This window comes from Apteryx mantelli, chromosome 12, assembly GCF_036417845.1.
Source record: "Apteryx mantelli isolate bAptMan1 chromosome 12, bAptMan1.hap1, whole genome shotgun sequence".
Classification (NCBI taxonomy): Eukaryota; Metazoa; Chordata; class Aves; order Apterygiformes; family Apterygidae; genus Apteryx; species Apteryx mantelli.
The window spans coordinates 22141575-22283138 of NC_089989.1; the positions used below are offsets into that span (position 1 = coordinate 22141575).

Sequence of the window (141564 nt, forward strand, 5' to 3'; positions counted from 1 at the left end):
AGAGGGTCACCTTAGCTGAAGAGAGGGGGAAAAACAGCAAGATTTAGTGTACGAAGGGCATTAAAACGAAAAGCTGAGGAGAAGGCAAGGGGGGACTTGGGCCGGGCAGGCAGCGCTGGGCACCTAAGTGCTGCACGGAGATCTCACGGGGAAGGGCTGGGACAGGAGTGACAGCTGCTCTGAAGAAAGAGCACTTTGAGATCCAAAACCCTGTCAGAAAACCCAACGGCACGGCCGGTAACGAAATTTGATAGAAACAGGCCGGCAGAAAAAGGACACGCGATACATAAATCCATGCTTATTCAATAAAGCGGGGAATGGGATGGCAAAATTGAGCAAACGCGGCTGCCTGGTGGCGGGAGACAGCCTGATTTATTCGCCTGGCTGAAACGCGGCAGCATGGAAAACTCAGCAGGGAAACTGTGTTGTCTCGGTAGGAATCGTCCAGCGAAGGAGGGTTAGGTCATGGTTAAGGCATTAGAAAGAGCCTCGGGAAGCCAAGTGTCCAAAGGAAGAGCCATGCAGACCGTACATAATTGACAACGTAGATATAGCAGTGACGTTACAGTATTGGTTCCTGAGACAGGGAAAAAAGTATTTAAAAAAAGAAAAAAAAGACAGTTAATAATAAAGCAGTAGTGAGTTGTGGTTGCCCGTGTCCAGACTACGAGGACCAGATGGCTTCATCCAAAGCCCTGAAAGGACAGAGCAGCTGAGCCACGAAGGTGGAGATCCCTTCTCAAAAAGATCAGGCAGGAAATGTGGTCCCCTTCTTTAGAGAAATGCCCAAGGCAAATCTATTTTGGAATTATAAGCCAGCTGTGATTTTTTTTTTCCCCTTGCACAAAGAAACTCATTATTTTAAGAGACTGTTAAAAGCTATAGACGCCAAGGTGAACAACATGTTTCTGTACAGGCAAACTGCACCTCTTCTTGCAAGTTAATCTGAAAAATAATAGGGAAACTCAGCTATAAAACATGATCTTTGAAAAGGTCTTGGGCAAAGTCACCAGCAAGGATCTACTGACGACCTTAAGTATCCCGGAGAGATGGAGTACTGCCAAGGCTCAAACACCAGTTAAGAGACATAGCTGGTTAACTTTCAAGAAGATCAGAGACCTGCATCACCATTCATATTTAATTAATTGGTGAGCTAGAAAAGCACATGAACAATAAATGCCAAATACGAGAGAGAAGCTAGAAAAACTCCAGAGCGGTACAGGAAATCTGCATGACCAGACATACAGAATTAAAAATAGAGAAACACATCCAGGGAATGATACAGCCCTACTCATATGGAGATATGAGTTCATTAATTCATTGAAAACTACTTCCAATAATAATTAATAGTGAGAAAAAACAAAAAGAAACAGAGCTGCCTACAACGACCCTGGCCAAAACCCTTCTCTGCAAAGTACTGGCCAGAGAAATAGCAGGCAAGAAAAGTGTCATTACAGAAGATGATGTCAGAGCCCACGTCTGATGCAATCTCAGCGTCGCTGAGGTCCCAGGAGCAGCGACTGCGGGCGGCAGCGGAGGCAGGACTTCCCTCGGCGCGGTCAGTGCCCGTCCGCAGCCTCCTCGCCGACAGGCAGCAAGAACCCAAGGCAGGACAACACCGAAAAGAAAAGGTCCAGCTCTGGTCGGCTCCAAGAGGAGACGAGTAACGGCGGGGAGACATCGGCACCTCCCCAAGGCAGAGAAACTTGGGCAGCTCTTCTTGGTGAGGGAAAACATGAAAGACAACTCAAAAAAGTAAACGTCAGTAAGTAAAAACGCAACGGGAAGGTATAGCGGGGGGACAAGGAAGCCTGCAGCGAACGCGCTCGCTTACTCCACGAGGTGCCGATGCCCAAGAGGCTTTCGCCCTCGGCGGCGTTTGCGCAAGGACTTGCAGGAGCTCCGCGGTTACGGGCTTTTTGTCCCTCTTCGTTCAAGAGCGGTGCCCGATGACACGGGTCGATAAGCAGAGCACACACTGCTGCATCCAGAAGAAACCTTTCCTACACGGCGACGCTCTGACACAGCGGCTCAGCACCTACGTCCCCGCGAAAGAGGCTTTAACAAACAGATCTATTAAAAAAAATATAAAAAAAATCAACTAACCGGAAGAATATCGACTGTGTAAATACGATGTTGGAGAGCTGTTAAAAAATAAATATGAGAACAAATAAACATTGTCTTATCAGGAGGGGACTAACCACAGAAAGCCTTAGAAATAAGCAAAATGGTTTACTGTTTGCAAAACGTAAGGCAAGGGCTTATTTTTTGTCGAGAACCGAGCCAGGGAGCCTGGGATGGGGTCAGGCAGGTCCCCTCCGCCGAGGGTGCGCGCCTCCGTCCCGCAGCGGCGTTCGGGGCTTTCCGCCGTTGTCGCCGCAGTGACAGCAGCGGCCTCAACCGATGGCATTGCACGAAGCTAATAGCAGATGCTTTGGAGCCTGATCGATAAAAAACAAACAATTTACGTTAAATGACCAGAAAGCTGTCAATTTGTTTTCAAATCCTAGTCGTTCTCATGAGTTCCTGACTTGCGGGGAAGCGTTATGGTTTTTAAGTAAGCAGTGGCTGATCTATTCCAAAACGTTCAGAAATGTTTTCTTTGAAACACACATTAGAAGGGCTAATATCCCCAATTTTTTCCTTAGGGTCGAATGTTAAAAACACTGCATAGATAATATCCAAGACAGTTTGGTAAGCAAGGGCATTAGGAGGAGGTTTGCAGCATCTGAATTCCTCTTGATTTACTTAGCAGGTTTTTTAATGAAGTGTTTTAACGTTCTGCATTGAATTAATTACGGAGAACTCTCCTGTTAGGGCAAAGCAGCACCACGAACAGTTTCGACCCCTTCTGGGATCACCGTTACCCGATGCGGACACGTCCCAGGCGCCGCACACGAAGCACCGGCGGGGCCCGTCCGGTGTCGAGTCAACACCGGCCCAGGAGCGGGGGGGATTTCCGCGGGGATCAAACCCCGGCACCGCTCTCAGCCTCCGAAGCGCACGGACGCATTTTCCAGCTGCAGTTGCTGCCGCTGACGGCTGTCCAGCTTTGCAATTAACGGCAACGCAGCGCCCGCTTCGCGCGGCTCGGGCCAGGAAAGGGGCCCAGGGTTCGGGCCGGGAAAGCCGGGCGCAGAGAGCCGGGGCAGCCCGGTTCCGTCGCCACCGCTCCTGCGGCAGGGAGCGAGCCAAAGGCGGCCAGGGCAGGGGGACGGGACACCCGCCCCGGCCCTCGCCCACCGAGAGCTGCTGGCACCGCTGCCCGACCGCGTTAAGCCGGGAGGAGGCGGTTTGAGGAGGTCGAGGCTGCTTAAATAATGGATTGGGAGGCATCGAAGAGCGCGGACGCGAAGGACGGAGGGGGAAGGTCTGCTATTTTAGGCTGCGCCAGACCACAATAAATAAAGCATGAGAAAGGCTGAATGCTTTACCGAGTATAAAGATGGCTAGCAAAAGCAAACTTCCTGCGCTTCCCGCTCCCCACCGGCTCCCAGATGGGAACAGCTAAGGGCTCCAGCCATCCACATGGCTTTTTTCCGCTTTTTTCTTTGTTTAACAGCACGCACCCTGCCTTGGAGAGCCGGGTCCTTTTGCAGCGGCAACACGCTCCCTTGTTTTCCTGCCGCCGCCGAAGCTCTTCCAGTCACAACGCCCCGCGAACACGCAGCCGGGCTGGCAGAGATGACACCATAGGTAGGAGGCCCGTTTCAGCCCGCTCCCCAGGCTTTGGCGGGGTAACTGGTGGGGGGACGACTCGGAGCGGTCACGGCCGACGCGCCGAGCTCCCGAGGGGACAGCCAGCGGCGTCCGGCGGCGAGCGCTGCAAAGGCGCAGGCAAAAGCCTGCCTGGCCGCGCGGCCTGCCCCGCTCCCGCGCCCCCGAAGGGCGACCGGTAACCTCCAGGGCAGCCCCACGTCCACCCCGGCTTTGGGGATTTTTTGGATGACCACGTCCCTTCCCGGCATGAAGGAGCGCGAGCGCCCCGGCGCTGACGGCAGAGGGACCCAATTCGAGCACCCACGTTAGCTCCTGCACCGCGGAAAAGGACCGCAGCTGCCTTGTTTCAACGCTTCCGTCGTATTGCAAAGCTCACCCCTTCTCCATCCGTCTTGCACAGCAATTCAAACGATCCCTGTATCAACTTTCCAAACTTACTTTTATTTTCCTCGGTTGTTGAAGCCGGCGGGTCAGGCAGCGGCAGAGAAATCAGCTCCACGAGCTTTACCCAGCAAGGGGCACCACGAACACCGCATCCCTCCCGGGGCAGCCGATGCCCCAGGTCGGCTCAAAGGTTTTCAAAGCTGCCAAGAAAAGTCAACCGACTTCATTTTTAATTCAGCTTCTCCACTGCCTTTGGGATAAGTTTGGTATAGGGGTAATCCACAAAGCTAATCCACTCCGTTGTTTTTCTCCAAAAACAGAGGCACTCACGATAATTTTTTTAAAACAAAAAAAAAATACCATTTTCCAGTATTTTCTTACTATTTTCTAAACGTCAGTGGTCTGCATTTTCAATGACACCAGATGTGTATGCACACGCACAGAGTCCCCCCAGCGAACTAAATGGGAGAAGTAATTAGGTAGTGGAAGACGCATGACTGGGGAAGGCTGTTGCATTAATGAAAATCAGGCCTTCGCAGCAGAGCATGAATTATATTAGCTGCGAAAAAGGGATGGCTTGGCACAAAGTGTTCTTTTACAAGAAAATGAGAAACAGCATTTTGCTACAAAAGATTAACTGAAAGTTATTTTCCCACACCAACTAAGTTGCTTAAATAAAAACTACTCAAGAAAATATTCTGATGTTACAGCATCTGAGTAATCTTCCACTAAAACCTAAAGTCTTCCTGGATTAATTTTTCCAGTCATTTCCTTCCACAAACAGGAAGAGGAAAAAGAACAAAATTACCATCTCCAGGAGCTTTGCTTTATCGCACTCCTCTGTGAGCTGATTCTTTGCATTTGAAGTCAGATTTGCCTTGAATGGCCAAGACGCAACATTTGACAGGGCTCTAGTGCCACCTACTGCACTCTGCTAAAATAGGAGTAAATGCTTCCCTGGCCTTACCTGGAAAGCCAATGTCCATTCCAAGGGAAGCAACATTTGCAAGCAGCACAGATCATCAGAAAAAAGGCAGACCTCTTCGCTAATGTTACAGATTTACAGCACTGTACTTAAAGTGAGTGCACACACTGGAAAAACTTAAGAGATTAATATAGTCTGAAGACCACCAAGACTTGAATTAAACATAATGTGCAGCTAGATGACTGAATATAAAGATGCTCAGGAAAGATTTCAACTTCTAAACTGAATCAGATATTCAGCAATTAACAAAATAAACCCAAATTGTAAGTGACGGCAGTGTACCTGAGCTTTAAACAACTGATTTCTCACCCTCCACTCGAAAGCATTTTAAGTTTTGCATACTACATACCCTTTCAAAGACTTTTCTAACTATTATTATGGGCCAAAAGCAGATTTGATTTTATGAAAAGCCAAAAATCAACACTGTGTTAAAGAGGTTATAAATACAAGTATTTATGGTTCCTCCTCTCCACAAATAGCTAATCAAAACAATTTTAAATATTTTTTTTTTCAATTGTAGTGTCTTTTTTGTTTGTTTTTGCTATTTTTTCCTCCTCCTTTTTGATTTGCCATGGAGAGACAGGAAAGGGGAGGAAAAACAGAATATAAAAGAATGGAAGAGATACAGTTCCATTTTTATTTTGGTGTTTCATTCCTCCATCCAAAAAATAATGATGATAATGGGAAAACTGGAAGTATATTTATAAAATACTTATTTCAGTGTTTTAAGAGATGACAGCTGCCTATAAAAAATTAATTTGAGAACCTGCTGTCAACACTATCAAACTGTGGCAAAATACATCATGGGCAACCTCCACCTGCCCTTTTCTGTTCTTCCCTTGAACACAACTTTCAATTCATCACCCACTTCTTCAGGCACAAAATCAGAGCTGCTGGCGTTGGAAGGGACCCCGGAGATCATCAGCTGAAGCCCCTCTGCCCCAAATCCCCAGCTGGCTGCTGATCTTGTTCCCATCTTCTCCTCCGCTCCCAGCTCAGACTCGGAGGAATTGGGAAGGTCCTTTCTGTTTCCCCACCTCTGCCTTGTCGACACTTCCTTGCCGTTGATGACAGTATCACTTTCTCCACCCTCATTTTTGGCTTTATTCCCATAGATTTTCACCTACTTCACTGGATTTCCAATTGTATTCACTGAGGTCTCAGAAAGTGCTCTTTAGAGCTCAGGTTTGGGAACAACTACTGCAGTCTTTACACTTACTCACTTACTCACTCCCCCTTCCTCCTCACCCCAGTCATTCCCTCCGTGCCCGTCTGTCAGCAGCTCCCTCCCCACCTCCACAAGCTACTTTTATCAGTTGCATTGCAATGTGAAATAACCCTGCCAAAAAAAAATATATATATGTATGTATGTATGTATGTATGTATGTGTCACCAGTTTTTCTAAGACAAAGAAGCCCATTCCGTGAGAAAGGTGTGTTCAAAGGAGTGGGAATAAGAGCTCAACTTCAAGGCTAAAACTGCAAATTGAAACAATTCTTCAGGGCTGAAATCAAATAAAATGATCCCCTCGCATTTTACCCCTTTCATTAGATATAAAGCTCTCAAGGAGAATGTTTCCTTTAGTTTCTCTCCTGCTTAAAAATAAAGAAAAGATTAAGAGACATTCTAAACCCTCGGTTATCTCGTTAATGGTACAACCAGTAAGATTAACAGCAAGAATTAAACAACTTCATTATTATTTAATTGGTTTTAAAAATGTATTACCTTAATATTTATAATTGTGCTCTTAAGATGAATAACCCTGATTTGCCACCTCCCCCATTACAAACCATTTCTCACACCCAACTTCCACAGAACTGCATGAACAAAAATTTAAAATACATCTTCAACACTTTTGAAGTAAAAAGGAAAGAGACAGTGTACATCTACATGTTATTTTTTATTTCAAAAACAGGTCTCAGTTTAAATGGTACATGAATCACAAGCAATCCTGGAAGTACTCAGGATTGGCAACATTCATTAAGTGCCAAAGCTAAATTTATCGTGCTGATGCCAATGCGCCAGTTAAACACAGACTCTAAACTTAAGGTAGCAAAAAGGAATCACCACGACACTGGAGAGACAAAAATCAAAAGTAGCAAGGAACAAAATTCCCACAGTCTGTTAGGAAAATATAATCCAAGGCTATACCCTACCTAAAGAAGTGGTGGCCTGGAAAGCCTCATGGATTCCATCAAATTCTGATTTCCAGGAAGACTGAGATGACCCAGACCCTCTTGAAGAAGGTCATGTGAACTAAATCTTTGCTGCTGCCCAAGTTCTCTCTGGGGATTTTTGGGCAAAATTCCATTAGTCCAACCAAACCTCTTTCTACTGCCAAGATAATTGTATGACTATTTGTAAAGCTAATTAACCAAAATACTATTTTCATCCCAGTAATTCTTCAGCCTTTATGGGTTAGTATATGTGAGTTATCAAATGTTGACATTGCACTCAAGTTTGCTGAAACTGGAGAGTGTTGGCAGGATATTTTGCCCCCGGGTTAAGTCCCCACAGCCTCTCATCCACGCATGCAGACATCTGTTCAAGTACTTGTTTTAGTGAGTCCGAACCCAGCTTGAAAGAGAAACTCCTCATCAGCAAGTGGGTTGCTGCTTCTACAAAGATTCAAGCGTGTGCTTGCATTCACACTGGCTTCCACAGCATCATCGGCAGTGCAGATAGTTAAATACACACAAAAATTTTCCTCAAACCTCTACGAATCTTAAAATGCCAGGCAACAGAGCCTTCAGTGCAAGATGACAGCATTATCCATGAATGATTCCCAAATAAATAAATCTGAACGTCAGTTTGGACTGCTGAACATCAGGTTGTCATGGCAGAAAAAGACAGACGTGACACTATGCAATTAAGAGTATTTAAAACATTTGCCTCTAAAACCTGGCAAACGATGATCAAAACTTCTACAATATACTTTTTATTAGAAAGTTCTTTATCAAATATATCTGTGTACAATTCATAGTTAAATGTCTTCGTTATTTGGAGTTGTTTCTTTCAAACTCAGACACTTTACTGACTTAAGGTTTATACATTTTTTTCCTTTAAAAAAATCCCACAAGGTAAAAAAAACAAAAACAAAACCCACACAAACAAGTACAGGAAACTGCATTTCTCAAAGAAAGCATTTTTTTCAGATCAAGTGCAATTTTGCTTCCACGATTCTTTAAAGCAAAACAGTTTTACCATCAGTTACGCAATGCACTAAACTAAAAATTGCACCAAATACCTTAATAGATCCTGTGTATCAGCTATATTTGGCTTTTCCTATGCACTGCTTAAGGTCATGAGAGATCTATATGAAAGTTACACTTACAGTAACGCATCTTTGCCAGCGTAGGCAGGTCAGTAAATATACCTACAATCTGTGAAATTGCCTACGACTGTCAGAGAATGGAAGTCAATAATATCTACAATTATACCACTGAAGTGTTTACATTTACTGTAACACTGTCTTGCTTTTGCATACAAACGTACGCTTTGCTTCAAACCACTGAAGCTGTGTATGATTATACTGCAAGTGTGTCATGGGAATACACTGTCAAAAAAATCTATAGTATAACATGGAACTCTTGCTTTTTATCTCACTGAACTTAATTTTTCCACACATCCTTCTGGCCCCATTTAAGACAACAGAACTACTCCCATTTGTTTCACTAGCACCAAAATGTCAGCTCCGGGGGGGAATTTTATAGAGAACTCAGTTTTGGTTTAATATTGTCTTTACTGAAAACAGTGAGCTATGCTACTGGTTTCAGAAAGATTTTCAGAAGTTTTCTAGATAAACTCTTCTACCTTGTGAAAAAAGAATATTACCGAGATTAGGTGTTTAATGATCCCAAGAATAAAGTTCCTCATGATTTCATTTCCCTTCAGATGCAGCTGAAAAACACCCTATACGCCTTATCATTTGTCATAAAACACTAGTAGTCCATTCCCTTTAGCATCTTCAAAAAAACTTAAATTTTATTCCAATTTTCTCAGGTTTTCCATTGCAGAAGTGTTCTTTTATGTGAAAAAGTAGGAAATACCTGGATTACCAGAAGTTTGTAAATATTCGCTTAGGAAAAGCCTTACATGCTTTGAGAGAACACTCACTAAACTCACTGAGCAGACCTGTTACATTTAAAACTATTTTTAAAATGAGAAGAGGGGAAAGAGTCATAAAGTTTAGTTTTTTAAATGTGAAAACATAAGACATACTGCTCTCTACCTTCAGAATGCTTCTAAGTTTGAAATAGGAGTCTGCAGCATCTGCTGTATCAAACAACAAAAGTTAAAGTTTGCTTAACCACTTCATTCTTAAAACCATTATTTTACAAAGCAAGATCTTCAAATCCAGAAGTGATACAGGGCCAAGCACTGCAGTAACACGGATGGTGATGGAAAGGAACTAACTGGCCCTACTGGAACTACTGTGTCATGTAACCTGACCGCAAATGATATACTGGCCAGGGCCTTGTAACAGGAAGACAAGTCCTTTTCAGATTTTTACTCGCAGGTATAGCACTATAGTATAAAAGCAACCGGCTCTTAAAAAGAGGGATTGAAGAACTCTGTGGCAGGCCTATTTCACTCTCACAGAGACTATACTGAGAAATCAGTCTGTAATACTCTCCATCCTCTAGCATTTCCCCACCTCGCCTAACAGGCATAAATTACTACAAGACCAATACCTACCCCAAGATAAACATTACATGAAATGTATGGACTATTTTTGTATGAAGTAGTAGTTCAGAATTTGGGATGCAAAAATACAGAGCAGAAAAAATCCTGATAGCTTTTACATACAAAAAACTCCTAAAATTAAAGAGAGGGAATACGAAGATACAGTATGGTGTTATGAACTGGTTTGACAAGTTAAAAATGGATTGTTTCCCTCCTAGAGGTTTACAAGTTTCACACCAGCATTTTGCTTTATGTTGTTTCAATATTTTTATGAAGCATTATTTAAAATAATATTTCAGTCTGAAGTTTAATTTAGAATTCATCATGTTTTACCCTAAATGGCCACTTGGAATGCTGTGAAACATGATTTGCAGCCAGAAGCACCAAGTACATAAATTCTTCCACATCAAAGGAGTAGTTTGTAAATTTTGGATGCTCCCCCAGTGTTGGGTGGTGTCCCTAAAAAAAACAAAAAAACAAAAAAAAAAGCATTTAGACAACAAAAATTCAGTACATCTTCCATTCAAAAAACCAAGAAGAGTTGAGCTTCTACCATTTTAAGTTATTATATCTGATCCATTGATGTGCTCTGAGGCAAAAAAAAAAGTCAGTAAAGAAACTGCACAGCAATGTTATGGATAGCTTGGATTAATGGCCTATTAATTTCTTTTCTCTTCTTCCCTCAGCCTCTAATATCAAATGATTTCTTAATCTAACACAGAAGTTAATTTCAACTAAAGAAAGAAAATCGTATTTCAAAGATCAGAACACAGGTAAAACAAGCTAACCTTTAAACAAATGAAGCTGTAGAAGGAAAATCATCCCCACCCTTCCACCAGTGGCTATCATTACCTGGTCTTGAGGGAATACTTTATTCCTTTTTTGCCAAGTGATGTAGTGAATGCCTCGCAGCCTTGCTAAATCCAGATAACAACGTTCATCTTCACAATTATACCTAGCGACAGGCAGAAGATCATATTTAACCACAGAAATTATGCTGAAATCTATCAGGCGAAGGAGGGGAGGGGGAAGGTAGGAAAAACAAAACTTTTAAATTTAATTAGACATTTGTTGTCTAGTTCTAAGGCAGCGAAACCATGGGTCAGATTCTGCTCCACTGAAAACCAAGAACAAGGGCTATCCACCTGTTCTTAAAATGTGGTCTAAGAGGCAATTTGAGACGTGTGCAAGTCTGTCATGCCACCATTCAGCTGCAGCAGGTTATGGACGTGTAGAAAATCCCTAGGTTTCTGAACTCATTTGGAGACTGGACAAAATGCTCTCGGACAAGCCTACCCTGTAAAGTGCCAGCTCCACAGCCGTGCCCCACTGCAGGAGTTTTAAGCAGAATTGTCCAAGATGGGCAATTCAGCGCTCTTCTGACAAGCGTATGGCATTTTTGTTTAGTTCTATAGAACTGGAGTATCTATTAGTAATACTTCATGACAAAATACGTTTAATGAACCTACTGGAGAAGTTTAGGTAAGACAGAAGATGCCCAGCTGAGCTTGGCCAGGAAGCTGGTGCTCACGTCCTGACTATAGAAAGGAGGATATAAATAACCTTTTGGGGGGAATCTTTAACAGCCTAGACAAACATTTTTTGTAATCAGTTCCTCTAGATCACCAGAATGCCATTATTAGAGGCCAGGCCCCCCAGGCAGAATATGAATCTCTCTCTTTTTCCCCAAGCAATTCCTCGCCAGGCTGCCTCTCGTTTATACCACGACATCCTAAGAAACCGCAGGCCAAGGCTGTATGATAACCACACATGTACATTAAAATGACAGCTTCCTCACTTTCTATTCCCAAAAGAAGAGACTGCCCAAAAATGAAGCCTAGAGGAGGATACAACAGAAACATTCATAGTCAAATACGAGCAAAGTGCTTCGTTAGCACACATGAACAGACATTAGCAGTTATGTTTATAATAAAGAGGGGAAGAGAGAAAAACAGACTTACAATTCAAAAACAACAGCCCAGTCCGGTAGAAAAAGCAAATGGGTAAGTCCTGCTCCATGCATCCCAATGAATATATCAGAGTTATGCGTAATTCTCAATTGCTCTGAAAATTCAAGTTCCCTGCAGACAACATAACGCAGAGTGGTGATCTGGCATGCCTATCCATCTCAGCCCGAATTAGTTACATGTAGAAAGCGCAAAATTAACTTAAGGGAATTCTGAAAGAGGGAATTGATTTTTAAAGGAACGATACTAAAAATCAAAAATGCTGCAGCCAGCAATAACTCAGCATGGAATTAAAATAAATGAAGACAGATTTCAGAACTTCACATTAACAAGAGCCTGCTCCAAAAATCTGATTTTCTTTGGTAAGTCATTTTAAGTTTTTGTAAATTTTCTTTTTTACTTGCTAATTTAAAAATTATACATCCTTTTTTTTAAAAAAAAAATAACAATACAAAGACACCTGCAGTATTTTTAATTAATTGCAGAAATATACAGTTCCCTCCTAAAGGTGCAGATACCCAACCTGAACTTAAACATAGGCAATCAAGCAGAAATAAGGAGACCAGACTTTGTTTGTGCTCCTGCAACTGTTACTTCTCCCTGTCTGTCACTTCTCTCCCATCCTTTGACTGTAAGTTCCACATACAGTGTTTTTAAAACAGCCAGGTGTTCCCTGAGCACACAGGGAAAGAATGGACTGAAAGTATTTAGTCATAAGAGGAAAAAAGTGAAAGGGGAAATCGCAGCAGGCTTCAATCTTGTAAACACAGTTCATAACACCACAAAGATATAACAACTGCCTCTCTGACCACTCTAAAGAGAATAAAAACCAACCGGCTTAAATTGCAACAAGAAAGTTTAGACTGCTTAAGCTGCAGTCAGGGCGGACACCAGGGAAACCCTTCCAGCTATGAGGACAGTGATGCAGCAGGATAGCTGAGGCAATCTCCAGGGCTGAATGTACTACAAATGGTTTGGACAAGCGTCAGTAACTGCAGAAGTACCACCGCGTCCTGCTTTCAAACAGTGCGATGGTCCTCTCACGAGTATCCACACTCTTTTCTACCATTAGCCTGCTCAAGCGCTATCTTAAGTGGTGGAAGCAGAAACAGCTCTTGACTTCCTCCCCGTCTCAGCTTTGATCAATACTGATCTCTCAGCACTGCTTCAGTTCCCTACTCTTCCTGTGACATGATCCATGACAGAGCCAGGGAGTAGGTGGGAGCTGCTGCCATCTGACACAGGCATACACCACCTGGGGACTTTTTTCTTCAAGCTATTTCTTATTGGCACAGTGCCTACCTCAACTGGGCACCACAAATTGACCTCAACTGGTGTCTTCAGGGACAACCAGAGGAGCAAATAAGCTATGAATTATTATTCATTACTAAGCTAATAGTCATAAAATAAGACATTAGCATCACACAACAGAAATCCCTGTTGACCCACTGGAGAGTATTAGCAAACCCACAAAAATGATGGGAACATAGCTATTTCTGGGAGAGGGGAGGAAACACAGAAAGGAAAGTGATTTCAAAACTTGCTCATCATAAAGCAGTTTTAACACGAGCCAAACTCTAGAGATTCATTCCTAAGTAATTAATCATTGGATGGGAATGCTTAACTAGCTCACCCACCACTTCTTCACTAACATTCTTCCTTGCAGAACTTCCTTAGCAGTTCTTGGATTTCACAAGGGTTGAACACTGCAGCACATGTAGCTTTGTTTGCAAGCGGCTCATCACCAGCCACAGGCAGTGTGAAACCACACCAACTTTCTCTACCAAAATACTTACTTGTACTTGTAGTCTACCACTTTGACCTCCAACGTTGATACTGTTTTCAAAGCATTCACAAGCTAAGGAGGAAAATAAAAAGGACTATGATTTAATGTTCTGCTTCAGTTAATTCCTCCCCACACTCCTGACCGTTTTACACACTCCCCTTCCTCACCAGGGAATTACACTGAGGAGAAAAGAACAGACTGTCACTGCCACATAAAGGAGCTATTCCCCAGTCTCTCTACCCAAATCCCAGCATGCAAGATGACCTCTAGGTCAAACCTGTTTTCTAACACTGAGGTCCTTTCGTACCTTCCCATACCTTACTCCTGGCAGAGCAGCCACCAGACAGGGGACTTGGTTCTTCTGCACCATCACAGACAGTACTGTTACCTTTTACGTGTCCCAAGGCCTAATGCTAAACCACTCAAACTAGTAAGAATTTTGCCAGAAATAATGGGAGGATGTGACACTTCAGGCTGGATTTCCAAAAAATATTCCAATACCTAAGGAAGGAAATTGGCAGCTAGAAGAATTTTCAAGAACACCTTACCAGGCCAGATTCCTACTCACATGAGAAGTAAAACCAACAGAACCTGGGCTTCTAACCTGAAAGGGCTTTTTGAAAGACTCCTATCCACAGCCAGCAGGAGAGGGAGAGAAATCAAAGTATTTTCCTTTACAAAAGCATTGTCAAGAGAAGATTAACTTCTCACTTTCTCTCATGTGCTTATTATCAGAAAATACACTATATGTAGCAGTGTAGGCAGACACTGTGGACTGTCTAGTAGATAAGGCACAGCACTGGGGATCTGCGCGCTATCTATTCTGCCACTGAGCTACTGCATCAAACAAGCCTCAGTTTCCCCCGTATAAGATGGGGATAATGATGCCTATCCATTTTTTGTCAGACACTAACAACTAAGAATGAAGAAAGGTACAAAAACATTAGATGTTATCATTTTATCACAAGAGTAGCTTCATCGTAAGCCCACCAAGTTGCATGATTTGAAAATGCTAATCAGCAGGAAAATTCATTAAGTTTTGAATGCCCCTACTCAGGCACAACTGGCTGTGCATTTTGTTCTGCAAGCATAACAAAGCTTTTCATTAGAGCCTTCAACATTGGGGCTTCTAGAAATCAAAGAAAATAATGTGAAAGCAAAATAATTTAATTTTATCAGAAGGTTCTACAATATCTGTTTGTTAAGAGGAAATACTTTTAGTATTACATCTGTAGTCTGCCACTGGGTATTTACAAAGGGCAGCAAGGTTCAGTGCCTGGTGTACAGAAACAGAGACTGGCCACAGGGCATATTAGAATAAATCAGTATTAGCACTGCACATATTTATCCAAGATTTGTCAATGGGCAGATGTCTTGGCTGTGCCTGAAAATCAATTCAATGAGCAAAATTCAACTTCTGGTTAATTTATTTGTTTTAAAAATATGAAGGACCACACCTCATTCTGATTTAATATTTTCCGGTAATCTGTACTGCGTGCAAGTATTGTGACTCGAATTTTCCCATCCTAAAAAAGGAAAGAAGCAGCAATGAGTTAGCTGTAAGCCAGACCTTACTAAAAGAAAAAACTTCCATGTTTATTTTAGCAATTATCTGAGCAACTAAATATGTTCCCTCCCTATATAACAGATGATGTAATCACCTTAAAATTCACAGTGTATTTTCCAACAGATTAAAAGTGTCAAAAACTTTGTGAAAGTCTTGCTATTAACAAAGAATAGAATGTTTTCTGAATGATTTATTTTTATTCAGTACAAACGAGTCTTTGTATTACACATTATAGGGCAGTTCTCGAAAGCAGGGAAGCCGCTTTCAGGATAGTTTGTGCACAAGATCCTTGGGAAAAAAAAAAAAAATTACCTCTACAGCAGTTCCTCCTTTTACCTCTTCAAATTAATTGGACTCACAGGGGTAAATGTTCCAAGTGAAATAAAAAGATTTAACTGCATGACTCCCATTAGTGTCAGCAGGAGAAGCATAACTAAATGCCTGTGCAGTGTGTGCCCCTCAGCGATAATACGCAGACTACTCTCTAGCAAACACTTCGAGAAGCCCCAAACTGCTGTATCCGTCAATGCAGACATTGCAACAGTTTGCAAAAACCACCAGGGTGTACAACAGAGAAGCCCAGGGTCAGACAGATGGTACCAGGCAGGGACTGGAAGGACCAGATCCAATCATTCCCTTCTCTGACCTGAGCTCAGCAGTAGTCATGAGGATTGATAAAGAGCATGTCTGCAGAGAGGAAGCCCACTGCTCCGGGCAATCCTCTCTGCTGGACCTAAGGGCAGCACGTTGGCAGCACGCTCCAGAAGAGACAACATACCATGTATCTAGCTTAACTGGGAAGAACATAAAGGCCTTGGGAACACAGGAGGGGATGGGGAAGAGCAGCTCCCTAGGGTTCAAAGGAGCATGTTCTAAAGTCTGTCCTACAGAGATGAGACATGGGGTCAGCTTTTACAAACACACATAAATATTTGCTTAAGGCCTTTATGGAATCGACTGGCTTATTGGAAGAAAATCTTGAGCACCCCAGTAAAGGACAAAAAGTGCAGTATTTGCTCTTATTTCCCACTGGGTCCAGCTAGTTGCTATTTTTCATTCGAGTAAGAACTGCAAGCTCCACACCACAGTTCTATCTTTCTTTTATCATACCTTGGGTCCTTCTTGTGTGATATTTAATCTGTGTAACACATGCTGAGAAAATGCTCTAAAAAGCCCTGTACCATGACAGCCAGAGATCTGAAATTAGAAAAGCAATTAATATTACAAAAAGTTATTTTGCTCAGCAAACCTCACTTTGTGATCAGTCTTTTACCATTTCTGCAGAACAAAACCCTACTATCACGCACTGCATTAAGCATGTCACTATTTACTGCAGCACAAGTGGCACTTTCATTTGGAAGGAAATACAACTTGCTCTACAGTGTTACAGCCTGAATGCACAAGCTAACACCCCAGGAAAAAAAACTGTTGCAGGAAGGCAGTGTACAGCAGCAAACACTCTCACAAAGCTTCTTAGTGACACCAGAATGGGCAATTCTGCCTCTCAAGTGGGCGCCCTCCATCCCCGTAAGCCAGAATCTCAATCTCAGGCTTTCCACCTTCTCTTCTAGAGTCTGACTTCCCCAAGCCTGTGCTCCCTCCCTTCCCAGCCTCCCATCCCACATCCTCAGCCAGTCAGAAGACCCTGCTACATCAGTCCCAGAGAGATGCCTCAAAGGAAGCAAATTAAGGAAGCATGGTCCCAGTTATCACATGAATGCATGGCAGTAATCACCCACATTCAGAACTATTCTCCATGGAATATGCAAAGTGACAGTCCCAAGACAAAAGCCCGCATAGGAGCAGCTTCCACAGAAGCAGCTTCTGTCAACACTGCCAATTTACAAGCTTTTGTGCTCTGCAAGAATACCAGTAAATTCACAGTACCCTCCCATTAAAGAGGAATAATCTGTGTCTCATGAACTGTAAAGTAGGAGCCTGCACACAAGCAGTTACCACCAACCAGCTTAAGTACAATAATCAAGGGCTCTTTGAAACCCTAATCCCTAAGGCGGATCATTTCATTTGGAGTTGCACAGACCTTCAGTACAGTACATTTCAGGATAACTCAGCTAAGTGCTTGAGAGACACATTAGCTAAGATTTTATACTGTCAAACACACACACCTAGTGAGCACACCGGATTGATAAAAAGGACTCACCAACGGTGTGTTATAAAACAAGCCATATCGCATTCGAGGCAGTAACGAGAAGACTGCTTCTTTAAAGCATACCTGCAAAGGAAGATCACAAGAAGTTACACTGCACTGCTACCTTCTGCTGGCACAGCCCCTGCTCGTTCAGTGCAATCACGCTTATAATGAGTTAGCAATTAGGTGCTCCTGTCAAGAACATCCTCACTTCCCTAACAACTGCGCAAATGAATAGAACAAAGACAATTCCGGTCCCGAAAGAGCTCTCAAGATGCTACATATAAAAAAAGGGAAGTGGGCACAGCAAAAAAACAGCAGAACAAACATTAACCAAGTAGAAGAAAATCAGGTAAACAGTAGAGAGGGTTTAAGAGAGGGTTTAAGGGATTTAAGAGACTAAAATGAGCTCTGAATGAATGCATACATTTTTGGTGGGAGTAAAAATATCACAGTTTATGATAAACAGCAGGTATATTAACAGTTACAGGGGAAGAGATATACCTCAATAAAAACCAGACAATTTAGAATGACAATACCATTTGAAAACCCTTAGCTTCAGCAGAGGGTGCTGCCAAAGTGAAACCAATACATAAACATCACTTCTCGGAAGACACACAAGTTTCGTCTATCTACGTGAAGCGTAGACATGCCACAGAAATAGGCTACTGTGGCTACTGCTGTGTGTCTCTGGTTTGTAAAACAGTGTACAGATATCACATAAATTAAACATACACTTAAAATATGAATGCCTTCCTCTAAAACACCCATATCCAAAAGTGGCTTGAGAAGCAGTCACATTTACTATGTAGTCTCTATGAATTAAAGGAAAACATACAATTCCATACCCTTTTAGCGTCAAAAGTTTTCAAGTGTATTATTTCATGGTCAGTAAATGCCTTCCATGTCTCACTGAACAAGTCGCCATAGCCATATGAGCTCTAGGAGGAAAGAAAGAAAAAAAACACATGTGCATAATGATTACAGAAATGTGAATATAAAAATTCTCCTAATTATTTACAAGCCCTGTATGACTTTTAACACACACCTTGTAGGCAGATCACCACACCAGACCTAAGACAGCCTTGCACAGAAGGCAGACATTACAGAATGTCTAATCTAGTGTTTACAAGAGGGGTTAACTCAAATTACCAGGCAGGTAATTAGTTTTCAAGAAAACAGTTCTCTAAACCAGCAATCTAGACAAATTCTTCAGGAACAGATTAGAGTCTGCGAGTTGGGAGCAAGGAGTACCACTACTTATACCAGAGACAACAGAACATAGGTTAAATTTGAAGTAACCGAAAGGTAAGGAGGGTGGATGGCATGAACCTGGACTCCTGAGACTAACAACCACCTGGGCATTCAAGTGCAGCAGTAACGTTAAAAATAAAAAGTCACAACAAGCCTGTTTCACATTTGCCCCTATTTTGGGATGCTTACTTGCATACAGCATATGTATCACAGATTGAAGACAATGATCTGATCTGGTGCAAGAAGTAACAGGCAAATTATGTTTGGCATTACTTGAAGTTTCTCTAAAGGACAGAATATAAAAATCCCCTATAGCAGCAAGGATCTGGGGAACCTTCTGGCCTTTCAATCATAGCAGTAGGGGCTCTTGCCTTCAGATCCGTAACAGTTCCCGCACATCTGAGGGCTGTTTCATCCTCCTCCGAAAGTTATGTGGAAACATTCTCAAAAATAAATTTGAAAATAAGACTGTAAATGACCACAGAAGAGAGCAGACAGCTAGTGAATCTAAAAGAATCTAAAGGTTGCCAGATTTCCTTCAGCTGAAGTGGTGCTTCCTCCCCCCTCTTCTGCCATGAAGTTTTAATGAATTCCACAATCCACGCTACTCTCTGGCAGTCTGCATTACAAGAACCGCTCTTCCAAATTAGAAGTAGAGAGAACTGATCTTCAAAGCTGGAAGTACCGCTCTCTAACCCTGTCTCCTCTCCTTAAAAGTGCTTTATAAACATTGCTCTCTTGCATTTGCAGACAGTCTGGATTTCCTACTCATTTTCTGCTTTGTTTAACCTACATCTGAAAGCATTACTGTTTAATAAGAACAGGGCACCAATTTTACAGTAGCTAGAGAATATGCCCAAATCCAATTACATCAGAAAAAAAGAGAATGAATAATAAGTTCAAGTCTATTTTTTGACAGCCACGGAGACAGCTTATCAGCAGTTACTTGGTGCCATCATCTGGCTGTACGTGGTAACGAACTTAAGCAGAAGGAGCAGTTAGATTCATTTAAAGCTGCACAATGATAGTACTAACTCTGAATGCTAGATTTGAAAGAGCTATTTGATTCAACGATGTCATATAAGAAAAGGAGTTACTTTTCAAAGTAATTTACAACGATATTGAACACGTGATCGTTTCAGAAAGCCATCAGAGCTGGATTAACAGGTCCTTACGTAACATCTGGGAGCTTGCTTATCCGGCAAGCGGATTTATTTTAGCTTTCAAAATATAAGGGAACTAGAAAAACTGTTTTCTTCTAGCCAAAGAGGTTTCTCATTAAATAGCAAGGAGTGGATATTGGCAGTTCTCTGCTAAATATTAGCTGTCAGAGTAGTGAATACACAAAGAAACCCTGGTATTATACGAGAGCAAATAATAGACGGACTTGGGACAATAGCATAGTCAAGAGGTGTGTTATTTTTGGACCTGGTTATACATTTTATGTGACATATTACAAACTTAAATTAAACAATGAAAAACCAAACACTCTCCTACACAACTTACACGCTAGTCAGTAAAACTAATATTACTCTTAAACATAGTCACTGTTTCAACTCAGTACAGCAGAAATAGCCTCACTTGTGGTGTTCTAAGAGGTGATGGAGAGAAGTAACTGCAAGAAGGCTATTTAAAGGAACTACTACTAGACCCTGATTTGCTATATTCAAGGATTTTATTTAGTTTTTTTCTTTATTACAGGAGGCACATTACTGATTTAGAAATAACACTGATGCATTTCTTTTTCAAGACAGAAGAAATACTTTTAAGTAGAGTCACTCTACTTCAAAGTTTTCAAAGAAAAATTCTTAAAAAAACCCCTATCAGCACAAAATACTCAAATGGCACATACAAAAAGCAGATCACGTCACACCAAAAAAGGTATAACTACCTACTACCAAAAGATGAGTTATGTAGTAGTGTTAAAACAGCACGTGATCTATGTCAGGAAATCAGTTCCTTAAGCATTGTTCATGCACCCTTATTAATAAAATCTAAAAACTTATCAGCTCCACATGATGAAGACAGCAGCCCACAAGAAAATTTAAGGATTGCCTGTTAGAAGCTTCGGAGCCTTGATAAAGTAGAAATATAACCCATTACAAAGTATGACAAAAGCACTACAGACTTACTGTATCCCACATGACTATGTTGACATCAGTACTGAAGGAATTATTGATATGCTGTGTAATATAAAGATTGACGAAGTCACAGAAGTGATGGTACATATTAACACCTGAGAAAGAGAAAGACTTGTTAGCAAGATACTACATTATTCACTCCAGTTTTTATCACTTTATAGATTTTTCCTTAGCAGTGTCCCTGTGAATAAATTCTGTCTCTCTCTCTCTCTATATATATATACACAAACACATACATAAAAATAAAGCATGTATTTATATGTACATATATACACACACACGTATGTATAAATAAAGCCTGCATTTCTCATTAATTTTCCTTTGCTTCTGACTGAAAGCTTCTCATATACTCCAGAAAACCAAATCTTAAAAAAGGAGGACATCATGGTAAGAAATCTGAAGTAAAGCACATTTTAAGAAAAGTTCAGAGAAATCAGTGGTCAAAAAGGCAGTGGAAAAAAAATATATTTTACTTGCCATTTCTCATTACAGTGTGCAACTGCTTTCTGGGGTGTATGACAGTAACTGCTGCGTTAACAGTAACTACTTAGACATACAGGAAACATTAAAAACAGGCCTTTGGCAGTGCTCTTAATTTTGTTTTGTTTTTGTAAGTGTTCAGGGAAGCTCTGTCTGGGGGACTTCAAGACAGAACTTGTACTTGCAGCCGAGCCAAAGCCCAAGTAATTCATCAGGTTCGTTCTCAGAGCATTTTTGCTCATTCTTTGTTTCTTAAGTTAATATCTAAGACCAGGGCACATAAAAAGCTACCATGAAATAAAGGAGGTAAACAAATAAAGTAAATAAATAAATAAAAAGTCCAGCTTCTTTGCTAGTGAAGACTAGATACTAGTTTTGCAACCATGTAGACCAGTCCCTGTTTCTAAGCTCCTGGCCATGAAGAGCTGCCATGATAGGAACTAGCTGCTGGGCTTCCCATACTGCCCAAACAGCAAATTCCTCCCCTCCTTTAAAATAAAGCAGATGGAGGTGGACAGAATTGTCTCCTGGGACACAGCTAGACCACCCAGCTCAAAGGTACAAGTTGACAGCATGCCAAAACACTCAGGTGCCTGCACCAGCCATGCTTAAAACACAAGATACTGGCCCACAGGGGAAGAAGCGTGATCCAGTTTACAGTTGCAATGTGTCATGGGGTCAAAATACAACAAATATCTATTTGAAATCACAGCTCACCCCACAGCAGCTTGTTTGAATGTCTATATCCTGAAAATTCTCTTTTGCTAACATTCATCTTCAAAATATGCCACATGAGCAAAAAGGCTGATGAATTCCCAAAATGTCAAATACCACTGGATGATTTGCCTACCTAAAGATCTTTCGGTGCTATCCCTCCCTCTCATGAATTTTGGCATACCGTAGCCCACCAATCACCACAGGGCTCTGTAATGAAATAGCCAATTTCTCCCTGCAGTGGCTTTTCACCTAAATGTGAAGCTTTAAGATTAAAACAGCGTTATCAGCTTTTTAATCTACTAACAAAAGTTACTCCCTTGAATTTTGTCTTTGAACACTATTTCTTCTTCCATATCATTCAATATGCGTAGAATCCTCATTTACCTAACACAGGTTGCAAGACATGTATATACACATACCTCGTGTTCATGCAGCAGATGTGAAAACTGAAAACTGTCATCCAGAAACACAGCCAAAAATCAAAGACTCTGTACAAAACAGTCTTTGACTTTGGGCCAAAGACTCTGTCAAAACACAGTCAAGAGTCAAAGACTTTGTGCAGACATGCAGCAGGAAATTTCTCTGATACATTTTTTAAGTGTCTGTGACAAAATGTAAGGTTTTTAAATTTAAATTTCTGACATTATTAATAGAACTACATAAAAAAAGAATGAAACTGTCGCACCTTTTTTCAAAAAAAAAAATTACAAGTAAATTTGACAGTCACAAAGGCATAACATAAGTGAGTACAACGGATACAGCTCTTTTCACTGCTGTATTACAGGATAAAAGTCTACACTAAAAACACCAGTTACCTGCATCTAATTTCATGAAGTATGTTGGCTTCTCAATAACAATGTCGCATTGGCCATCCTCTAGGGGCCTGAAGTTTAATGTGGTAAATGTCTGGAGTTCTGCAAACCTAGAAAGATTCAACCACATGGAACATGCTTTGTCATTAACACACTTAAAAACGTGTACCTCATATATCTAAGATGTAACAACTGTTCATCCAGTGCATTTGATTTAACAGGGTTGCTGAAGCCTGATAAAGTCTGACAACTAAAATTGTTTGTAATTGTAATGGAAAGTTCTCAGGTTATGAGCTCCAAGAGGTTAAACACTGCCTTTGATCTCAGGAGTGAAGAGCATCTTTGATCTACAAATCAAAGTAGCAGAGATGTAACAAAGAGCCTTAGAGCCTAGATCTGTGGGTCTATCCAACCTGATCTGCATTGGCAGAGACACTTCAGCAAGATCTTCATACTTTGGTCAGAATAATGAATGCAGATGCAATATTCATTATACCCAGAACTAAGCAGGAATGAGCACCTGAGAGGACAATAATAGGTAGGGAAGAAATAAGTCTTGTTTTCCTCTGCAGCTATTCTTAACTTAAATTGATCATCGATGCAAAATGAGAAGAATAATTGGAAACATCAGAAAAGGATAAAAGGAAAAAAAAAAAAAGACTTCTTATAGGAAACTTGATGGCTCCAGTTCCTTCATGCTTCACCAATTAACTGGCAATGCTACTGTGAAGGGCTAACATGCAACCCTGAGAGTCAACCAGCTACCACAAAGCATCCTCTGCAGTTCCTGCTCAGCCTGTAGATTGCTGCCTGTTTCCTACTCCAAACACAGGCCCCCCCGGGAGGGTGTACGAATATGCAGATCAGGCATTGCATTGGCCCCAGCACCACAAGGATTGTGTCAGCTAGGGCACAAATGCAAGCTTCAAGGCATTTCATAACAAAAGAATTGTCTCAGTCCATAGGCAGGGTAGGCACAGAGTCAACATTGTCCCCAGAAAACGGCTGAATGTTAGACCTTCGGGTTACAAGACACGTTCAAATCTTTTGCTGCTGTAAATTAGTCAGGAATGATACAATTACACTCAGCATAGTTCAGAACAGCACTCTGAATAGATGTAATTACTAGGGAAATCTATTATGAACTCTTAAATTGACCTTAGAAAGGAGCTACTATTTCCTCATTATGAAATACCCGACACAGAGCTGATAGTGCCAATGGAGGGGGGGAAAAAAAAAAAAGAACTAAGTGAACTTGGAAGCAGACACGACAAGTGATTCTTACCAAGACTGCAGAGGGCTCTTGCGTTGACCTTCAGCCAAAAATGCTTGAACATCAAGGGTGCAATGACCTCCAATTTCTCCTTTCTGGAAAAAGTCTTCTTTGAATCTAATGCAAATTAATAAAAACCTTATCAATTTTTGTGCAACAGTACTAGAAGTGCTGTGCAATCTAGATTACAGACTCAAACCAGTGCTAGCTTGTCTCGATTCAGCAAGATACTTCATGCATACTTAAAACCTGAGTATTTTCTTCAGCATAATTGCAGCATTTCCCACTACTTCCCAAATAAAGATAATGGTGCCCTCAGAGTTTGAAATATTAATCAAGAAGATAACATTACTCTGCCCAGAATGTTTTAGGTATCATTTTCACATATCCAAATGAATAATTTAATGAGGTTTTGCTACATGATTACTTGCAGGAGCACCTTTTTTTTTTTAAAATAACAATTTCTCACTGAAATTCACCTCAGATTTCATAATCCAGTTAGCCACCCAAGAATTTTATACAATATATGAAGAGTAAGGGGTAAGAACAGGTTTCACAAAGTTAGCTTAACAACCAAAGGTGCTGTCTAAATTAGCTCTTAGGCTATGTTGAGAAGACAACGACCCATTCTGAAGGGTATTGCTGTCACAGTCATGAAATAGCTTTTTCAAGTCAGATGCCCTAGACATTGACTTCAAAGATAAGGCAGAAGAAAAAAGGGATGATGCCACTGTCAGTGACATCCTTTTTTCACCCAGTAGTCCAATGCATAGCATTTTAATCTGAGATAAAAGATATCCAGATTCAGTCTTCTTCAGTCTTACTGTATCTGAAAATGCAATTCCTGGTTCCTGTATAAAGGCACACTAACCAGCCTGCTAAAACCTACCAGAGCAAAGGTCTTCTCAGTAACTCCTACAAACAAAATTTTCTACTTTGCATGTCATCTGACTGAGGAGGGACATCTCTGAAGATACAGAAAAGTCTACCTCTCTGGTCTCCACTCAGGAGAAGGAAGGATTTCAATCACCCATCATTACTGCAAGAAACCGAGAGCTTAGCATGTCAGAAACCCAAATACACTGTAGTGCTGATAGCAGCAGCAGCAGTCAGCAATCACCAGAAACGAAGATCTCCACAGGACTTGGGTGACAAGCCTTTGATCAGTTGCAAATCCCACGGCAAAAAGCACACCAGGTACATGCACAGATTTGTTAAACAAATTCAGAAGTGTTTCTCCCTGTCATCTCTTGGTTTTACTACAACATAAGCAAATCAGAGACCTGTCATGATTTCTCTTTGCAGTTCTTAAATCAATGTACAAGTTTGTTGCTCTGCAGTGCTGAAGGTACCGAGAACAGGTCAGAGATGAATCTCCCTGTTAACAGAAGAGCAAGGAGGATTTGATCAATAACAAGAATTATGTTTAAAAGCAAGTGAAAGCTGTATTACCTATCAAAAACACCTACCATTGCTGCAGGCTTACAATGGGTTTTCATTTCATTCAGCCTCTCTCGAATGTAACCAAAGTCAGCTTGTTTCCAGAATATCTGTTGGGCTGTCTCAATGTCACTTGCCCTGATGTATGAAGGAGAGAGGAAAATCAAGGGCTGTTGCTCAGTTCTAGTAATAACTTTAACAGATAATGTTTTTGTTCCACTAGAATTGGAACAAAAAAGCCAGCCAGTTACTTTACTGGCATTTAAGATGCAAAACAGGAAGCAACTTATCAGCTGCACATAAGTGAAGACTTCAATGACAGTTTAAAGCTATTCTCCCCTAAAAGGGTACAAAAATCTTTTTTTAACATTTTCTCCTCTGTTTTTAAAGCTAAGAAAGGAACTCCAGAGTTATTTGAGGAGTCTGAATTCAAGACTACATCAGAATAAAGAAAACATTGTGGTATGATGCATTTCAAACAGTATTTTCTTCCTTAAAAAGCTTAATTTTTAAAAATACGTTGAAAGATGTATGCATGCGCACACACACACACACACACGTACATATCTCCACAAAGAATCATAACTATCCTTCAGACTCAGAATATCACAATAATGGTAACTGCACAACTAATATAAAAGTGAGCACTATACATTTTATGACATACTATACTTTATACATTTTAGATGGAACTTACCATCCAGTTTCAACATAATCACACACTGGGTAACTGAACCTGTAATCTGATTTGCAGGATTTCTCATAACCCCAGCAGGATTTTAGTTTCTTCAAGTATTTCTGTAACACAGAATTCACTGAGTATGGCTTCTGATCAGGTTATGCTACAGCAAAATTTTAAATTACTTCAGCTAATTATTAGCTTATACACTACATCTTGGTAATATATGTTGCATAAAAGGCTTTCAGCTTGGTCTGTTTCAAATCGTTTCAGAAAGAACGCTCAGATTTGTTAGGCACAGACATATATCCAAATAGGACATATACGCACAGAAATATTAACCTTGTCTTTAATACATCTTTTTCAGGGTAATCAATATTCCTGACCCCATGTGTAGCATCCCAAAATTTTCAAACTGCTGAGAGCTGCAGATAACGAAGCTTAGAGGCTCACAAGTAGCATGGTGCTCAGAGCGCTGCTGTTCCTCCGGGCGAATCTAGAAGGAGTTAGCGCTGCGGAAAGCCAGGGAACGGCGAGTGCAGTCCCCACTCCCAGCTGTGCGAACCTGCTCCAGCCTGAGAGACACCAGAGCCGCTCCTGAGCCACATGCAGCCCAGATCCTCTGGCTCACCATTCCTGAAGTACATGGGAGCACAGGGTAAGACTAAATCATCATTTCATTGATCTGCCTCTACTCTTGCCACTTGAGCAGAGGTACTCCAGCACGCTGAAAACCACAGGCCTAGAAATTACTAACTGTGCTTAGATCAAACATCTTTGGACATGTGCAAGAGTGCCATTCAGATTAAGATGATCATTTCAGCTCTGTAACAATTAAAAAAGAAAGCTTGCAAAAACATTGTTTTATAAATCTAGCCTTTTGAAAGGAAGAAAGGAAGAAAGGAAGAAAGGAAGAAAGGAAGAAAGGAAGAAAGGAAGAAAGGAAGAAAGGAAGAAAGGAAGAAAGGAAGAAAGGAAGAAAGGAAGAAAGGAAATCTTTGTGGCAACATCAGATGCAAGAAAGAGTCCCATATAGCCCTTTCAAGAGCAACAATTCCAGCTCCCAATAAAATCAACACACTGGCAAGGAGACCAATTCATTACCATCTTTAACTACTACAATTCCAAGAATAAACCACCCCAAAATTACATTTGAACAAAAACATAAACAAAAAAGCAAAAACAAAAAGCAAACCTACTTGATACGGGCAACGAGAGTCCTGTTTACAGATGCTGGCAATATGCTGATTGTTGTGCAGAAAGTAAGGAATATGCTCATCTGGCAAGTTTATAGTTTTGTAGCTATATAATGGCTCTTCCAAGTTTTTGAATTCGGTAAGATTTTCATCTTGGGAATTAGCCAGGATTTCTTGCAGTAGCAATCCAAAAGCAAGCAACTTTAACATGGCAACCTACAAGTTCTGTAGTTATTAAAAAAAAAAAAAAAAAAGAAGTTTAGTATATACGTGATGTAGCACATTTCAAGCATACTAGGCAACATTCGGCCAAATTAAGTCACGTACTCAAAGAATTCATACTTGGATTTCTGTGGGTTTTTTTTTTCTCCCCCCTATGAAGAATAAACTTTCGCTAGGAGACGGGACCGTACAACCTCAGGAATATCTTTGAATCGTTAGTCACCGCGGGTTATTACGCACTACCAGCTCGCAGGCAGACTCACAAGGGTGTGTTTACTTTAGCAGGATCCCACGGGATCCCTGAGAGCTCAAATCTGGAAACGAAGTAGAGAGCGTATAATAGGCAGAGGGCAGGAAGAAAATTTACAAGTATTCAGCTGGGAGAGAATAAAAAGTTTAGCTTTTCCATATATATACATACTCTCTCTCTCTATATATATATATACACACACACATATGTGTATATATAATATACACACACACACATATACACAGATATGTACATGTATAAAAAGAAAACTTTCTCCACCTTGGAAAAAATTAATCGTTAGTTAAAGGGAAAACCGTGTAATTGCAAATAAATGGCCAAACCAAGACGTCTTTAGCAGCTTGCTTGCCTTTAGTAGCTAGCCCCGCGTTAAAAAGAGTTTGGACTACTGAGTTACCCACAGTTAAGTTAACCATAGGCCCGCACATATCTGTCTGCACCACATATATATATATATACGCACACACCATACATACACCAACTCCATACCATATATACACACACAGCCGACGTATAGACCCCCCCGGGACAGCAGAGGGCCGCCCAGGCAGGCGGCCGCGGCGCACGCAGACGGTCTCCGCAGCAGCCCGCTCACGCCTCCGACACCCGCGCGGGTCGAGCATCGCGGCCGCGGACCGCAGCGCGCCGCGTTACCTGGGCGGCGCGGGGGAAGCGCCAGCGCGGCAGCCGCCGGGCCGAGGCTCTGCCCGGGGGGCAGCGGCGGCCCAGCGACCTCCCGGAGCCGCGGGGCACCTGCGCCGCGGGGCGGCGCCGCTCGGCTCGCCCCCGCCGCCTCAGAGCCGCAGGCCGCGGCGGCTCCGGCCGTTAGGCGGGGCGGCGCGCGCCGGCGCCGCGGCTCCTCATGCCTGAGGCGGGCGGGGGGGCGCGGCGGGAGCCCGGCGCGGCACCACCAGGCTCCGCGGGAGGAGGAGGAGGAGGAGAAGGAGGAGGAGAAGGAGGAGGAGAAGGAGGAGGAGAAGGAGGAGGGCGGCCGCCGCCGCCTCCCCGCCCCGCCTTCACACCCGCGGGGCGCCGCGCCGGGGCCGCTGCAGCCGCCAGGGGAGGGCGAAGGGGCGGCGCCGCCGCCACCTGGAGGAGGAGGAGGAGGAGGCGGCGGCGGCCGGAAGCCCCCTCACCGCCCGGCCGGGCCGCGTCGGTGCCCGAGCAGCGGCGGCGCCTCCGAGGGAGGGAGGAGACCGGCTCGGGGGTCGAGGCTCTCGGCGCGTCTTCCTTTTACCGCCGAAAACAGGATGGCGTTATTGTGTTGCGCGCGGTAAACAGCCCGCGGCGGTGCTTCCAGGATGCGCGGGGGGGGGGGGGAGGGGGGGAGGGAAAGGCCTTTTCCTCTCATAGCAGGGCAGGAAACGGCGCTGCTTAACCCACATTGTTCCGTTTCCTTCGCCCCCGAGTGCGTTTCCCGCCGCCCTCCCCGTGTGCCCCGCGGCGGGGACGCGGCGCTCGGAGGCCTCCGCGCACGGCGGGGACGCGGGCGCCCCTGGAAAGAGCTCTTCGAATAACCGCACTTCACATCCTTCTGACACAGAAACTCTCAGTTACAGGTGGGGAAGCGAGGCGGAGACTGGGGTGACAGATGTCCGGCATCCCACAGGAAAGCTGGGAGAACAAGGAATTGGCGCCGGTGGCCTGAACTCTCCCACGGATCCATGAATTGCTGAACAATCTTTCATCCCATTACAGTGATATTAGATATCGCTACTTTACGCAAATAAAGGAAATTAGTCTAAATTTCACATGAGCTTTAATCCCATTACTGCAGTGAACTTGTGAATAAACCAAGCCCTTGTACTTAAATACCCACAACACCACCAGTCTAACGCAACTCTAGTTAAATTCAAAGTATACTGATATACCCAAAAGCCCTTCCCAACCTTAACAATGTTTTTCTTTCATACTGCTAAGTTCATACATCTCCACAAAAAAACCCCTCAAATTATCTCTAAGTCTGTGTTAAAGAAAGCCAGAGCACACTCTTAGCATAAAATTTTATTTTACCCTGACCCATGCTTTATACAGTTTATATACATTTTACAACTAGAAACGCTGGGTTCCATTTTCACCGTGCAATAATCCATTTTGTTTCATATTCAAGATCATTAAAGCCCTTAGCAAAACATACGTACACAAATCGTAACAAACCTGTCTAACAGGACAAAAAGGTTAATAAAAACGACTCCTTTCATGTGCAGATATACAGGATTTTGAACATTTGCTCCTTTGTTCATAAAGGAGGCAACCCAATGCCCAAAGAAGTGAGCATGCAAGTAGTCCAACTCAAACCTCATCCAAAACCCATCAACATTAATGGCAGCCTTTCCACTATCTTCCCTAGACTAGGGAATAAGCCCCATTTGAGCAGCATACTCTGAGTAAGCCTTTAAATGAAATTTCTTCCTATTTGCATATGCAGTGAAAATGAGGTATAAATCAGTTGTTTGAACATGGAGTATTTTAAAATAATAAATCTAAATGGAAGCAGGCATCACTTTTCTGACTTAAATCGTTTCCTTTTGCACGTTACTCCTTCTAGGCAATTTCAGTAACAGCAAAGAACTTAAAGTGTCCTGGCAGACGTTAATGTTTCTTCAAAACAAGCATACCAGAATTATAATCAAAGATAATCAAAATGGAGAATACTTAAAAGTCTAGGTTACTTTCCAACAGCTACTTTGTTTTCTAAGGCTTTGATGATTAAGATGCAGTAAGCCACTTGATCCTGATGTGCTAGTAAAAAGGCTGCACTGAAAGGGAATAAAGAATCCAAAAATAGTCAAGTCAATTTATATATTTACATCTACTTCTTTAGAATTTAAAAATCTAATATATCTGACAAGTACTTTTATATCTAAAAGTTAATGCTGACTGCAAGTTAAAGTTTCTAATTTACCTCAGCTCTTCCTGAAAACCAAAGATAGTCTAAGTATTTGCAGAAATCCGAAACTGCACCTGTATCAGTCCTTAAAAAAGTATCTACTCACACATTACACATGAAACATTACCTTCAGAAACCACTGGCAGTAATACATTTAAAGAAAAGTTAAATCCTTAATTTTTTGGAAAAGTCTTCCATTTTTCTCTCAATATTGTGATAAAAAGACAAACCAACAAACCAAAAAAACAAACCCACACACAAAACAAAAAAAAACCACGGTGAAGAACAGCGATTTATTGATTCACTGATTCACTACAACAGAAAACTGCTGGATTAAATTACTACTTGGCACCCTAAAATTTAACCTTCCTAAAAAGTTGGTTTATTAAAAATGACTGAATTTCTAACAGCTGCATGTCGTAATTTTGACTGATTTAATACAGCACACATCAGTAAGCTTCAACAAGTGGAATTTACTTTAGTGTGCGTGCGTGGGTGTTTCAGACTTACAGCAACCAAGCAAACTTCAATATGAAAGTAAAGTGTTAATTTTTAGTCTTTGAGAAGAAAAAAAAATGGTTTCACCTTAGTTTCCAAAATGAAACTAAGATAATAAGATTCTTTCCCACCTCCCCAGAAAAAAGCCTGTATTTTATTAAAGCAGTTTAAATTTCTATTACAGAATGAAAGTTGAGACTATTTTTAGTGTTCTTACTCTATTGCTTTACTGAAATACTCAGAATATCTGTCTGAATCTCAAACTGAACTAGACTTTTCCACAGACGTACCTTTGCCTATGAAACTCCAGACACTAACCATTCTCACAAGCAGAAATAAATCCCTCGCGTATGCAGAAACATCGTATTCCTTAGGCTTTTCTCCAGCAGCAATTTATCAGCATTCACATTCTTCGTCTCCTTCAGTCCACTGAACACAGAGGCAGGAACAGAATCTCTAACCCAAACTGCAATGCACACGGATGCGAAAGAAACCTCTCTCAATGGAGACAACGGTATGATAAGCAAAGAATTTCAGCTGCAGAGTATTTCACACGAATGTCTATCACTGCTAAAATTCTGAGATGTAGTGAGATATTTGCTGTCTGGAATGCAGAGAGGAAGGAGCAAGCTGCTTCCTCCGATTCTCAGCATTCCCTAGGGTCCGATTCAAAAGTTTCCTCTGACATGACCCAACATGTAACTGAATGTCAAGCTATGTTGATGCTATGTGACCAATACCTTACTTTAGGAATGGCATGAGAAATACTTAGCAGCCACTGGAGACCAGCTTGAGAACTATATTAAGTCACAGTACAGTTTTTCAGAAGTCTAAATCTTGTTCTTTATATACAAGGAATGATTACATGAGAGCAGCAGGAATTATTTAATTTCAAAAAATTTCTATTTTTCCTGCATTCTTTTCAACTACTGTTTTATCTACTGTTAAAAATCAGCCTCCAACCCTAGAACAAACACCGAATAGTTCAGATTTCTGGTGTTAAAAGTTAAACACATTTAGAGTTACAAGCAGACCTGCTCTTTCTAGGCAAACCATGAGACACAGCATGAGCGGTATACAAGATGAAGCAGTAACTATGAAGTTTCAGCTCTGAGTCTCACGCTCTGCTTTGGAGGACTTGGTATAAAACAGTCATTATACTAATCTAAGTTTGTGTAAGAATAGAGAATTATCATCCTAACACTTGAAAGTACAAATCTGAGATTTTGCCTTCATAAAAATATCTACTAATTAGGCTTCAGACAGAAAGCGACTGCTATTTTCTGTTATTGAAATCTATTTGATGAGATTTTAGAAAAAAACATATTCAGAACATTTTAAAAAGACTTCTAATTCCATTTTCATGAATAAAGAGTTTATGAATCAAGGGCTGCTTTAGTAAAACTCATGCCTTCCAGTGCTGTCTCATGAGGTAACATTCAATCATCCGTTCTGCTACTGTTTACAAATAAAATGGTCCACTGTTTAGTAAAAACTTAAATAAAGGGATGATTAAAAAAAAATTTTAAATATTGCACAAATAATTTAACTGCAGACAGTACATGACACTTAAAGCACTGATTTTTGTCAACATATGAACTCTATAATATAGTGACATTTTCTATAATACAATTATCTTTACAAAGTATTTAAATTCAGCATTTACATAAACAACTATCTTTACAATTTATCATATAATAATGTTAGAGTTTCAGCAGGAGTTAATTTTGTCTTTGTTTTAAAAGTTCATCTATCTGAGTCTTGTACATGTTTTTCACATCTTCAAGATCTAGCCGGAGTTCTTCAGCCTCCTCTGCTTTCTCTCCATACATTTGAAGAATTGTATTGTATCTTTGATCCAAATCCTACAACAACATGCAGTTTGTTATTTGACTGTTGTTTTCAATTTAAAAAAAACATGTGGCTAGGACAGTGTATTATACCACGAAGGAAAATAAGCACGGTACTATTTTACCAAGGTATAACTATTCCATAAGAAAACACACAGAAATTCTAAAAAAAGACTTTATGCTTTGACTCTCCGAATATGGCTAGATTTATGCTCTAGCTATAAGAGGAAGAGACTCCAAAGGCAAAGATCCTTGACTAAACTAGTGCTGGCTTCAGAGGACCTACTGAAGTGCCTCGAAGTTCAAACTGCTACAGCCATTAAGAAATGTGTTAACAAACTGCACTAAGTTTTATTACAGAAAGAAATGCAGTTTGTGAAACGTTTCACCTGGAAGTTTAACATTCTGTATTTATAGAACAATAATAATTTCCAAAAGTATTTCCAGTATTTCATTTGTAACTTAAGCAGAGGATTAAAATATATTTGTCCTATTACCTATATTGCAATTGCACACTCAGTTTCTGCAAACTCTCATAAATTCATGATGTTTATCAAGACATCTGCTTTACTAAAGAGACAAGCCTTCCAAGACCACTATTTTAAATGAAACAAACACAAAAATGTGTTCTCCCCGATTTAGTGTGCAATCCTATGTATAGCACAAATTTCTGTATTTTGAAGTGACTACCTAGTCATGGAATAGGCATCATCATATTCTGTGTGTGTGTGTGTGTGTGTGTGTGTGTGTGTATATATATATATATATATATAAATAAAAAAACCAGGATGTTTGGTCATTTATGATTAGGGACACATTTCAATATAATCCTAAATTGATAGGGGTGATATTAATTAAACATGTCCATTTTACATCAGATTTACAATACAAATACACTTACCTTTAACTGTGCACGTAATTTTGGTATTTCCTTCACTTTCTCTTCAAGCTCATCATTTTGATTTGTTAATTTAACAAGTTCTTCTGCCATTATTGATCGTGTTTTTTCAAGGTTTCCAATTTCCAGCTAAGATAAACAGATTTAATAATTAGGAGTAGGAAAGAATTTACCATATCTGTAACCTAAGGATCAACATATTTTGATACAGTACTTAAAGGCTTTTCATAGACCAGACTGAGACAGCATCCACTTTCTTCTCAATTCCGATCAGTTTTTCAGATAGGCAAGTTAAATTTGCTCTTCCCTACACACAGCTCCAGCAGCTATCTTGATTAATAGAACTGTCATTGAAGGGGAAGAGTGAATGCACAGTGCTGTAAGGAACAGGGACCAAGCTTTTAGAATAAAAAAAACAATAAAGAAAAACTGATTGCATTAACTATTCCACTTACAAGTGCTGCATTCGGTTATATCTGAGTGACTACAGTACCTGTAGATGTGAAATCTCTCCTTCTCTTAGTTTTAACTGTGACTGAAGGTTTTCAATTATACTTGAACCTGCTCCCATCCTTATAGCATCATAAAGATTGCTCCCACTAGTAGATATTGGTCCAAACGAGTGATCATGAGGATCATCCTATGAACAAAAGGTTAGAGAACCTTAAGATTAGACAAAAAAAAAAAAAAAAAAAAAAGACTGTACACTTTGGAATCTTCCCTCTCCTAAAGTATTATTTTATTTAAAGTTAGACTGTTACTAGGCAAGTATTTCAATGCTTAAAATTTGTTTTTAAAACAAAAGCTTAAGATGAATAGGTACAATCTAAGGTAACTCCTTACTAGCAAGTTCTCATGACATATACCCAACTAATACTTAGCTTGGACACCAATAAGCCTATCTACAGGAAAGCAGCAGAAGCGAAAGACTTTGCACAGATCACAGCAGTCAATGGCATTGCCTAGTGAGTGGAGGTGTGCCCTAAACAAGGGATGCTGGTAAAAATAAATCAAGCTGATTTGACTCCCTCTGACCTATCAGCGTTATTTCATTCTGTTAGCTGAAATTAGTCATGTGATTCATGCTGTCTTTCACAGATGCTCTATAATCATAGACATCTTGTAAGTTTTGGAAGTCTCTGCACAGGAATTAACTAGTCTAAGATCAATATGCTCTTGAAAGGGTTTCATTTTCTAACTGAAGAAGGCTTCTTGAAAAGAAAAAAAAAAAAAGTAGCCTATCAGAAAAGCTGAAAATACCTGTGAGAGGAAAGATGTCTGAAGACCTGCCATGTCAACTCCGCTTATGGAACTGGAACGTGACATACTTGGAGTACTTGAAACCGTTTCAACTGTAAATGACTTCCGATCCTTCAAGAAAAAAAATCACCAGTTAGAGAGGTAAAGAAAAAAGTTTACTGCAGTGGTGAAGAAAATGTCCTTCACTACCACCAAGTACAGAACATAATTTTACAAATACCATTTTTTCCCTTAAATCATATGTGAGTTCAAACAAGTTCAAACAATAAAGAATTACTTATGCTACTAATACCCTAGCTAGCCTACATTCAACTCGGTAGATTTTTCAAGAAACAAAAATACAGAAGTTGCAAACTACATCAAAAGAAATCCTCTTTCAATAGCCAAAAGGAGATGCAAACAGTTTTGTACACCTGCATACTAGGAAGGATATCCTAATGGAAGGATGCCTCTCTTCTGAAGGCCTGTTCTGAAAACCTTTAAAAAGAGTTATGAATCCAACTTCGAAATTTCTCACATTTTACTGGCACATCTTTCAAACAGACTGACCACCTCTTTTACACTTGAATATCGACTGCTAATTAGCAGTTACAGTTATTGACTATTGAGGGCTGTTTTGTGACTTCAGCTGAAAAGCATGTCATATGTTACACACACAGTCATGAAACTCAAAACAGGAATTCAGGGGAGGCAGTGCCAGTACTCTGAGCAAAGATGACAAGTAGCTTCAGAGAAAAAAACAGAGTCCCAGAGCATTCACAAATCAGAAGAGTAAAACAATCATTATCCATATTTTAACTCTTCACAGGTTAAACAGAGACTATTACTCAAGACTCATTTCAGAGGTTTTCACACAAGCACTGATTTCACTGGAAATAAAAAGCAGTCACAGTAAAGAAAAAGCCAAATCCCTAACACCTAGGTTATACAGGTATTTACGGTATTATTCTAAGTCCATTTTGTTGCTTGCAAGCATCAGGTTCTAGGCACCTACTAGAATCACAATAGCCTCGATAAGATTAAACAGAAATGTCAGGTTTTGGTACCTTCTCCTTTGCTGCTTCTTGCACAAAAATTGCCTTCTTTCTTTCCTGTTCGACTTTCATTTTCTCCATTTCTAACTGAGTAGCTAACAGCATCTACAGAAACAAATACAGTTTGTTAACTTCCTGCCAGCTCAGACTGCAATGATAACATAGCTTAAAGCTGAAATAAGATGATACCTTTTCTTTCTTTGCATCTTCAAGGGTTTTTGCGTACTCATCTTTGAGACCTTCTAGTTCAACCTCGTATCTGTATCAAGGAAAGAAAGAGGTAGACAAAGTCAGCAAGTATCTTGCATTTATTTTAGGTTCACGTACTTTTAAAATAAACAGAGCTGCAATATGTGAAAATGGTATGAAAATAACATTTCAGACAATCTTGAGTATGAAACAAAGTTTTAAGAAGTTGGGCAGCTGTATCAATAGTTGTCAACATTTCGTACAGTAGTATCAACACTCAAAAAGTCAAGTCTTCCAACCCGAAGCCAAAGAGATCTGCTGAAGTTGGTTATGTGAGATGGCATACTCCGTTTCACTACAATTCTAAAGAAACACTGTTAACCAAGAACCCAACTCACCTACTGTTTTCATTTTCCATTTTCTTCAGTCTGGTTCTCTCTGCTTCTAGTTGAGCCTGAAGACGAGCGTTTTCTTGCCTTAAAAGACTATTCTGAGATTCAGTAGAAGACATCTGAACTTTATTAGAAAGAAGTTCTTCTGTAGCAGCCCGTTCTCTCTCAGCAGCTGCTGCCAGAAGGGCTTGAGATTCACCTAAAATCAAGGAGAGAAAAACACAAAATTTAACTTTTTGACCAGACATCTCTAACTTGGATGAATTATTCATGCATCAAAATGAAGTTTGGGCCATTTTTGTCAGGTGTGTTAGATGCAATTGATTTTTTCTTTTTGGAAAAAAAGGTTCCATTTTCTGTTGCAAAGGAAATTAAATATTTTCCACCATACAGTTAGAGGTACAAAGCAATGCAGAATGAGGAGACTTCATACTCTTAGAATGCGATATATAACAACAGAGAACCTCCATAGGAAAAACTACCTTCTTTGGCTCCATGTTTTTATTATCTTTTTGTTCATTTAAAATAATAGATTACTACTGTATCAACCAATATGTCTCACTGCCTATACAATTACAAGTAAACAATTACATCTCAACCTTTACAACATGAAATCTAAGCACCAAGACTGACAACTGAAAATACTGGTTTATTATCAGCATCTCAATGTCCATCCTTCTTTTAGACGCTGTAAGGACACATAAGCCTTAACATCTCTACCATACGATCTTAAGTTCTGCTGTGTGTCTTAAAGAGAATCAGTGAATTACCTGTTCAAGAACCTTGGCAGAATACCCAAAGTGCTATGGTTTCCCTTACACGAAAGCATTCTGGGCCCATCTCTCTTGACCCCCAGCTCTACACTTTGGGCAAATAACAAGCTCCTAATTTACCTATCACTATCTCACATCTTAAATCAAGAGTCTCACAGTTCAGTAAAAGATTAAAAAAAAAAAAAAAAAAAAGAAAAAACCCTTACCAAGTCTGTCAGAAAGGTTCTTTTCCAGTTTTTCCCATGAGGAGGTCTGTGCTCCCAGCGTGGCTTGCAAATTTTCTATCTGACGGAGAAGTGGCCGTGTAGCAGATGTAACACTTTGACTCAGTTCTTGGTTCCGACTCTCTGCTTCTTGAAGTCTCTGAAATCACAAATAATTAAACTTTAAAACCATATGACGGATTAAAATGCTATTATAGAATTCAGCCAAATACATACCATTCACTTTATATTTTAAAAATCTGTGTGTTCAAACTAGCAGTAAAGTACAAAATCCCAAAATGTAACATTTTTATATATATGATAGAACAACAGATCAAAAAGTTACATTTCAAGAGAAGAGGAGCAATTTATCTGATATCATGGTTGAGTGCTGATACCTGAAGCATCCCAGATTAATCAAAAACAAACCTGACTTTGCAAGTTATCAGTTCATACCTGACAGTCCACTAAAGACTAAAATAAAACATGAATAATGTCCCTAAAACTAGGTGATTTCCCTCATTTTTTTCCTTCCTACACAACATTTAAGTATTATCTTCTTCATTTCCAACCCCAGACAAACCCCTCTGTGCTCTAACACATTCTGTTATTCAGCTCACTTTTCTCTCTGGACACCAGGTGAAGCATTCTGCCAACAATCTATTCTCTGGACTCTAAGATCAAGAAAGACTAAAAGCTAATGAGACATTCAAAACAAAGAAATTTTAAAGGATTATCACAATCTTAACAGCTATGCTATACTTTGTCTCATACTAGAAGGAGAGCATTAAGTTAAAAAGCATCATGAAAATTCTGATTTTGTTTTCAATCTGTGATTTTAAAAAAAATGTTTATTGTTCTTCCACACCAGACACACACCGAAAGTAACCAGTAGAAAAAAAAACTTATTCTTTAAAGTCAGGCTAGCATTTTAAAACCAGTTTTTAGACACTCTCCTTGCAGATATGAGTTGGTATTGTTTATTTGCTACAGTACCTGTTGTAGTTCACTGATTTCCTGACGTAAATAGTCTTCTTTTCTTGCTGCCTGCTGTTCTGTGCGTTGCAGCGCTAGCCTCAGGTCTGCCACCTAAATAAACAAGACAGATTGACACTTATCTCTCGCCAAAAATTATAGTGCCATCTATTCATTGCTACAGTCCTATACCATTTTTAAACTCTGTTAGACAGGACAGACACATTCACAAGTTAAAGGCTTGAGTTTTGCACACACACAGTTGCACTAATTTATCCATCACTGGACAATATTGTCCAAGTTTATTTTTTCAACTTCTGCACCATAAGATTAACATACAGCCTGGCAGAGTCATTTTATTTAGACAAGTAGAATTAAAAAGATATTTTTAAATTAAAAATAATTTTTAATGTTTAGCACAACTATGACTAGAGAATGAACTGATTCACAGGGAAAAAAAATCCACTGGGTATTGCTAACTACGCAAAAACAAGCTCCATCTTATACTGAATTTGATTCATTAAGGCAGATGGACACATCATCAAAGCACATTCATCTGTTCAAGCAGAAAGCTTTATTCACCACATTCAAGACCCACCTGAATTGCCAAAGCTTCTTGTTGCTGCCGTGCCTCATCCTGGGCCTTCTCCAAAGCTAAACCAAGTTCTTCCTTTGCCTTCATTTCCCGACTTAGGGCTGCTTCTTGTGCCTCACTGTCCTTTGTAGCATTAGCTTTATGAAGATCTGCAAGTTCCCTGGGGAGAAAAAATGCAATGCTTCTTACAGTTTATACAATACCAATAATGACTTTGTGAATAACTTCTTGATCATATATCATTTAACATCTCGCAAGCACTGCACAAGGAATAGAGAAGAAGCAAAAGCTGAACGTATGCTTGAAGACAGGCACACAGGTATCTGCTTACTTGTATGCACTGTCAAGTGCTGCCTGGACACTTCTGTTCCGTTCTTCAAGATCTTCCACCTCTGCCTGAAGTTTACTAAGATCCTTTTCTTGTCGCTCTACGACACTGTTCAGTTGTTTAATGCTGTCTCGATGCTGCTTCTCAAGATCTTCCTTGCCATCAAGTACCTATTAGAGCACAAAAAAGAAGTGTCAAACTAACGACAGTACATGGGGTAGACCACGCCATCTGAGCAATGACAATGCTTAACGGTGGTAGCTGATTCAGGATGAAGTTACACAAAAATGACTAAACCGATCTAACGCTTTCCCAAAAGAGAAATGTTTTGCTCCCCTACCTCCAGGTGGGGCTTCACCACCTGATTTCATACACTTCCTCATGCTCGTATTGCTCCTTGCAAGATCCTGATTCAATTTACTAACCCAGCAAAAAATCTGCCCAAAATTTGCTGGGACAGATTTTGCTGATTTGAGCTAGTGAATTGAATATGGTCAGCCCATTACCTGACGCAAGTGCAAGGGCACACCAGTGAAAGTGCAAACAAGCAGCGGGAATGAGATGGGACTGCAGTTCTGATAGGAGGAAACTGTTAGTTTGGCTCAGACAATGCTGGGTCTAAGGTTACCTAAAAATCAGCCTAAACTGCTTTGAAATTACTCTCTGGGAGAATGCATCTGGAAATCACATCCCAAGATTCCAAGAATCTGAATTTGAAAAGTCTCCAAGCAACAACAACAAAAAGAAGTCGTACTATCTAAAACCTCCCTAAAAACCTACCCCGCAGCTAATCTAAAAAGGTTTTTTGAAAACAGTTTCTCACCTGTTTTAAATGCTGCAATTCCTCTTCCATTTCCTTAATCTTTTTGTTCTGTTTTGTGTTAGTATTTTCTCTCTCTTTCTCCTTTGCTCTTAGTTTCTTAATAATGTTGGAATTGTGCAACTGCTGTTTGGAAAGCTTTTCTCCTACGAAGAAAATGCACATAAAGTTAGCGCATGCTGCCTGTCACTGTATGAACTGTCTCCATTCACACCTGCCCTGCTTCCCAGTCCCATAAGAATAATAATGAAATGTATATCAAAGTACTCACTCTTACATTTTTTTCATGCAAGTTTTACATTTTGAATCTAGCTAACCTTGAAATGACCTCACTACGTTAACTTATACTATGACAGGGTAGGCATGAAAGGTTTTGAAAGTGAAGAAACTTAGCTCACCATAACAGGAGAAAAAACGTTACGCCAATTCATTTAGTAACTATATATTACTTCCAAAATTAAGAAGTAAGGGAGATACTGTAGAAATGCCCTGAATGCTGTTGTAAAAATTCATCTAAATGGTGAATGGATAGCTGTATCGCATCCTGGTTTTAACTTATAGCTTAATAAAGGCTGCAGAAACCACCCCTCCAGCCATCTATATTTGACTGATCCTTCCTGATGCTCTTTGCTATTAACTAAATGGTTTAGAAGTTTAGACATATCTAACATGCCTCAAATAATGTATTTTTTCCCCACATAAACAAGGCTCATATGTGAAGGCAGTACTTTTCAAGTTATTTTACAAACTTTCTCTACTAAAAATCTTTAATTCCCACCTTCTTCCATTAATCCTTTGATTTGCTCATCTTTTTCTTTCAGTAATTCAGCAGTTTCATTACAATTAAGTCTAGTAGCCAATTCTTCTTTAACATTCTTTACTTCCTGAATAATAGAACAAAATATTTAGGACTATTTATTCATACAAACACACACAAAAGTTATGTATATATATTTCAATGCATAGTAAATTACATTGATCACCTTTTCCTTTGCCCTCCTCCCCCAAAAGGCTGTTAGTATCAGAGAAAAAATTAAACTCCACAAACGTTGCTGTTGCAGAGTTCTTTGCTCATTCCAAACAAATCCTGCATCGGCCCTTAACTTTCCTACCAGTGAATCATCCAAAGAAGCCATTCCAGTCTTTGCCACCTCACTACATCCCCCAGCCATTCCTGTCCCTCAAGCCAAAACAAATACATATGTGGACACACAGTAAATGAGATCAGAGCATATATTTTTATTTATATATATATATATATAATTTATTTATTTATTTATTTATTTTAAGAGACTGACTACCTTTAACTTGAATAATTTCCTAACTCAGTTCATGATGTGGCTACAAGAATACACGTGTGAACACAAGGAAATAACCAGCAGCCTGGGAAGTCAGGATCAGCTTATGCCAGTTTACAATTCCATGAAATAGCACCTGTCAGTCTCATGCCTTTTCCTAGCTTAATTTTTATGGATTTCCCTCAAGAAATTTCATTTTCATCTGAAAAAAACAACTCCACTGAAAATCTGATTACCTTTTTAGCTGCATCTCTTTCTTTGCATGCAAGCTGGAGCTTCTTTTCAGCATCTGCTATTCGCTGAGCAAACTCCTCTTTAAGAGACGAAATGCTGCTGCTCTCTTCTTTCATTCTAAACATTTCACTAATTTAAAAATAACATTTCAGAACAGTTTCATGGTTATCTGGCATTTCAAACAGCTTGTAAAAGGTTGTCTTAAATACTTTTAAAATAAGTGTATATTTTTATATGCTTTAACCACAAGTCAAAAAACGTGTCCATATTAAAAGAAAGAATCAAAGCTCTTCATTAATTCAGTAATTTACCTGTGAAAACAATGAAATGCTAAATCTACCAAAAATGTTTTGCTCATTAATCAAGTTCTTTCAAATTAACCTATCTGTATCATATCAAGGGCAAATGAGTACATGTATTTTTAAATTAAGATCAATTTAGTCATTAAAAAAATATCTTTACATATTATTTGGAAATTTTTAAACCTAATATTTGATAGATAAGCTGGTAAATCCATCTTTTCATTTTTCCTTTTAATTTCAACTTAATTAAATCACAAATTCAGTTTTTTCCTACAAACGGCCCTTCTACCATGCTTTCAGAGCCTACTACAATTAAAATACAAAGACCTGCTCTTGTCAGAAAATTACTTAGTAAATCGAGTTCATCCATCTGTATCAGAGAACAGTTTCCCTTGAGAGACCATTTCCAGTCTTATAACAAAGATCATATACAAATCTAACTCTGCATCTCTTTCTCATTCCTGCTGCTTACTCAGCGAAATCTCTCATCAGCCTTCCCAAAAGAGATTTAGGCCCCAAGAAATAATGTCATTCAAAAAATCATCATGGCACATACAATCTTTATTTCTATCTTTCCCAAACAGCACACACCCTTTGTTCTAGTTATAAAATGTACTTGTTTTTCCATACTTTCTACTGTTTCTGCTACACTAAAGTTATAGTCACACCCAATAACTTTTTGTATGTTCATACTTACTCTTTTAGGTTATCATAAGCTTCTTCCAGGCGTGCCTTTTCTTTACTAGTACTCAATAACTGTATTTCTCTCTTCTCCAGTTTCTCAGTCAATGAATCAATCACCTGGATAATTTTTTTTTACAGAAAAAGATTAGATGAATGGGACGATTAAATCACAAGAGGGAGAGGCTTCCTCTCTCCCCTCCCCGTTCCCTCCCAACGCTTTTTAAGAGCTTTAGTTCTCCATTTTTTTTAGGGATTTGAAGTAAAATCAGTGAAGCATGCCATGTTTCTGCTATAATAATTTAGAACTAAGCAATATCTGAAAATAAGGTATCTGTTTTCTAGAGCGTTAACAAAAATTCCTACTAAGTAAGCACATGTGGCTCAGCTAAATTCCTCAACAAAAATCAATGGCTATATTCAATTATAAATGAAGTTTTTAAACACAGCCTACAAAACAATAATTAACATTAACCATTAAAACTCCCACTGGGTTCTTCATACTGCTCTTTACAGAGTCAAAGAATAGTTTATGTTGCAAGAGATCTCTTCTGTGACATGTTAGCACAAAGCAGCAGATCAGCAGCAGCGGAGGAAAGCAAGCTTTCAGGCATGGTCAAGAACACTTAACTCACATCAGTCAACATCATCTCTTAACACCAAATTTTGAGAAGTTAAGTATACAGAAATAAAGCAAACATACAAATACACACACATTAAACGTTCTGTAAACATGTAGCTCAATAATGGCCAATGAAAGACAAAATCTGTGGTCTATCATCAGTATTTCCAAAGTTAGAAAAGTCTATTTATAATAGTCCGTGACCATGTAGTTTCCTAAGGAATTTACATTGACATTCTGTACAATTTACACAAAAATAAATGATTTCCTTAAAACACAAATTAAATTAGGGGTTTTATGAACTCTCATAAGCAATTGCTTTCCCCTGCTACTATCAGTAACAGCATCACTACTGCAAATATGCCTACAGGGCAAGGCCAAGCTTAGGGCCCAGCTACGTCACATACTGTACAAACACATCATGAGCAAAACAAAAACCAAGAAAACAGAGCAGAACATATCACAGGAGCTCAGAATTTAAAAACAAAAAAAGAAGGATAGGAAAGTGATGGAAAAAAGTAATTCACACAACACACTGGCAGAATCAGGGGAAAAAAAACACACTTTCTCAAAGCTCCAGTTTAGCTCTCCATACACTTGAGTATCCTACCCCTCACCACATTTCTAGTCATGCCATCTATAAACTAACCATCAACATTTCATTTCATCTATTCACTATCCATCACTTTACTTCCCCTCTTCATTAAAAAGCATAGCATACCTCCTCTTTCAAAGGAAGATTTCTGCTAATAACAAAGATTAAATCACCTAGGAAAGAGGACTTATTTGCATTAAGCTAATACTGTTTTTCAGGTATCCTCTGTAGTGAGCACAACAGCCATTTTAGCATGATTTCTAAAAAAAAAACAAAAAAAAAAAAAAAAAAAAAAAAAAAACAAAACACAACAACCCCCAAAACACAAAAACCTTTTATTTCAAAATATGACTCGGAAAATTCTAGCTATTACAAAGCCCATAGTGTATGCAAGCACGCAAAAGTAGAGAAAATATTTGCAAGATTATATAAAACACAATCATACTTTGATAGTTTGTAAGCCTGTGGAAAAAAATGCTTGCAAACTATCTATCTTGATTACTGCTGAAATACTAAAGGCTTGTAGGTCCCTAATTTAGAACCAAATATTTCAAGGAATCTCTTCCATCTTTCACAGAAGAAAGAATTTACATCAGAAAAATTAAAATGATATATCTGGCTCTTTCCCAGACTGGGTTCTTCATACCATGTTTGCCAGCAGTACTCATAATTCACAAGTACTGATAATGGTACCTACATGAAACCCAAAATGATTTCACCAGGACTCAAGTGTTCTTCCACTGCAGAATACCAAAGACTTTTTTTTTCTTTTAAACAAAGTAAGTTAATTCAGCATCAATTAAATCAAACAAGGTGAAGCTAATACCTAATGAGATGAGAGGAGTTTCATTCACAACTAGAGGGTGCTTTTGCACAACATTTTACAGTTACCTTTTTAAGCTCTTGCTTTTCGGAGTCTTCTTCAAGCAGATTTTCAACAGCATCCTGCTGCAGCACAGTCTCCTCTTTCACAATCTGTTCTTCATCAGCTTGCACAGTAGCAACCAAAACATCTGGCTGCTCAGAATTAACAGGGGTCGCACTTCTCCCACTCTCTTCCATCTCAGCTTCCTCAGCATGTAAAACAGGAGTGTCATTCAATTCTTCACATTTACTTTTCACGGGATCAACCATTTCTATCTTTGGCGCAGGAGGAATGACAGTGACAGATGCTGAAGCACAAGCCCTGCCTGATAATTCATCGTCTGAATTTATTTCACTTACACTTCTGCTATCTAAAGATTGTACACTAAATGAATCAATTCTTTCAAAAGCATCAGAGGAGCCGCAGCTTTCAGTCAGTTTTTGGAAGTCATCTAAACGATTATAATCTGCACAGGCAGATGTAGATAAAAGCTGAAATGATGTCTGCATTAGATGAAGACTGGATTTCGAGTCTGCAGCTTCTTGTCTTGAACTTGCTGAGCTCTCACTTATTACACTTTCATGGTCCAAAACCTCAATATCACTAGTTGTGGATGTCCCTGAGGAAAAAGTGCTAATTGGAGGTGAAGGTGTATTGCTTTGCCTGTCCTCAGTTTTTTGCTCCTTAGTTTCCAAACCCATGTCTTTTGTACCTGTATTAAGAGATTGTGAAGTGCTATCCAGTGCACCTCCTGCTCCATCCCTTCCAACACTGGACTTTTCATTAACAGCCTCTTCAGGTACTTTCAAATTTAGAGCAGACACTTTTTTATCAGTAACTTCATTTGTGCTTGCTTCATGCTTGGCATTAGATTTAAGCACAGAATTCTCTTCTGATTTCTCCTTGGGAATATCAAGGTTTTTCAAGTCCACTAGGTCAGCTACAGAGGAATCTTTCACTTCTGCCTCTGTTGTCACTGGTACTTCCAGCTGACCAGTGTGTAGAGATTCCTTTAAAGTGCTTTTCACCTCCTCTTTGGGTCGCTGGGATTTGGCTGGAGGTTTGGACACCACTGGATTTTTCTGTATACTCTGAACATCAGTTGGAGAGAGAAAGGCACTGAAGAAGTTTTCGGATTCATCTACTACTGTTCTCCTTACTGGCTTGGTGATTGCTGTTGGAGATATCGGCTGAGTCTGTGGTTCTGTATTTGAATTTAAACCCCAGGAAGATGTATCCCATCCTCCACTTATAAGAGAATTCGTTCCTAAAACAAGAAAGAGAGAGACTTGCCAAGAATGCTTGTGTGTTCAATACCATATAACTTAAGTAAATACCAGCATAATCACAAACAGCATCAATTTTGTAATTATTTCCTTACAAAGCTTGGAACTGATTTTTAGACAAGGCAAAAGAAGTTTGAGAGAGACATGAAATAGTTCAGACATAAGGTAGACAGAGACACCTCTAGAAAGTAAGACTATGTGAATGAAATCAGCTTCCTTCCTCCCTGTTACACACTAACTTGTACAGAGGCAGGAAAAAAACATACACAAATTACACCAGAAATTCCAAGATTGATGATTTCAGAAAGAAGATGGACAGAAATTTCCAGGAAGGTGAAATGAGACAATGCAGCATTTTGAAAGCCAATTCTGACAAGAAGCCTATGCAGACACAAAAAGGAAACACATTTCCTTTGGGAAGGGAACAGCAAGAGGGAATGTGGAGTCCTGTTTCCTGCAGAGATAGGAGGCTAGTCAAAACAGTCTGAAAAAATGAAGTTTAGAAGCAGAAAATTATAAATATTAGAAAGGGAGGAAAAGCTTAAAAGTTATCTGCCAGTACTGTACAGAAAAACACTTTACACACAATAACTGAATACAGGGGAAAAAAAATCTTTCAGTATTTGCAAAATATGGACTATACCAAGGGTTCTGGCCCTTACAATTTCTGACAATCTTCCAAATGCCAACTGCAGCATCATTTTACCTAAGCCATAAAAGAAATAGCTCTAGTGCTGTTCATGTTTTCCTCAAACAGCAACAGCATGAAAACTGACAAGCCATGTTTTTATTGCTGCCATGCCTGGTTTGCAGCAGCAAAATTAAGACGATAGCGTCATTCCTCCTCTGTGGAAAACCACTGAACTGAGAAGTTCTGAAGCTGCCCTAAACCTACATTAACAGTTAGTTACTGTTACCATATTTCTTGCAAATTTTCCAAGATTCCTCAACAGCAAGGATAAGAAAAATTACAGCATCAAATTTCAGTCGCATCCCAAATATTGTAACTGCAGAGTAAGAAAGATAAACCAATCTGGTATTCAAAAATAATTGCCAAATTGATTTTGCACCTACAAATATAATCTGGGTAACATAACTATTTCAGGCTACTTAAAAAACAGCCTTATTTTACACAGTAAGTATCTGTTTGTTCATATGAATACATCAGTACAAAAACTCTGAGTTATAATATTTAAAGTAAACCACCACTCTAAGAACCTGTGAATACCTATCAGCCTCAAAATGTGAAAAACAGATAAGTATTATAAACATCAGATTTATTAAGACCTTCTCCACGATTCAACAGCTTAGAAAAAACTCACTGAGTAAAGTGTAAAACTCAGAAAATATTTTGTCTCCTTTTAAAACAAATACATTTTCCCTGAAAAACAGAAATAGTCTGGTCTTTGCCACTTTCCTTACGAATTCCACAAAGGCTCAGATACAAGTGAAACTTAAAAGTGGTTTGGACAATTTTAAAATGCTAAGAAACTAAGCCCTACATAGCCTTCTAAACACAATTCCTGTAATTTAATAAGGCACTGAACTACGTAAGTGACTGAAGACCTCTTGCTCCCACAAGGGAACGAAGACCTGCAAAACTGAGCCCATGCTTCGCTAAGCAGTCAGCCTAGAAAACACCTTTCATTGTTCCAGGTTTCGATTTTCAGGAGCCTCTGCTGTGAGCACACCTAGAAACACCCTCCTTTTGCTAATATATGAAGTTCTGTTGCCACTACGGACATTGATCACAGATGACTTCGTTTCTCAGCCTTTTCTTTGTCCATCCCATCTTAAAGGTATTATTAATAGGAAAACTTCTATTATGTGGGGGCTTCCTTTTGCCTGTTCATTTCAAAACAGCCATTTAAGCCGAATCGCTCTTTCAAGTTTTACGTCAACATGCCACGCACAGGCAGGAGACGCTTTCCCCACCTCTGCGCTCCTTTCAGGTTACAAATTCAACGCCACGAAAAGCGGAAGCTTCAGAGCTCAGGCGCACCCGACTTTCAGCTTTTATCTCTTTTTTTTTTTTTTTTTTTGACTGGGCGGTTTTTGCCAGGGCAAACGAGGCCGCTCCGAGGAGGGATACCCCCCCCCCCATCACACACACACAGGGAGGAGGGAGGCAGGGGAGGGGGTGGCAGGGAGGGCAAGGCCGCGCCCGCGCCTACCGTCGCCGTAGTCGGGGATGACGGCGTCGGCCCAGGGCCCCTCCTCGGCCTGGATGTCCAGCACCCTGTCGATGGACTTCTGCGCCTGCGACAGCGCCTGCTTGGCGAAGCTGGACAGCTGCGAGGCGTTGAACCAGCTCATCCCCGCCGCGCAGAGCGGGGCGGCGGAGCCGGCCGCCCTCAGGCGCCGCTCCCCGCCGGCGGGCGGCCGTCGAGGGGGGCAGGGGGCCCGCAGCGCCCGCTCTGCGGCCTCGGCTCGCGCGGAGGCGGCGACGACGGCGGCCGCGCGCCTGCGCGCCGCGCGCCGCTCCACGTCGCACAGGGGGCCGCGCGCAGCCGCGGGGCGCCCCTCCCCGTCACGCGGGGCAGGGTCTTCCGCCTCGCTGCCCGTCATGGCGCAGCGGCTCCGCCTCCACTTCCGCCTCGCTGCCCGTCATGGCGCAGCGGCGCTGCCTCCACTTCCGCCTCGCTGCTCGTCATGGCCTCGCTGCCCTCGCCGTTGCCCTGCCCCTAGAGGCCACTTCATTCACCCTTATTTTGTGACAAATCTTCCCGGCTAGATGTTAAAATGACAACTTCGGTTCCCGTTTTTTAATGCTGCTTTAGGTGGTGGTTACGGAAAGAGGCTTACCGCAAATAATCAAGTATATTCTCTTTTAAACCTCAGTATCTAAAAATCATCGCCTTAAGTCCCACAAAAACAGGACATTTCAGTACTTTCAGCTGCTGGAGAAGTGATGCAGGAATATGGCCCTGCTCCCAAGCCCCTTCTGAGCACTGGCTGGAGAGGTGATAGCCCTAACTTGTTACCATCACACAACGTTGCCTGGTCGACGTTAAACCTGGTCCAGCATTAAAAATATCAAAGTGTCCTCACTGTATTACTGATTGCATGTGCGACACTGGACAACGGAGAGCGTTTTAAACAGCTCATGTGCGTCAAGTAAAACAAGAGAATCCACGCTGATGTCGGTGAATGGCTTGTGTTGTGCACTGCTTAAAGGCCTCAGGCTACAGCAGCTGAATTACGCGCTAGATTTTTTACCCAAAGTTATAAACACTCGTGAATGCCCACTGATATGCCACAAACTAAGGTATCTTATGTTTTTTTTATTAATAAATATCTTAACAGCACCAATGATACCTGAACATAATCCTGCAATACTATGCACAGCAGCCATTTGCTGATTGCAAATATACACGACCGGATTTTCATGTACAGTTGTTTGCTTTGTTTACAAGTAAATACAAAAAAGACAATCTCTTCCATATTTAACATGTTTTATAAGGCTGATCAAATAAGAGGAAACAATGCTTACTTTAATCTACTGACCCCTTTTGGTTTTAAGGTGACTCAGCAAATGTACAGGAGTGCTAAAATTTAAATCTAGATCACTGTGGTTCCTTTTAAAGGGCATCTTTGCGTGCATGCGTGTGTTCAAATTCAACAAGAAAACAAGTCTTTTGGCCACCTTAAAATATTCCATGTGTGTGACAGCATTAACACTTTGACAACAAAAACTGGAAAAGAGTGTATTCCTATACATCAGAGTTCTGTACATTAATAAGCATTTATACAAATATAATCCACCAAATATTGGCTTCTACGTACAATTCTGAAATATGGTGATTCATTTGGATTATCTAACCTTCAACAATGCTAGTACTAACATGAACATTTCAGGTTACTTTAACATCCACAGTGTACGTTGTTTTACAAGGTGGATACAGATTTCTCTGTATAAGTAGTTTACTTATGCATGAACTAAGTAGTAAAGTGAAGTTTGAACAGCATAGTTTGTGGTGTAGTAACATCAGCAACTGCAAGTTCCTGGCCATCCACAAGCCCCAGTTCTGAAACAGAAAGAAAAGTTCAACCACAGCAAACCCGTGTATAAAAAAAAAAAAAAAAAAAAATTAAGAATGCCATCCCCACAAACCATAATCAAGATGAAACAAGGCAGCATGCAGCTCATTTGCTACACTGATATTAATCTAATTCAATCAGGAAACTAACAGAACTTGTCAAAAAATGCATCAGTCACTACTGAAGTATGTTAATACACATCAGTTATCAGGCTGCTTTGTTATAAAGGTTTTCTTCACCAGATGACATCTGCCCACACTTCATATTTCAGTAATTCAATGCTCATCTCCGAACAATCTAAGAAAGATATACTGCATGTAAAAAGACAACTATCGAATACTGGAAATAAAGGGAAAAGAGCAAAAATTGAAAAAGGTCATTCTGTTTTCTGAAGATTGTTTTTGCGTGCCATGGAAATGAATGATGTGAGAGTTTTTTGCCCTCCTTTTAACTTTCTCTTTGAGAAGAATTCTATTTCAAACATATTTGCGGGGGAATGGTGATCACTGATGTCACATAAATAAAGTCTTACTCTTTCCCCACGTACCTCAATAGCTAAATACCTTCAATTAGGGATGTATTGCCTTTTTTTCATTTACACACAATTTTAACTCTATTAGTGCAAAATAAAGCTAAACATGCCATAAGGAGGCAAAAACTGAATAACCATATCTTTCTGTTTAGAGGAGTATCTTGAAAATCTACATGTGACAACTGCATGATACCTTTCAGTGTCTTGGAAAGATTCGGCCTTGTTCGTTCTTCAATTGAAGCTACAGTCTGGAGGAAAAAGAAAAAAAGTGTTCCATTTCAAATTAAGTAACTAAGTTTTAAAAGTAAGAGTATTAAACTAAATTAAGCAGGTTCAGAATACCTGTAAGTAAAGTGTTTTATTCCCCCCATACATGGTTGCTGTGATTGCTGGAGATTTCATTTGCCTGTATGTATATAAAACATTCCAAAAAAAAGACAATCAGATAAAAATGGATTTAGAAATGTCTTTTTTGATACACTAATAAAGATCATCAAGTAAGTCAGAATAGTTGCACACTTACAATGAAGCATTATTTGTCAGGTAATCCAAGATCTCCTGCAATTTAGCTGATGGGGAAATCTCTATGTTTTGGGGAAGTTGGCTGCAGGCTGGACAGTTCTCCTACAAAAAAGCAGCACAGTAGTGAAGTTATGATAAATATGCTTTTAAAAATGCTGCTAATAAAGTTCTTGCAACTATTTGCTTTTTTTTTTTTTTTTTTAAATAATGTTTCACTAGAAGTGTTAATACTGTTGCAAAAATTTTATGGACAAATTGCAGTTCCCAGTGAAATCAGTCACTCTTTGACTGACTGGCTCCCAATATCAGCTACGTATTTATGAACTATAAATTTCATCTGAGCTCAAATTTAGGTGTACTACAAATCTGGAAACCATTGTTGTCAGAACCTCTTTTTGAGAAGATTTGCTTCTGTGTTCTATTCTGTAAAATGCATTTCCTTATGTTACAGGGTAAATCTTTGGGATTCACTTTCCAAAAAATTGAGTACCGTTTTCCTCCACAGCTAGCACAGGAGAAGCAACAACAATGTTTAAATACCAGTGTTGTAAAAGCAGTCAGCCAGCACTAGCTGTCTGAAAAACCTCCCTATACCAAGAGCTACTTTCTAAATAGCAAGAAACTTTGGCTCAACAAGCAAAATGTTAAATATGCCCTTAAGCATACTACATAATTTTGGGGGGAAACTGACGGGTAGAAGAACAAGTTTTAGCACTGTCCCCAGGGCATCAAAAGCTTCCATTAAATAAGACATCTTGATCTGGAGGTTAACCTCATCCAGCAACAACTAGTCTTGCTGCTTTACATGGACGGGCCCCCACTGCCATCACTGTTAGACCCCACTGTTAGACACACAAGCTAAAACAAAAATACCCCTCATACATACTGACCACAATGTTCTGCAGAAGGAACAGACTGGCAACATTGTAGTTTCTCCTTTTAAAACTTAGGAAGTATTTAGGATAGTGCCAGCGGGCAGAGAGGTTCAATTTTGGGGTTCAGAAATTCACAGAAACTGCAGAAAGTGCAATAAAAATCAAGGAAACAACCGTGCAAGCCTTTAATGTTACTAACCTTTCTTTCAGCTTCAAATGTGTACGTGTATAATCCATCTACATCATTGAACACCAAGTAGTTGTTAAGAGGAATGTATGCACTGTAAGAACAAGCAAGTTAGTGCTAATACAAGTCATTGTGTTGGAAATCATGTATGTTATTAATAAGAAATGAAATACCTTGTGGCTATTTTAAAAACTTCAGTGGCACAGACAGCTGGAAGGAGGAAAACAAAAACCAACACAATTCTGTTGCTTTTCTATCTCAGAACATACAGACATTAGTTCACAAGGTTATATCAAAGAAGTGAAAAAATTTCAAATACAGCAGTTTGGAAAGAGAAAAATAAGCAACTATCTTAAGGTAGCTGGTAGTACTATGAATTAATACAACAGACTCAGCACAAATCTGAGACTGTGTTAATCACATATATTGTGTTTTCCAGTTAGTATTTTTTCAGTCTCAAATGCTGTTGCTCACTCTCACAGTCATACCTGAGTTTAAAATTCATGCACAATCACATGCAGTTTCTCCATGGAAAACAGAAATGAGACAGTAAGAATAAGTGAGACTCACTTAAAAATTACTGTTTTCCTCCCCAAATTCTTTAGTCCCAACTGTTGCCTTACGAAAATCTAAAGTCTATACACCAGAGGTGAAACGAGTTAAAAACTATATTCTGGTTCTTTCAGCATACCTGCAATTACTGCGTTTGTAGAAGCTACTGCTGGAATAATTCGTTTAACGACACCTGTAGAAACAAAATATATAACCTTATCTTTTCCAGGAACTATGCTGTGAGACCACTTTTAGCCAGAATAATTACGGAAGGGCGTACCCCAAGCTACTTTAAAAACTCTCCCAGAACTTCGCTAGCTACAAAGTATAATGCCATGCTTCTCAAGAACTTTGGCCTTTTGTTTTTTCTTTTAAAGAATAGATAAAGCATTTTGAGGGAAAAAAAAGGTATCACACAAAGAGAACTAGTGAACCAATTCAAAAAACAAGTTTGCTGTATTTAGCATAAGACGTTAATTTAAAATCTAGTTCTATTCCTGGTTAACTGGAGAAATGCACAAAGATACTTGGTTTTGGCATTCCTTATGCAAGAATAGGCTTGCCAAACTGTATTGGCACCTTCATCCAACTCTTCTTACTGAACCCTTCCAGTCAAACAGCACAGTACCTACGCAGATGTAAAGCAAATTCCTACGTTTAAAGTTAGTACCATCAGCAACAAGGAGGATTCACTCTTTTCTCAGGCCTGCCAAAAAGACAGTGACTTCCTAAGAAGTCTTAAGTTCCTCTGGCTTCCCAGTATTACTGTATTCCTTTAGACCCAATAAAAACATGCACACGAATATAAAAACTTTAATGTCTTCAGCTTCCTTCTGCTGCCTACTTTATAATGAAGCCATCTTTAAATACTGAAAACTGTGCAGCCATTTCCATGTACATAATTACATTTACAACCATAAATCCCGGGTTTGTCTATGCCAAAAAAAAAAAAAACCAACTAGATAAGCTAGTATAAACTGCTGCAAACCAAAAGACCATATGCAATACAATAGGTGGAATCTGAGGAAGATGCTCAAGCAGTCAATTTGCCATTCTTTGACAGAAAGGCACACTGAGGTTCAAGCGTGGCATTTCAAGTCCAACATTTCAAATCTATTCTCAGTACTACAAGTTAACAAATAGATATAAAGTTACCACAATCCCTCCACACAGAACAGAACTTATTTCTGGAGATTATGGATGAGATTCTTCATTTCTTTTCTATTTAGTTAGAGTTTAAAATGCTGATTAAGTACATGGTAGCATTCTGCATTTGCACACGAACAGAAGCACGCATAGCCATAAAAAACAGACACTGTAGTCTTCACCAGCCTCAACTGGCATAAACAGTTTCTAAAAAAAGGCAATCATGTTCTTTTGTTCCCACTCTGAGCCAGCAAAAGTAGTCACAGTGTAAAGCAAACTGTGGAGCTGCTCCAGGTTAAAACTAAAATGGCAAAAAGAACATTCAGTTTTGTCCCACATAAGTTTCCCAGCCTGATTCATCAAGAATGCCTAAACGTCTGACTCATCGTGAAATATTTGTGCTGGCAGAGGAAAAAAAGCTATTTGTTTCTCTTTTAAGCTGTCCAGGGAGAAGGGCACTATTTCTTTCCCAGCAGAGCTGCCAGCTTAGTCATAATAAGGACAAAGAATGCCAATTCAGTCTAATTGCAAATGCCACAAACTTAGTGAAATGCCATACCCTTACCTTGGGTGAGTCTATATGTAACACCTTTAATATTAAATTGCGATGCTCTTTCTAAAGACTTCTGGTAAATCCACTGTATATGTTCAGGGTCATCCCCATCCAAAGGAACATCATCTACAGGAAAGTTAATTTACAGATAAGTAACAATAGCTGCAATAGTTCTTCAGAAGCACAATGTTATTTTTGTCTAAAAATATCCTGTTTGTTTGAATTTGGGTAAAAATGAATATCCCATTTAACTATTGACACTTTTGCACTTAAAAAAATCAAAACATGATTTCTATAAAAATCTTCAGTTCTAACACATTTTGCATATAAACTATCTTAACTCTGCAGATTTATAGAGGGAGTTATGGGTTACATTTTGGGTGAGGAAAGATACTGTGCAGTGAGAGAGAGATAAATGTACAAACAAATATGAGACTGGAAGGCCAGTCTGAGAAGAGAAACTGCTACCAACCCAGAGGAGGCTCAGATTCCGTATGACAATGAGCCACAAAAGGTTAATAGAAGGTGAGAAGATTGTTTGACTAAACAGAGGTGTGTATGCCTAAGTCAAAACAAATTAAGACGATAAATGTTAATTCAGCACCAATGCAATATACTAATTACCTCCAAAAGGTTGCTCCTTTGGCCACTGCAATATCCTGACATACTCAATACAATGCTCTGGTAGTCTGGGCATAGATGCAATAGTACACATGGGAAAATTGACCTGGTGGGAAAACAAACACAAAACACAACAAGAAAAAAAAAAAAAAAGCATTTAGTACAGTTCTAGGAAGAGAAACAAGCAAATCAGAGTGGAATATAAAAAAAGGAAATATCAGAGGTTGTAATTACCTGAGGTGGATAGAGTTCAAGCGTGCATTCAACACATGCCGTCATACCAGGAATAATCACACGAGCATTTCCTTTAAAACCTTCTGTCCCTCCATCTATTAAAGGTATGATGGAACTTGGATCCAGGACACCATCTTCATAATGTAAAAATGACATCTAGTGAAAAAAGAGGGTTTTTTTTTACAAGTTATAGGAAGAAAAAAATCACCTTAGAAATCTTATTCTTAATGGTATACCACAGGACTGCATGCTTAACATACAGGGTATTTTAAGGATACATAACGTATAAAACACTGCTTATTTGTCAGTGCAAAAAACTTCAACTACCATCTCCCCCCTTTCCCCTCCCTCCCAATTAAAAGCTATTATTTCCTTATAGTATACTGGAATAATTGGTTGGTTGGTTTGGAGGATTTGGGTTTTTTGACTTTTCTGTTTTCGTTAATACTCGTAAATACTCAAGATCTTTTTTTTTTTTAAAACAAATTCACAATGCTGAAATTATCTCGTTCAATAACCAGCATGCTATTTCCTTGTAGCAGCGGGGTTCCAAAAGGCAACACTTACAAGTTGCAGCAAGGCAGTTCTGTTTGGCTATAAGGAAAAACCCCTTTTCACAATGGGAGCACCCAGAAAGGCTGTGGAACCTCCATTCTCAGTAATTTTGGAAACTGACTGCACAGGGCCCCGAATAATGTGCTCTAACTTTGAAATTAGCCCTGCAGGACACTGCACAAATGTTGGCTAACACTCCTCAAGAAAAAGGCACGTAAGATAGCATGCATGTTATTCTCTTTTAAAAAAGGCAGAAATAAATACAGAAAGCTGTGAATTTCAACATCTCTCACTTCATTTTAATGATATATTTTGCACAAATCTGTTCAATTTTAGTTATCTATATTCAAGCAATAACCAGGCTTTAAAAAGATCGAAGACTTTACCAGCATGCCATTTATCCATCTTCTTGCAATTATAGAGTCCAGCCCACAAACAATAATATGAAATTCTAGGAAAAAAAATGTTATTTAAAGTCTATATTAATGCATATTTCTTAAGACAACCAACATATTCTGTCCATAGATTTTCCACAGGAACTCACTGTAGTTCAACCATCTCCCCTTGGTTATCTATAAGACAGCTGCATTTAAGTTTTGTCTATTTGTTAACTGTACTTCCAGTATACTGTAGAAGACTAAAATAATTAGCAATCTAACTAGCAGGAAAAACAGCAAGCAACAACTGCAGTATTCTAAAGTACAAGTGGGTGTTTTGCACACAAATACCACTTACGTCGATAGAAGCTTTCATCCATGTCTTGAATCTTTTTAAAGTATCTGAATGCACGCACAATAAAGGAATGCATTTAAAATAGCCGAGTTTACTGATCTTCTGTTTGCTAACCTAAAGCCAAAAGAGTGGATAATTTATCACTATAATTTTATGTTTTTTTTTCCTAAAACTAGGTGGTCAGAAGACTCAAAATTCCCATAGCTGAAGCTGTATCATCTAATCAAACAAGCAAGGGACACAACGTAACAGTTGCATGCAGAAGAAACCTCAGCAGACAACTATTCAGGGAGCTCAGAACACGTGTCCTCACAAAGATCTGTATCAGCAGTGCTGCTTTATGTTTTTAATCTAATATGTCTTGCCACTATGTACTCAAGACACTCTGGTGAATAAACCTATAATTCTAATATCCTAATGAAAATTAGGATACTTCATTCAAATAAAACAGACTCAGTGGAAACATAAGTAATGATTTCTTAAAGCTTAGGTTTCTTTCCACATGCACATTTCCTGTATGCTAATTCCATTCTGAGAAAGAGTTCTCAACCATCAGCTGAATCAATCTGTTTTTTACTGTATAAAGAAAGAAAACTGCAGCAAAATATTTTAGATAGTCTTACTCCCTACAGACTTTTCTGGGCTTTTTGAAGCCTTCCAAGGCTACTACTTCTCTATAAAAGGATACGCTACAACAGCACAGTTAGGAATGCGGCTATTAAGGAATTCTGCTGCAACTTCTGCTTTAGGTCGTCCAACATCCTTAGGTCTATGGGGAAAAAAAAGCAATTTCAAAATCAGAATTTTAGTAACATTCAATGTCTTGAGAATCTATGTCTTACAAATACTGAATTAAGTAACTAACAGTCACTGTAGGGCAATTTATTGATATGGATAATATTAAGACATTCCCACAAAGCATCAGATATGAAAGCACTAAAGTTATCTAAATATATCCTTGTAACTACAGTCATCAGCTCCAAAAAATTACAACAATTTTTCATCTTATTTGAAAGAAAAGAGTACCAGAGAAATTTATAACTCAATCTGTGTGCATTATTACTTTTTCCATTAGTCATTAACTGTATTTGAACAGTAAGAAATGTATGTTAATTTTCTTCAGGATCAAACCATGAAACCACAGATCTCAAAACAAGAACAAATTATATGTAACATTTAGTTAATTGCGAGTACTATTCTGATATGAAAGTTCAGAAATCCTTAATTAATGTCCTTTTGTTCAACCAAAATAACAACTGTATGCATACATTTTGTTTAAGTTCATCTAAAAAAAAAGAAAAGTCAAATCATGAAAATGTCACTTACCGAAACAGAAACTGTCGATTAAGATTAGAAACATCTATAGTATCCATATCAATGACATGGATCTGTCTAAAACCGGACAGTGCCTGTGGAAAGAGATAGTCAGCCTCATTTAACAGAAAATGAAATGTTTACAGTGCTTCAAAATTCATTCTAAACGCTGAAAAAGCAACAATCAGAAGACCAAAAATATTTATTCTTCATTCCATTTGCAGGTAGACTTTTTTTTTTTTGTTAAAATGTTGGGTTGCTAATGCTGATATTTGGATAGATGGAATTAGTAACATTTCAACAGTTAAAATGTCCTACTGAATGCAATATTGCTTTAACCTACAATATCTTAACACAGGGAAGGCAACAGTAGGCTTATCTGTAGTAAGGGGTGTTCCCTCACAACTAGAGTAAATTGAAAGTGTTTATTGGAAAAAAAATGCAGAATCTGAAGAAATACCATAAGCATTCCTGTTTCCAGAGGGCAGGAACAGGCAAACAAGTTTAATTCCTCTAAAATTTTATATTTGCTGAACATCCACAATTTTCAGAGTTGAGATAAACGGCAGTGACACCCTCAAATCAGAGTTCAAAATAAGACAGTATTCCTTACTGTATTCATTGCTGAGACAGAATGCAAACAAAAAAGTCACCTCACTAAGAACACGCAGACTCTCTGGCAGAAGCTCTACCTGTTCTCTGTCCACAGACAGTCCATCACTAGATTTGGCAAATAACAACATTAAAGCAAAATTGTCTTAAAACTGTATTGTGGGTCTGATCCGATAAAGTCACAACATCCGTCATGCACAAAGGAATAATCTGAATCGTGGTTAAATGGAATTGAATGCTGTAATAAAAAACACTGGCTTCAGAGACAGGAATGTTTTGTGGTGTTCTGCGCTCTAAGGGAGTGTTCAGCCTTTGGAGATAATCTCAAATTTACTATCTTGAGGAACCAGAAAGCCTGAGATCCATTGCTCAGGAAAGCAAAACAGATTCCAAGGACATGAAAGTCCCCATACACACAGTAATTTTAGCTCTACTAATTTCACTGTGAAAGAACACGAATAATTCCAGCAATTTGTACCTCCCTTTGAATTAATCCAAACACGTAAAAAAAATGAAATTAAATTTAGCTATGACTATTAATCCTTGTTTTTGTACTAGTTTTCTCACTTGAAATTATCACTTTTCATATGAAAAGAAATATTTTTAGTCATTATCTTCCAAACAACACTTCTTTCCATAGTTGTGTGCAGGATTTATTCTTAAATTTACTTCTTTCCTTAGATCTTACAGCAGGAGAAAACTCCCAACATTAGACCATATCTAAGGCTGCTAGTGAATTTTTGTCTATACTTCACAAACAGTCCCATGTTGTTCTTCATGATGGGCTTTGAGATGGCTAAAAAATAATGCACAACATACTAAACTATCATCTTTCAAGCTTATTAAGAGAGTGCATTCTCCAAGTTTATATACATAATTTGTCTGTATAGTCACATATTTTATATATTTTGATTACACTTTAGAAAAATAATAGTGATACAGAGTCAAAGATGCCAAACTAGTGAAGTAGAAAGGATAATTTCCTTAAAAAAAAAAAAATTCTAAGAAACAAAGGATGAAAACCAAGCAATTACCAGATTTTTCAGGAGTTCACATCCTAATCCTCCCGCTCCAATAACTAGTACTTTACATGTGCTTAACAAAAACTCAAGAGCCTGCAGAAAATATAAAACAGAAATATTAATACTCTGAATAGGAAAAGTATGATTTGTCCTTTGCTTCATAATACTTATGGTAACACATTTATAAGGCTTAAGTACCTAATAAACTTCACATTAAACAACTTAAATGAATAAAACAGTTTCTGCTTGCAGGAGTAATTAGATACTGGACTTTAATCACTTGCTTAGTTATGCAATTCCTATATCTCAAAGAAAAGTGAGATCTTTGTTGATACCAATATTTTGTTTATATTAATTTTCATCATGAAAAAAGCAAGGTCTCCTTCTATTATTATTATTCAGTTTAAAAAGATACCGTTTTCTTCCTCCAAAAAGTTTGCTTATGTATAACACAAAATAAAGGTAAGCAAACAGAAAACATTGCCTTCCAAAAAGAACTGAGAATTTTTAACTAGATGCTTCCTTCTGCGAACTGTTCTACCAGACCCCAACCTCAAACTAGTAAATATTAGAACAGAACATTAAAAAGTTAACAGTAAAATATCCTCAACTGTAAACTCTGAAACAAAAAAATACCAAAAAAAAAAGAGGAGGAAAGCAGAAGAAACAATTAAAACACTCTGAATTTTGCTTTACCCTACTAAACATCCTTCCCAATTCTATAAGTACTTATATTAGGCATATTAGGCTTAATTCCTTCTCTACTTATGAGAAATTCCTTATTGTGCCCAATTTCTCAAAAATCAAGAGAAACACTGCTATTTTTCATGTGGAATCCCAAGACACAGCATAATTCATGTGTATACAATACATATATATGATGAGAGAGAGCTTGTAGGTGATAGCACACAATTTAGAAATACAAGCTTATACACAGAATACAGTATGTTCTTCTAGGATCTTAATGTTCAATTGATTAAAATATATGCTTTTCATGCAGTTTTAGTATTCATACATTGCTGGTGGTCAATTAACGAAACTGTTTACATTAGTTTGCAACACACGCTACAATTCTTTTATTTAAAATAAGTGTTTCTCACTTGAGTGCCTGGCTCGAAATCAGGATGTGTGAATGGTCCAGATCGCTCGAGGAATTTCTTTACATGGTTCCAGCGACCTTCCCAGTCTCCAGTGTCCCCACACCCACCATCAACAGCCATTCTGCACAGAACATAGTAAATTCAGCTGCAAAATCGTAGAGAAAAAGCCACACCTCTAAAACATACTTTTATCCTCATATATAATGTTAAAAATACTTAAATTATTGACCATTCCTGCAAAAGCACCTGCATATTCTTTATGCATGTTTATGCGCATGAACATTTGCATGAGTGGGATTTCTTTGTGCAGCTAGAAAGCAATAATATAAACACACATAGAGAAAACAAAAACTGACATTTCAGTATGTTCCACTGATTTAGTTGTGACTAGTAAAAGTTGACCTGAAGTGAAAAAAGGGTCTACTCTTTTTGCTTTCATTTCCCTCATATTTAAAGAGGGCATAGAAAAAGAGGCTGCTCCTTTAGAAGTTGCTGTTTTTTTCTTCAGTGTCAAGACTTGTATTCCTTTTTTGACAGACTTAAGAGAGTTCACAATTCATATTTTAGATTATCGATACATAACCACGATTGTGAGGCACTGAATAAACAACATATCCCAACGTTGTCTACTCTGAATCTCCAAAGCAATTTATTTAAACAAGCGTTAACAAAAAATTAATCTTGAATGCTCTTTATCCTCAATTCGCACCATTTAATTTAGAAAACACCAATTTTAGAGTCATCTTCTGAGCCTGTCAATGTTAGCAATCTGAACTGAAAAGAGGATGTTTGCAGTTATCTTCTTTTATATTTTAAAGACATGCTTTTTCATCATATACTCCACTTCCTTTTTTCCCCTTTTGCAGGTCACTTTTAATAGTACATAACTATATATTTAAACTGTCAAGAGACTTACTAAAATAGTTCAAAACTAGCAAACTCGCTTATGTATTTTTCTAACATAAGATCATCAAGACCTACACAGAACAAGTCTTTCCTTAAGACAGCACACTTCCCTTTTCAAATAGGAGCTCCACTCCGTATGATTATGTTCTATGTTAATAAAAAACTAAGCTCGTTATAAAAGAGCTTTGCAATTTTGAGTATGAAAGATTGTCATTGCTGATAAGAAGTTTTATTTGCTTCCTCCTATGAGAAATACAAAGAATGCCTATGTCAATAATTCTTGTTGAGTTCAAATTTATTGTTACTTCCCCACTTGCCTCATCTCAAAATAGAAAGAAAATCTAGTCAAAACATCAAGATAGTGAATGCCTTTTTTCTCATGGAACTCAGAAAATGAACAACACAGTATGTCCTTAGTGACTTTAATTTACAGGCAGTAATTTTGCAAAAGATCGACAAAAACTGAGAACAACTTCACTGCAATGAAGAAATAAATGCATCATAACCTGCCTGTATTTTGACTGCAGACTGAACTCATTCTTGGCTAACTGTTGACTTTAGGTAAGTTAACAGTTCAACAAAATCTAAGCAGTTTCTTTGAATTCATGCAGGCTGTCTTGACCTCTGACTTCAACTTTTTTACCTTCCCCAGTTTTTACAATTTACATCAAAAATTGTCGTAAGAATGTGTATAACGTTCCTCCTCTGAACCCTGGACTCATCTGTTGTATACCAGTTTCAGTATGCATAAATATCAAAACTGACTTATGCAAACAAAATGGGTCAAAATACTTCAGAGTAATTGTTTCTGTGGATTGTATTACAATTTGTAAATTGTTCTGGAAATAAGCACAGAAGCTATTCTCGGTGATGCTATTAACCAGCAGTACCCTTTTTCTGTTTAGATGTGTATTTTTCTTTTCAGAATTAAGCCAGTAAGATTTAGTTTCACTTTTGTAATACTACAGTTTAGTTTTTATAGGGCTGGACATTTTGGAGATCTGAAAACATCAGTAACTCAACCTGAGATTTTATGTTTCACTTTAGAGATAATTTTTTTAAAAGTGTTTAATTTTGTATTGTTACAGCTTTACCAAGTACTTGCATTATTGGAGTTTGACAGAAGCCTCATTTATTTCATTGAATTACTTTAATTTTAAATCTAAAATTTTTAAATGTTGGAGTACCAGGGTCCTTATGTGGCTTTAGGCCCCAAACTTTTTCCTGTCCCCTTCACATCTCCAAAGCTCCATGCTTTTGAGGGATTTGGCATGCACCCTCACTGCCCGACATGCCTAAGGATTTTTGTGACCCTCACCCCAACACACACACATGCACTGTCTGCGAGTCTGCTGCTCAGGCAGGCAGGTCTGCTTGGTGATTTTGGGGAAGAGGGCCACAAGCAGATGGGAGGGAAGAGTTACGGGATGGAAGCAGATTAGGTTAAAGATTTCTGCGTGTTATTTTTTAAGGCTGTTAGGACAGACGCGTAGAATTCAGGGGTTTAACAAGCAGCAGCAGCAGCTGTTCTGCAGCCTGAATTTTTAATTTTCAGCCCGAATTTAGCCACTTGCTTCTAACCTAGAGCTAGAAGCAGCAGCACAGCTCCTTCGCCCCCTGCCACAAAGCTCCCCGCAGCGCACCAGCCAAGCTGCAAGCCCCCGGCTCCCGCCGCCGCTCCGAGCGAGCCCCTCGGCCCTCTCCCAGGAGGTTCCTCCTCCCCAGGCCTCGCCCCTCAAGGGCCCCTTGGCCGCCGGCCCTGCGCCGGACCCGCCGCTCGGCCTCCCCCCGCGCCCGGCGCGGCGCCGCTCCGCCCGCCCCGCACCTCCCTGCAGGGGCTGCGGCCTCGCCCTGACCTACCGGCCGCCCTGGGCTGCCCCGCCTGCCGCTGCCTGCCCCGGGCCGGGAGCCCCCGCGCCCGCAGCCCCGCACTAACCCATCCGCCAGCAGCTCCTCTAGCCTCCTTCTTTTCTTCTCCCTAAAAGAGAGAGAATAAAAGAAGGGTCAGTATCGCGCTACAGAGACCGGGGAGGAGGGAGAGGGGGCCCCAGGGCCCACCCGTCCCCGGGGAGCGGGGCGAGGGGGCGGCCGAGCACGCACATACAGGGCACTTACGGTTCCTCACCATCCGCCATATTTCCCTCTGCTTCCCACAATGCCCCGCCGGCCTGCCGCGGCGCCTCTATGGGCGGCGCTTTGCTAGAGCGCCGCTGCGGCGCAGGACCATAGAGGTGATGGGGGGCACAGAGCGGCGCTTGGAGGGCTAATCTCCATGGCAACAGGAGGGCTTCCGCCCGCCCCTCCCCCCCCGCCATCCATCACCGCGGCGGCCATCACGTTCAGTGCTGGGGCCGGTCCCTTGACAGCCAGAGCCGCAACGGCAGCCCCGGCGACCCCGCAGCGGGCTCCCTCCCTCGCCCCCCAGCCCCCTAACTGCGGGCCCCCCTCCGCCATTTCCCCACGAGCCCCAGAGCCCCCGGGGACCGAGCGCGCCGCCACCGCTGCACCGCAAACCCCACGCGAGGACGAGGCACAGAACCCGGGGGGGGGGGGAACTAGCTTCAGGCACTGCTCGCTCTCCCACAGCCAGGCGGCCGCTGCGTGCTAGCCGCGTTTTCAAATGCCTTTGTCTTGCCGATAGTGCCGTGGGCTTATAAGGATTGCGATTTTGGGGCTCAGGCTCCCCAAATTCCACTTTGGGAACTTGGAACTCAGGCGTCCCGCTCCGGCGCGGCTTACTGCCGGCCTCCATTTTGTGTCGGAGTTCCGTGTCCTGCCCTCGTGACGGGGCACACGCAGCTTGTCCCAGGACGTGCGCCCAGGGAAGGTGCACGCTCAAACCGGGTGATTATTGCGCCGGCTGTCTTCCTCGGGCGTGCCAGCTGCTGCCCCGCCTCCCCGCACAGCGGACACCACCCGGATTTCCCCCCCGCCTCGCCCCCGTCCATTCCGCCGCTTTAATCTCCTGCAGATTAGCAGATTAGGCGCATCGACCCTCCCGCCACGGGAGCCCGCCCGCCCGCGGCGCTGCGCCGGCCGCCGCCGCCGCCAACCAGCGAGCCGCCCCGGGGCGGCGCCGCGGCGCTCTTAGGGCCTGCGCGGCGCCGCCGTCGCCGCGGCGGAGGTGGCGGCGGCAGCAGCGGCAGCCATGGAGGTGCAGGTGGCGCCGCTGCGGGCCTGGGACGACTTCTTCCCCGGCTCCGACCGCTTCGCGCGGCCCGATTTCAAGGACATCTCCAAGTGGAACAACAGGGTGGTCAGCAACCTCCTCTACTACCAGACCAACTACCTGATGGTGGCCGCCACCGTCGTCTCCATCGTGGGGTCAGTGGCTGCGCATCGCCCGCGGGCCGCGCCGGGGGGCCGTGAGGAGGCCCGTGAGGGGGCTGAGGGGGGCCCGGGGCGGCTCCCTCGCCGCTGCCCTGGCTTCGGGGTGCGGGGGCTCCCGCGGGGGCGGGGAGCAGCCTTTGCTTCTCCTCTCTCCATCAGCCGCCGGGCCCCCTCCTCGCACTGGGGATGTTTCGAAAGCAACGCCCTGGTTGCAGCTTTGTGTCTGTTATTTCCTTTTTTTTTTTTTTCTTTTTCCCCCTGTTTTTAGGTTAGTGAGCGTTTATAGTAGGATTTAGGGGGGTTTTTTCTTTTTTTTTTTGTGGGGAGGGGGTAGGCTAACAGATCTGAGAGCAATCTTCCTCTTCCATTGAGGCTGCTCAAACTGCTTGGCACAAATGTGAGGGCTCCAGGTAGCGAGCGTTGTTTTTTGTTTTGGGTTTTTTTTGTTTGCTTTTGTTTTTTTGCAGGGGCACAGTATGCCTGGCAGAAGGCAGTGATGGGTTTAAGTGCTGGATGTAGCTGCTCTCTGAAAAAACTAAATTGCATCCTCTGCAGTGACCTAATGCTTCCTGCTTAAATCTGTCAACTGCAGCTGAACAAGCTGAGACAAACTTTGCTTTGAATTAATAATAATAATTCTGTCCCCTTTACAAAAAGGCAAAACTATAACATGGAACAGAATAAACTTCTCTTACTCCTGACCTAACTCATCCTGAAGAGTCTTAAATATAAAATGCATTAGGGTACCCATTTGTTTCATTTGGGGCAGGGCAATATGCTGGTAGTTTGTTCTCATCAGGTCCAGTTTTCCTAAAGAGAATTGGGAAATAACCTTCTAACCATCTTTTGAATTAAGGCCTACGTGACTCTCTTTCAAGTGTTGCTCTAAGAGCTTTTTGACCCAACATCTGAAGCAAGAGCTGCAGCAGAGGATGATTAAGCTTTTAATGTGGAAGCAGGAATAAATTTCCTTTGCTCCCCTCAATGGGCAAATGCTTAAATTGGAAGATTGCCCAGCCGCTAGGCCAAAGTGGCTTTGGCAGCAGTGTATCTTATCTTGTATGTTGCAAAGGCTTAAAATTCTTCTTCTAAAGCTGTTTTTTGTTAAACGAGTTGCATCTAGTTAGGGCTTTTAAAGCTATTGACCCAGACTCTCAGTTAAAATGCTTCGGGTTGCAGTGAGTTTTGAGCTATGTTTTGCGAAAGGAGGGGCCCCAAAATACTGCGTTTTCTTCCTATTTTTGGTGGGGCTATGGTGTAGTCAACTCACTAGACTATCAGACTGGTAAAAAGAGACTTCCATGCTCTTGCCATTCTTGCACTGCTATGGTCTAAACTTCTGTGTTCATCTGCCCTTGTTTAGCAGTGAGATATTGTAGCCATTTCTAAACAACTAGGCAAATCAAAGTGGTTCTGGAAAGCAAGGGGGAAAGCCCATCCCCCCCAAGAGAGCTGGGAAAAAAATCAAACAGTTTTGCTATCCCTGGCTGGAAAACTGAAATGGCAACAACTTTTACTCAGTCTCCTAAATTCCTTTCCCTTTCTGTGCTCTCATCTCTCTTGTTCATATCAAGTATGATACCTCACAAGTGTGGAAGGAAGCCACAGGAGGTAGAGATTAGTATCGGAACAACTAGTTCTTAATATTGAGTGGTAACCTACTGAGTTAAAAATTCCGGAGAAGGAACTGTTGGAGTTGGATCTTAATCTTAGATTTTTTTTTTTTTTTTTTGCCCCTCTTAGATACCTTGACAAATCTGATTCTTCTAATGCTGAAGTAAAAGGGGAAGGGGGAAGAACCCTGAAGGGTACAGAGTAACACTTCAGTAGAGGAAAAACTATCCACTTCTATTAAACAGTTTTCACTTGGCCACATTGTGTCTTTGGGAGAAAGGTGGAAAAAGGCAAAGAAAGTTCTCCTGATAAATTTATATCGATGACTAAGTTGTAATTGTGCGTTTCATTCTGTACTGCGCAAGAATCCCTGAGTGATAAATGATGAATCATGGCTTTTTAGGAACTCCAGACCTTTACGCAGGCCTGGGGGCAGGATTATGCAAACAGCTAATGCAGTGGTCGTTCTGTGATCAAAACTAAACTTAGCTCATAACCAACTCTACCTGCTCTTAAACCATCTAATTAGAAAGACAGGTGTGTAATGCAGAGATAATGTTTTCAGCATGGTAATAGCGTGGTAGCTGTGGCAGTGGTGGGCTAACATAGAAACTGTAGCCTACAGCTTTCTTGATGCTGGAAGTACAGCACTTATGCCATGGTTTCAATTTACTGCCTCTTGTACAACAAAGTTGACATCTCCAACCTTTCACCCTCTCTCTACGAGGTATGGAATAACCTTATGGTGAGTGTAGTGGAATTTTAATGATCTCTACTGCATGGTTCCCTTGTCTTTCCTCCTCCAGTTGCTTTCTCTGATAGCTACTGTTACATGTAAATGATGTTCAGTGCTTTCCCATCATGTATCTTGCTTTCAACCTGCAGAAGTAAGCAGGGAATAATAAATCTGTGAATGAGAAACTAAAACTACTGAGTGAGTGCTACTCTACTAAAACAGGCTGGTGACAGCAGCCTGGTCTCTTTCCTTCCTAAAAAAATTCCTTTAAGAATGAGTTAGGACTAGTGTGCTCATTTTTCCTGCAACTGTTGCGGTAAACCACTGAAGGAAAAAAAAACATATATATATATAACTAAATGAAACTGTTCCCCTTCTCCCAGATGTAGGGGCACTGATGATGACTGCCCATTCTTGCCAGGAGCCAGGGCCCTGTCACTGTGAGTGCTTTACAGATATTTATTAAAAACAGTGCCTCCCGCAACAGCTTGCAACTCGTTCCCCCAAACTTGAAACTATCAGTCTATTTAATAAGTGTCATTTGTCTTTGCTCTCACCTACTCTCACAGGGCTTCTCTGTCTTGCTGCTCAAACTAACTACTTAAATTCATGGGTTTTTATGCTATTGTTGTCAGGTAGTTGCTAAAGATTAGTTTTTAAATCTGATAGTATCTGAAAAGTGTAATGGATTCCAGAGTGCCTCACTTAAGAGAGTCTTCATTCTCGTGTGAATTAATATCCCTCAGCAGCCTAAAGTCCCATGTCTCTTCTCCTTTGTCCCCTCTGCTCTAAACATCTGCTGGCCTTCTGTACCACCCCTAGCAATCAACAAGTGGTTGTTTTCCCAGACCACCACCTTAGCTGACTGACTTGCTTTTAGTAATTCCCTTGCCACATCAAAGACTCCAGAACAGTAAAATGCTTAGTTCTTCTAATGCCTAATGAAAGAGTACGAATGAGTGAGCAATGAACATTGCTCCAAAACATATGTTGCATGCTACATAAATTCATAAAGGGCTGGCAATTTTGCAGAAAGGAATCTGGCTCCTGTTCTCAAAGCAATGTAAATGAGAGGCAGTAAGTAAAGAAGCATTGCTAAATCTTTAGATGCTGAGAGCTATCACCTGGCTGTGACCAGACTTGTTACTGAGAGGACATCATGCCATTCATATTTTTACATGCTACCATTATTTACAACTATATAACCTCACTGAAGTTAACGTAGGAGGAGAGGGGAGACAGAACTTGATCTATACTGTAATGTCATTGAATTAATATATGAGGAAGGAAGCATTTAACTGCTGTCATCTGCCCACCTCTTGGAACATGGTGGAATACAAGTTCTCTTAAAAGGGAATTTTCATGCTTATTTGATGTAATGACCTAACTGAGCTGCTCTAAGTAAAAGGATGTTGTTCTCAATGATTGCAAGTTTCTTGTTCAGAGTTTTTGTTCAGACTTGCCTGGTCACATGGAAGGGAAACAGGTGTGACAGCAACTGCTAAATAATCACACTGAGCTGATCTTCTAAAACAGAAAAGATTTAAGGATGGAGGTAACTTGCTCGTGCTTTTTATGTGGACTATCCTCTTTCTGGGCTCATGCTGCTGGAGGCTTCTTGTCTTGCACAAAAGATGAGTCTTACCTAATTGTTTTCCCCTATGCTATAGCCATATCTTCTTCAAGTAAACTGATCATCTCTTCTGCTATATCCGCACACTTATGCGCAGACATACAAAATAACCCGTCAAGAACAGGCAGTGTGGTAAGTCACTAAAAGTTTAGCTTTCTGGACTTTCCTCTAACCTATTCTGTGAAACATGTAGGGCAGAGTTTGGAAATGTGAATGCAGTAAAAAAGCAGTATCTCATCTTAATCTATTTTTGCTGGTCAGAGGTGTCTGCTTAGCTACCAGTACTTCTTCCCACGCAGCTACACTCCAAGCTGCTGGTATCTGTGCTGTTCTTGGATGCTACTCCAACAAATACCAAGTGTTGCATAGTCTTACCCAGCACAGGACAATGCCTGTGACCCTGCTGCCCTTCATCAGCCTGAAGCCAGGCAAAATGCTTTCATATTCATTTTGTTTTTTCTCTTTACTTTGTATGGAAGCCAATGCTGAGGCAAGCGCCGTCTCTGAAGGGCAGCAGGGGCACAACTGCAAGTAGCTGCTGTAGCCCTGAGACACTGCTGGAACTAACTGTAGATGATGGTTCTTCCTAGTCAGTTTGTCCCAGCTGTTCTGGCGGTTGCAGCATCCTACCATGGTTGTTTCTGCTTATCCCAGAGAGCAATGCAGCAGAGCATCCAGTTAGGGTGCCATTCGTTCTGGGCTCTTTGCACCTCTAAATGGTGTTTAGTCCTGCTATACTGATTTCTTTTGGGGTAGTGAGAACAGTTGTGTTTTTTCCCCAACTTCCCGAGGGTTTTTTCCTCCAAGTCATCTGAGTAGTGTAAACTCAAGCTACCATAACACTGCCATGCTTCTAGGTCTGTGTGTTACATGTTTAAATATTTGAGAGGTCCAATAAATCCTTCCTAAAGGGAATCACATTTAGAAAGTACCTTGTAACATAATTAATGGCTGGTCACTTACCTTGTCTCTGCAGCTTTGAAAGACTTCCAGCTTTCTTGTCCGAGCATGAATTTGGCTGATCACGATTTTATCTGGATATAAATAAGGTCAATATCAATGTTAGTGATTCTGTTATAAGGTGACTTCTAGGACTCTTACACTGATCCTTGTACAGTGCTGCTTTTCCCAGACACTGGTGTTCTGAAATAATTTGCCTGTTTTTTCTTTCTAGTGCTTAGCTATTGTGCTACTGAAAGGGGTTTGCCAACTGATCTGAGTAAAAATGGATAATGGAGGTTTGCCTTCCTGACAAATGTCACTGGCAGAGAAGAAGTTTCTATGCAGTAATATTTGGTAAAATCTTGGGTAGCACTGTGAATTACACCGCATCTGCGGGCAATTCAAGCAGTAAAGGGGAGTTTGGCATATGAAACACTATCCATTACTGTATTCAACAGTACTGAAGTCTGTGGACACATGGCTAATAACTTGAATACCAGTTTTCAGTGGCAACTGCTATCTCCATCTGTGTTCATGTGGCTCTGAATAACCTCATTTGATACTTATGTTCACTGTTTCTTTGTATGCGTTGGAATGCAGCCCACTTCAGAAAACATGTAGTCCAATTAACTTTACCCAGGAAAGTGGGATCTTTTGAATTTGTGGGGGGTGGGTGGGTAGGAGGGGGTATGTTGTAGTTTCCCCCACCTCCTTTATGTCCCTTACAGCCAGCCAGTTATGCAGAACCTGTGTAGGAAAGAAATGTAGAACAGAGAAGTCTTCAGTCCTTTGCTTCTAAATATGGGAAGGTTGCTCTTCTCCATCAGTTTCTGAAGCTGTAACCATATTGGAGGGATGGGTGGGGAAGATAAAACGTCGAGAGGAAAATGTGGCAGAGTGGAGCTTTGCCCTACCCTTCATTCCCTCCAGGATTATCTTGTCAGTAAATTTGGCGAATGAGAAACGTGGTTATTACAAGCTGTCTAACTGAGGTTTGGCCACTTCTATTCAAAACTAGCTGGGAGCTGGAGATGACTTCTGCCTCAAGAATCTTGTACATGTGGTAGTATTTATATAAATTGGACGCCAGTGTAGTCCAGTCATGGGTCACCTCCTCCTGCTGCAGGAGGGCGCACATGAAACTGACTGCTTTCCAGAGCAATGCTGTTCACTTTTTCCAGCCTGGAAATTTAAGATTGACAGTTCAGAGCTAAATATAACCCGGCTGGCTGCAGGGAGTGACTCAGATGCAACAAGCAGGTCTGCCCTATCACCATTTCCCCAAAGCCATGCTGGTGCTCCAACATGAGTAGCAGAAGCAGGTGGGGAACCAGCTTGAATTTTAATCTATTTCTATCCAGTTGTCCTGTGTTCTCTTGGCACAACTGACTTAAAGAATCAAGAGGCAGTCTCTGCTTTGAAATAATTCTTAGGGCTCTTCCTTCTCTAGGAGAGCACTCTCTGGCACTGCAGGTACAGTGTCAGCTTACCAGCCCAGCAACAGATTTCATCTGCTTCTGCAGGATGTCAAGTGGAGACCACAAACCGTAGCATCCTCTTCAGCAGTGGTGCAGAGTAATGACTTATTGTATCTATTAACTTTGGAAAAGTAAGACCAACTCCAAAGCCTAGAAGAGTAAATCTTGATGACATTTGTCTTTATCTGAGCAGCATTATACTACCATGATGGTTGCAGCGCCTCAGAGCATTCAGCACCAATGTAATTAGATCAGTGCACATACAAGCAAGTAAATCACAGTGCTCACAAAATCACACAGCTTATTAATGTATAACTGAAATATAATGGAGCCTGGATTTTGTGCAAAGTATATGAACAAGCTAAACAAAGTCACAGCTGAAAGCTGAGGACAAAACAACCTCTAAGATACTTGGGAAAGTGGTTTGAGCAGGTGATGTTCTCGCCCTGGTCCAAAAAAAGGACACATGCTGTTTATAGTCCAAAGCTGTTTCCACCCGATGTCTAGGTTTACTTGGTAACTCTGATAACAATAATAGAATACAAACCTCAGCAGCGGCCCTCTTGCCAAGTCTGGCTTTTCTCATGCTTCCTGCGAGATCTTTATCCTGTACTACCGTTCCTCCTGACTCTTGAGCCTGCTTGTTTGGGCCTGGGCTTGCATCTGTTGTGCTGATGGTGGTAAGCTCCTTCTGCAGGTTCATAGAAACTTATATTCTTTCAGGTATAAAACAAGAAGAGGGATTTTTCAGAACAGTAAAGTGGAAGTTAAATAAGGGGTGTAAGAGTCCAGGTTCTAACCTTTGTTCTCATTCAGTATCTTCTGGAATCATAACTGTTGGGAAATCCTTCCCTCCCCCCCACCCACACAACCCTTCTTCAGTTTACTCTGAAGTTACCCCAGAATCTAATGTTGACTTGGCGAGGGAATGAGTATAACAACTTTTATGAGTGTCACAGTGTTCTCAAAGACCTGATGTAGGTTTGCTGTAACCAGTCCTTTCTTGAGCAGAGAAGATAATCAACCTTGGTAGTGGGGTAGAGAATGACTTTCATTCTCTTCTTGCTGTAGTGAATTGCTGTTAAGTTACTTCCAGGAACTCATTCTGACGTGAATGCTAGGCATCAAACTCCAGAGGTATTGAAGATTTAAAAGCATTTGAAATAATAACTTCCTGTACTCAACTCCCCCTTTCCTTTTTCTTTTCGAGACTCTAGACAAGATAATGTGAAGGGCTATTCAGCGTGAAGGTCTGGGCTGAGCCTGGTTTTGGTCATGTGTAGGGAAAAGATCCTTCCCTTGTGCAATTGATTGCTGGCTCCACCTGCCGTTGGGATTTGCCGACTCTGGGTCTGAAGTCAAGTGAGTGCATTGCACAGACAGGAGGAGTTCTGGTGGTAAGGGTTTCTAGGAATGAGGTGCTACAGGAACTCATTATCCTAAACTATGCTTACAGAGAGAATGTACAAACCAAGATCGTTTAAATGTGCTAATTCACTGCAAAGCATTACTTGTTCAGTTGCACTTGTTGCTTTTTTAGCCTTTGTGTAAAAATCGGAGGTTAATAAAGGTTTTGATGCCAACAATGACTGACTTTTCAATGCCTCATCTCGCTAGTAACTAAGTTATCCAGCAAGCTGGGTGTTTGATATGTGGATACAAATAATGAAGGCTCTGAAACACACTTTTTTTGTCGCTTCTCTCTCCAGATTTCTGAGTCCCCTGAACATGCTTATTGGCGGTACTGTGGTGGTGCTGGTGTTCATGGGGTTTGTGTGGGTGTCGCACAACAAGGATATACTCCGCAAGCTGAAGAAGCAGTACCCAACTACATTTGTGGTGGCCATTATGCTGTCTAGCTACTTCTTGATTTCCTACCTGGGAGACGTCATGGTGTTCATGTTTGGGATCACACTTCCTCTGCTCTGTAAGTATTTTTAGCTTCTCTGAGGGGCTGGGGACTAGGAGACTTGGGCATTCCCAAGTAAGTCTGCAGAGTCTAAATTGGCTCTTGGCTTTACTATCTCATTATCTAAAATATCCCAGAACAAAACTTGGGGGGGGGGGGGGGGCGGGAGGGGAGAGCACAAAGCAGCACAAACTATCTTTACTGTTATTACTGTTTCAGAGATGCGTAAAGAATATTAAATGGGTACTTACAGTTATTTAAGCAGCCATTTGAACTTCAGCTTCTTCAAATGATGTCATGGCTTTTGAATTTGTCTTAAGATGGAGGCTGTAAGAATTATGCATTCATTGGGCATTAACAATTAATCAGTGCGTTTCTGTTATCCAGTGATGTTTGTCCATGCTTCTCTGAGGCTCCGGAACATAAAGAACAAACTGGAGAACAAAATGGAAGGAATAGGTTTGAAGAAGACCCCTATGGGCATCATACTGGATGCTCTAGAACAGCAGGAGGAGAGTATCAACAAACTGGCTGACTACATATCTAAAGTGAAGGAATAAACAATTGTAACGTGGCATTTTTACCTGTTGCAGGAGTGTAGTTGCTATTTACTATTGTTCAAGCTTGCTTTCAGTTGGTGTACAAAGCAGGAAATGCACATGTGGCACAGATTAATACTTGCAGGATACAGGTATTCCAAGGTTTTCAGGGCTCCTCTAAGAATACAAGGAGAGTAACTTTTCTATTGTAAATGTTCTGGTGTTTACACAAATACATACTAACTTAAACCTATTTGCTTGTCTCTTCTTGCTGGGGGGGAGGGGGCAAGAGATGGAAACCCTATGGAATGCTGTCTTTCCAACTGTCTTTGTAGCAGACTTGTCTGTTAATAAGAGTAGCACCCCTTTCGTCTCAGTGCTCCACAACGGCAATTCAGCCAGTTTATTATACCACGCAGCACCTTTAAGCTGGCGAACTTCAAGGGGAGCTGGAATGTATCAAAAGTAGGCATCTCTTGCACCCCTAAAACCCCTAATTAAAGTGGACTGTAGTGAGATCATGTTGTTAGCTCAAGTGGCAGACAGTAAAACTGCAGCTCTTTTCTTGCAATGAGTATGGGTTCTTGTTCTCGCCTCACATTCCTCCTTTAGCAGTCTGAAACAGTCTAAATAGATTTAAGCATGAAGAATATATATGATACCATGCATCTATCGGTTCCAGTAAAATGCACCTTTTTCTCTGAAATCTTGATTCTGTTGAGATCTGTAGAAACAGCTCTTCATGGGGGAGCCAGAACTTCCTCTCGTAACACCTAAACTACAGCTAAACACAGGAAGAAAGAGTATTTGCAGATAAACTAGACTAGCCAGGATTCTACCCTATTGATGTTTTTACACATTGCTACTTTAGGACTTACCTTGTTCTGCTTTAGTCTTGTAAGGTTGTTTTGTAGATGAAGGTGTATGTGTGTGGTGACCTTGTGCGTGGGTCTCTCTCTCTCTCTCTCTTTTTTTTTTTTTTTCTTATTAACCAGAATGCAAAGATACAAGCTAAATCATTCATCTCAATGACTCTTTTTCTGGCACTCTTCAAAGGAATAAACTGGATTTCAGGTTTACAAGTAAAAGCAATAAATGTCAAGATACAGTTTTGGAACCCATTCCAAATTCATTAAGATATCTATCTGCCTGCAAGAACTCTTGAAAGTGGTGTAGGGGACTTTTTTTCTTTTTATATATATTTTAATTGCCAGTTTTGATGGAATTCTGTCTTGATAAATAGGTACCAAAAATAAGGGGGGGAAATTTTCCAGGTGACACTCCATTTCAAATATTCTTGCATTTCTCTTTTCTAACAAAGGAACTAGTTTAATGATAAAGCAAATATCCTTAAATTTGAAGCTTTTATGTAACTTACCCATGTCATTTTCATAGTGAATTATGTAGAAATCTGAAAATGTCATTCCATTTAAGTGTTATAAAGTGATCAGTATTTATTGAAAATGTCTGTGTATAGTCCAGCTAAAGTTCAGTGGCCTGTTCCTCACTTGTAGCGCATGGTCTTTGTTTTATGAAAACTGTTACCAGACTTAAAGAAGTTAGTAGCCTATAACTCAATCATACTGTTGAATTTTAAAAAATGCACAGTTATGAAGAAAAATAAACTCTAATGGTGATTATTGAGTGCATTTATTTCAGGGTGTGAAAAGAAGCCATACCCTGAAGCTTGCGTGTTCAGCTCCCACTGTTGGTAAAGTGCCTGTTGTGTTGTTAGATGTATAGTCATACTGCAGATAGTGGCACAAGCTTATGCTTGCAGTGAACGCCTGGTTTTGAGTGCTCCAAGCCTGGAATAATTTCGGTGAAGTGAGAGGCTTCTGTGCTGCAGGAATGTTACTGCCAAACTTCAGCATCCATACAAAGGCTTCTCCCCAGAAGCAGAGTATTTAAGCACTTGTTTATGCTGCATCAGTCATATAACAATACCTTAATTAAAATAAAATCCCAGTTAACTATCTAAGAGGTATTTCTCCCCCCTTCTAGGATTACTGGGAGCTGTGCCTTGAATGCAGCTAGGAAGTCAGCTTTATGCTGCAGTCAGGCTACGGGTACGGTCTCTCCATCAGGCTGCCTCCCTCCTTCTACAATTGTTAAGCTCCTGCTCAACAAGAGAACATGTGTTGAACTGGGGCTCGACAGGGCCTGCTCTAAATACCCTGGCGCTACTTGCCAGTGCTGAAGGCGCAGAACATGTGCTGCTGCTCAACTGCTTCTGGGTGGAGCAATGATTCGTACTTGACTGCTTGATTGGGCAATTCTAAAGCATTGTTTTATTTTCATCTCTACTTCCTTGTTCCACCTGATTCTTTGCTACTTCTTAGCTATGCAAGCGGGGCAGGGAAGCCAGGATGGAGAGCGTGTGCTCTAACAGTGCCCTGGGGTAGCTGCTTTTTGCATTTCCTTCACTTGTTGCAAGGCTCCACAAGAAGCTGTTTAAAAGCACCAGGTTACTTCTCCTTCTTGAAGGAAACACTGTCCTGTTTCCTACTTCCTATCCTTTACAAAAGAGGTCTGTAAGAAGCAGAGGTGCAGTGAAAGTGGTACTTCCTTCTTCATATTTCTGCTATCCCGAAGCAGCTTTCCCCTCCCCCTTATCTGATATTGTCATGTCTTAAAAACTGCTTGCTGAGTCTTAGGCCATCCATCAACCAGGTTTCCCATGTCTGCAGCATTAAAGCTGCAGACAGAAGTAGAGCAGAGAGGGAGCTTTTAAAAGTTTGGAGGCGAATGCTATAGTGAGGGATTTGAAAGAGACCAAGTAACAGACCCAGAAAGGACAAGGATAAAAGCTTGAGCTAAAGATAGATAGCAGAGAGTCTTGGATTCAAAGAGGTCCTGAACATTACTGATAAAACGGGAATGAAGGCAACACAGTGATACCAAAAATGCTGGTGGGGGGAAGAGGAGTGTACAATACACATTACACCTAAACAAGGCTGGGATTTAACTGCTAGAGGAAGGTAGCTAAGAGGGGGAGAAGGAAAAGGAACAGCAAGGAGACACCCACCTGCAGGCAATCCTGCAGTGAGCTGCAGAGCTGAGCATGTTAAGAGCATGTATCAGCTACACGAAGGCAGGGGATATGCACATTAGCTAAAGGAAAGGTTTTGCTGGGAGGAGGAAGAACACAGAAGAAAGATGACAATCTTACGGGAATATGCCCTATAGCTTTAAATTACTAAAAAAAAAAAAAAAAAAAATCCCTTGCAGATGTATTCCACAGAAGTCTGGCATTTCTATAATTGCTTTAGAAGGGAGGCTTGCAGCAAGAATTTTTAATGCAATTAAAAAAGAGGAAAAAATTTTTCACAATATTAAGCAAAAACAAAATTAGATGGAAGCAAGACAGATGTAGTAAGATGGTTAACCCCCTCATCTCCAGCCCATCTCTCACCATTGCTAGGGGCAAGACATGCTATTTGCACCCCCACTGGAAGGAATAATCAGTTTATCAAGCTCGTGACAAGAAGGAGGATAAGGCTCATCCTCCAGCCAGTTAAGGAGCAATGTCGACAGTGATCTGAAATAGCATTTAGATGCATTCTAAGGTGGCTGTAATGTGGAGCTGGAGAAAGGATTAAGGGTTACATCAAAGACAGAGATGCACCATGGGGGATGAAGATTACAGCTCTCAAAACAGATCATGGCATCTTCTTTTATATGCTGACCAAGTACAATACCAGCTAGAGTACGATGTTCTGTAATACATGTAGCTGTGTTCAGTATCCCATGCCTTGAATTTTTCTTCTTGGCACTAGAGACAGTAGTCGTTCTGTTCTGTAAACCTGTTAGCCATGGAAGTGCTGCACACATCTTATGGAGAGAGCTTTTATTTCATTTCTGTTTCCTCAGCCTAAAAAATAAAGCTGTTTACATGGAAACCAAATGCATTTCTCATGGACAGGAGAATAAAGCAAGGAGCATGTTGTGGAAAGAAAGATAAGATAAAGCACAACATGTTCCTGGAGAATGTGACAGTAGAAGGACAACACGGAAGCAAAGTTGTTTACTGACAAACCATACAGACTTAAGGTTATTGATGCCTCTGAGAAAATAACTCCCGCAGCAAACTGGAGCCTCAGATCCATTTGGCAGACAGATGGCACCATGATTGTTTGATAGCTGGTGGAAACTCTTAACATTGACTTCTCCCGTTCCAGCCTTTTTCATCGCACTTACAAAAGTGCATATTGCAAGCTTTGTTCCCAAAGAGTCATATATACCACCTGGCTTCTGAAGAAGACATCTGGTGAAACAATTGTAAGCAAAACTTGCACAGTTTTTATTCCAAGTTGTTTTCTTCAGGTCCGTCTGGTCGCTTACTCTAACTGCTTTGGCAATGGCACCTGGACAAGGAAAATAAAGAAATATTACGAGGAGGAAATTTCCCAGTCTTATTTCCCAAGCCAGCTTAGGTTAATATAAACCTTCAGAAACTGTAAAAGGATCAAAAATATAATAGCTAAGACCCTGAGGGACTTCTGGTCAGGAATTTATGTTTGTTTGTAGTTCCCCACTTGCTGTTTGCAGGTTAAAGCCCAGTAATTCTTTTTGCAAGCAATGAGTCTCACCACAGAGAGCAAACAAACACCCAGATTGGCTCAAGCACTAAAGCCCCATTTTAGAGGTGAAGCCAAGGGTATCACAGCAATTACACAACTATCAAGATCACAGAGGCAGATGAGAATAAAATATTAATGCCCCAAATCCAAGCTTCAAGTCATTTGGCCAGATGAAAAAAAAAAAAAAATCAATAAGTGCGTGGCATTTCTTCGTCTTGCCACAAGCTGTAATAACAACTGTTATGAACTGGCCCATTTAAGACAGTCCATGAATTCACCTTCATATCCCATGGTCTCATCACTAGGTCGCGATCGCTACCCGCAGGGGGGGACCCAGGATGCCTGGGTGTGCAGGGATCTGCCCGGAGCTGCAGAAGGCTGCTGGGAAGCTCTTTACGAAGCTCTGTATTTTCTGTGCATCACAGAACAGAACTGAGACCAGTTGCTCGTACTGAGCATTCGCACAGGGAACAGCTATGAGCAATACGCAAGGATGTCGAGTTTAAACTTACTCTGCTCTTTAGATGCACTCTCTCCCACCTTTTTCTTCTCCAAGTGTCCCTGAGCCTCAACAAGCACATGTACAACATACTGACTTCTTCATCTTATGAAGAAGTAATTAAATCCGAGCACCACTGGTTGACCTCAGTGATTAGCAGAGGCCAACTGCAAGCTGGCCGAGCCCCGCAGGCTGCGTACGGACGCGGCTCCCTGCACCCCCTCGTCCCGGATCGGTCGCGTCGCAGGGACCTGGGATTTGCCTGGAAGCATCTTTTGCTGCTTCCCCCGTGGCAGCGCTCTCAGCAGCCGGCAGTGAGCTTCTCCTGGCCAGAAGCCGTTGGAAAAGAGAAACGTTCCCATTCGAACCGAGTGAAAAGAAAATGCTATGGAAAAGGAGCCGGCTCAACTTTCGAGATGGGGATCCTTCACTGCGCCAGCGCCATCACTTCCAGCTCTCCCCAGCACAGTTTCATAAGCAAGTTCTGAAATACCAAACGTCAGCAACAAACCCCTTTTCTCCAAGGCCTGTAACTGCTATTTATAAAATCCTAGTAGGATTTTGAGGGAGAGCTAATAACCAGGGAACGGCTGGGCTAACACCACTGCTCCCTGGCTCCGCTAACACACAGCTTTCCTAATCCTTGCCGCGCAAAGGGCTGTGCCCTGTCCGAAAGCAAGAACGCTATCGTCCTTCCCTTTTCCTGGAAAAAAGGAAGGGAGGGAAAAAGGAATAATGCAGTGGCAAGGAGAGAGTTTTCCACAGGTGGGCAAATCCCCTACCCCAACATGCAATTACAAGCACCTTCTTGGATCACCTTCCCAGTGTGTGACCTGTAGAAAAGCAGCTCTTTTCTTTTTGGACAAGGTACCCAAAATACAAAACATAAACTGAGATCTAGAAGGGCAAGAAACTGCCCTGAGGAGAAGCCCTGGCTGCAGCCAAATCATTCTCACCATTAAAAACCCAGACAAAAAAAACATGGTTTGGGGCAGATGGTAGTGTTAAACCCCGATCAGGAGGCAGAGGTCCCTGCAGGACCTGGCCCCTCAGGGCCTTCGGGACAAACTGCTCTTTCCAAAATTACGGAGGGAATAATTACTTCTGTGCAGATATAAATGAAAGCAAAATGTGACTCATGGTACAAAAAAGTCATTATTAAAATATGAACTATGAAACACAATTTGACCATTTCTATTTACAAAGGATTCCCTGTCCTCTTCCTAGTGTTAGCAACACAACCAGCTATACTGACATCAGCAGCTTCAAACAGATCCGTCGGCTTTTTGTATTTCTTGGAGAATGGTACAATGCAAGGAAATACAACATTTGGGGAAAGCAAAAGGTTAAATATGATGGCCAACATTTTGAAAAGTGGCTCTCAAAAACATTAAGGTACCTAACTCAGAGTTGCATTTGAGTCATTGTGAGCGCTTTCACTGAAGCGTTTACTTACAAGTGAATATAAAAACATCCTTTGGTGTTTTTACTTTCTTCCTATAATTTTGCTCCATCTTTGCTGCTAATAAATCTACTTTTTTTCCTGTTAGCTCTAGAATTTTGCTGTTGTTTTAAATAAGAGAACTGACTCCAAAAATCTAGTAGCAGAGGATCCCTAAAATAATGCGCTCCTCGCTACAGGGTCCTGCAGGCAGAAGCAAATGTGCAGGCTGTGCATCTAGGCTAGAACTCAGTGTAGCTATAGCTGCTTGTGCCTCAGGTAAGTTTGGCCCCTGATCCTCCTTGCTAATTTTTATCAGCTTACCAACAGCTTTTTAAAACTGGTAATGAAAAATAAGGACACAATTTTGCTCTTGCAGCAAATCAGCATTTCAGAGGAACAAGTATTTTAGCTGAACTGTTTTTAGGCAACTGTAAAAATGCATTAATGCTCAGGCAGCCAAGAAAACTCATCTTTTACCTATCCTGTAGTTACAAGTCAAGATGTAATGCTTAGGCTCAAAGACACGGAAAAATATTGCAGCAAGGATCTTTGCAGCATCACTGTGATAGCCCCAAATAAAGAAGATGACTCTTTAAAAAGTAAATTTTCTTCACATTAAAGCTTAATTTCATGTTAAGCATCCTTCTTACTTCCTAAAGCCTTTCCCCAGGTTTGCCACCGCATTTTGCAGGGCACCGAAGCTGCACAGCACTGGCGCAGGGTCCCACCAGCGTCCCCGGGACCCCAGGAGCGGGTGGCTGGCACAGTTATCAAACGGGCCAGGAGACAGCGCTTCCGTATGGAAAGTGAAGCGAAATAAGAAAAGGGCTACTAAAAAGAGAAAGTCGTTACTCTGCAGGCGTTTGGACAGCCTAACTGTAAAGTAAGGTCCGCGTCACGATAAAAGAATTAGTAAAACAACAATTCCTGCTGCCCTCCTGCAACAGCTATTATAATAACATTTTCATATCGTAACAACTAATGTATTATTACTAATACGTTAATACCGGCTTTCTGTTCACCCCCTGAGGGAATTTCCTTTCCTTCACCTCTACGACTGCGGTGCACAAGAGGCTGGAATCTCCCTCTAGCTTCCCACCTCCGTCGTCGCCGCGTCACCGACCTCTTTAGGCAGAGTCTATCATTGCCTTACGGCGGGTGGGCCGGACGGAAGGTCACGGTGCCGGGACAGGGGTCGCCTGCCCCAGGCATTAGCGCCTGCCGAGTTCCCGCGTTTCGGAGGTGGTGACGAGCCGGTGTGGAGCCGGGTGCCTAAATACCATGAAAATCCCCCAAACTGGAACCGTTGCTCTACAACACCTACCGGTTTAAGATAAGCAACGTTACTCTGGCGAATGTCGTTTAGGAGCTGATCTCTCGGGGTTATTTCGACGAGGGGAGGCGGCCTTCTCCTGGGAATCGGTTTCAGGGTTTTGATGACGTCCTTGAGGTTGGTTTTCTCCGCAGGCTCCACGTACTTGGACACGGTGGGTTTGCGCTGCATCTTCTTGAGTTTCACCACCTGGAAGCTGACGGGCTGCTCTCGGGGCGGCTGCTCGGGGGCCGGCGGCCGGGCGCTCTCCTTCCTCTTGCTCGGGGACGCAGAGGTGGGGACGGGCGGCTTCGGCGCTGGCGGAGGTTCGCACGCCCTCGGCTGCGGCATCGGCCCCCCCAGCATTTCCCACATCCCGGGAGGCAGCCCGAGCCCGTTCTCCAGCATCGCTATGAGCTCTCGCTGCTCTTTCATCTGCTGCTGCCGTTGCTCCTGGTGTCTCTTCTGCCGCTGTTTGTCCAGATTCCTGCTGAGCAGGTTGGTGACCACCATGCGGGGCCCCGGCAGCTCGAAGTGGTAGCCCATCTTCAGCAGGGTGGGGTTGGCCTTCAGCAGCCGGGCGATCTCCATCTCGGCCTGGTGGCCCAGCATGCTGCGCTGGTTGTGGAAGCGCAGCTCCGTCAGGGTCTCGTTGTACTGCAGGCACCTCATGATGGCGACGACGCCTTTGCCCGAGATGAAGTTGGAGTCGATGTTCAAAGTCGTGATGCTCCTGTTCTCACGCAACATGTTGGCCAGCGCGAAGGCAACGTTGTCGTCGGCGCCCACGTTGGCCAGGCTGAACGTTTTTACGTTCTTGTTCTTTTTCATCGCGTTTACAAAGTCTATCAGCATTTCTTTGGGGATGTTTTCTATGTTGTTCAGGTTGAGCTCTTTCACATCCGGATTGTTTTTCCGGACTTTCTCCAAACTCTCTTCTAAATTGGTTTGATTTCCTGAGGGTCTGGCACTTAGCTTTATGAAGCTGGTGTCTAGTGCTAACTTTTTGGGGATGTTTAATTTTGATATTTTCTTTTCATTTCCATCTTGCTTTTCTGTGAGTTGCCCCGAGTCTGTTCCTAGTTTCTTACTTATCTGATCTCTGTGACTGTTTTCATTGGCGTGAGTCTCCATCGTTTCCAATCCATTCTCATCACCCTCTTCCTCCTCCTCCTCCTCCTCTTCATCATCTTCCTCTTCCTCCTCTCCTTCCTCCTCCTCCTCCTCTGTCTCCTTATCGCTCCCATCTTTGCTTGTCTCTGCAGACCGTGCTAGCGAGTGGGACAAGCACTCGTTCTGGTAACGTCTCTCTCTCCCCTCTGCTTCTGGCCGCCTCCGGCCAGCGGCGCCGCTGGTGTCGCCCGCGCTCTCGCCGGCCTCCTCCGCAGCGCTCCTCTGCGGAAGGCAAAACCCAGAGCTGAAACAACCACACGCGGCTCTGCGAGGTTAATTCTGTGCCAGCGTCGGACTGTAACGGATGGATTTAGATACCGGCGCCTCCCTACGCTGCAGAACAGCATTTCACCGCAAGCGCCGCGGCCCGTAGCCGCGCCGGCTCGCGAGCAAACAGGCGTCGCCCTGCGAGGGGCCGCGCGCCCGGCTCTCCGCCCGCCCGCCCGCTAGGAGCACCGGGGCCTGCGCCCCGCGCGCCCTCCCGCTGCCCCCCGGCCCCTCGGGCCGAAGCCGGGCCCTGCGCTTGGCGTGATTTTGGTCGTCTCCCCGCCGAGAGAGCGGGCTTGCTCTGCGCGCCGCGGACGCCGGCACGAACGGAAAGCCCGAGGAGGGGGCGCGCGGGACAGCAGGCCCCGCGGTGCGAGCGCCTCTCCAGAGCGCCGCGGACGAGGAGGAGAACTGCCAAAGATGAAGCAAAACACGCGCTCGGGCCTTGTGCGTGTCTGGGGATGGGGGCCGGACCCTGCAGCAGCTGCTGCAAGACGGCGGTGCTGCAGCATCAGCGTCGGCTTCGCCTCCAGGGACCTCCTAAGCGGGACTTTTTTATTTTTAGCAACCTTTTCTCGGCTTCTGAGATACGTTCGAGCGCCGGGGGGCGGTTGGAGGCCGCCAGACGAGACGGCGCGTAACCAGCGTAACCTCGCCTCTCCTTTCGGAGGCGGCCGCCTGGGGAAGGGGGACGTTTCTGCGACAGGCTAATGACGTGCTTTCGGCAGCGAATTCTCCGTCCCTGAGGAACGCTCTGCTAATGCAGCTCTGAGCGTTTTCCTAACGGATTTGCACTGGCTGGATCAGGAGTTAACTCCAGGGAGCTCTTCTGGCCTGCGTTTCACGGAAAGTCAGATAAAACGGTCACAATTGTCCCCTTAGGGCAACAAATTCTAGCGGTTTGTTGTAAAACGCGGCCCTCATTCCAAAAATTAACCAAGCATGACCTTAGCTCTATTTGGAAGTCACAGGGTTATTAGCGCAAATTTAAGTACCGCGTTGACAAAGGCTGGGCTCATCCCTGCAGTTTGCATGCTTGGTCAGCAGTGAACGTTTCACACTGTCAAAATATAGGCTTTTTTTTTCCAGCGTGACATTAAGTTCCGTCAATTATTACATTCATCTTTTACTTATTAAAGTAAGTTTTCTATGGAAAAGCCGAATAGCGCCACTAAATATGCAAAATCAAACAAATTTGAGTTGCGGTTGCTGAACTTGATTTTATGACAATTTCTCAGTCATTTGCTTTGGTGAAACAAAAATCAGGGTTTACTTACGTGAGAAAAACATAAGTAAAGATTTAGAAAATAATAATAATAATAAAAGAATGCTGGTGACAGTCCAAGCTAGATCCTGTCACTGCTGAGGCTTTTAGGGAGAATTTAAATTCATAGTTTGTCCCTGTACTGTATGTAAGGGACTGAAACAGAGGCAGACCATGCTGCTACAGCTATTTAACCGAAGCAAAAATCTCTAGCGCCATCCTCTTAAAACACACCCTACGGCAGACACCTGATAAATATTTGTGGTTTTCTGCTTGTTACCTCAGAGGGCAGGAGGGTGACGGGAACTCTCTCGTCCTCGAGCATGCGTCGGGACGCCTTCTGCCAGTACAGGTAGTCGACGAGAGAGCGGTGGTCGAAGCTCCCCGTCGGCGGTTTCTCCGTCTGGTCTTTCTGTACCATCCCAACGGGGACCTTCGGGTCCGGAGCCATCACCTCCATTTCGCACTGCAGCTCCCTGAGCTCTTCGGGAGACAGATTGGCCAGGATCTCGTCCTCATCGATGTCCTCGGGACCTACCTCCTCGTCAGAGTTTTGGCTGAGCGCGGACATGCTCTTTCTTCTCTCCTTCCTATCCTATTGATCTAAACCTAAAGAAAGAGATCAGTTTAAAAGAGGATTTTTCCACTAGCAGCAGTTCGCTCGGTGAAATCGACAACTCCGTGTTTTGGTCATGAGTTGCGGCTGCTCCCGATCTTAGTGTGGGAGACGGACAGGGAGACTAAGTCTATATTAAGCTGCACTTGGCTGGATAAAGAGAATTTATGGAGATGCTGCCATGCTCCGTTTTCAGCAACTTGTCAGCTGTGCAAACTCCTCTGACATTTCAGTGCAGCTGGTGCGTCCCCATTGAGTAACGCAGAAGATGGCCATTTTCTAGAGGATTCCCGTGGCACCGTGCCTTGAATGTCTCGCCGTATGCATGAATCGCCACAGGTCCGCAGAGTGAAATTAATATCACCTGCGACGTACGTGGAGTGAAATACTATAGTGCAAGAAGCATCAGCGCAAGGTCTGTGTATCGATAATATCTCAAGATGGCTTTAACAGGGATTTTGGGCAGCTCTTCAGACAGTGCGGGATTTTCTCCTGGTTTTATGGCCTTTGGTGAGTTTGGATGAACACCGAAGGTGGCTTTGATTTGAGTTCATCTGTCACACAGCTGTCTGAGCTCTCCAAATCCAGCTCTTGCCTAAGAAAGAAAACATCCAAGACTTGAGAAGGCAGGTGAAAAATCGGTACCAAGCTTGCCCTGTGCTCGGTGGGAGGGATGCCTGGGGTATGGTGGGGCCTGAAGGATGGCAGGGGCTCTGGAACACGCTAATTAGGGGTTGCTTGCAAGCTCACAGGTGCAGCTCGCTGTACGAAGCTGGGGCAGATGTCTCCTGGGTGCCACGACCCCTCTGCCGCAGCGCTGCTCACCCACAGCTCGATGGCCCTGCTGGGCAGGGACCTCAATCTCAGCAGACTTCCAAGCACCTGTCGTCCCTGCTTCTTAACTACAAGGGAGCACTTTGATTACCTTTTTTATTCTATTTAGCAGCACGCTGAGGGGTGCAGGTCTAAAGACGTCTCTGCCATCTCACGCTGCATGCCCAGGAGAAAGCAGCTGAACCAACAGTGCCTGGAGCCCTGATTAACCTCCTGCCCTTCACAGCCCAGGAGTAATGTAGATACCTTCTTTCCATCTTGGCGCTGGCACTAGGAGGAGAAATCAGCCCAAGTCCTGTGGGGTGGCCAGGGTCCCCAGAGAAAGGGTAACGCTGTTTTTAGTGGCAATCCCTGTCGCGCTTGGTTGGTCATACAACACTGAGATCGGCATGATCGGATTCTCCTTCCTGGGAGATAACACCTGGACAGAGACAAGGATTTGGGGGCGTTTTGCTCCAAGGCTATTTTGAGTATTTTAGCTCAATGGGCTGGGTTCTTTAGGCTCCTCATCCTAGCCAAGGTCTTCAGGGACTCCGGATAAATGAATAGTTTCTGTTTGAAGTCCCTAATGTGCGACTCAGTCAGTAGATTCAGACATGCATAAATACATCTGGCCTGACTCTATCATGGACATTATCTGCACTGTCAACAGATCATGGCTGGCACTTCATCTAAGGTTCATCTTTTCCCTTCTTAGGGAATTAGTGAGTGCCAATTAGTGAGTACAAACATATACTTTGCTAGTATTCGTAGAACTGATATAACTATAGAAGATTATTTGAAATTGTTTTTTCTTTAAGTCTCAATTCTAGCTTAAAAGGACTTCTTTGCTTAGAATATTTTGTATGCTGCTAAATTTACACGGCAAACCAGAAAGCTGTATCATTGACACTTCTGAGTTCACGGCTGCTTCGTAAAAGCTAAGTAGCGTGGGCTGGTAATTTCTCTACTGCAACACAGTTTCCATATGACACAGTTTGGACTGTTCATTTGATTAAGAAGATTTCCTTTCATCATTCCGTATTTCATATTCTTTACAGGGGGTATCAAATCAAATCCTCACCTTGCAACTGTGAATGCATCTTTCATAGGAAAAAAAAAATGCACACAATAGGCTGTGAAACCAAGTCTCACCAAAATTTAAGCTGTATTTCTCATCGCAGCCTCAACCATGCTCTGCTGGAGTTTGTCAGCAGCAAAATAGTCTCTGCATGATGGTTGTCCCTGCTGAGTTTAATAACAACAAGAAACATGGTGTTCAAAGCCCTGTTAGCCTCTGTTAAAATGCTGTAAACCAAAGGTCTTCATTTGACTAAAGTTCTTACATGGAAGTTTAGAGGGCGAAAATTTAACAACAAAATAAATAGTAAAGGAAAAGAGAACAAAAAAGCAAGCCAAGAAGGTAATGGTTCTTTGCCCCTTCAATATTTCAAGGGACATCCTTATTTTATATTATGCAGTAGCAAGCACAACAGCAGACCCACACATCAATCTGCCTGGTCTAGCACTTTTAACCCCCAGCAATTGCTGTCCATAATAGAGTCCATAAATGGTTTCCTGATGTTATCAAATAAATCAATGCTCTTCTGTGGCTGGTATGTTATTCTCCCAGACGATGCAGTTTAGGTCATAGAAACTGTCTATTCAGTGGTTACAAATTGCTTGCTGATTTCTTGATGGTAAATAAAGTCCCTGGCCACCTTCTTATATTTCCATGATCTTCAGCCAGGCCATCTTGGGCTGCGATCTTGTTAGATCTCCTAAGTTAAGCAGGGTCAAACCCATGAAGTCCTCTAGAGAGGGAAAACAGGGATACTGAGAACACTACCAGGGATTAAAAAGGCAGGTTTTCTTCCAAGTAGAAATATATCTCTTGTCCCATATTGCAATTAGGAAATACTATACTTCTGGGAGTGATATCTTCTATGTCAGACGCAAAACGAAGGCCTGACCTGTGACACCTCTCCCGGTTACATGGGTGCTAATCCTAGAGAATCCCAAGGTATCACGTTTTGCCTACTTTAGGTCTCCTCCACAAATTAGATCGAGTGCAGGATTCACTTCCTTTTCTAACACGTTGCTTAGTGTTTTGGTGCACTGGAAACAAGCACGTTAAGGGGACAAACGACACCCTCCATGCTGAAGACACACGCGTGGCCAAATCTAGAGGTCTTCTCCAAGGCAAAACTCCCATCTTCTTCCCAGTAACCTTTGCAAGTATTTGTCTCAGAGTTTTCCAAAATAATCACTAATTCTATCATCTTTCTTAAGACAAAGTGTTTTGTATAGCAAAGGGACTTCCATTGCTGTCACCTGTTATTTTCATGCCAATTTGCTACTTGCTCAAGAATCCCAGGACTAGCGAGCTCCCGTACAAGGTGCTCTGTTACCAATGGTGCAAAGTGCAAAGTTATTCCAGCAGCAATATGCAAAATATTACCGAAAGACAAGTAGCAGATAAATAAGTAGGTAAGGGGAAAGGAGGCTGGAAAGACAAGGTAACTGTACAGACAGTCCTTTATCAGTCATAGATCAAGGGGTCCTCAGGAGTTGGCTAATGTCATTATTCTCTTCCATTAGGGATCATACTCTAACACCAAATACATGGTTAAAAATCAGCTTAGGATACATTACTGAACTCTGAGTCTGGAATTGGCAGAAAGGAAAACAGCATTTCCAGATCATTGCCGATGCCAGGGACAGATCTGGCAAAGGCAGAGCTGATGTTTACTGGAGTGACGCCACCTCAGTGTCTCGAAACGTGATTCATTGTCAGGGCCGCCAGCAAATCGCTCCCAGCTCTGCCACAGGTTTGGGGAATCGCACGTGATTCCTGGCAGCAACAACAACACATCTCCCTTCTTTCTTTTGCCCCAAAGAGCCCAAATCATTGCCTGCAGCCTACAGCAACCACCAGCGTATCATCACGCGCTGAAATGGAGATAACACAGCCCACCAGCTCGTGGGGTCCCATCACTCACGCAGCCGGCAGCCCGGCCGGGAAATGCGCAGCTGCTCCTTAGCAAAACACAAAAGCTCTCCGTCCACGTGAAAGAGCTCCCCGTGTTTTTGATGTGAAGGAAGATGGATTTGCTGCAGTAGGTACTCAGGCCTGGGTGGGATGTGGAGGGGGTCATCACCCAAGCAGTTTAAAACAGTCCTCATGAAACATGGAATAAAGCAAAAATCTCCACGCTTTGATAGATAACGTGCCAAGGACCACGCAGATCTTTTGGCTACACTGTGAAGCCAGCACCAGCCAGGCGCTGGAGGGACAAAGCTTCTTTCATCCCAAAACTACTTCTTCCCTGCCTGTTATCTCAGGCTCAGAGCAGGTTAGCGTTCACATCGCACAGGGGACAGGACTGGGACCTAAAACCTAAACCTAAGGGCTTTCTTCCCCTAAAACGGCCCTGCTGCTCTGATTTTGCTGTCATGCTCTCACCAAGCAAGGCATTTAGAGGTATCCAGCAGATCGAGTCAACAAGCTGCATAAAGGGAAAGATCACGGCAATGCCAAATTTTACTCAGTGAAGCCAATAATTTTAATGTTTCCTGCCACCTGAGCCGATGCTGTGACAACTTGCTCGGAGACCTGGAGACCTCACACGCTTCCCCTCCAGGAGGTCCCCTGGAAACTGTTTTATCGACACGGGTGATAAATAGCTGCCAAAGATGCACGAGAAGGGTATGCAGTATGGACTGGGCTAATGGTCTTCCACTGCCTTTACTGCAGGGCTGGCAAAGATCGTTGAGGAATAGGTCACACTACCACTGATAAACCATCCCCAAATTACATTTTGGGTCCTCCATCAGTTGTGAGGACCTTAGAGAAGCAAAAGCTCTTGCGTTGCATCTCCCAAGCGGCAGGGAGCGATCACAAGGCCGTTCTGCATGGGCTTGAGTCTGCTGCGTTAAAGCGCCCGTCTCGGCACAGGAATGAGCCAGCTGAGATTGCAGGCAGTGCCAGAGTCAAACCCAACATTTATTTTAGGTCTCTGTTTTTGTTTTGTTCGTTATTACTTGGTATTCAAGCAGCCTTTCGAACACGGTCTCCAAACAGGAATAAAAACACAGAGATTTTGGCTGTCCAAGTCCAGCTGATACCTGCACAAAGTGATTCCAGTGGGTAGGAGCTCAAAATTCACACTAAGTAGGTACTTAACAAGTGTTAAATAAAAGCAGTTCAGGAGCAAATGTTAATGTGCTGACAGAAAAAAAGGCTTGTGCTTATTAACGAACAATTCATACCCGTCGCTAACTGTTTCTAAGGCAAGCACTTACGTGTGAGTGAACTCTTGTATGAAAGCCAGCAGAGTCAAGAGTGGGGCTGATTTAATTGATTTTTCTCATCTGTGCATTTTCTTCAAAAATTCCAGCCCATCTCTCTTGAAGGCAAAAGGGTTGACAGGTTTTAAAGTCAAATATCAAGAGGAGTAGACGCTGGTGTCACTTTGACTCTAAGCAGGCCATCAAAACATGCTTCAAGTGCCTAAAATGCGTTCTATTTTTAAGGTAATTGATGGGACACAGGCTGATGCCAAAGACTTTACAGCAATATCTATAGCTTTCATTTTTGCTGATAAAACCCACACATTTATTTTCCTTTATTACCAATCCATGACACTTCCAAGTGCCAAGGCATTAACTGGAACGAGTCGGAAAATGTGCCAACGTAACATAACCTTGCATCACTTTCCAGATTCTTGCAAGCCTCATGGCACAGTCTAAAATTGACAAAGAGCAGCATACACCAAGTATGTCCAGCAGTCCAGCGTAACGCAATACAGGGATTATAAAGGGTCAGATGATGGGTGTCTTAACAACAATAACACTGAGTAACGATAGCAATCAGAGAGAGACACCCTGTGGGAAAGACACCAGGGAGCTTCTTGGAGAAAAACAACACAACAAAACAAAAACGCCCCACGCTTCCAAATTGTTACAGGTATACATATATACACACACGCACACGCATATGTATCTCACCCTGCCCCTGCAGTCACTAAATCACTGCATGTCACTGAGTCAGTCTAGTGTTTTCCTGCTGCTCAAACTGGAGCAAACTGAACTCTGCCACCCATTTCCATGAGACCTGGACGAGCCTAATTTGACCCAATAGGCTAAAGAGCAGAGTTGGTTTTTTGGGCTGTTTTGTTTTTGTTTTGTTTTGCAGTTGCCTTTTTCAGAGAAGTCTAAGAGTGCACTAGGGCTGCGAGCAGATAAACTGCGTCCCCACTAGGCAATAGTCAACTTTTGATATCATCATCCGGATTCCTTATTAGAGGGAAAAGGAAAGTTTAAAAAGCGTAATAGAGAGAAAGGGGGAACGTGGAAGGGAGATCGATCACGCCAGAAATTAAGGAACAAAAATTTTAGTCTATGGCAGGGTAATGACACCACACACTGACAAATGCAAAATAATCCAGCAGGGAAAAGCACATGGAAGCCAAATGCATATGTCTTACTTTACATTAAGAATGGTCAAATAATTAGCTGATAGGTTTTTAAACCATTTAAACTGCTTTAAATGATTAAAAAAAAAAAATCATTCAAAATCCATGATTCTTGGGAGCATCGTGAACGTTAATGGCAGCTGGGGGGGACCAAGAGCGACAGACGAAGTCCTCAGTGCCCCAGAGCAACCCAGGCCAATCCGCCGGCCTCCTCAGAGCTCCATATTTTGCCCCAGAAGCCTGTGTTTCTGTGCTTAACAAGTTTGCCGAGGAGCAGCACTAGGCCTAGCCTGTGCTCCCCTCGTATCCCAGGGCTGCTCGATTGCCAGTACAAAGACCCTTTTGCTTCTTCCTTGGCCATCCTTTGCAGCAGGCCCGCTTGCTTTCAAAGCGGCTCAAGCAGTCCTCCCCAGGCCGCTAAAGGTGAGCGAGCCATTTTTTGTGCAATGCTTATTTGCACCGAAGCAGGTCTGCGGCTGCAGGAGGGAGGTACTACTGCCGGGCTTGATTTATGGTGTGAACACGGGCAAAATGCTGAAATAGTCAGTGCTGCTTATGTTCTACTGACTTGATATATTACTTACCTATCTCCTGTTATTTACTTAACATCTGTAAAGTATTTCAAAATACCTGAACGCTTTCATCTCTACAGCGGTTCATTGCTCATATTCCAAAAGCACAGAGCTAACAGCTTGCAAGTAAATTAAAATGAACCTGTGGTGAAAGAAAATGGGTCTGTAGGAGACTAGAAAGGATTCCATTATTTTATGGGAAAGAGTTGATTCAAGAAATTCGGTAGGGAATATTGAATGTTTAACCACAACTTCACAGACTGAACTATGGTCCTACTTTTCACTAGCGTTGGATGTGCAAGAGCAGAAGGGCTGCCCTGGGTGGCCGGACGTGGCGCCTCCTGGTTGGGGTGGGACAGGAACATACACAGGCACTTTCAAGCACATCAACAGACCTGAAGAGTTTGAATGAAGACAGGCCAAAACCGTGAGTTTCCAGTCTGAGCTGGAGCTTTCCCAAGGCCAGGTTCAAGCATGGCTCTAGTTTTAATATCACTTTCACCCTTTCGCTACCAAACAGGGTGAGAGGATTGTAAGCCGTTGGCTTTGCTCTCATGTGCTCTGCGCTCTCTGGGTTTGCATGGCAGAGTATCAAGCATGACAAAAGCCTCACGCTAAAATCAGTAGCTAGAATTAAATTTTAAAATGTCCTTTTCCTTTGTCAGCCAAATTTACAATTTCCCTCCAAATGCTACATGCCAGTACTATTAAATCAGAAGTGTTACAGCATGAAGCTAAGGACTCTTTGAGGAGTGACAGTCTTCATCATAACCCTTTAAATGGACAATCTCCTCCATGTTTATATCAAGCACTCCTAATTCGACAGGGCAGACAGTGAAAAAAATCAATGAGCCAACAGATTAGATACACGTAAAAATTGTCTCACTCTGGGAAACGATGTCGCCCTTGGCATTAAACGTAGGGGCGCCTCTTTCTTTTATAACGTCCAAACCTGCCACAGTCCCGTACCCAGTGTCACCCCGCCATCAAAACGCGCCCGCTGGTAACGACGCTGGCAAAGACACATGCGATCGCTTCAGTACGTGAGCGCGGGGCCCGTCCTTCCCTAACCTTAGCCCGGGAACAGGTGGCCGGGGGTCGGCTAGAGTTACTCCAGCCGAGGCCCTGCTGGCTGCAAGCTTTTCTCACTCTGTATCTCCTCAATGACACTCTAACGATCAAATATAAACTGAGACTCATGCTTGTTGCCTTCGAGATGGGCAGGAGATGCCCTGGAAGACGCAGCACATCGCTCTGCAGTCAAGGGCTTGCTGAAGGATTTACGGCGACTCCCTCCCTGCGGGAAAGGCACGGATAATAAAGTTGGATGGACGGCAAAGGATGTCTTCTTAGGATCTTGTTACTCTTCCGCAAAGGCCCTGACATCCCTCCGTGCGCGCTGTCCTCCTGTTCTGCCAGCCCTGACCCCTGCCTGCACTGTCCCTTTTTCCAAGCAGGAGATGTCACGCCAGATTTTACTTGTTGCATCTGGGCTTGGGGTAGTTGTCCTCCATGATCTATCCTTCCTTGGAAGGTGATCCGTACGGTCCCAAATCTGAACCTATCAGCTGTAAGGGGGAGAGCGGAAGGTCCTGCTAAACAAGGCAGGCAGCTATGCATCAGATGGGTGTCATCATCCCGACCTGCTGGCAGCGTTTGCATCAGAGCAAGGCTTGGGAAGGGGGAAAGCTGTCTTTTTCGGAAAGCTCAGCCCTTGTTTTGTCGGGCACTGCAGACGCGCTGTCTGCACCAGAAAGCACATGGCAGATTGGTGACAGGACAGGGCAGGTGGAGGAGCAGCTACGCAGGGGGGAAAGAGAGTGGGTGACAATAAAACAACTGTGCAGTTGCCTCTTTTTTCTCCCTTCACACCCATGGTGTCACTCTGTAGGTCCCGACACTGAGGTCGGGCTTGAAGAGAGACTGGAGTTTCCAAAGTCCCGACCACACTTCAGTGAGAGCAAGGACCATTGCTGGAACTACAATTTGCAACAAAATCCGTGACACAGACCTTGTATCTTAAAATATGGAAGGAAGCCATGCTCGGTCCCATCCGTTCCCCCTGGAAATGTCTCTCTTCCTTTGGTTCACTGTCTACATTGGGATGAAGACCCATTTTCTCACCAAATGGTGAAACAGCAAACATCCACATCAATACACAGTTTAGCGCTACCCAAATTACATAAAATCAAATGTTAATTGATTATAATGAAGGTTGTATTAAGTGGAAAACCATGGGCTGTATCCATACGGGAGCTGCAGGTTCCATACCCTGCTCTGCACAAATACCGTGCTAATTGCTTCACTTGATTGGAAAGCCCTATTTGCTCCCGCCAGGCACGTGCAAAGAGTCAGGGCTGCCAGCTGCAATGGGCTGTTACCATCTCTAAGACAAGAACAAGGACAAGAGAAAAACCACAAGAAAAAACCCACAGAACTGTTTATGTCTTCACACGTTTGCAAAATAAAAGAAGAACTTTTTCCCCACTATGTTTATCTCAAACTGGTTGCAAAAAGTGAAAGCAGTAGAGTAGTAGAGGAGTAATTTGAACCCCCCTACAGGAAGTTTTGATACCAAAAAGATAAAAACATTCCTTAGGACATGAAGTTTCTCCTCTAGCACAAAATGCCTAGCAAAAAAAAAAAAAAAAAAAAGCTGTGGAAAAAGATAATCCGACTTCTAAAATTAATAACTGTTAAATAATAAAAAAATACAGTTAAAAAAAAGTTTGCTCCTATCTGCTTTACCCTGATGGTTTTCAATGTTTGTGTCAAGCCCTAGTACTGAAGCTCTCAGCTTCCTACCTTCAAAATGTATTAAATACGACAGAAAAGCATAGAGCACATTCAGGAATAGCGTAGAAAGTGGAAATCTTCCTCGGAGAGGCAGTAACTTCTTCAGAAGGTGCAAGGCAAGCGGGCTCAGGGCAGCTTCCCTCCAGGCCCGGGAGCCGCTGTGCAAGCAGCCCTCTTGCATTAAACTCCAAGCCCAGGAGATGGAGCAAACCCGCAGCCTTTGCAGCATCTCCTACAACGGTTCAGCACGTGCCGAGCCGCGCTGGAGCTGCGGAGGAGCTGCACAGCTTCACTGCGTGCAAAACTTTTTCTCCGCTGGCTGCAATGTCGCCTTTTTTAAGCCGGACAAGTCTAGGATGATAAACCAAAGCTTGGCAGAAGCCTGTGACAGTCACGTCACATACTGAGTCACGCTGGCCAGCAAATTGCATGTAAACATTCAGATGAGTTTTAAAGATTTGTGAACTTCCGAGGTCCTGCAGTGAAATACATTTAGAATAACCCTGGATTCTGGCAAGTTCTGCTTCACAAAGACCTGATTTTAAGCAACGCACTGGGAATTGGGCAAAGCAGGATTCAGCCCCCAAATCCAGTGGCCACCACGGGCTCGGCCCATGGCCTTGGTGCTGCCCAACGGAGGCCTGAGCTCGGAGCGGCACCGGCTCCACGGGACCGGGAGCAACTCCCTTCGGGGCTTGTCCCCCTCCATCCTCCGAGTATCTCCGTTGCTAACGGCATAAAAAAAAGCAGGCAGCAATTAAAAATATCAAACATTGCACAGTGCCCCGATACCTTTCTGATGATCCCTGGTGAGGGCTACTTTTTCTTCTTCACCCCTCAGCGTTTATAAAGCTTTGCGCAGTGCTCCGCTTTGCGTGGTTTTGTGCGGGTTTCTATCTCCTCTCCACGCTCTCGTCTCGTCGGCAGCATCTTCAACCTTCTGGAGAAGAGAGAGACATTCGGGACGTCATAAATTTAACTCTATGGGTCTGTGGCTGTTTCATATTTGTGATTCACGTTGGTCAAATCCTGGCTTTGTTCTGTATCACGCTAGATAAATATTTCTAAGTATTTCTTCAAACTGAAAGGGGCAGAAAGGATCTGAGAGGAACATGGGAGCTCATCACTGGCGCTGGTTAGTCACTAGGTGTCCTCACGACTCCTGATGAAGAAAGGCTGCGGAAAAAAATTGTTTAAAGAGCTGAAAACAGGGACGAAGTAGCAATTCAGACAAACCAGGTGATTTGTATTCCAGCTCTGAACAATTATGCTAATAATTACAACCATGTCTTTATTACCTTCTCAGCTGCATTGCACAGGGCTGGTTTCCCCAAAGAGTTGTACGTGTGCACTGAAACATCGCTCCAGAAACGTGGTGCAATAAAGAAAGAAACCTGAGATCTACAAAAGGCAAAATTAAGCAAAACCTTAGCTCTTTAGGGCCCCAGGGATTCTGGACAGGAGGTGCTGCAATGAGCCCTTGAGAGCAGAGCAGGCAGGGCAGGAATCACCTTTGCTGAAAATGGGGAGCTACTGGCAAAAATGAGGGGCTGGTGTCAGTCCCAAATAGAGCAAGTTGGACTCAACACAAACCCACCTAAAATTCCCATGCTCTCAGCCCGATCATCCCAAATTATCCTGGTACTATCAGGGCAGCTCTGGAGGCCTGGCCAGGCACCAGCGTCGTGCCAACACAGATGTGTTAGACTGAGCTACATCCTGAGCAAGAATAGAAAAGCCAATACAAAATTCAATGGATGCGGCACTAAAATAAAGGAATGTAAACAATGCTTTAAATGGGGACCAGGTCTTGTCGCACATCTCATTTCCTTTCCCAAACAAAACTCTTTGGGACTATTGACAAGTGACTGTGAACATGTACCGATATCATTAATTCTTTGTAAGGCATTGGACTTCGTACCACACAGCTTCCTGTTAGAAACACTAACGTTTTATAATAGCAGCAAAGCACGTGCTTAACGTATGAAGAACTTGCTGACTGAGCCTCCCAAACTCCTAGGGGAAACGGAAAGATATGACGAGACGGGAGTGTGTTCAGCAGGGACTTTTGCAGATTCTTCTTGCTGATATTTTCACCAGCAATCCAGAAATAAGTATAAAATGCAGTGCTGCTTAAAGCTGTGGATGCCACAAAATGTAGGGAATGAGAAATAACTGGGAAGAGAGGACAGTGGTACTGAACGACCTGGACTGCTTGGCGAAGTGGGTGCAAACAGGGTTATACACCTTGAAGCCAGGTTGCTCCTCCAGGAGCGCGGGTGTCTCGCAGGGCACAAACTCGAAAGAGGACCTGGCGGGTCGGGGCAGAGGAGCAACGCGACCTTCCAGCGCCATGCTCCAACAGCGAAGGCTGCAGCCACCTCCAGATGCAGGCAGAGCTGAGCAGGAGACACTTCCAGAAACATGAGGCCACCTCTACCCCTGCAGTCCCGAGACTGCTGTTGTCAGCCTCCGTAGCCTCCCACTATCTGCTTTGAAAAATAGATGCTGAGGAACAGAAGAAGGAAAGACCTGCAAAATGTTTCTGAAGGCTGGAAAACCAGAGGCCAGCTCTTTGCTTTACGGCAGGACGGCAAGTGCCTCCCCAGGGGAAGGCACCGACAGGCCCCAGGGACAGCCACGGGCCCTCCTCCCCTCACGTTCAGAGCCAATATTGAGCTGGGCAGCTCCACCTGGACGCACCGACATCGCCGTTATTGGTGTAAATCCTCTGCATCAAGCAGCAGCAGAGCCGTGGAGCTGGGGCTGAGCCCTGCCGGCAGCTACGCCGGGCGCCTCGCTCTGCCGCAGCTCCTCTTCGGGCAGCCTGGGGCAAGGAGAGGTGCGGAGCTGCTGCTGGAGGGGTTGGCAGCCCCGCGGAGAGCAAGCAAGCCCCCGAGAAGCAGGAGCTGCTCTGCCCTTTACCCACGCAGGAAGAGAAAACCGACAAGGGAGCTGCAGGTGAGGCATCGAGGCTGCCAGTGGAGATTAGATTACAGCAAACAAGCGCCCTTAGTCGCTCCCGTGCCATCGTGGGAGACCTCTCGTCCAGCGGTGCCTGGCCCCAGGCGAGGGGCAGTCACCGCGCTCTGCCTCGCGCGCCTTCCCTCGCCTCCGGGAGAGCGGCTGAGGCTTCCTTTAAAGCTGTGAAATAACGCACACTGCTTTCTTCTGAAAGCTCAAATAGAAATAGGAGGAATACCGAAAGGGTTTTGATAGCACACTTTTTAGTTTATTGACCTATACAAAATAATAGGTCTAAAAAATTCAGAAGTAGTAAAAGAATAAGCAAAAAGAGCTTTCGCATTTCTAGAAGGCTATACAAATATGCAAAAAAAAGAAATAAGTTATTTTTTATTTTGTTTTTGTTTGTTTAATTCCAAATCGCGACTCTAATAATACAAATGACTAAGTACCAGCTTAACAGTTGTGTCCTTCTGTATATATATTACATGCTCTGGAATATTGGTAAAAAATGTCAAAAAGGTTTATCAGAAACTTTTCTATTCACAATATGAACAAGGAGTAGCTAACCCTCTGTATAAAAGAAAAAAGAGCACCATTTTATGGAACCTTGAAGCACAGTACAGCTGAGAAATGAGAGATATTTTACAGTATGCAAGTGACTTGCTGTAAATGACACAAGATAACCCATGCTAATTTGTTCCTACAGATGGATGATATGAGGTAGGTTTATCCCTCCTAGATCAAAACTGCAGTCGCACTTTTTTCGAAACAAATGGTTTTGTGAAAACGCTGTTCTGTCACTTAGTGACTTTGCAATGCACCTGGCAGTTCAGATGACTTGTGGTACAATTCTAATGCCCTTAATTTTAAGGCACCCACTTGGTTGGTCGGTTACGTTTGCCTCCACCTTAAAATACTGGCCATTACAATCAAATTGTTCAATGTGTGATAACTAGAGCGCTCCATTTCGATCCTCAATTCGATATGGCAGAGCAAAATGTAACTGTTACCCAATTAACAGTTCACCGTGCACCCACTGTGAAAATCTGCATCCTCATCTGCACAATCATATTGTACCATGGAAAGTTCATTAAGCGTGAGGTTATTAATTACACTTTATCATGGAAAAGAGTTCAAAGTTTACTGCTTCTGTTTCCAAAATCCACAACCACCTATAGTTTTACATGACATATTGTGACAGCAAATACCTTTCCTTCCAGAACTAGCTTGTGGTGCTAACAAACACTCTTAACAACACCTCGAATATGGATAAACTCATTCAAACCTCCATTAAAAAAAAATCCAGCCTTCCTTCAAGTAATGATCCAATACTGATTAAGTCACCCTTTGCCTCATTCACACACACAGTATCTATCCTTCATAGGCTTATGAAAGTCCTTCCAGGTCATCATAAGCCATGGGAGAAGAAATTTCCATTTCTTCTTCTTTCAGACATGGGAATTGTGCTCCTAAAACTCCTGTTTTTCCATAAGAGTTCCCTTTTCACATTTTTTTTGAGGTTTGCCTTCAACATCTTCCAATCTTCCAAAAAGTGCTTGCTAAATATAAATACTTCAACCAAGTGCTGCATCTTGTCATAGATTAAACTGTGGCTTGCCCTTGCTCACGCAGGCTATCTGGATTCAGAAAGAAATGCCATTCTGGGTAAGACTTTGTAGTTTTGCTATAGTCCCTCTTAATGCTGAATTTCAATCTTTCCCAGCAAAACGGAATACTTCCTTCTTGTTTGCTTTGGAAGCTCCACCTAAGATGTCCTTCAAAGTAACAGCATTTTGTGCAAGGCACGCAAGGGTACGAACGCAGGGCTGCAAGCGGTCTACACAAGTGTCCCAGGCTTTGAATCCTCGTGCCAAAATAACCTCTGCTCGTTACTGTGCAAGTCATCTTCCAACTGGCTCTCGTCATCACCACCCAGCTGGCTTGTCTCTGCATAAGCTCTGCAAAAGAGAGAGGGGCATCAGTGATAAGCACGAGCCGAGGATCTTCCCCAGACTCCCAGGTGCTGCTCTGGCAGCGCGTAAACTGGAGAGGCCGAGCCCCATCCCATCTCCGCGCTGCCAGTACAACTCACGCTAATCCCACGGGACTTCAAGTAACACTGATTATTGAGAGTTTAACCCCAGCATAATTTGGACCCAAATACAACCCCAGATTTTGTGCTGTAATTCATCAGACTGTGAGCAACAGGATCTCAGCAGCTCAAGTGTCAAGACTGTAGAATGTATCGATTGCCCAGTTGCCATAATCACATTAAAACAAAATAAAACAGATGAATGATTGAATGGGGGATTCAGAATTCGGAAAATTAATAGCTAATACACTTCATATAGATAAAACTGTGAAAATAAGCAGAGTTTTTCAAAGCCCAATTATAGGAAGTTAAGAAATTAGTAGAAACTCTTTAAACACTGTTACGGTAGATCTTTTTAATCACTGCAATAAAAAAGCCTAAGGCATTTAGTTTAAAAACAAGGATCTAGGAGAAGCTTTCAAATTCTTTTCTTATACTTTGTTTCATTTTAAAACAGATGAAAAACTCGGTAATTGCACACACACCAACCTGGCAGCAAGCACAAACTGCAATCCATTAAGCAGGACACACAAATGTGGGGTACTTACTACAGCTGGCTACACTGGGCACAAGAGCACTTAAATAGGATCGCATTTCTGCGGGCAGCGCCATTCCCCTGGACAGAAAGCCTCTGTCCTCACTGATAACAGGTGGCGTAGGAGAGCGGAGGGAGGAGACGGAAAGCACCAAGTAGAAGAAGCAAGAGAGCTGCATGAATCTCTGTAACATCAGAGTGAAATCCTGCTCCATGGGTTAAGCTCTCCCTTGAGACATGTTTTGGCTTATTAATGGCACTACTGATGTCGGTATTGCCTTTGAGCACCAGCACACAGACGTGAGGTTGAAGAGAAGCAGTTCTTTCCTCATTTTTGCAGGAGTTTATCAGCATGGCTTCAGGCAGCATGGCAAGGTGCAGGACAGACCTCCTCCCGCAGCGCGGTACCGCTAACGCTGCTCCAACCATCGCTGCTACTGGGGAGTGCAAGCTCTTTGATTGTCCACCATCCACAGGAAAGGACTGTGCAACAGAGGACATCAGCCTTCACTATGCCCACTTCCCCCTTCCCTGAATGTTGTTGGCATAATCAGGCTGGTCTACACCACTAGAAAACGACCTGCTCTCTTGAAGTCAGTTTTATTACTCTTCATCCTGGCTCTCTGAAACCAAGCGGCTTTCCTCAGAAGTTTTTGTAGTCTATAAAACATACGAGGAAGGGCAGAAATCTTGATATAGTCTACTCACCTGCTCTGCAAAGGAAGGTTGCCATAAACATTCCCATAACAGCTGGCATAAGAGGAATGAGATAATGTATCGTAATCTGAAAGTCCTAGTGCAGGTGGGTTCCGCCAGGTCCCAGCAGTGTTTGCAGAAGATGCTAGAATTAAAAAAAGAAAAAAAAATTGCACCAAATTAGATCTTTCTCTAGTTAAATCAGCTGAAAGAGGGAGACAATTCTCATTAGTGATCTCCACAGGTTTCTGCAGGGGACGCAAGCAGAGAACGCAAACACAAAATGTGATTTACAAGCACTGTGAGGAGCAAAGCACTGCACGTGCAGTATTTCAGTGTTATGCAATATCTCTTTAAAAAGACTTCATGACCCAGCAATGCTCATTGTACTGTATTTTGGAAACCATCAGAGCAACCGCATGGACATGGCGTAAAGTCTTGCACATTGCTTGTATTTGGTAAACATGCCTGTTTGAAACCTATATGGACCCGTAGGGCTTGTTTGCACTACTGCATTTACAACGAGCAAAAGGCACTATTAGCAATGGGGGAAGGCAACAAGTAACCGAGAGCGCTCTGCGTACAGCTCCCATCCCAAACTCCTCTTGGCAATCACACATCAACTCTGCAATGTCTACAGAGGGAAGCAAACAAGTCTTCTGTTCCTCACCGCAGTGGCATGCTGAGGAATCGGACTGGCCCATGGTCTGACAGCCTCTATTCCCCTGAGGTCCCTCAGCTGAAAAGTTTCTGTTGGCCCCTACTCAACAATTTCTGGGAATTCTGCATTGCTCTATGAAAAGTCTTTAGACTGTGCAGGGGTTTGAACTGTCAGGATATGGACCTACTTGATTCCCAGGCAGGTGATGGCCCTGAGAGATCATAAAAACCAGTGTGGTATTTTTACTGTAGTTTCTACTGAAGGGCATCAGGTACACTCTTAATAAAATGTGAAACCAAACCAGACTATAAAAAGTAGCTGGTTGTGTTAGTTGGCATGAGATTTGCAGAAAATACTCCTCTCTGAGACCATGACCTTTGAACATGCTGTGTAAATGACCTGTACCTGGGTGGGTAACTCAGAGTGCTTCTCCCAGAAGCACTGCATCGGGGAACAACAGGAGCCTTGCAAGGTCAACTAGTTCAGGGACCATACTGCTGAGCTCTGGGCTGGTACCTCACCCAGCGAGGGAGACTTCTTCACCTCCACCAGGTAGACCCTCAGAGAAAGACTCTCCTCCCAAGCACAGAGCAACAACAGAAATCCTAGTTAACTGCACATCTACCTTTCAGGACAGAGCTCTAGCATTGATTAGACTCTGCTCACTTCACTGAGGCAGCAAGGAAAGAAGAGTTTGATGCACTGAAGGGATGTACAAAACTCTTAGCACAGAGCAAATCAGGCATTACCTGAAGAAAAAGATGACACCCGACTGCTAGGAGAGCAGGGAACTTGCAGACCAGCAAAGCCCAAACTCCTTTGAGATCCTCTGTCAGACTCAAAGCCTGCCTGCAGGCTGTGACCCTGTTCCTTTTGACTGGAGGCACGTTGGTACCAACCGCGGAGGTGCTCTGCAACTAAGGCTTTGTGAATGTTTTTGGTTATATGCTCCGTTTTAGCAACTTGCTTCCTTGGAAGCCTTAGGGTTGCATATGGGTTGTGCGGTACTCTGTCCACTTCATCCTCATGGTAAGACCTGAATTCCCTGTAACGGTCATATCCATAATGTGCTGATGAGCGATATGAAGGATTCACACTATACTGTCCCTCTGTATCACTCTCATAAACATATCCTCCATTGTAATAAACGTCAGGTTCGTTGTAAGGGGAATATCCAGAAATATAGTAACTAGAGGAAGGCTGCTCCTGACTTTTGTGGTAGACACCATTCCGGACATCCTTCTGGGCAAGATTTGGCATACTTCCTGAATTTGCAGCAGAAATGTTTTGTTTCTTTGACCGTCTTCGACCCCTGGTCCTGTTGTCAAGTGTCTGCGTAGTATAATATGGATTGGGAGTAGGTGTCACACAGTAATATTCTGCACTGGACTGGCTAGTGTAGGATGACCCATCGTCTAGGATTTCCGTGCTGCTGCTTCGCTGCGATTTTGAGAGGGAGAAGGCTGGCTTTTCGCCAGGGGTGTCGGACAGCAGGTGGGTTTGGGACTCCAGACTTCCACTGCGCTGCCTGCAATGGTGGGGGGAAGCCTCCGGCCTGAAACAACACAGATGTAGGTTGGTTAAAAGCAGTCACACACAAACATGCATAGACAAGTGAAAAGTGTGCGTGTGTGGAGAGTTTGACAGGCTTCCTCCCCAAGCAAAGCATAACGCAGAATCAGCCTTTCCACTAGATACAAGTATCTGCACTGCAAGAAATTCAGCTTGTTTTTTCACATTTGCTGCAACAGTAGGAGATTTCTCAGATAAAAATTTATGATGATGAGCAAGTTAATCTGTGACAGTGATACATACAGGAAAGCACACAAAAATCACATTTTAGCAATGGTTTACACAAGGGATCTCACTGTCTTTAAGTATGTAATATCTGTGTAAGTATCTGAGCAAGGAGCAAAACATAGGAAGCTGGGTTTCCTGTGGCTCTGCCTCTCATGGTTGCATTACCCCAGCCAAGTAAAGCACGAGCTCTTTACAACATAACATTTATAGCATCTCTCCTCCCCCAGGATGGATTCTTGGCTGCCTAATAATACAGCTGAGCTCGTGTTGCAGCTCTCCCCCTAGAATGGGCACTAATTTGGATCTCTCTCCTCTATCTGTCCACTTATTTTTCAGGGGACTTGGAGGAACTTAACCCACAGAAGACATCTGTCAGCTCATGAGCAAGTTTTTTTGATTTTTTTTGAGGAAGTGGGGAGGGTGGAGTGGGGAGAGAGACCACTAACAGTGTTTGTACTTGTGCAAATGCTCTCGCTTGCATGTCACAAAGCTGGCGCAGGATTGCGCCAGCAGATGGTGGCTGATTGACATTAACCCTGTGCTTTAAATATCCAAGGCAGACATTTCGAGAGCCTGATCCTGCTTATAGAGAGATGCACAGCACAGGACCCTTCACCCTCTTCACAACATTCACTTTTATTCTTTTGCGGCCTAAGATGAACATCGCACTCAAAATAAAGTCCCCTTACTGTAAGTGGCTGCTACTGTAGGCATTGCGTGTAAGCACGGGTGTTGTAGGCATGCTTCTCCCTCCATGGGGCTGTGGCGGTCGTTCCAGAGTTCGGTAAGGACTACTGTGAGTCGAAAGCGGGTCCCTGCAAGGGAAAGGAGAGAACCCAATTAGGTTAAACGCAATGCAAGTCACAGCACACTGACACTACATGCACCCCGAGTCTTTAAGAAAAAAAAACCCCTAAGGGCAGAAAAAGCAGGTAAGAACATAACTGAATATACTTCCCATGTAAACAACAGTATTGTTAAAACAAGAAGAAAAATTTAACCCTCTCTTGCAGTTCAGGAGGGTGACACAGCAAAGAAGGTCCTCGCAGCATGACCTGTAGGAATAGTTGCTGCTAAAGGATGAAGCAGAAGAGCCAAAAAAGGTAACACAGACACAATTTAAAAATAAAACACAGAGTTACATATGGCTATAATTCAACTTTTGAGCTCGATGCAGAGGATTCTTCTACTTATCCTGAGGGACTGCTGAGAAAAATGCAAAGACATGACATTGCCCAAAATGTCAAAATTTTTTAGGCATGCCTTCAAAGGCCTGATCATGCACTTCATAAAAGACACAGTCTAAGAGACACTGAGATCAGCGGGAATCCTTACACTGAGAACAGCTAGCATTAAATCAGACCCATATTATATGATCATGCATCAGTAGATCTACTGGTAACCACGTGCTCTACAGAAATGCTCTACAGAAACAGCCCAGTCCCATGGATATACACAGGCACCTCAGCCACTCACTGCAGCTGGCACTAACGATGGTAGCTGGCTGAATCCCAGTAACTCCATTTTTACATGGAGAAATTGCCCATCAAGGCTTATGTGAATTCTCTATGTTTTGACAATGTACCCACTGAAATACTGATACAGTCAGGAGGGATGGATATGGTTCCGTGTTACCTAAAGCAATTAAACAAAGTCATCAGGAAAATTACAGGTTAATACTGAAAACAAACCACAAAAACAGAGAAAAAGGGTTCAAGTACCAGTGGGCCTGGAGCAATTCTTTAAAGGCAGCTCTTAATACTAAATTTCTCACTTGTCTCAAACTTCTTCACAAAGCCTGCACTACCCTCCAGTTTCACAGAGACCCAAAGACTACCCGTACACAGACAACTGTATTACTAAGCAAGAAATTTAGCCACTATCACAAAATTCTTTATCAGAGAGGAGTGCAAAGGCAGCAGGCTCCTCTGGAGTGCTTGTTGGAAGTCCTGACATGGACAAAACCAAGCTCATGCCAACCATGAAGAGAGCATGGTGATGCTAAGACATGATACCTGGTATGTCTGGTTTCGAAGAGCTGCTCATTTACAGATGACTTTCTGAGATGAATTCTCTCCACCCCGAGGGACTTGGGTGGCGGAAGTCTTGGAGAAAGCTGTGCAGAGCTGGTTCGTTGTGCTGGCACAGTAAGGGATTCACTGGCTGCTGGAAAGGAACATGTATTTTGTTAGCAAAATCTTACATATTTTTGCCCTGTATGCAAATCCATGGCCTCTGAGCAAAAACACTCTGCACTGTGGAGACAAGTACAAAAGCTCTGACTCCAGAGAGGTTCCTCCCATATATGCCTGCACCAAGCTCTCCTCCATGCGGAAGGGGCATCATGGAGGCTAGTGCAGATTTTAGCAGTATTAACTGCTACAGAGATTTCTGCTTGGAGCTTTGCCAGATCACAAAGTGGAACTTCCTCGGGAAAGCAACTGTTTGCAGCTCTGTCCCTCCCAGAGCTGAGCAGGCACATTCAGCTTCTGCAAAAGCCAATTCCCTTCCCTCACCATTCAGCACTTTAGTTGAAAACGAAATTTCAAGAATTAGTTTTGAAATACAACCTAAAAGGGGCTGACTTCAAAAGCAACTGAATGAGCAAAGACACTGACAGACAAATTTGGCTGAAGGCAATTGTGAAGGGGCTGGTTTGATCCTTGTTCTCACTTTGCTTAGGGTACAGTCCAGATCCCATTAGAGCTAACAGGAAACTCCAACAAATACATATAAATGCAGGCCGAGCATCACAGAGAATGTGTTCACAAGGCAAAGCCCTGGCTCTTCTTCTGCTTGCACAAGCAAGAATCAGGTGTAACTCCATGTTAAAGGGCCAGGTGGTTTATACAAGTCTAAAACTGGGACAAAGAGAGATCAGAATCAGGCCCTAACTGAAAAGTGATTAATAATTTAGTTAATGTTTGTCCCCAAGTGATGATTAGCCAGTTAAGGGAGAGGCAAGCCAAGTCCTTTCCACCTTGAAGAACAGGGTGTGAGTGTGCGTGTCTGTGGGTGGGTGAAATGAGTAAGTTAAGCAAACACCATACCCATGCAAGATGCAGCTCACTAGCTAACAGATGAATGTAAACAGATCATTAAAGTCTCTGAGTATCCTAATTTTTTGTAAGTTTTAGTAGGTGTGAGGACAGATGGGTCAGGCATTTCCTCCTGGCTTGCAACTCCTCCAGCCATTCATTTGCCTCTACTCAGGTGCTAGGGACAAAGTATTTGCTTGCAAAGGCACAGTGCCCTCGTCTCACAAGTTAATCACATTAAAACTAATCATCTCCTCTGAAGAAGACTCAAATCAGCTGATGAAGCAGATATTTTCAATAACTAACCCATTGTGAAGGCAGACTTATATCTGACTAAGCTCTTTTCCTCTGATATGAAATAATTAGTCATGGAAAGACAATAAAATGGCAGGCTAAAGGATATTAAGTCAGCCAAAATAATACATCTGAACAGATGCACTTCATAAAAAGAAAAGGATAACAAACATACCCTCATCATAGGTTGTTGTATCAGACAGAGAGCTGCTTTCAGATGGAATTATATCATCTGCAAATGAAAACAAAAGCTTTAAACACAGGAGACTCGCCACTAATTTCCAAATATCACATACAGTTTATTTTCTAAAACTTTGGTGCCAGCTGATACTTGCAAAGCTGTAATCTGTATGCTTTAGCCTTCGCCAGTCCTGCTTTGCAGTACTATCAGGTCTTATTTGTTTCCGTTGCAGTTCAGCAGGCTACCGACATATCAAAGCTACCTCCGCTATCAAAGGAGACTTTTCAGCTCCAGTGGGAGTTAGGCCAAGATTCACAAAGGTGTTTTCCATTCAACTTCCAAGAGATCTCACAGGGCGTTTTGGTGCTTCAGTAGGAGTTAGGAGCCTACACAGACACGTAGATCTTGGCTGCTAGCATCTAGTCTCCTTAGGTAGGCCTGAAATCCCACCAGGTAGGTACTAAATACCTTTTGAAATTTGGCACTGAACTCATTTTTGGATGTTTTATCAGCATACAAATTCTGTTTCAACTAAATTAATATCAATCTGGAAAAATTCCACTGATTTCAATCAAGTTATTCCAAATTCCAGCAGTGCAGAGAGTGGTATCTGCTATACAGATAATGTGATCTTTTTTCCTTTCTTTTATGTTTTGTTATTTATTCATAGGGCTTTACTGTAAGTATCTGTCTTCTTGCCTTGATATTACAGACTACCACTTACGCCTGTCCTTGCCAAGGTTTGGAACAGGCCGTCAGAGGAAGAGAAATCAGGCTGGCGACAAACAGGAGCACCACAGTTAGAGAGAATTAACCCAGAGAGAAATCTGTTCCTAGGCAGTTACCAGCAAGACAAAAAGCTGATGGGATAAAAAGCCTATATAAACTTCCACCTGTGAGAGAGAAAAGCTACCAAAGGCAGTGGCAGCCACTGCAGCTTGCGTATCACACTTGTTTTTTCCATCAGTCATGATGAGCATACACAACACGTTGCTGCTTGCTGTGGCACTTTTTTGCGAGGAAAGGTCTGGTTACAAGAATTTGTTAAATAAAGAAGTTCTTCAAGAACAAGATAACATCAGGGCTAGCCCCTGCCCCGAGGGGGCCTGTCAGACCACTGAGGATGGGTTGCAGCTCCACTTGCAACCTGACACTGGAAAAAAGCTTGTGGGGAACTTATTCACCTGAATTTGACCAAGTGATGGTAGAATATGGAATTGGGCTTAGTGTAAGGAGGGAAAAAAATCCTACCTATCCAAAAAAGAAAAAAAACACCCCAGCCTAAAGCTACACTGCCCGATTCACAGGGGCTCTGCCATGCTGACATACATGGGTGCTCCAAATTTAAATCCTAAATCTGAGCAATTCCCATGTCCTGCAAAAAGCAAAGAAAGCCTCTGAGGTACAGAGGATGCAAGACACAGGAAGAGTGGAATATGGAGAGCAGGAGAGAGTTCAGCACGTGCTTCATCTCCCATCCCTTTTGGCCTGGAATGAAAATAGCTATAGTTTGATAAAAAAAATAGTGTTACTGTTTAACATGTCATTTACAACAAGCCATTCCCCAAATTCACAGCTGCAACTGACTCACCAGTGCTCAGCTTTCCGAAACCCTGCACCTCAAGCCTGTGAGCACAGTCAGCAGTGGTCAAAAGGCTACATGCTAAATCAGTTATTGAACTTGAAGTAGATGACAGTTCTGCTTCAGGATGCATTAACAAATACACACTGCTATTGCAGGAGTCGGAAACTGGAAGGGAAGGCAGCTAACTTACTGCTGGCTAAATATATGCTGCCTTGCAGTCCTTACTGACAGGAAGAGAGACCCTCCTGACACACAGAGTCCAGCACCTCCTGGCTATGTCCCCTTCTCAGAAAGCAAACAAGGATGTTATGAATCAGACAGTGCAGACTGATGGACTAAGTGGTACTTGCATAAGGACTGAAGATTGCAGACTCAACTCCCAAGTTCCTTGTTTTGCACAATGGTACAAAAACCTTTGTGCAAACAGCGGTGATTGTACACAGCTGATGTCTCACAGGGTTCTCGCTATTTACTGGCCTTCAATAGCTTCCTGTGCTATTACTACACTGCACTTGTCCCAGGTGCTGCAGGAACTCCCACAACTAATGCCTACATTGGTGAGCAAGAGGCTGGAAAAACAGCTGTTTTCCTCATCTCTGTCAATCAGCAACTAGCTGGGCCACATTAAAGAGCAATCATCAACATTTTAGAATAAGCACTTTGTGACAGTGGATAGTCCTGTGTTGCTGCATTTCGTGCTGGATGAGAATTCAAACCCAAGGGTTTGGACCCAAGGACCCTTGGAACCCAAGGACACCAAGGGTTTCCCAGCAGAAACACAGGCAGTGCATGGAAAAGTCTCTTCCAGAGAAAATATATATTGGCAAGGGCTCTCAGCTCAAAGCCTAAGAGGTAGGACGAATGCTACCATCCCACCAAGGGTCACTGAGAGGGTGTCAATATGAAAAGCAGAAAAATCTTGTATCATCTTTCCCACTTGGTAGTTCCCAGAAAACCCCCTCCAACAACCTCATGAAAGAGCATCTTCTCTGGGACAGAGGATGCAAAAAGAAGTCAGTTAACAATTATCCATATATATTTTCCCTGAAGGGGAAAAGTAAAACATGTCCTGAAACTATTAAGCACAACGGAATCTAGAAGAGTATGCAACACCTGTGAGTTTTTACTACTTCCAAATTCCTTCACTTAGCTTGGATACTAGCAAGTTTCTATGCTTTATCCTGTGGAAAAGTTACAATTTCATCTCCCTCAGGAAAATTACTTTTTTCAGAATGGAGAGGCCAAGGCTCTCTGTTTTCATTGTGATTATCATTGGCAAATAGATTTAGCAAAAAATCTGTACAACACAGTTCGAACTCCTAATGTCTTGACTTTTGCTTACGTTTTCCTGAAAATCAGTAATTTCCAATTGTGAAACAAAGTCTTTGGTTCTCATTTCCTCGATCCCATAGAAAAATTCATGCAGTCTAGTTTTGTTAAGACTGCAGCATTGCGGAAGGGAGAGAGATCTTGCACGTGGCAGGCTAGAAATACAACTACATTCAATACGCTAAGAATTAAGATACCACACCAGTTTCGACTGAGATGCTCCTGCCAGTCTTCCTGTGTATAGCATTCCTTGGTCTGTACCTGATGCTGCGACATGTCTGCACTTGTTTCTAAAACTGCAGTCTATTCTGCCCACAGCCTATAAACAGTGCACTTGTATCAGATGCAGCAATTGAATCTTTTTTTCTTATTTAACTGCCATGGAGGAGATAAAAATCATATAGAGGAGGTGTAAACAAAACTTGTAAGTGAACCAAATAACTTTTTTTTTTTTTTTTTTTTTCATCTAAACATGGGGAATTCTCTTGTTTACCTGGTAGAGTAAAAGTTGATTTCTGGGTTGGTTTTTTGCCACACTTGATTCTATATTCATTTATGGAGTTTTCTATCTCTTGAAGCTTTTTTACAGCATCAGCATATTCTTGCTTTCTTTTCTTCTTCACATTTTTGCACAGGTCTGGCTCACTGGCAAGTTTCTTTGCAGCTTCCACCAGCTTTTGCTGTATGATAAAATTGCTCTCCAAGTCCTGCAAAGTGGGATCCTGCAAATTCATGAGATCAGTTATTTGCTTGTACTGAGGGTAGAAATTATCTAAGATTATCGAAAAGAAGATATATCTTTATGATAAGGAAGTGAAATCTTGAGCGCAAACCACAGAAATTCCAAAGTTTATACACAAGACAAGCTCGGCAAAGGAAATCCTTAGATCTCATTTCTACAACTAACACACGATTATTAGATCTTCTAAGAAAGGTCCAAAGCTCTCAAGCCTGGGTGACATAAATTAGACATCTAAATTCAAGTTTAGGTCCATCTGTTAAACAAGCCAAGTTGCAGCCTGCTAAACCTTCTGCTCCAAGTCAAAGCCTGAAAACATCTGTTTGAAATCTCTCTCTACTTTACAAAAATAAAAATGGGAATTTATCACCATACCTACATAACAGGGAGTTGGAGGCTTTAATTAAGTGTTTGTAAACAATTTCGAGCTGCTCAGATAAAACACACTGCAGAAGTGCTAAGCAATGCATTGTTAAATCTTGTCAGTAGGATTTTTTTCAATAGCATTTAGCAGTCTACATAAAATCAGTTTGCTGCAGGCATGGATTATGCCAGTACTGTAAGCCAGGGCAGCGAGTTTTGGTGAAAGGCAGGTGCAAAGTGCCCAACACCTACTTACCACTTGGATAACAGAGCTAGCGAACAGATCTCCTAAGGAACGAGAGGGAATGGTATGTGTCCAGAAACTGCATATATCTGAATTAGCCTATCTCCTGAGACAGTCTCTGCCAGCAAACTTCCTATTAGCTTCTTGAGCAATAGAGAGAGCTTTTACTTAGGTGGAACTTGCATTAAGCCAGAGATAAATCTCCTCCTACTGTCATGTGGAGTTATCTCCTGCGCTCACAGACAGATGATTTTGTAAGGGAAACAGCCACATACTTGGTTCAAGCACAATCTCAACACTCCACAAATCAGCGCTTCAGAAGAAAAGCAAGCTCATAGCCATAGGTTGTTAAACTGCATTACAAACCTGCTCTTCTCTAATTAGCAGCAAAATTTCCATTAACATTCAAGTAGCAGGGTCAAATCAGGGGGTCAAGTGAGGGGATATTCAGGCTTTTTGATATGGCCATCTTCCTGGTCAATTCAAAGGGGGCATGGCTGAAATAAGGATGGTACCCTGTCCAAGTTTCCCAGCATACGCATGCGACTGTCCTAGCTGCCTCTTCTTAAATAGATAAATCAGGAACACAAAACAATCAGGAGAGTTGGATTACTCAGAAGCGGCTTTGGCCACCAGTCTGGCTACCCCACCTTTGCTGAAAAAACATTAACTGCAGTACCCACCTCTTCACTGGGGAGCAGGTTGTCATCCAGTTTGAATGCTGTGCCAACACGTCTCCTGACCTGGGGAGGCTCCTCTCCAGCGCTCAGAGGATACTCCTTTGGCATCTTGCCCGTCAGCTCCTGGGGAACAGAAAGGGCTCTAGGTGAAGGTCCAGGGGGAGAGGAGGGCTCTCGCCCACCTCCACCATAGCATAAGGTGCAGTTCTCACCGCCTCTCGCAGGCAGATTTTCTTAAGCTCCTCAACTTTCTGAAGCAGTTTTTCTTGAAGGAGTTTTTCTTTCTTCTTTAGTTCCATAATTTTCTCCTTCTTTTGTTCTTCACTGACCTCTGAATCCTGAGAACCTGAAAAATACACTCCCTTTATTAGACAATTTGCAGGGAAAAGCCACTTTGTTTCTTCCTGCAAGAAAAAAACGGTCAAGTAGGCTATATTCCCAAAGGAGTCTAACCTAACAAATCCGTGTGTTCTTCAAAACGCAATATTCAACTCCTATGTCATCCAGCAAGCCAGGTTTTATGAAATCTGCACTTATTCAACACCCCCGGGTATATAATCAGGCACTTAAATCTCAAGTATAAGACCCCCAAACCCACTACCCAGAACATAAAGCAAATCATTTAGGTATGATAATCTTCATATATATGATCTAATTAACATTATAGCTTTGATTTTGCATTTGATTCAGACACCGAGGCTCCCCACTTATAGGCACATATATGTGGCAAGTTAAGCTCTTCTTTCCCCCAGGCTTCCTTCATAGTCAATGGAGAGATCCAAAGTCCCCTCCCGATCTGAATTTTATTTGGAAGCATTTCTCTTTCTCTGCCTATTACTGAGGGAGCTCAGGGCAATTCGATTCCTAGCACAGGAGCTTAAAGTTAGCTAGGATCAGATTTCCCTCAGACTTTGATGAGACTTGCACTTAATTCAAGGACTGATGATTCCATAAACTGGTATCAAATTAATCATGGACCAAAAGTCTACGGATGCCTGTCTTTAATATAATATCACCTCCTTATTTAGGTGTGTGTGGGAGGCAGGGAAATCAGTAGTTACATAACTGTTATTATTGCTTCAGATATGTAACTAATACAGGTTGTCATATTAACACTGAATTTATGGTCAGCCAGACTCATTTTCCCCTTTAATGCACACAAGCCCCACTGTACTGACACTTCACTACCTTGCATTTACATGAAATATTACCTGATGAGATTAAACTGCCATTGCTGGCCATAATAAGCTGGTTTTTTGCCTCCATAGTTACTAGTTTTGAAACTTTTGGTGTTCCCATCTCTGTCAGATCCATGGCGATATCATCCAGACTTCTAGCTGAAGGAATTTTTGCCTGAAGGAGTTTTAAAAAAAAAAGTCAAAAAAAAAAAAATCCAGCATCATCAAGTTACCTCTAATTAGCTTCAGAACAGAGGGTCACAGAAGATGACATTTCACACCTCATCTCCCAGTAAATTAAGGGCTAAAGCAACCCCATCACACAGCAGCTTACTGTGTACTTCACTGCTCTAACATTCCTCTCCCCCTTCTCGCCCCCACAGCCTGAATTATCTCCAAATTCAAAATCTCTTCATTATTTGCACTGTGTTCAAAATTAAAATGAGAAAGAGACAAAAGAAAAAGCAGATTAAACACTGAGACATGGGAATTCCCTTTTCTGTGCTTACATTTCCATACCACTTAATTAGAGGCAGGCTAAAAAGAATCGAATAACAATACTGTAGCTAATAGATTGCTCAAAAAGCTGACAAAAACCAATTTGTATTTTCTCTCTTGAGACTAGTTTATCTGTGGAACAATGTATACTGAAGGATATACAGGAAAGGTGTTGAAACTTATGCCTACAGAAAAAATATCTTATAACTTACTTTGCTTTGTTTTCTGTCCAAGTAAAACTGGTGTTGACTGATTGCCATTACCCAGATGGATTTGATCAGGGAAGTGTTTGCGTACCAGGTTTGCACTACCAGTCCACTCTGTCCAAAGGTCCTTCTTGACACCGAAATTCTAAAGAGGTGAAGAGAAATGCAATCTCAGGACATGCCTTTGAAGTTTCAAGTCCCAAATACCTTTCTCCTAGCCAGGCAAGGCTCACAGCCTGTATTTTAGAGACCTGAAAACTCAAGACAAAGCCCTTCCTTCTTCCTACCACCTGGTGCTCCTGCCTCTCCTCCCTCCTAACTTTTTCATTTTATAAATGGAAAGTCCCTCCCTGGCGAGTTTTGCAACATGGAGCAGCAGCAACTGCTGGGCTTAGTTCAGCAGCATAACTGAGGTGTTGCCGGGACCAAATGGCAAAGGCTGGGTAAGTCATAGATCTAGAAAGAGAGAAGAGACAGCCGTGGGATCCTGAAAGGAGTCAGGAAGACCGGACCCGGCGATCCAGGGGGATCAGCAGAGGATCTCTGCCTGTTAAGGGGCACAGTGGGAGCCCTCAGCACCTCTGTCAGCAGGAAGAAAGGTGGAATCCAAAATTCACTCTGGACAAACACTCATTCTTCGTGCAAGGGATCTTGAGGGGAAGGCATGGAAAAGCAGGACGACAGCAAGCTCCCACCTTACTTGGCAGTGCTCCTTCAGGCCCCAAAAGCCAAGGCTGGGAGGGGGGAGCATCACGGCCAAGCCGGGGAAGGGCAGAGCATAAGCAGGAAAGCCGGGCCCAGGGGCTGCTGGCCCCTCTCCCGGGACACCTGCTGCACAGCCTCATTGCAGCTGCCTCTCTGCAATGGGTGTCTAAGGAGAGCAGAGCAGTCAGCTTCTGTAAAATGAGTGAATTTGGCCCCGATTTTCCCTATGGTCCACCAACTTCCCTGGTGGGCACCATATCCTGCTTGCAAGGGAGACATCCGGAGCTGTCGATACGTCACCGGCCACTCCCCGCTGCTCATTACAGCTGTGATCTTCCCTGAGCAACATCCCTGAACCACTTCTCATCCGTCACGTGTAGCCCTGCCCTGCCAGACACAGGAGCAGGCTCCATATCCCAAAGCAAAAAGTGAACTCCCAGTTCTACGCTGAAATCAGTGCAATAAGGAAACCTCCCATCTCCATCAGTTAACATGAAATGACTAATACCCAGCCTCGGCAAACACTCATCCCACTGTTACAGCTGCCTCCGCCGGTCTTACCTGCGGGGATCGTGCACTTCCACAGCAAATTTCTTTTCACGGAAATAGAGATTTTCCAGCTGCTTCCATTGAAATAGCTAGGAGAATTGGAGGGGAAAAGCAGAACACCGTCACTCTAAAAATCACCAACTTATCTCCCCCAGGTTATACAATTCCAGCAAATTGCAATTCCTCTAAATCTGTAGCTATGGCATAAACTCAGCAATAACAACATTCATAAGATTGATAAAAATAAGCACATAAATATAAATACATAGGATATTCCTCAAATAAATTCTCACTCTTAAAAACAATGCATTGCAAATTGCAGATTTTGCCTGTGAAAACACCTGCTTCGATCAACAGCACATTTAATTTTGCTGCTAGATGTTTGTATCTAATAGATCTGCCTCGGGAGTATGACTAGAGTCCTTTTTGCTCTGATTAAATGCAAAAAGCTAATCCAAAGTATTTGCATAGACATCCACGGTCTCCACATCCCTCAGTCCGCCCCAGAATGGCCCCAGGGATATCGGCAGCAGCCTGGGAAAGCAGCACGTTTCTTTTCTGGCGATGCCGGGCCTGGGTTCAGCCAGGCGTTTTGGGGCAGGGGTATGACGCGCACGGAGAAAGACCCGCCAGAGCAAAGCCCGCTCGCAGCGCGCACTCCTCCAGGGAAAGCCCTGCTTTCCTGCAACGCGCCGGCTGGGGCAGCGTATCAAAGGCAGCGTCCCTGTGCCCGGCAGCGGCATCACGAGATCAGGATTTCTCCTACGGATCTTCTCGCCCTGCTCCCTCTGCACCCGAATTAGCCACCCTGTGGGGACGATCCCCCAGGCTTTGCATCTGCTCAACACGGCACTGCCTCAAGCAGGGCTATTCCCTCGCCACCGCTGCCGCAGCGCGGGTGTCCCGAGGCCGGTGTCCCCGGGTGTCCCCCCAGGACCAGGGGGTGGGCGAGCGCAGTGGGACACGTGGTGGCTTTCTGCCCCCGCAGCCTCGACGCACAGAGGGACCGTCCAGGGGCAAAGATCGGCTTGTGCGTCGCAGTGTAGCAGAGGAAATCAGCCCACAGCAGCGACTCCCCACCCGCTGCCCGCAGTGGGTTTTCAAAGTCACTTTTTTCAGGCAGGACAGAGCTTTTTGGTGGCTGCAGCCGCCAAAATCGCCAGCGCCTAGCGCATGCAGCGCTCCTCCGGCTCACGCACGTACTCCAACGCCGCATTGCGACTACAGAAGAACTTGAAGTTTCCTAAAACTACACATTACGCCATGCTTCGTTTGAAACACTCTTCAAATGGCTCATAAATAAAACATAACCTAGTTCATATGTTTGTGGGGAAAAAAAGAAAAAAAATCAAACACTGCTCTTTCAGTGACCTTTCCCTGTTTAGCCAGACCTTTCCTTTGCAGCACTGTAATTTATTATGAGACTCAGCTCTATGAAAAATGCTGTAATGGGAAATGTCATTTACCTAAACCAATAAGTGATTAAAAAAAAAAAAAGACCATGGATGTTTGTTTTACTGTGCTGCTTAAGTAAACTTATCTTTGTATTAAAAAGTATCTAATGCTAGAAGTGACTTGTCTGATCACACCACTTCAGAAAGCGAACTTTTTGTCCTTCTCGTTGAACTCTGAAATAAGTACTGTTCTCAAGAAATGCAAACGGGTGAGGCAGTATCTCAGGACGTTAAGGAATATATATGGAGGTACTCCAACACACAACCACCCCTAACACAGACCAGAGCACGGCCGGGTCCCCTTTCCGCCCCAAATCCCCCGTATCACCGCGCCTCGGTTTCACAGCACCAGAGCCGGCGCCGCCGGAGCGACGTGCTCGCGACACTTACCTAGCCCCAAAGCGTCCCGTCCGACCCCGCGCTGGGTTGTTAAATCCGAAACGTTAAAAACAAGAGGAAATAAAAGCAGGCTGCCCCATGGCTGCCCGGCGGGCCGCGGCGGCCGGCCCCCGCGCCGGCTGGCCTGGGCGCAGCTCCGGTTTCGCAGACCTCACCTCCCTCTGCTGACACACGGCTGACATCACCCGCCCTGCCGCAGCGACGCCTCCCCGTTCCACCCTTTTCCCCCAGCGGGAGGAAAGCCAGAAACGAGGGGGAAAAGAGAAAAGCAGTGGCGGTCTCCACCGCGGAGGCGCGAGCCTCGAGAGTGCCGGAGGGCTCGGACAGCGGCGGCCCGGCTCCCGGGGGGGCTCCGCGGAGCAGCGGCGGCCCGACCAGCGGCGCCTCGCCTCGGGAACGCGACAGGTTTTACCGGCAGCGTCGCCCTGCGCCGCCAGCCTCACGCTCGTAAAAAACATGGGTGCACTGCCAGCGAGGCCTCCGCGAGCGCGGCCTCGCTCCGCCGCCTCCCCGGCCCCTTCCCCGCTCCCGCGGGGCTTCGGCCGCAGGAAACCCCGGGAGGAGAGGCGGGAAGGGGGACCTGCCCCAGGAGCAGGCAGGGCGAAGGCGGCGGGGAGGAACGAAGCGCACCCCGCGCTCGGTCCCTGAGGAGGCTCCTGCCACACGCGACGAGCGCGTTCAGGTCTGTGCGGCCCGGGGGCCGCGTGCGCGAGCACCGCGCCGGCCGCGTCAGCGACCCTGTTCCAGGCCTGACCATCTCCCCCAGTGCCACGCGGAGAAGCAAACCAAAAAGCCCCTCCGCACTTCTAAGGAAATTGCCTGGAATTGCCGCATCGCTCCCAGCCGGAGGAGCAGACGGGCTCCCAGCACGTTTGCAGCTGGCCGCGTTCAGCACGAAGGCGCTCGGGAGCCGGGACCGCTCCAGGCACGGAGCCGCCGGCTCCCACGGCTGTCGCCTCCGCTGCAGCTCCCTCTCTGCAGCGAGCAGGAGACCTGGGCAAGCGGCGTTTTAAATTCTGCACACCCGGCACGTTTTTGCTCTCAGGGACTGAAAAGCGCTATCTCCTCAAGCTATCTCACTTAAGAACAATATAAGCTCTTAGCAATCAGTTCATCTGGCAAACTTTTCCTGCAGCCAGAAATAACACCTGCCTGAAGTTATTTTCCTCCATAAGGACGAATGACTATCTGAGTAGTTTCAGAATAAGTTGTAGACAGATAATATTCATATAGATGCATTTAAAAATAATCACCAGTGAATGTATTAATAAGTTTCTGCCTAACATTTCTGGGTTCATGAAATCAAGAAGAAAAAAGGCCTCCCAACATGAACAAGAAAAAAAAATAATAAAGAATAAATCACAGTAAATTAATTGAAGTTCTATAAACTCCTTCAAATAAAATTTTCTAAATTGCGGTCAAAGGTCTATACTCAGGAAACTGTCACTGCACGCAGAGCTTTCCTACTCCCTTCAAATCCTAGCTAACTCTGTATAGACATGTTCTAAATCATTCTTAATTTCAATTTCACCTAAATTACATGTGTATTAAAAGACAAAAGAGTTGTAAAAAAAATGTGGAAACTTGAAACTGGTTTTTGAGGGCAGGATGAACAATTAGGAATAACTAAAATGCTTTTGTGGAAGTTTTGCAATATATGTTCTCTTTAACCAGATGATTTAGGTCCACCTGAGCTAATGAATGTTTTCTTAATAGACTTCCCATCCATTTAGATTGTCAGATCCTTAAATGTTCATGGAAAACTCCCATTCAGCACGTGTCTGACTAAGCAGAATTTGGCCTGCTCAAGGTTTGCTCTGTTTTTTTTGGAAAAGGCAGAGGTGCAAAGCTAGCTGATTATGCCTCATTAATCACGCACCTCTGTGCATTAATCAGACTTCTAGCACCCAGCTGCAGCTTTTGAATGCATAAGGTTTAAGCTTCCTGCATTTCTGCTGCGATCCTGTCCTAGACACCGTAGAAACAAAGAACAAAAAGGTACTGCCCTCCTAACCCTCTTCCCATACAAAAAGAGCTTGCGGTTGTCGTCCAACAGGACCCAAAGCAGATGCAGACTGCTTAAGGAAATAATCAGACACCTTAATAACAGAAGCAGGTTTTTTTTTTTTTTTTAACCTGGCCAATCTTGCAGAGTTTTGAATAAAATGCAAGTTTGCTCAGACTCAAAACGCAAGTTTGTCCGGGCCCGACAGCAACAGTTGAGGCTTGCTGGCTCTGAAGAACGGCCCCATGAGGCTGGGAGCTGGCAGAGCCCCTTCCTTTGAGGAACGTGCAAGGAAAGCGCCTCGTGCCAGGAAGAGTGTCTGTGGGAAGCCAGGTGATGCTTTTGGAAGGGAACGAAAGTCTAAAGAGGTGAAGTGTGAAACCCGAGGCTTGGGAGCAAGCTGTGACTAGGGGCTCGACTCCCCTCGCGATCACCTAGGCTCAGCTCCAAGGCTCCAAGGAGCGTTTGGGAAGGTCAGCCGGGATGTGCACACTGTGCTGCGGCATGTGCAATCCTGCCCTCAGGAAGCTCTTCCAAAGCACCTTGTGGGACCTGCAACCAACATCCCTGTAACTTACTGGGAACGGCAACCTCCAGACAAATCTGGCAGTTCAGACCACAGAAACATCAGAGATTGCAGCCCACAGGAATGCACCCCACCCCGATGGAGGAAATTGCTGCCCTGCCAGCAAAGCTGGAAGAAGGGCCCGTGCTCCTGCCCCTCAGCTGCAGGTTGCTGTCTGGCATGCTAATGTCAGCCGGAACCTTTTGGGGGTTAATATGCCGAGGCGCGAAAGGAGGCATTTGAGGAGATGGCAGGAGACCCAATCTGCCGTGCCTGCTCAGAGGCAGCGGCTCCTGGCAGAGGAGGGCAGGCAGCCGCTCGCCGGTGCCAGCATAAACTGGCAGAGCTCACCTGGAGGCATCCTTCATCTCTTACATATTAAGCCAGCGGTTTAAAAAAAAAAAAAAAAACAAAAAACTCTTCTTCAATCACGTTTTTTTCTAATGCATTATGATCCTTCCTTGCCAGGTTCTCGCTAGCGTTGTCATTAATAAGGTGCAGAGATATCTCAGCAGCAAACAATCAAATTGTCACAAAATGTGTTTTTTTTCCAGACAGGATGCTCACACAACTTTCTGCACATCTGGAAGGAACTGAATTTCAGAGCAGGCTTGTAGCAGCTCTGTGTTTACTTTAAATAATTATGCAAGCCTAGTATCTTAAGTCTAAATCATTGGCTTCTACTTGGTGAGAAATAAACACCATAAAAGAAATCTTTGCATAATTAGATCAGCCTGCTGAGAGCCCTGTACAAATGCTATTGTGTTCTGAACAATTCAGCAAAAGCAAGAGAGAAAATTTACATTAAGTAAATATTCTGCAAGGGAAACTTTCAGCATCAGCATTTAAGATGGTGTATGCTGAATTAGAAGAAAGATATAAATATTATCCATTTCAAAACTAGTATACTCTAACAAAAACACTTCTGAGAAAATAATGTATTCAAGACAACCAGCATCAGAGTTGAAATTCTTGTAGATTTGAAACAATACCATAGCAAGATTATTTTTTCTTTTCAGACATTATAGTTCATTTATCACCAGGGAGTCGCCCGCAGAAACACAATGAAGTGGGAGAAAAAGCAAAGTCGGTCGGAAAGCAAGCAATCTGCCTTCTAAAGTTTCCCATTCCTCGGAGTATCACCACGTATTGGCTGAACGCAGTATACACTGAACTCATTTCATAATATATGTCGCATAAACAGGACAATGCATTCTTTATCTCATCAGTGAGAAGAACATGGGCAGAGATAAAAGGGAGGCTTATTTGGCTTGAAACGGCATACAAAGCTCTGGGCACTGGGACCTGTTTTATGTATCCCCTAATTGATTCAGGAGAGGTTCTGGAAGGGGACCTTGGCACGCCATGCAGCCCACCCTCCGTAACAAGCAGAGGCATCGCTCCCTATTAACTGGAACCAAAGAGAGAATAGGCTTGCAAAGCGGCAAGACTGCAGAGTTAATCCCAGGTCTGAGCTGAAATCTGAACAAGGGTTACAAACCCAGTCATTTTATGCCCTACAAGGCTTTAGGATTATAATCAACCGAGCCATAGTGCAGCCTCCAGCCAGTGTGGAGTTGATGCTTTTATCTATGAAGAAAAAGCTGATTTGCATAAGTGTCACAAAAATAATTCTCCATTTTCAGTCTCTTACGGCACTGGAGCGAAGTGCTTTCCTGGGCTCCCCTTAGCCTGCAGCACAGGGCGCGTTGGCAGACGTGGGGCCGCCCAGCTAGAAACCACACCCAAGAGCAGGCAAGGTTTCACCAGGGACTCACAGTAACAAAGCTCCTTTCTTCAAACAATCTCAGGACAACCAGCAAAATATTAATAGCTGGACTCAAACCTCCCCAGCCGGCATTCTTCAGGAGAACTGCTTTTATGCGAGCATTCCCACTGACTTCACAAGGGTAAAAAAAAAAATCCCTACCCATATGCAAACACACACACGGCAGGTTCTCCTGGTCCAGCCCCGAGTTACCAACTGCCCTTTCCACCACGGGCGAATGAGCTGTTCCGCTTACGGATGATTGACATTACACGCATAAACTTTGGCGAGGCTGGGCGATACATATCTAGAGATTGCTTCATCCAGTCCTGCCTTGCAAGTCGTTTCCTGTGACGGGTTTTCAACCCTGGACTTCACACTGTTGATTGATCCAACAGCAAAACCTTGAGATAACCACCGTGCTCAGAGGCTCCTATTTAGACCTCTTTGCCTAAAGACCTACTTGGATAAAGCCGGAAGAGTCCACTTTTTCAGGAGATTAGTTATATTTGTTGGGAATTAATTGATACTGCACTAATGAGTGCATTTAATTATATATATATATTTTTTTTTTCTCTGAATATGGAGTTAGTTCCTTACAGATGCCTGTCATGAACACATTGAACAATATTAAACAAATACAGCTATCTGACAGCGGCTCCAAATGCTGCACGCGAGACAAGAGGAGGCAGAAAAACTCGGCCTTGCTGGAAGCCAGCCAGAGCACAGAGAACAGGCACCAACTCTGTGCAAAGCCTCACCTTGAAACTCAGCAGCTTTCCAGCTTCAGCTGCTATCAGAGAGGTTTGTGCACCTAGCGATCACTTGTGTCTTTCAAATCAGGAAAGCCCAGCTTGTTCTTGGTTAGATTTGGTCTCAGCCTTTCCCTTTTATTCAGTTAATCAGAGGCACTTAAACATCTCTAACTGGGAAAGCGGAGCACAATAAGGATTCCCTTTCCCAGATGGCTCAGGATAAACAGAATAGCACTTTTGATCCACAGTATAAACAGCAGGATGACGCCAGCACACGGCAATCATGAATTTGGCTCCATCCAGAAGGGCAAAGCAACAAAATTCTGTAAAATCCAGCAAAATCAGCACTTCTGCTCAGGAAGGCAGTCATAATTTACACGTCTACTCCCTCTTGCCTGTTGCTTTGGAAAAGACTGTACTTGCTGACTCCTCACAGATTTGGACAAGCTATACAGACTCTTTGCCCTCCAAAATATATTTTGATACATTCATAAATATGAACAAACAACAATACTGGTTAAAAGTAAACTTCTGCCTGCCCTGGCACAGGCAGCAAGACTACAGCTACACTGAAATAAACAGCAGTGTCTCAACATTTTAAGTCACAAACTAAGTTTGTATGTGGTTACCTCTCTAGACCCAGCGTTTTCTTTCCTCCCTGGGAACCAATCTAATTCCCATCACTTCCATGAATCATGTTAGAAGTGCACTTTGTTTCGAACCCTGAAACAGCCTCCGTACAAAGAAACCGTTTCCATATTTCGCCACATGTTAAGAGTAGCCAACGCTCAGACAAAGCTGAGACGCTCAGGTCATTTTTGTCCCCCCCTATTAGCACCAGAGACAAATCTACCCGTAAGCACACGAGGGCCATATCCATTCCTGCTGTTTCAATCAGCACATTGACATCAAACCTTCCCTCTGAGCTTAGGCTCTCCTCTTCCACATTCCCCTTTGATCACTAATCTCAGTTGTATAATTACAGTTACAGTAAAACAGACAACTATTACCATCGTAACACCTCCATTGAAGAAGTGACCTTTGGAGGTTTTTTAATTTTATCTTTTTGAACACAGTCCCCGCTGTGTTCAAAGGCAATGCCTCATACGTAACTGTAGCAGGGTGTGACTTGGTATCTTGGACCTGTTGACCTTAAAAAAAAATTTCTTAATCTGCTGGCTGATGTTGTAAACTGAAATCCCAGAAGCACAAAAAAGTGCTTGGTGCAGCAACACTTCTAGCCAGGCAGGGTGTATTTTCTTGGAGAGAGTTGCTGGTCACAGCTGGACATCTTGACTAGAGAATGATCTGTTTGACCCAAATGGAAAATCTTGCAGATACTGTCTAAATACAGGAAAGTGCTCAGCAGCCGGAGGAGCTGCTTGCTGCTCTCCTTTGATGATCAATGGTTGCGTTAACTGGATCTTCTAGCGTTCCTCTTGTGTCACGGTCATTTTGGAACATGCTTGGTAAGAGATATCTGGGGCTAAATTAAGTGCTTTACTAAACAAGGCAAGAGAAGGACTTAAGAGTTCAACCTTGGACACACAGATATATAAATACACCAAAGGAAACCAAGTCATAGCCTGTCTGGAAAATGAGAACAAGATCAAGTTGGGAGCTTGAAGGGGAATTACTCTTAACAAGGAAGTTTTGTTAAGCCGTGTTTTTTGGCGCTAATACACTAAATATTATTTTGCAAATGTAAAATTCCCTGGCAGGAAGCACACACTTCATTTGAACTCCTGCCCAAATCGTTCCCAGGAAAGGACATCAGCAAAAACCCAGGTCTCCCATGTATCAAAGTGTATCGAAATCCCCAGCTTAGATGTTCTAGTGAAGACTTGACCAGAAAGAAACCAGGCACATCCAATCCAACAGCATCATTCCTGCACATGAAGTGCTGGCTCTTCTCCACAGCCAAATCTGTTAACTGACTCTTCAAAATCTTGCAGGGCTTAGTACTGTCTGAATGAGACTTACTCAGCTACAGAACTGGACGAGTTCCCAACACATCATGCGCTTGGGTTGCATGATGGATTTCCAAGACTGCCAGCAGAAGAGCCTGTTAGGGCTCGCTGATGGATGACTTTGAAGGAGCCAGCAGTGGAATATAGTACCCTCTGCCCTGTTTTAACAACAACTGAGGGTGTTGGCAGAGTTTGCTCTGCAGGAGACATGCTGCAGAGAAGGTGGATGGACGCAGAAAAGAATGGCCTCCAATATTTGGCATCTACTCTCAATCCCCCCCTTAAAATGCCATACATCAAGGAAACAGAGCTGCCTGAACAGCCTTGCAGTTCCACATCGATCTGCTCATATTTCATGAATATCAGTCGATCCTTTTATCATTTCACACACAAAGAACACCTACTAATGCCAACTGAAACACTGCTGGAGTGCAAGGCCTTTAGTTTGGGATTTGCAGGAACCCAATTGCTTCATACTTTGTAGCTATCCCTGGAGGTTGCCAAAATTCCTGAAGAGACTGTCCTGAAACTACCAAACCCAAAGACACATGAGCCAAAACTCCCAAAGGAAGTTGCTTGAGGTGGCAAATTAGAGCTTCCATTATCTACAAGAGAGGAGAATTCTGCGTTCATGTTAGCAGAATTCTCTTTCTGCCTATAAATCTTTTACTGTTGCACAACAGCCTAATAAACTCTAGTTTATAAATGTATGTTTTGAGATGCAATCCCCTCCCCCATAAACAAACAACCCTCCCCCCCAAACTTACTTTTCTGGGCTTGACCTTGTCTTGTAAGTCGTATTGGCCTATTCCTTTATAACTTATTCCAAGCCACCACGGGATTCCTTGTTTATCCTGAGAAATGAAAGACTACATGAACCAAGATCTAATTAAAAATTAAGCAGTTCAGAGATTAGACCCTATTTCATTCTATGGCAAGTATGAGCAAATAAAGCATTTTTTTCCAAATGGACACGACATGGATTGCTAAGATGAACATTGAAACTTTCTTCTATTGCTTTCTTGGTCAAAAGCAAGAAACTAGGCAGTGGTTTTGCAAAGAGGACAAAAAGCATCAGTGCTGCTGAAACAAATGGTCGTCACTCATTGCAGGAGTGGCTGTGAGGAGGTAAGAAAATGGGACAGAGAAAGATCTGACCAATGACTGTATCCACTAAACTCAGGCATGAGACAGCTGCAGGAGAACAGGGCACAGCAGCTACTTCTCAGGTACTACTGCCATGTCCATGACTCAAAGTAAGGAGACCAGCTCTGCTGAGCTCTTCTGCCCAAAATGCTTTTGCACAGGCTCTGCTTTACAATTGGAATAAATGGTATATTTCCATCACTCTCCAAAAATACGTCTCAGTTGTACAGCATTTCCCACACACACATATTCATACACTAATCACCTGCCACTTAGAAGCAGTCTTTTCTACTTCATATTTTTTTTCTAATCTTGATTAACAATGTCTCTGGAGAAAATATTAACTGCTTAAAATCTAGAAGTGATATCCAATTTAATTAAGTTGATATGAATTTAGGTCCTGATAGGATTACAGAAGGTTTTAGCAAAGATTCCTTTCTGTCATCTGTAGCACATAATGCTTCGCTGCTCTCTGAAAATGTTTCAAAGACGACTGAAGGGGGGAAAAAAAGCATAGAGCTTGAAAAACATGGGGTTTAATGCTGACAGATGAGTACTGAATCATCAAACTACTCCTTCAGGAATGTAATCACATGTAATAAGCTAAGCAATTGCATTATCTATGGACATCTACTAACCTTTACTCCATAGTAATGGACTCCATATGTTGGCAAAGCTTCTACCACTTTCATGTACCTGTAGACAGATTTATAGTGTATCAGATGAGTTTCACTGGAGGGAATAATATCTATTAACATATTTTTTTCACACACATGTGAGTCAAGTCATTTATCATTTGCATATTTTCAATGACTTAATGATTTAAAGGCCCATGTTTTCAGAAAAATCTTAGCATCCAAGCCTGGGGAAACACGTGACATTTTGGCCTAAATGAAGTGAATGGAAAATTTCCCATACAACAAAACATTCAATTCTCTTATCAGAAGTTCAGAGAACCAAATGTAAAACTTCTGAACATGTGAGCCTTCTAGAAAATACTGGAGGGAAGGATCTACCTATAGTTATTTCATTATGGTGCTTTTTACATCTGAGGTATTTTGAATAAGGAGATACCACCTTAACTGGAAACCTGGGAAATGTGAAGTCTGAAGTAATTTAACTTTAAAATGCAATTCAATAAAAAAAGAATTCCTACAGATACAAATGGTAGAGTTCACAAGCAATAACCACCAAAACAGCATGCGCTACCACTTCTCAGCAAAAAGAAAAAAAAGTAAAAAACACTATTTACACATATTAATAAACGCCATACTCACTGAACAATAGCTTGTCCTCTGGTCAGACCTTTAATTTGTGTATAATGTTCAATTACTCTATCCTCACTGCAAAATAAGCACAAAAACCAATTTAGAGGCTCAGTGACTTTTTCCATATGCGATAGCATTTGTTGAAATTCAGATGCCTACTCAGCATGCAGAGAAGTGTCTCTCTGTACATTTCTCACTCCAGTTTACATTCTGTTTCTTAATGATTTGTTTCGCACCCTTCATTAAGCAGAATGGACCTGTCTAATCCTCGGCATAGCATGCAGCCTTCCAGAGTCTAATTAACCATTTCAGAGCAGCCTGCTTTGCTGCAGATGCTGCTGCAGAATAATGGTACTAATTGTATAAATTCATTTTCAGGTTCTAAAGAACCCAGACTTCAAAAGACGGCTAATGCTGCATATATATGACAAGAAGCTGAAACAGAAGTGCTTTCGTTCTAGTGTATTTTTTCCCTTCAGACATTTCATAGATGAGGAACTAAAGATTTATCAGCAATGACTTTTTCATATTTTTTCCCTTCAACATTTTGTTCTACTGGAATGTGAAATAAAATATGCGTTTAGTGTCAGATACTTGAAGACAAAATAAAAAACAGCATTTGGTTTGAAAAAGCAAGGCATAAGAAAAAATGCTAGCATACTTAAAAATACATCAAGTATATATCAAGCCTCGAAATGAAACAAATGAGGGAGTCAAACTTGTACAAAGGGCCATCAAGTACAAGCAAACAATACTGTTGATCCATCCCAAATGTTGTGTTTCTTACAGCAGATTCAAGCCACAAAACTGGACCTGCCTCTCTGTTTCAGAGACTACACCATTTGATAGTTGAAAAGTAAAGTGCTCTTTACAGAACTCAGACTTGGCTGGAGTTTAGATTTTGGCTCTTTCCATTGTGCACTACCACAAATTCTGATCCAGAAATTTCTGACCCACCAATTTCATTTGACCAAACTTTCAGTAAGGGAATTACACTGGATCTGGGTGTCACCTATAACCTTCTACAAATTGGAAACATTTGAATGTGAGCAATTAACTCCATATCCTATACCGTATAGGCTAAAATCTTTTAAAGCCGTTTTCAAAACTCTTAAAAACTGAGCTTGCTATTATCATCTATAGCAAAGTTTTACATTTTAAAGTAGATAACAGCTCACCAGTAAGCAAGTGATGGATGTTCTTGCAGTGTCTTGGTAGGAAAGACAGGCAGTGTCTTCAAGTCTTTTCTAGTGTTTTCATCACTAAAACCAAAGACAACACAGTTACTGCTAGTGAATCATAGATGTGATCATGAGTTTCAATAAAAGGAAAGCGCTGTTAGGTATTTGCTAGCCAAAAACACGTTACACTGCCCCATATCTGGCCGTCATAGCAACATAACACTATAGGCCCTCTCACATGACAGTGATGTGGACTGATGTTGTAACTCATTACAGAGACACGTGACTATCGGGGCAGCAAGGCCACTGTATCGATATTTATTTTACACAAGCTCACTCTATTTGCTGAGTACAGAGTAAGCCCTGAACAGCTGCAGGAGGGAAACCTTTGCCCAAAGGCAAGGCTTGTATTACTATTTTTGCTCTATCATTTGTCAAAATCCTTCCTGGCACACAATAAATTTTGTGAAGCAGTGCAGTATTTGTTAGATCTCAGAGTTTAAACACAGATCTGATCGAAAACAAAGTAGTTCAGTTAATATACTTTGAAGTATTTTTACTCATAAGAGTTTTCCTGGACTTCTCATTCTATAGAAAGTTCAAGTATTCTGGGCCCAATCTGGAACCAAAAAAAAATAAATATTGAAGTATGGAAGTTTGTCTCAAGATTAGCAGAATATTTAAAGAAGCTATTTATAGGCATCAGTAAAATGATTAATATTTTCTCTTTATATACTTCGTTGATTAATCAGCTGAAACTTGCACACCTCATTTCTGCAGAATTTCTGCATGCCTTCGCAGTAGCGGGAACAAGCACCAACATGACTTTTCTGGGCAAAGAACGCATCAGATCTGTTAACATCTGCCCTGCTTCTGAATCCAGGCTTTCCTTGAAGGTGTTCTCCTGCTCCAAAGCTCCGTTTTGATGAGAATCCAGCACTGCAGATTTCATCTGAGCTACATTCCCGCTCTACCCTCAAAAGTGCCTTGGCACGAGCACCCCGTGCATCAGTGGAGTAGATCACAGCATAAAACTCTGCGAGGCAAGGGTAGGTAGCCATTGCAGACGGAGGCGGCAACAGAGGGGCACTGAACCACCGAAATGCTTCCATCTCAGCACTAAAGCTGGGCGCTTGCGGCAGATGTCACATGGGCGGCACAGTAAATTAAAGCTCTTTGTTCGTTCTGAGAGCATGGGCTAATAGCTCTCCAAGCCTCTTCCCCCAAGCCCGACAATATGCCTCAGCCCTGACTAAGAGGGACCACCTCTGGGGACGAGGAAACAGTTCAATCAACAGCTTATTTATTCTTCAGCGTCTTTGATGAAGTTGCCAAGAAGGGGGTCAATTAGCAAGGACTAGCTGTTGTTCCTGCGCTTTGCAACGCCAGCTCTCTTCTACCAGGAATATGCACTTTTCTTCGCGAGCTGGCTGGCACCCAACTGCCACAAACGGGGACAGCTGGGTAGAAAATCAGGATCTCTCCTTTTAACTCTCAATACTGCCAGCATTCACAAAAGCTGAGAGGTTTTTATTCGCCCCTTAAAAGCCTGCTGATGGAATGAAAAGGCTGTATGACATCTCAGCTTCCAGCGAGAAGGTAGATTACCAGGGTTTTGTAAGGAAGCATGAAAACGCAGACAGAGCATACCTCTCCTGAGGCCTCAGGAACCAGAGTCCAGCAAAACAAAACCCAAAGCCCTGAGCCCTGGTCTGATCTCATGGCTGACCCTGCTGGAGGCAGGAGGTTGCACTAGACACCTCGTGAGGTCCCTTCCACTTCAACTATCGAATCACAGGATAATTTATTATTCAGGATTGCTCCTATTTTTAAGCCTGATACACAACTGCAATGGCTGCTTTAATGATCAGGGTTGGCAGGGAAATATAAGGAAGAAAGGAAAGGGTTTTGGAAGGAAGCAATAACAAAAAAGCTGTTTTTTACCAAACAAAAGGGCTATTCCTCTAAATATAGACTCTAAATCCATGACACTCATAATCAGAAGTTTAATAGCTGCTCTCTGAACCCCTATGTAGAAACCTCACTGGCAATGAACAACACAACGCCCAAGCACGGGGTGAAGCACCACAAAGAGGCCTGATGCCAGAACGCACGAGCTGGGGTCTGGCAGAGGCAGCCCACCTTCCCTCTGCCCACACGGTGAGCCGGAGGGACCACGCGTGCCCCGCAGGCTGTCCTATCCCCCACCTCGCCCACAGCCCACCACCATAGCCAAGGTGGGATGGTGGCCCCCAAGCTGCCACTGCAGCAGCTGAGGTGGAGAGACCATGAACTTGCCTTTGCCAACCATGTTACAGGGCCAGTAACCCCCCAGCACAAAGATGATGCAGAAATGCTAAAAACCCTGGTGGCTGCTTCCTGCCAGGCACTAACTGCCATATTTTGCACAATCCATGGCCTCCCACCATCCAGCAGACCTTCCAAACATCCGAGGCTACTCATTTCAGTCATCTACTGTAGTTATGTTCGAAAATGTCGGCCCTACTACACACAGCTGGCTTCCCACTTTGTCATTAGGCCCCTCACCTCCAGACCTGGCTGAGTAGTGATCTGTTTTATCCTCAGATATCAAAATAAGGGTGCTAGTTAAGTCTGTGCGATGATTACTGAAGTACTTCATCACTATGGAAATGTCTACCACTGGCTCCAGGCAGCCAGCTCACCTGCTTCCCTGAGAAGGCTTGCGGGCTCAGATTTGTGACATCTAGGACTGCAATTGCTCCTGTGCCATGATTTCAAGTCAATCCCTCCAATTCCTTTCACAGGATGCTGGTTTGCTACCAGCCTCTTGTGGAGTTGAAGCACTGACCTAGAACAACAGGTTCTGGGGCAGCTCTTTGGCCAGCAGAGTCCACAGAGCTGTGACGACCTACAGCAAAGTTGGACCTTCTCTGTTCTTCTGCCAACCTACTCACCCATCCAACTACCTCTAACAGTAGAGGATGCATTCTTTCATAAGGCGAAGGACCCAATCTCATATCCTGCATCCCATCCTGTCAACCTGCAACTCTGTACTGGAGGGAGAACTGCTCCCTATCAGGATGGGCGATTACATGCAAGGTCTGAAAGTCTCTGCTTGGCCATATGAGAAATTTATTTTCTCCTGCATAATCATAAGATTAAGCGTGACACAAAGTCAGAAAAGTTTTGTAAAAGGCCCAGTAGAAACAGGGCATAGCTCCTTGCATGCTGAACACCTTCTGCTAAACAGAACAGTCTAACCCTCAGCAGCATATATCTGCTGATCATGTGCCTAAAGATTAGCATTTGGGATGATTCTCAGCTTCACAGATAGTAGAAGCATCAAATGGTCCTCTTCCTCCTTCAACAGAGTTCATTATCACTTCATCAGAGGAGAAAGCGCATGTTCTCCCCCTGACCCTTGGGATCACTTTCCCAAGCCCTCAGAGACCCAACTCTCCCCCAGAGGTGACAATTCCAGATAGCAGCAGCAACACTTTGAATTATGACCTGTTCCTGTTTGGTTTCACAGTGACCGCAAGACAATACAGAAACACAAGGCAGACACCCCTTTCTCGAGATATTCCACTGCCTGTGCTGTCTCTGCTATCTACTAACCAAACCCACACGTGCTGCATTTAGAAGGTTCATGAGAATAAAAGCCTGTTCTCATCAGAGCAGAAGTACACTTCAGCTGTCAGGACTGAGAGGCCCACTTGCATTTAATCTGACCTCCAGTACAGAGGGGCTTCTTGACTGGTGGTTCTTGGCATACTTCCAACACATAAACTTAAACTGCCCAGAGTCAACAGGACTGAACATTTTTGGCAAAAGGTTTGTTTACTTCCCAGGAGGAGAACATAAGAAAACACTCATCTGAAGTATTTTTCCACTATGGAGAAGAACTAAAGAAAATGAGCTCACGGACACTTTCCTTTCCATTCCACCCTTTTACATGGGAGTTTTCTCCCCAGCAGACATTTGGCAGAACTTGAACTGATTTGGGCAAAGTAAATGAAAATTTCCACCAAATCCTGCTCGTGTAGAATTTTAGCTTGCACTCTTGGTACTGTCCATATTTAATTTTCTGTCACAATCTGAACAAACCTAGGGCAAGATGCTGTCCCCAGCCAGCATGCCCTGTTCATCGGTCCCAGAGGGACTAATCTACAGAGATTGAAGGGGCAGCTTGTCTTTAAAATAACCAACAGCAATATTTAATCACATACCGTATTATGAATAGAAATTCTCATAAACTACCAGCTCTAGCAGCAAACTAGTACCAATCCTACATGCTTCTTACAACCCACTGATGCTTTATGAAGTTTTAGGTGTCTAGGGAAAGATTCATTTTTCTTTTCTTACTAAAAAACCCGACTAGAAATCTGTGAAGGAACCCAGTCAGACAATAATGACATGCTCTGCCTAAAGTACATTACTTAACATTAAAATAACTTACATATTTGTATTTCCAGAAAGTGAATCTTCACAGCTTGTAATTGCATGACACAGCGCTCCTGCTGACAGAACTGTGCTAATTGGAGCCGTTTGTACTGGATGCCCAGGCTCTTCCTTGCGCCCATTATGTCAAAAAACAGCTTATGCTTGTTGCTAATGCAGTAACTCAAGGTAAGAGCTTCGATGCAATAAGATGTGGTTAATGAGATTAGCATTAAATGTGAAGAGCAACAGACACACCCAGAGCAGCAAAAGCAATATGTTTGACTACAACGTAAAAGCTTATCAACCCACATGTTTGTAAATATTAACTACTTGATAAGGATAGGACTTAACTTCTACCTGACTAAAGTGATGGTACATGTGTCCATCATTGCTGAACTGTTCTGGCAACATTTTACAAGGTGGGATTTTATCACTGGGGAAAGTCCACTGTATAGTGATTTTCCTCCACTGTTGAAGTTTCTTGTCTGCACATAAGTACTTATTTTTATGTTGTTGTGTAATCCTTAGAATTATGTTATTATTGGGTCTTTCTGAATGTGACCATTTATATTCACAGTTTATCTGTGTAATGATTTTAGGCACACAACAAGCAAAATTTAGAGTGGCCTTGTCTTTAGAAAACATTGACCAACCTCTCAAGTTACCCTGAAAGACATTTCACAGACACCACAAATCAACAGTCAGTTTTGAGAACCATGTGTGAGATGTAAAAGAAATATGGAGCTTCTCATCTAAAGAATGAAATAGTATTATCACGCATCATGAAAAGATGCTACAAAATTTTTCCATTAAACTGTCATCTTATTCTGTTACAGATGTTTACCATTAGCAAAAAATAAAATAAAATAAAAACAGAACACAATCAAATTAGTTACTTGAAATCCAACCATCTAGTTTCTCAGATGGCTGGTCAGGGTACTCAGAAGATGCCAGTATCGGCCCTGATTCTTGAGTACCACCACTGAATTCACTCGCTGTGGCATTACAAGCAACGCTGTAACTGCGTGAGAGCAACCTGGGTTGCCACCTACGGCCCAGCCTGGTTCTAAACTGACCAGATTCAGAGTAACATCACTGAGGTCCGAGCTGCTCCTGTTTTACATGTTTGCAGATGAGAGGCAGCAACACAGATTGTCATGTTGCAGCTGGACTCCTTCAGCAGCAGGTGCATTTCCTGTAGAGTTTTGTTTTTAAAGAAATGGAAGGGCAAAGCAGGCTGCCTTTTGCACTTGCTTGGAGGCTGGTCTAGCCCTTAAAGGTCCTACAAGAAGCAGGCGTTAGGAGGAAGCAGCAAAGCAGTCGAGAGGAAAAATGAGTGGGGTTAAAAGTGCAAGGGAAAAAAGGGGGGAAGGAAGACAGAGTGAGGAAGGTAAGGAAGGAGAAAGTGGATTGATTTAGAAGCTTTTGAGCAAGTCAGAGCAGCAGGATCTTGGCAGTCGGATTATGAAATACATTCGCTGACAAATCCTCTTTTGTGACAAATGCCAGATGTTCCCCATCATTTCCCAACCTTTAAGTTCATGGTCTGCTGGCACACTCAAGGAAGCTTTTCCTACTGAAGAATGACCAGCATCCGGAAAGGCAATGTCCAGGGCACTCCCAATTGCACCACGAGGGCTGGAGGCCTGCAGGACATGCCAGAGCTGAACGTTAAACTCGCGGTCAGCAGGAAGCTTTGTCCAGGCGATGATTCCAAGGTTTGCCACTTGAATACCAGACAAGAACAGACTGCTCAGAAAGGTATTTGAAGGAGCGTTTCTAAGAGGCTTCCAAACCCCGCAATGTGGGAAAGAACATGATAAACAGGGCAGCTAGTTTGCTCAATGTCACGCGGGAGGTGAATGTGTTAAGCTTGCAGCACACGTCTATGCTGCAGGCACAGTGCTAGCTCAGGGATTTCCACACTGTGCTGCAACAACCGTTTTAGCTTTACAGCTGGAGAGGGACCCTCAAACCTAAAACGTGGCTGGGCTGGCAAACACTTCCCCAGAATTAGCACAGGCTGGATCACAGCCATGGACCCGGAGGGCTGACTTTCAGCTCCAGCCCCATTCCAGTCAGCTTTAGGCAAATATCTCAGCCCTGTCAGGCTTTCCAAAAGAGCAGCAACAGTGCCTACTGGTCTCACGGGAGTTTTCTGACTCTGCTTGTTGATACTGGGGAGATTGGCCAAGAGCACACCAGGGAAAGCAACATTTCTAGTGTCAGCTGTATCAATGCACCTCTCCATCCTCAGACAGAGGGACAGGACAGATGAGACCAAGGTACTTCCAGAGATACTCTAGGCAGGCAAGGCAGCGTATTTCCCCTTGCAGCTTGGGAGCAGAGTGCTGAGAAAGCAGTTCTCCAGGGCTAGAGAAATTCGGTGACTTGGAGCCGAGTTCCCCTGCCCTAAGTTCTCAGTCTTTGCTGACGGCTGAGAGTCTCACAGATCTAGTGCAGTATATCCACATCAGCAAAGTTGTTCAGACACACTGATAGCATGCGTTAGCGATGTTTCACTATCGGACCAGACAGGAAGCAGAATGGCTCTGCTTTACCTGGGGATTTACTGTAAAGCAAAAGATGACTATTCACAGTTGATACAACGCTTGAAGGATCCTGAACTCTTCTTCAGTACAACAGACTGTTATTTCTAACATTCACGCTTTCTTCCTGTTCACACAAAAGTCAGATTAGCCATATTAGTTGTGGTTCTTTAGTATGTCTGAGTACAGCAGCAAAGCTTAGAGCTTGTTATCATAGTCCTCTATGCTGATACAAAGACACATGCAACCACAAGAAAAATAAAGCATCTGAATAATGATAAAGGCCCGACAAATCTACAAAAGGACAAGCAGAGGCTGAGAAGCTGTCATTCCATTTCCCCAAAGTGCAAAATACACACTGCCATGACAGGTCCCAACCTCCTCAAGGTGAGGAAAATCAAAGAGAATTTTCTTTCTTTTTTAAATGAGGGCGGTGTTTCGAGTCAGACCAGACACCAAATTCCTGCTCTGCGCGTATGGTGCAAGTGTGGAGCAACGCTCTGTAGGTCTGACACTGCTCTCAAGGTGTTTATCAGAACTGAGGTGAAGACAATCTCACTCACAAGCAGTGAAACCTCACTTTACAACCGGAAAAGGCAATACACTTTAATGCTGAATCTGTATACTGAAGGGATTTCTAAGGGGGAAGGTATCTTCTACCTATGGAGCCTGGACGCTACTCAAAGCCTAATGGCTACAACAGCAGCATGTCTCCGTCTGCTGCACGGGGGGAAAACTTGTGCCATTTATGAATTTTCTGGCTCCATACTTGCCTCTTCTCTCATCTACTTTGGATGCAGAGCTCTGCATCAGTGACAGAGCACACACAAAAGCCCTCCCCAGGCGGCTGGCTCGTACCCACTACAGCACTGCTTGTTTGAGTTACAAGTGCCTTAGAGAGAAGAAAAAAAGGAAGAAAATAGAAGGTACAGTTGAAGGATACTTACCTATGACAAAGCACAATGACCCCTTTTGCTGCCCCTGTAGGGCCTTGTACTTAACATTACACATCTGAAACCTTTAAAAAGGTGTTACTTACTGTCATAATTATAATTAGCCTAAATATTAAAGCTACATTACCAAATGCATGTAGTAAATCCCATGAGATCAGATTATTAAGCTATTCAAAGCATCCTCACTTTTTCTTCATCTAATCCCTTGTTCATTTTACTCAGTGTTTCCACCTAATTCAGGCTAATTCATCTGCTGCACAGTAAGCATACTATACAAATTCCCTGGGAGCCCTTACAGGACTGCTTTAAAAGAGGAAACTGTAAAAATACTAAGATGACATCATCACAGCAATGACGCCTGCTTTGTTCTGTCCTGAAACGTACTAACCTACAAGTCGCACGGGGGTGTGGAAGGGGCACTTATTCAGTTTAGCAGAAAATTGGGGGCCTGACTAAGTATTTTTTGTAATTGCACCTGACTTACACAATGATTTTCAACTTTTTATTGAAAAATAAAAACATCAGGAACCCCTCCCCCGTCAAACGCCAGTTAACTCTTTGCTCATCTTGTTTCAAATTAATTATTTATTGCAAAGGAGTGAATTTAGGAAAGCACATAGCTGGGTTTGATCGAGACAGAGTTAATGGTTCATGAGCAAGTGCCTAGCAAAGTATTTAAAGAAAAAGTGTGCAGAGAGTTGCACCTGAAAGGCAAAATACACAATGACTCACTCAACAAACAAGAGGCAGTTCAGCAAAATGAGCGCAGCCACACCGCTCCAATGCCTAGCACTGATTTACAAGCTCTGCAGACAGGCTCTGCAGGGCACAGTGGATTATCCTGGAGAAAGTCTCTGCAAATACCATTGCACAGACATTTTAAAATGCACTTACATTGAAAGGAAAAACAAAATCTAAAAACTGAGCTGGTACCTATGACAAGCACCAGATGGACATCTTGAGAAAATGAACCCTATAGCGATCACCAGCCCTCACGCACCACCCTCCAAAAGCTCCATACTTTGCTCCGAAGGAAGGCCTCTGGGGTTGAAGGAGGAATTCAGACTCTGTGCTCAGGTCTTTGGCCTCCATGCTATGATCAACACAAAAGTCCCCTTTTAACTAATTCAGAATCCCACTGTCCCCTTGGAAAAGGGTTTCCAATGTATTTCAGCACAAACAAATAATTCAGAAGAGGCCTCCTTCAGCAACAGCGCAGCCTAATAGGAGCAGGACTATGGAGCAAAAGGGTTTGTGCAGAAGACCTGACACCCACGCTATCCCCATTTCAGGGCTTTTCTTTAGGCCAGCCCCAGTCTGGCTCAGTGGTCTGAGCACCCACGAGCTGGTGGCACATGCGAGGTGGGCTCCATTCAGGTGGCACGAGCCCAACCTGCACCCTTGGAGGCCACGCCAGGATGTGAACTGAAGGGGTGAATAGGAACAACTGGGAGATTTGTTCCAGAAATGTGTTTGTGGTCTGCCCACATCCTGGACACGGCCACACCTGGAGTTTTGGTTGTATCGACCTGGTGAGATACCCCAAAGCAGGCTGGGCTCGATTCTCGGGGAGCCCGGAGTCAGAGGCTGGGTTAGCCTTTGGGTAGGTAGCACAACTAGCAGGTGCTCCGATATCAGACAACGACTGACTTCTTTCAAGCAGCTCATTTTCTAGCGTAGCCTACGTTATGGTTTACATGTTCTTTTCTGCCAAGTGATTCTCCAATTTGTCTGGCAAAATAATCATCTTCCCAAGTAAATGCTACCAAAAGTCAATACTGGAGCGCTCACACTCTTAATTAGGAGCAAATCGTTGATATTAACTCTCTACAGCTAGTCCAAGCAATTATTTTTTTCCTCCGTAAAGTTTGTAAATTTAGAAGCTCCTGAACCAATTACCCTTGCAAACTGCAGCTAGAGGGTATCTTTCACACAAACCATTTCCTTTAACAAACTCTATTTATCACCCTTGTAATGATAAACCCCAGTCTCTCATATGTGTCAGCTATCAGGAATTCATTATTTTGTCTGTGTTATGTTATACCAGTCGGGAGTTATCTTTGCAGCCCACAGGCTAGAATCAAAATCCAATGTGTCAGCTATTTAAAGAAAATGGAAGCCCTCCTCCAGCAATTTAATTAACTTTCAGGGATCACGGCTGAGTTTCAGTGCAGGAAACATTACTGTGGAAAATATGATCCAAGATATCAGTCAGAAAATAAACTTAAAAACAAAGTTACTTTCCTGGTATAATCCATGTACCTAATCTGATTTTAATAAACCTTTTTCTAAAGCTAGAAGCACAAGATTTAGGACTGTCAATCTTCATGTCAGTGGCATATCGTCTCTTTCATCAAGCTACAAAGCAAAATAATACTATATACTACCGCACAGTATTTCACTGTGGTAGATGCTTAGTCCACAGACTAAATACAGTTAAATCATTTATTTTCCAAGGAAGCAAGAAGTTATACATTGCCTGTTTATATTATGAATAATTACCAGACTGAACTCTTATTTTGCTTACCTGTCAAGATATTAGGTTTCTTAAAAATGACAATGAAATTAATCTCTTAAATAGATTGCACACATTTTTTTCAGGAATTAGACCATTCCAGAAGCTGCAACTTGAATCGATTGAATCTTTAAAATCCTTTAGAGAGTTTAAAAAGTCAACAATTTAACTACAACTGCAGCATTTTCTGTGTAATAAATGTGACAGTGCATTAGTTCATTTAAGTAACACATAACTTCAAAACTACACTGATATTAATGACTCATATTTTCTTTGGGAGTTGCTTTGCAGGGGCTGGGGAAGACTGATAGGAATTCAACTTAAAAAGAGGCAGCCCATCAACTGAAAGTCACAGATCAGTCACGGAAAGTGAACAAGGGCAAAACATTACTTCCCTCTTCTCGAGCAAACGTGCCGAGCCATTTCACAGGAAGGCAGAGGGCCGCAGTTTGCAGCATCTCAGACAGACTTTCTGTGAACGTCTGTGAAACCCTCCAGAGCAAACCCACTGCCCTTATCAGCCCTAACGCTGCCCTACACGGGGGAGACAAATGTCTCGCGGGGCATTGCCGTGGCATGTTCTTGCAGACCTCTTCATCACATATGTGGTATAGGTATCTTGGCCAGGATAACCAGTTCAGTAAACAGGAAAAGGAACTGGACCATTTGTGATGGACACGCCACCACAGTGAGCTACACCGATCATGGTATGTTGCCATCTTTGCTAATAATTCCTCTTGTGGCCAGCAGTAATTTTAGATTGCATTTTAGAGACCAGTGCAAACCAACAAAGGCACGTACACCATAGACATACTGCGGATATCATTTGCAAGTATGCACTTAAGAGCCTATAAAGTTTCAAAGTGGGATTTAGGTGTTTTCTCACTCGTGTAAACCTTCCTGCTGAATAAGGAGCATGCCCTTGTCCTAACATCCCCGGCCAGGCCCCAGTGATCCTACTGGATTTCACCTGCAGAGGCCAAACCACAGAGGTCCTCATGTTCTTGTGCTGACAGTGCTACCAGACTGCAAAGTCTCTCCAGAATGACCTCTGCAGCATAGAAATAAGAAGTTTTTACTTCTTCCAACTGCCCATGTGTCAGGTTTGCTCACTGAAAATAAACAGATTTCAAAAGAATGTGCTCGCCCACTCAACACGGGATAAGGGCGGGTGTTTCTGGGAAGATTACGGTTCTTTTCCACTGCAGCGCTATCTGAGAATTTGAACAGTGGATTGGGGAACGGGGTTACTAGAGCTGCAGGATTTTAAAGTGTCCATATCCTGGCATTGAGCTGTGTATTCCCATTTGAAGTCAGCAGCCGCTCTGCACAGTGACCGGTCTGCAGGACGTGCCCCCCAGAAGAGCTCCCTGCTAGTGTGAAAAAACTGACTATGCAGCAATCGCCAGCTTTGTCCCGACTGGCCCACTTTCAGCTTGCAGAAATCAAGTCTGTAGGACTTCAGGCAATTCCTGTATTTACTGGGAGTTCATTCAGTACTAATCCTATACAAAAGTTAATAAACGTGTTCTCACGTAAGCAGAAATGGCGCAACAGCCACATTCCGGAAAGTGATTCAAAATGGTATTTCCAAACGATAGCGTACAGTGAAGACACCAAAACCAAGGCACCACAAACGGAGACAGCTACACTGCATAAACAGCAGAATCCCTTGGAGAATATACCCTTTTATCAGGGGTGAGCTGGGCAGGGGAGATTAGCCATGCAGTATCTGTGTAAGATATGCCTGCAATTAAGCTGGTTGCTTTATCACTGGTGGTCCAAATAGCCTCATGTGACACGTAAAACCTAATTCCTTCATTTCTGGTGCACTCCTTTCCGTCCAGAACAGCTGGCCATGCTCATTAGATACGGAGGCGTAAAATCCAGGCTCCTGCAGGAACCAATTGTTGCAGCAACGCTCTGCTGCAAAGGCAACTCTTAGGGGAAGAGAAGCACCTGGAAAAGGAAATCAATTCTGCAGCAGAGCATTCTTCCCTCCAGTTCTCTTTAAATACTTTGGAAGCTAATCACAAGCGATCTACTCCTTGCAACTTGTCAGCTGAGGTATGTAAAATAACCATGTACACAGATCTTGTACATGTGAAGCAATACTTAAAACCTTATTTATTGTAAATGATAAGGAGTCAGTGTTAAGTTTAAACCACACGAGGGAGGTTTAAACCACAAAGGTAGTTTCTAACCTTAACCTCTTCTCTGAAGAATTTGTACCAGGCTAAGAAAGCACATGTCACCAGTTGCTGCGGCTTAACAAATGGCTTCTCATCAAGTGAACTGCAGTAATTTGAGGTCTGTGGCTACCTGTCCATAAACTGAATTAAGCTTATGGAGTCACTGTGAAATCAGGAAAGACTAGCAGTCTTTCTAGAGAAAAGTGCAACACATCATAGCTACAAGCAATATCCTGTGGGTCACAAAGCAGTTCTACAGCATGAACAGGAACAGAAATCATCTGTACAGCCAGCCAGTCCAGGCAATCTTAGCCACAAGGGGAACTTTTCCTCCCTGACAGCCCACCATCAAAAGCAAAGGGAGCTTTGTGAGGGACTTCCCAAAGCCTGTCCTCCCGTGGAGGAAGGACTGGGATTCAGAGAAGGGCTCTCAGTAGAGGAATTGGCACTTACTTGACAACTCCGTGCTGAATGAAAAGCAGAATATGCCACTGCTGCTGGTTTTGGTGGTCAGCTGTGACTGTTATTTACTGCATGTGAGCAGGTAGCTCTTTCCTGAGCATTTTCAGAGCGTGGTTCTTAAAAGCTGTTGTAGCCAAAGTGTAAAGACACCACTCTTCCTCTATAGAAACTCGGCAAGTAGTAAAATATTAACATGACCAAAGCTGACCTCTTGAATTTCTGTTTGCTTAGTGAGCTGCTCCTAATTGAAGGTCTCTTCCCTTGGCTCCTGTAACCCCCCTCCTCCCCAGCACGGCCAGTTCCCGTAACCAGCACACGGAGCCCAACAGGTAGAAAGCGATTTCCGAGGGCCAACACGGTCTGACTGTGCAGCTTCGGACAGCTAAACCCCGCAAGCCCAGGTCGCAGCCCAGCTACAACACCACAACTGGCAGGTCAAGTGCAGGGAGGGGGAGGCCCCGGCAGGGCAGCTGCGAAAGCAAGCGGCTCACTGATGCCCGGTGCCGGCAGCTGCCAGCTCCGGCCCCCGCGCACACATCCACCACCGTACGCGGGCAGCGCTAGGAGGGGCGCAGAAACGGGTCTGACACGCAGCGCAAAGCACGGGCTTTCCGGGAGGACAGGGTGCGCACTGTCCCTCCATCCCCTGCAAAAAAAAAGGGCAGCCATATACGGGGGGGGTGTGTGTGTGTGTGACCAAACTGGGACGACCTGGAAAAAAAACCCGTTTCCATTCAGAGCCTGTTCACAAAGAGAATTACTCACCCGGCAGACTGGGCAGATTTTATCCAGCCTGGCAGTG

The 141564-nt window shown here is 42.8% G+C and overlaps 6 protein-coding genes and 1 long non-coding RNA gene across 18 annotated transcripts in view; 2 read left to right on the forward strand and 5 right to left on the reverse strand.

Moving 5' to 3' along the window:
- Nucleotides 1-6970: 6970 nt before the first annotated feature.
- On the reverse strand, nucleotides 6971-28468 carry EOGT (EGF domain specific O-linked N-acetylglucosamine transferase). 3 transcript variants are annotated; one of them, XM_067303456.1, is made up of 16 exons: nucleotides 28381-28468; nucleotides 27240-27461; nucleotides 26059-26159; nucleotides 25391-25499; nucleotides 25205-25299; nucleotides 23934-24038; nucleotides 22652-22758; nucleotides 20631-20734; nucleotides 18093-18185; nucleotides 17257-17328; nucleotides 16206-16292; nucleotides 14986-15054; nucleotides 13539-13600; nucleotides 11737-11856; nucleotides 10628-10730; nucleotides 6971-10234 (listed from the first exon to the last, which is right to left on the reverse strand). In XM_067303456.1, the coding sequence occupies exons 2-16, from the start codon at nucleotides 27444-27446 to the stop codon at nucleotides 10088-10090; spliced, it is 1581 nt and encodes a 526-aa protein (XP_067159557.1). In that variant the 5' UTR covers nucleotides 27447-27461; nucleotides 28381-28468; the 3' UTR covers nucleotides 6971-10087. The 3 variants fall into 3 exon arrangements, with proteins under 3 accessions (XP_067159557.1, XP_067159558.1, XP_067159559.1); XM_067303457.1 differs by lacking the exon at nucleotides 28381-28468 and adding an exon at nucleotides 27564-27583; XM_067303458.1 differs by lacking the exon at nucleotides 11737-11856.
- A 334-nt stretch (nucleotides 28469-28802) lies between these two features.
- LOC136993178 (uncharacterized) lies at nucleotides 28803-29477 on the forward strand. 2 transcript variants are annotated; one of them, XR_010885403.1, is made up of 2 exons: nucleotides 28803-28999; nucleotides 29280-29477. It is a non-coding gene; the product is annotated as an uncharacterized lncRNA (long non-coding RNA). The 2 variants fall into 2 exon arrangements; XR_010885402.1 differs by having other exon boundaries at nucleotides 29286-29477.
- Nucleotides 29478-29715: 238 nt separating this feature from the next.
- Nucleotides 29716-48705, reverse strand: TMF1 (TATA element modulatory factor 1). Of its 4 annotated transcripts, XR_010885399.1 has the most exons (18): nucleotides 48489-48703; nucleotides 45055-46295; nucleotides 42963-43066; nucleotides 41966-42092; nucleotides 41210-41315; nucleotides 40435-40577; nucleotides 39615-39781; nucleotides 39287-39443; nucleotides 38710-38802; nucleotides 37717-37873; nucleotides 36744-36936; nucleotides 36346-36415; nucleotides 36169-36261; nucleotides 35123-35233; nucleotides 34356-34502; nucleotides 33866-33991; nucleotides 31405-32979; nucleotides 29716-30485 (listed from the first exon to the last, which is right to left on the reverse strand). XR_010885399.1 is itself a non-coding variant. In XM_067303459.1 (17 exons), exons 1-17 carry the CDS (start codon nucleotides 48628-48630, stop codon nucleotides 32836-32838), a joined length of 3321 nt encoding a protein of 1106 aa, XP_067159560.1. In that variant the 5' UTR covers nucleotides 48631-48703; the 3' UTR covers nucleotides 29716-32835. The 4 variants fall into 4 exon arrangements, 1 of the variants encoding a protein (XP_067159560.1); XM_067303459.1 differs by having other exon boundaries at nucleotides 29716-32979; XR_010885400.1 differs by lacking the exons at nucleotides 29716-30485; nucleotides 31405-32979 and adding an exon at nucleotides 34077-34260 and having other exon boundaries at nucleotides 33907-33991; nucleotides 48489-48705.
- An 873-nt stretch (nucleotides 48706-49578) lies between these two features.
- On the reverse strand, nucleotides 49579-70144 carry UBA3 (ubiquitin like modifier activating enzyme 3). Of its 5 annotated transcripts, none has more exons than XM_067303461.1 (18): nucleotides 70095-70144; nucleotides 63755-63796; nucleotides 60913-61033; nucleotides 59825-59905; nucleotides 58191-58273; nucleotides 57553-57633; nucleotides 56868-56911; nucleotides 56519-56583; nucleotides 55578-55733; nucleotides 55347-55449; nucleotides 54735-54848; nucleotides 53163-53216; nucleotides 52645-52681; nucleotides 52484-52565; nucleotides 51411-51511; nucleotides 51230-51293; nucleotides 51081-51135; nucleotides 49579-50342 (listed from the first exon to the last, which is right to left on the reverse strand). In XM_067303461.1, the coding sequence occupies exons 1-18, from the start codon at nucleotides 70139-70141 to the stop codon at nucleotides 50254-50256; spliced, it is 1419 nt and encodes a 472-aa protein (XP_067159562.1). In that variant the 5' UTR covers nucleotides 70142-70144; the 3' UTR covers nucleotides 49579-50253. The 5 variants fall into 5 exon arrangements, with proteins under 5 accessions (XP_067159562.1, XP_067159565.1, XP_067159563.1 ...); XM_067303464.1 differs by lacking the exon at nucleotides 70095-70144 and adding an exon at nucleotides 63934-63974; XM_067303462.1 differs by lacking the exon at nucleotides 70095-70144 and adding an exon at nucleotides 63923-63940.
- Nucleotides 64880-74252, forward strand: ARL6IP5 (ADP ribosylation factor like GTPase 6 interacting protein 5). Its single transcript, XM_067303465.1, has 3 exons — nucleotides 64880-65142; nucleotides 73261-73478; nucleotides 73848-74252. The coding sequence occupies exons 1-3, from the start codon at nucleotides 64967-64969 to the stop codon at nucleotides 74018-74020; spliced, it is 567 nt and encodes a 188-aa protein (XP_067159566.1). The 5' UTR covers nucleotides 64880-64966; the 3' UTR covers nucleotides 74021-74252.
- Nucleotides 74253-78339: 4087 nt separating this feature from the next.
- LMOD3 (leiomodin 3) lies at nucleotides 78340-85112 on the reverse strand. Its single transcript, XM_067303626.1, has 3 exons — nucleotides 84822-85112; nucleotides 81850-83232; nucleotides 78340-78366 (listed from the first exon to the last, which is right to left on the reverse strand). The coding sequence occupies exons 1-3, from the start codon at nucleotides 85110-85112 to the stop codon at nucleotides 78340-78342; spliced, it is 1701 nt and encodes a 566-aa protein (XP_067159727.1).
- A 12913-nt stretch (nucleotides 85113-98025) lies between these two features.
- FRMD4B (FERM domain containing 4B) overlaps nucleotides 98026-141564 on the reverse strand; it is a 148983-nt gene continuing 105444 nt past the window's right edge. Inside the window, exons 8-23 of one of the 2 annotated variants that reach the window (XM_067303467.1) lie at nucleotides 127664-127747; nucleotides 126495-126560; nucleotides 125856-125913; nucleotides 124839-124925; nucleotides 115168-115244; nucleotides 113908-114046; nucleotides 113231-113372; nucleotides 112232-112365; nucleotides 112023-112142; nucleotides 110487-110715; nucleotides 107074-107130; nucleotides 105582-105729; nucleotides 104256-104381; nucleotides 102516-103321; nucleotides 101118-101250; nucleotides 98026-99740 (exon numbers count right to left, since the gene is read on the reverse strand). In XM_067303467.1, coding sequence (XP_067159568.1) covers nucleotides 99620-99740; nucleotides 101118-101250; nucleotides 102516-103321; nucleotides 104256-104381; nucleotides 105582-105729; nucleotides 107074-107130; nucleotides 110487-110715; nucleotides 112023-112142; nucleotides 112232-112365; nucleotides 113231-113372; nucleotides 113908-114046; nucleotides 115168-115244; nucleotides 124839-124925; nucleotides 125856-125913; nucleotides 126495-126560; nucleotides 127664-127747 — 2527 coding nt within the window. In that variant the 3' untranslated portion in view covers nucleotides 98026-99619. Of the gene's footprint in view, nucleotides 99741-101117; nucleotides 101251-102515; nucleotides 103322-104255; nucleotides 104382-105581; nucleotides 105733-107073; nucleotides 107131-110486; nucleotides 110716-112022; nucleotides 112143-112231; nucleotides 112366-113230; nucleotides 113373-113907; nucleotides 114047-115167; nucleotides 115245-124838; nucleotides 124926-125855; nucleotides 125914-126494; nucleotides 126561-127663; nucleotides 127748-141564 lie in introns of both variants that reach the window. The other variant, XM_067303466.1, reaches the window with a different exon arrangement.

Bases quoted from the DNA above. Each gene is read 5' to 3' on its own strand.
- UBA3 (XM_067303461.1), bottom strand. From the start codon at position 70,141: ATGCTCGGACAAGAAAGCTGGAAGTCTTTCAAAGCTGCAGAGACAAG. The intron at 63,797-70,094 runs GTAAGTGACCAG...TCTCTCTTTTAG, and splicing joins TTCAAAGCTGCAGAGACAAG to GGAGAAGAAAAGAAGGAGGC. The intron at 53,217-54,734 runs GTAAGGGTATGG...TTGTTTCTACAG, and splicing joins TACATATAGACTCACCCAAG to GTGTCGTTAAACGAATTATT.
- ARL6IP5 (XM_067303465.1), top strand. From the start codon at position 64,967: ATGGAGGTGCAGGTGGCGCCGCTGCGGGCCTGGGACGACTTCTTCCCC. The intron at 65,143-73,260 runs GTCAGTGGCTGC...TTCTCTCTCCAG, and splicing joins ACCGTCGTCTCCATCGTGGG to ATTTCTGAGTCCCCTGAACA. The intron at 73,479-73,847 runs GTAAGTATTTTT...TCTGTTATCCAG, and splicing joins GATCACACTTCCTCTGCTCT to TGATGTTTGTCCATGCTTCT.
- EOGT (XM_067303456.1), bottom strand. From the start codon at position 27,446: ATGTTAAAGTTGCTTGCTTTTGGATTGCTACTGCAAGAAATCCTGGCT. The intron at 18,186-20,630 runs GTAAGTCTGTAG...CTTTCCTCCTAG, and splicing joins ACATAGTCATGTGGGATACA to AGCTCATATGGCTATGGCGA. The intron at 17,329-18,092 runs GTATGGAATTGT...CTTCCTTTGCAG, and splicing joins AAACTTTTGACGCTAAAAGG to GTATGCTTTAAAGAAGCAGT.
- LMOD3 (XM_067303626.1), bottom strand. From the start codon at position 85,112: ATGTCCGCGCTCAGCCAAAACTCTGACGAGGAGGTAGGTCCCGAGGAC. The intron at 83,233-84,821 runs GTAACAAGCAGA...TGCCTTCCGCAG, and splicing joins TCACCCTCCTGCCCTCTGAG to AGGAGCGCTGCGGAGGAGGC. The intron at 78,367-81,849 runs GTAGGTGTTGTA...TTCCTTGTCCAG, and splicing joins ACGTTGCTTATCTTAAACCG to GTGCCATTGCCAAAGCAGTT.
- TMF1 (XM_067303459.1), bottom strand. From the start codon at position 48,630: ATGAGCTGGTTCAACGCCTCGCAGCTGTCCAGCTTCGCCAAGCAGGCG. The intron at 38,803-39,286 runs GTGGGTCTTGAA...TTGTTTATTTAG, and splicing joins AAGAAGCTTTGGCAATTCAG to GTGGCAGACCTGAGGCTAGC. The intron at 36,937-37,716 runs GTAAGGGTTTTT...CCTTGATTTTAG, and splicing joins GAACCTTTCTGACAGACTTG to GTGAATCTCAAGCCCTTCTG.